The sequence below is a fragment of the Artibeus jamaicensis genome, unplaced genomic scaffold (assembly GCF_021234435.1).
Source record: "Artibeus jamaicensis isolate MK-2021 breed Jamaican fruit bat unplaced genomic scaffold, CSHL_Jam_final contig_387, whole genome shotgun sequence".
NCBI lineage: Eukaryota > Metazoa > Chordata > Mammalia > Chiroptera > Phyllostomidae > Artibeus > Artibeus jamaicensis.
The window spans coordinates 23,353,844-23,479,010 of NW_026521812.1; the positions used below are offsets into that span (position 1 = coordinate 23,353,844).

At 39.4% G+C, this 125,167-nt stretch overlaps 1 protein-coding gene and 1 pseudogene across 1 annotated transcript; both read left to right on the forward strand.

Moving 5' to 3' along the window:
* The first annotated feature begins 18,350 nt into the window (after nt 1-18,350).
* Nucleotides 18,351-24,311, forward strand: LOC119059394 (peroxiredoxin-1-like; annotated as a pseudogene).
* A 12,445-nt stretch (nt 24,312-36,756) lies between these two features.
* SEC63 (SEC63 homolog, protein translocation regulator) lies at nt 36,757-108,852 on the forward strand. The gene is made up of 21 exons (XM_037158994.2): nt 36,757-37,011; nt 56,018-56,117; nt 60,629-60,743; nt 65,217-65,329; nt 70,070-70,131; nt 70,792-70,850; nt 72,043-72,093; nt 73,225-73,333; nt 75,752-75,846; nt 75,944-76,076; nt 77,384-77,476; nt 78,254-78,408; nt 79,935-80,082; nt 82,615-82,697; nt 87,215-87,274; nt 87,477-87,650; nt 90,860-91,018; nt 93,034-93,135; nt 98,322-98,420; nt 104,126-104,230; nt 107,779-108,852. The coding sequence occupies exons 1-21, from the start codon at nt 36,888-36,890 to the stop codon at nt 107,920-107,922; spliced, it is 2,283 nt and encodes a 760-aa protein (XP_037014889.2). The 5' UTR covers nt 36,757-36,887; the 3' UTR covers nt 107,923-108,852.
* The last annotated feature ends 16,315 nt before the right edge of the window (nt 108,853-125,167 follow it).

Below are 125,167 nucleotides of genomic sequence, written 5' to 3' on the forward strand. Positions count from 1 at the left end.
TGGGCTCTTGGGCTGTTTCTAGATCTTGGCTGTTGTAAATAACACTGCAGTGAGCATAGCAGTGCATATATTCTTTCTGATTGGTATTTGGGGGTTCTTAGGATTATACCCGGAAACAGGATTACTGGGTCAAGAGGCAGTTTCATTTTTAATGTTTTGAGAAAACTCCATACTGCTTTCCACAGTGGCTGCACCAGTCTGCAGTCCCACCAACAGTGCAGTAAGGTTCCCTTTTCTCCACATTCTTGCCAGTACTTGCTGTTCGTTGATTTATTGATAGTAGCCATTCTGGGAGGTGTGGCTTGATAACCTCATTGTAGTTTTAATTTGCATCTGATGATTTGAGCAGTTTTTCATATGTCTATTGAGCATCTATATGTTCTCTTTGGAGAAGTGTGTATTTAGGTCCTTTGCCCAGTTCTTAACTGAATTGTCTTCCTGGTGTTGAGTTTATAAGTTTTTCACATATTTTGGAGATTAAACCTTTAATAGATGTATCACTGGCAAATAAGTTTTCTTATACAGTGGTGTACCTTTTCATTTTGATGATGGTTTTTTTTTAGCTGTGCAGAAGTTTTTTAGTTTGGTGTACTCCCATTTGTTTATTTTTTCCTGTGTTTCCCTTACCCTAGGAGATATATCAGCAAAAATATTGTTCCAAGAGATGTTTAAGATTTTACTACCTATGTTTGCTCCTAGGATTTTTATGGTTTTGTGACTTACATTTAACTGTTTTATTCACTTTGAGTTACTTCTTGTGTGTGATGTGAGTTTGTGGTCTAGTTGCATACTTTTGCATGTACCTGCCCAATTTTCCCAACACAATTTATTGAAGAGGCTGTTTTTACATCATCATATGTTCTTGCATCCTTTATTAAATATTAATTGACCATAAAGGCATGGGTTTATTTCTGGGCTTCCTGTTTTATTCCACTGATCTACATGCCTGTTTTTGTACCAGTACCTGGCTGTTTTGATTACACTGGCTTTGTAGTATATTTTGACATCAGGTAGTGTGATCCCTCCCACTTTGTTCTTCTGTCTCAAGATTGCTGGGGCTATTTGGGGTCTTTTGTTCCATATAAATTTTTGGAAAATTTGTTCTAGATCTGTGAAATATGCCATTGGTATTTTAATAGGAACTGAGTCGAATCTATAGATTGCTTTGGGTAGTACAGACATTTTAGTGATGTTACCATAATTCTTCCAATCCATGACCATGATATGTGCATCCACTTGTTATATCTTCCTGTCTTTCCTTCTTCAATGTCATAGTTTTCTGAGTACAGGGTACATAGGAATAAACTTTACCAAGGACCTTGGTATTCCTATGTACCTTATTTTGTGTTGTTGCAATAACAAATGACATTGTTTTCTTAGTTTCTCTTTCTGAGAGTTTATTACTGATATATAAAAATGCCAACAATTTCTGGATATTAATTTTGTATCCTGCTACTTTTTTGTGTATCCTGTTAGTTTTTTGGTGGAGTATTTAGGGTTTTCAATGTACAGTATCATGCCATCTGCATGTGACAGTTTTACTTCTTCCTTTCCAATTTGGATGCCTTTTATTTCTTCTTTTTAAAAAATGTATTTATCTTTATAGAGAGGGGAACTGAGGGAGAAAAGGAGAGAAACATCAGTGTAGGAGAGGTACAGGATCAGTTGCCCTTCACAGGCCTCCAACCTCCAGGACCCCAGGACTGGGGTCCTGGCTTGCAACCCAGGCATGTGCTCTAGACTGGGAATCAAACCAGCAACCCTTAGGTTCAAAGGCTAGCAGTGAATTCACTGAGGTACACCAGCCAGGGCTATTTCTTCTTCTTGTCTAATTGCTGTGGCTAAGACTTCCAGTACCATGTTGTATGAGTGGTGAGAGTGAACATCCCTGTCTTGTTTCTGATTTTAAGGGAAATGCTTTTAGTGTTTGCCCATTGAGTATGATGTTGGCTGTAGGTTTTGAAAATTTTTAAAAAGATTTTTAAAAAATTTATCTTTAAAGGGAAAGGGAAGGAGAAAGGGAAAGAAACATCAATGTATGGTTGTCTCTTATGTGCCCCCTGCTGGGAATTGGCCTGTAACCTAGGCATGTGGTCTGACTGGGAATTGAACTGTGACCCTTTGGTTTGCAGGCCCGAGCTCAATCCACTGAGCTACACTAGCCAGGGCTGAATTTTGTTATTTTTAAATTGGATTGAAGATACATTCTCACTTAGATCTATTTCCACTTCTTTCATGACATTTTTTATGACTTTCTTTTGCTTTTGACTCTTTTTATTTCTTAAGGAAGCAGCTTACCATACACGACAAAGCAAGGGCTTTGAGTCACACTTGGTTTTAAACTCCTGCTTTTCCCTTTTCTTGGACAAGGAATTTACTTCTTTGAGCTTTCACATTTAACACCTGTGAAATGGGAAGTAATACTACTAGGCTTATAAGATTTTTGTGCAAGTTAAATGAGATTATGTGTACAAAAAGCCTGCAATGTAATGGCTAATACCTAGAACCCCATACTGCTCAATAAGTACTAGTCTTTTTTTTATGGACTGCACTGCACACTTTGGCACTTGATTACACACCCTCCCACACTATCTCCTAGGTTCCTATGTTTGTCATTGTTATCCCTCCTTTCTTGGTTGTAATCTTCTCCAGGTCAGAGACTCTATCTCCTTTTCCTCTTGTATCTCTAGTTGAATGAATGGTTTTTGGAGGCCAGAATAATACTTGTTTTGAAAAAACACGTGTAAGAGAGGTAAAATACATTCCCGAATCACACATTGTGTTAGATGTCTTTGTAGCTGGTCATTGCAGAAGAATGTATGAGACCTTGAAGTAAGGTCCTTCAGCTGCCCATGACAACCATAGGTGGTGAAAACATCACTAACTAATGGAAAGAGAGAAGTGCTGTCTTACCATTCAGGAACACTGGTTTAGTTTAGGCACTGAAGATTCCAATTCCAAGCGGAGCCAGTGCCGAGTTATCATGGATTGCTGCTGTACAGAACTATCTCCAGTCATGTATAATACCTTTTCTGGGCAAGAATCCCATCTGCTTAATCTCTGCTAAATGAGCATATGTTAGATCTGACTTGAAAAATACCAAGTTAAATCAGACAGTTAAAAAAATCACCATGATGTCCATAACTGGTTTAATCTAGCTTCCCTTTCAGTAATCCCATACATTACCCATTTTTTTGCTGTAATGAACATGCCATTCAACTAAAGTAAGATTAACTGCTTAAACCGTGGCATTACAGGCAGAGAACTTGAATGCTGCTTTGTGCTTCATTGTAAGGTTCAGCGGTTAAACAATACAGTGCTGTCATTTTTTTCTTTGTAATCAAGATGGCTTCACATTAGGATTAGGGCTCCCCAGCCAATTCTCCTGATGGAACATTCAAAGCAGTAGATTTTCACGTTTAGGTCACAGCCTGGTAGTAATAACAACATTCAGAATCAAACCTGTTGGCCTCATCAGCACTCAAATTGCACTGCTCTTTTTGAAGCCCCCTCTGCTGTAATGGTGATGGAAATCGTACCTGCCCTGCAGACTATGCAAGGCAGATTAGAAGGGGGCTTGGCTGTGCACATGGAAATCGGTGCTGGGATGACCCAGGTGGGCTTAGAGTTCAGAAGGTTAACCCAAATTCTCCTCAAATGAATGAATATTTGCCTGTTCTCCTCGTCAAGGTCAAATCTCAAAGCTTTGGTGAAGCTTTCTAGACTGTCCAACTCCACTGATTGATCTCTCTTTTTGACCTCAATTGCAGTTATAGTTCTCCCTATGTTACTTAAGTTTGTTTATTTATTGACCTAGATGAGTCATGTTATTGTTCCATATGTGCTAATGCTGTCTCTTCAGTTAGACTGTAAGCTCTCATAAGTCAGGGACAGCCATCTACATGGTCCTGGGCCCATAAGAAGGGCCCAGTGATTGCACTGTGGCCGAAGAAAATGCCATTTCTGTGATTTGACCCATTGGGACTCTGCCTTGATAGTCTGCAGTGGGATAAGCAGCCTCAGCTGAGCCTGCAGGGAGCTCATAAACCTTAGTAAGCCTTTTTTTCCTATGGATCATATTCCATTTTTGTGGTTTGTAAAAGGGAGTTAACACGACCGACAGATTTGTCCATCCATTCATTGATTTATTCATTCAATTAATATTAAGCGTCTACTGCTTGCCACATCTCATTTTTCAGAGCTCTAAAAACTGAGAAACTTCTTACCATTTTGTCAGAGATGAGGAAAACAAATTAAGAGAGCTAGAAGGAAATTTTTTTCTTCTCACACACTATCTCCAGCCCCAATTTTCGAGCATGCTTTGGTAGAGCTTCCTTTTTTTGTGTGTTTACTCACTCCTTTCCCCCATTCTCACCTCTCCTTCTGCTTAAATCACTATGATAGATGAAACTGCCCCTCCCTGGCCTCCCAGGCTGTGACAATAGCAGGCTATTGCATTTTCCTCTGTGAAACTGGTTTGCTCAGGTCTCTGCTGGGCAGATTACACTTGCTAGGTTGGATGGGTTCCAGGCATGTTCCTCTGGATAGAATTTAGTGTGGGTCACAGTTCCTCAGAGGGCAGGGAAAGGCAGGGAGGGAAGAAGAAGATTAAGTTGGTTCTGCCCCCTCTGCCTAGGGAATTAGAACAATTATTTAATGACTTATAAACAAGGAGCCCTGTCTTGTTTGCCCTTATCCCTAACCCAATAATCATTGATCACGTTTCAACTCCTCCAGGGAAAAGTCAGAGCCTCAATTGCCTGTGGGCAGGCCTGAGGCTGGTTTGGGGGTGTTGGAGCAGCTGCTGTCTGGGCTGGACCTCTTGGGAAATCTGAGGTCACTCCCTTGACAGCTGCGAGTCCAAGAGCAATGCACCCTATTTCCTTGCTTCCTTTATTTTCCTGCTGGGAGCAGGGGATATGTTAGAATGATAGACTGTTAGGACCAAGAGGCACCTTAATCATCCTTTATTCCAGGCCTCCATACTTTTCAGGTATAGAAAATACAATGAGTGAAAGTAGTATATCCAACCAGACAGAGCGAGCCAGAGCTGTAACGCAGGTCCTCTGACTCCCAGCCTGGAGCTCTCTGATACGCTGTGTTCTCTCCCACCCTTCTCTTTCCATCACTCTGTTCCCATGCTTCCTTTCACCACTCTCTCATTGTCTCCTTCTGCTTCTTAAGACTCGTCTTAATGTTTTTTCTTACAATATATTTTTTAAAAGATTTTATTTATTTTAGAGAGAAGGGAAGGGAGGGAGAAAGTGAGGGAGAGAAACATGGATGTATGAGAGAAACATTGACAGGTTGCCTCTTGCATGAGGCAACACAGGACCTGGCTGCAGCCCAGTCATGTGCCCTGACTGGGAATTGAACGGGCAGCCTTTGCGTTTGCAGGACAATGCCCAGCCCACTGAGCCACACCAGTCAGGGCACTCTTATAACTTTAAAAGCAACAAAATTAATAGCTTAAGAAGGAAATTAAAATGGGCAAAACTAGTTTCCTCAACATTCTCCTAAACACCTTTGCGTTGTCCACAGTTTGCTAAAAAATATTTCCTAGATAACAGCCTTTAAGCATTCATTTCATTAATTTGCTATGGACTCCTAGAAGTTTACTGTCTGTTTCTAATAGGAAGAGCATGTTCTTTAACTTTTTTTCTTAGTTCAAACTTGTTTTGATTACCAGTGATAGAAATCCCACTCAAAACTAGCTTAAACCTAAAAGGAGATTTATTGGACTACATAAGTGGGAAGTTCAGGAATTGATCTAGCTTCTGATCAGGAACGGGTTTGAGTCTGGGTGTTGTTTGACTGGACTCAGGAACTCAAAGAAGTTTGCCATAAGCACCTTGACCCACTTGTCTTCATTCTTTCCCACTGCAGACAGGTGTTCTCCATGTAGTGAAAAAAAAAATGGCTGCTGGCAGTCCCTGTTCACACCCTTCTGAAAAGCAAGACCCCTTTTTCTCAAGTTTCATGTTGAAAGATCTCTGGAAAAGACTTTAATTGGCCTAAACTGAAGCACATGCTTATCCTGGACCAATCGTTGTGCCTAAGAGAATGAGGTACTGTGACTGGGAGTAAACTTCTGTGTCTGGCTGCTTCTGTCACTACACACACACACACACACACAAACACACACACACTCCAGAAACACACACACACACACACACCCCCGAAGTGTCCTGAGTGCAGGAGCTTCTGCTGCTGCGGATTTGTGGTGAGTTGCCCTCCCCACTTATGGGTGTGTTCACCAACCTGGAAACTCTGAGCTGCCTGTACTTTGGGGCAGCTATGAAGGCTTTATCACATGAGTATGAAAAATTACTCACTCAATCGCCAGCCCCTTTCTGAACCTTCCTAGAGGATAGAGGGTGGGACTGAAAGTTCCCAGCTTCCAATCATAGTTGGGTCTTGGTAATAGTCCCGTCGTGAAGCATAGTCAGGAACCCACCAAGAGTTGCCTTTTTAGAACAAAAGACACTCCTATCACCCAGGAAATTTCAAGGCATTTAGGAGCTGTGTGTCAAAGACCAAATATTAGAACAAAAGATGCTCTTACACTTAGGAATTACAAGAGTTCAGGCAGTTCTGGGCCAGGAGCTATAGGAGACAGAGACCAGTACGGATTTTTTCTATGATTTCACAAGGCCCTCTCTTTCTCCCTCCGTCCTGCTGCTTGGAGTGTGGCTTTGATGGCTGGAGCTCCATCTTGAAAGAGATAACTAGGGCCACGCACAGCTGAGCAAGAAGCTGAGTTCCTGACACCACAGAGCCTCCTGCCAACTCAGGACCACGTTCTCAGATTTGGCATTGCAGTCAAAATGCCCAATCTTGGGAGCCAGAGCATGGGAGAGCAGCCTCCGTGAGGGAGCCGCGGATGTGGAACATCACAGCTACCTAAGGGGGATGTTCAGGGGAATAAAGCCTGACCCCCTCTCCTCCCAGCCTCCCATCTGAAGGGGTCAGTGTCCTTGGGTACAGAGCAGGGCTGGCGAAGATGGAGAATGGGTCTGGAAGGCAAGCAGAGGAATTACAACCAGCCAGCTCACTGCTGAGCTGCAGCAGCCCTGCAATCTAGCCATCACACAGACTTTTCTAAAGAAATGGGCTGCTCTCGGGGCTCAGGGCCCAGTCACTTTCTTCCTCTGCTCTCTGAGGATAGCCCCGCTGAGCAGAATGTGTGGGACAGCGAGGCGGCTCTGTCCTGCAGTCCCAGCATCCCCTTTTCCTCCATGTCACCTCCCCAGGCATCCTTCAGGACAGGCTCGCAGGGAGGAGAAGCCGCTGTCACCTTGCAGAAGGGAATGGTGGTGGTCAGAGGGGAAGCTGACTCAGCCATTAAAGACGCGTCTTACTTGGGCCTACGGTAGTCATCTATTTTTTTTTTAAATCCATGAATATTGTATCAGTAGGGGCCAAAAATTTATTTCTAATTGTAGTAGACACCTCTTAAAGGACAAGTGATAATGGACCAAGACTGGTATCACTATCAGTTGTGTACATTTCGTATTATTACGCATTTTCCATTAAAAGGAAGTAAGTGCAGGTAATTTGTCGGAAAATATTTTTGTTGAAATAAAGGATAAATACATTGATAATCTTTTGACATTTTTAAAAAGATTTTATTTATTCATCTTTAGAGGGGAAGGGGAGGAGAGAGGGAGAGAAACATCAATGTACGGTTGCCTCTTGTGCATCCCCTACTGGGACCTGGCCTGCGACCCAGGCATGTGCCCTGACTGGGAATCAAACCGCAGTAGTTTGGTTCGCAGGCCTGCGCTCAATCCACTGAGCTACACCAGCCAGGTCTTTTGACTTCTTAAGAAGGAAAAATTCTAAAATTTGTAGCCTCTTCTCAGACAATATTTTACACCCATTAACTCTGAACAACTTTGTTATTACAAAGAGGAAGAAAAGGTAAATCCTGATCATGTAAGCCTTTGGGAAGCACAGGTGATTAAGTGGCAGTGCCCACCTCCAGCCCAACTTTGTTTTAATGAGAAAACATCTGAAAGAAACTTCAGCAGCCTACACAGTCCAAATTAAGCTTTTATAAGCAGTTATAGCCTGCTTTGGGAACACTAGAAATAAAATTCTTGGAAAAATTATAAAATGGAGCTCTTAGGAATTATGAAAATGAGGCATTTTGCTTTTCAAACATATAGTAATGAAATCACATTATATCTCTTTTTGTGGTTAAATTTTATTTAAAAGTATTTTTTAAGTTATATTTTGGTAAATTGTCTTTCTAACATCATATTCTTTCACAAAATAGATTTCTTACATTTTCTGTTTGTAATGGTCTCTAAAGGGCTATTTTAAGTATTAAAAAAAAGGACAATAATACCAGTTCTGGCTTCCATAGGCAACAACTCAAAACTTAGAAGAAAAACATACTTAGCTCTTATTGTAAAGATATATTTTAGGTCTTTAAACCTTCATTTTGGCTTTTGCACTGCCACAGAAAATGAAGACTTTTGAAAATTGTTGCTATTGATGGGGAATTTCTTTTAGCAAAAGAGTAGTAAGAGGAAGGTGGAATTATTGTTAGTATCAAAACATGTTCTACCGCTCTGGCTGCTGTGGCTCAGTGGATTGACTGCTTGCCTGTGAACCGAAAGGTCACTGGTTTGATTCCTGGTCCGGGCATATGTGTCTGGGTTGTGGGCCAGGTCCCCGGTTGGGGGTGTGTGAGAGGCAACCTATCAATGTATGTCTTGCACATGGCTGTTTCTCTCCCTTTCTTTCTCTCTTCCCTCCCTTCTCTCTAAAAACAAATAAATAAAAATCCTTTTTTTAAGTGTTCTGCAGAATTCGAGTCATAAGAGATGCCATAGACACACACATTTTCTTGGGCATTCATAATGTATACTAACATATTAAAGGCTCTGACTGATGTGGACTCCAGCTAGTGGGGTCTGTGTGTTGTGGCTGTGACGAACAAATTCACACGGACTACAGAAGTCCTGTGAAGAAAAGGGACAGCATGGCCACTGTCTGAGGGAGAGAGGGCCCCGACCCCTGCCTGGACAGGCTTTTATTGCTTTTCTGGGTACATTACATTGAGGATAGTCCTCATTTACTATGCATAGTTTCACTTTAGGTGGTTACCTTTTATAGATAACAAAGGGAAGAATGTTGCTGATTACTTCAAAGAAAAAGAGTATTTGCAAATGCAGGGGGAAAGGTGGTTGAACTGGTTATACTCTATACTTGGGAGGTTTAGCACAGACTTTAGGAAGTTACATTAAAGATATGCAGTAAACATTTGGTGCCTCAATTCAGGGTGCGGGAGTTTTAGCAAACAGCAAGCCTCTAAGCAGCCTAGATACAATGCAGGCCTGATTCCCCACGGGAAAACCTATCTGTGGACTCAGTTCTTGTGTGCTGACTCACTCCCTGCCAGTTTTCTGAATCGGGGTCTGGGCTACATTCGCCACTGCCAGGCTGACCGGTTCCCTATATCTGACTACAAGAAAGAAATCTACGTAAGTTGTTTAGTTACCCTAATTTCCTCTCCACAAACTCCTGTTAATCCCTATACAAGTTATTAAGAAAAAAATATATAATTTGGAGAATGTGGCCTTGAGCTGAATGAAGTTCCTCTCATCTAACTACAGTATAACTCATTGTAAAGGCTTTTGTTGTCAAATTGTTTTTGAAATTTTCAAGCCAACCCAGGCAGGGTCTGATTTCAAGAAAGGTTCTATGGGGACCACGTCTGAGATGGAGGGCCTGCCTGTACGACACATGACTTCTGCATCGTAGGGGACTTCTGCGAGCAAGAGGACTTCTGGGGCCCTTCTTTTGTTCTGAACATATGAATCTTTTTAAAGATTTTATTTATTTATTTTTTAGAGAAAGAAGGGAGGGAGAAACAGATGGAGAGAAACATCAGTGTGTGAGAGAAACTTCAGTTCATTGCCCCTCACATGCATTCAGTTGGAGACCTGGCCCACAACCCAGGCATGTGCCCTTTCAGTTTGCAGGATGATGTTCAACCCGTTGAACCACACCAGTCAGGGTTGAGCATATGCATCTTTCACTTGACCTGTTCATACTCCAAGCTCCTGAGAAGTTCCTGACCTCCTCTGCCTAAACTTTCTCCTTATCTCTTATTTTTTGGTTTCATAAAAATCAGGGGAAAAAATCCCAAACAAAGCACACTTGATAGTTCTCTGGTGTTGGCTCTCTTTCTCTGCTTTGATTCACAGTTACACAGTAAGGTGAATTCTACATTATTTCAGCCACTCCAGAAATAATTCAACCAGGATCAGTTTATCCTACAGGCCTGGTGCTGGAGTGCGTCTACTTATTCATTCACTGAAGAAATATTTCTGGTCCCCTGAGATGAGAGGCAGGCAGGATTCCAGGCACCGGGGCTCCTGACTTCACAGGGCTTTTGATCTAGTGCCACTGACCATGAGGTGGTTTAATGCCCTGGCCAGGAACCCGGAAGGTCCCAGATGAGAGAACCACAGATTATCAAGTATTAAAGATCCAGGAGAATGGAACTTAATTGTACATAGGCAACTATATTTTATTTAAAATTTAAAATTGCGTATTCTTTTTAATAGAATGGTTACTATTTCTTTGGCCATCTGGATGGCTAGCTATGTTGTGTCTCAGTCCTTTCATGCCTCGTCCTTGCTCCTCCAGCTCCCTGCCTTTCTCCAGTGTGGTGTTCATTTGCACTTCTCCCGGCAGATGCAGGGGGAAGAGAAGAGGTGGAAACTCAGAGAAGTTAATCTAACATTCTGAAGTTTAACTGGGAGCATGTGGCCTGACAGTACAATATCCAGGACACTTGTTCTTCAAACCTTAGTCTTGTGCCTGTCATCCCCCACTGTATTTCCTTCATCCTTCCTCAGAAACATCTCTGTGCTTTCTAAAACCACAGACTCAGAGGTAGAAAGAGCTCAAGACTCCCCGGTATCTAGCGTAATATCTTCTGAGGGGAAAACTGAAACTCCTTGAGTTGAAATCACTTACCCAGAGCAGTTGGAAACCGAGTCTTTGACTCATGGTCCCAAATTCTTTCTACCACAGATGCTCCTTGCTTCTCTAGGAGAATAGGAAGGAGAAAGAAGACTCCAGTGCTTGCGGGAAAAATTATTTATCTTTTACTTGCAAAAAAATAACATCACACATGCATTTGTGCTTTCAAAATATTAATTGCCTGCATAAAAGAGCTAAACCCATATAAGAGAAATCCCAAATAAATTTTAAAATAAAAATACTTTGAGTGTAAGTATATCAGTAGATTTATGATTTGTTTCTCCAGTTAACAACCAGTCAGCTGCCCAGTGTTTAAGTACAAAGCTTTGATAACATCCTTAATATCACATTCTATTGGTCAATGGAGACCCTCAGCCCGGGATGGATTCAAGAGGCATAGAACTCCCTCATGTGCCTCACCTGTTCCTTCACTTTCTTTTCATGGATTTGGTCGGCTACCTTTCTTCCACGTTCTCAGATGTTTGAGAGGTACCCATTCCAATGTCCTTTTACTTAGGTGGATAAATATGAATTTGAAACAAAAAAGAAATATTAAATCCATTATACTTGATAACACATTCCGTCGGAGGGGCTGCTTGCAGTTCTGTCTTGAAGTGCAGTTCGAGATCACGGGACCTGGGGCTTTCAGGGGTAGACAAAGATTGACTGAAGAGTAACTGACTGCAGCGTATTGGGGTTTGCAGAGATCCGGACTACCCTGCTGGTGCCCTGCAGAAGTGCCAGAGTGTACACAGTGGAAAGCATCCACCAAGCATTAGACGAGAGAACCCTGAGAGCCACATGGGCAGCGTGGTCCTCCTGATCCGACCCCACTTGCTTCTCCGAGGCTCATCACTGGCCACTCTTCCCTTGTTCACCATGCTCCAGCCCAGCTGCTCTTCCTTCTATTCTTCAAATTCCACCCATTGTTCCCTGCCCCTGCTCTTACTTGTTTTCTTGATCTGGAATGATCTCCCTTCTCAGAACTGGGTCCTCATCTCAAGGGTGGCCTTTCTGAGACACTTTAGCTGAAGGAGGCCCCACCTCTATCCACTCAGTCTCCAGCTCATCATTCTATTTGTTTCCCGTATAGTACCAACTGGGATCTGAAATTATTGCTTACTGTCTGTTTGTGCCTCTCTCCTCCCCCAAGATGATACAAATTTGCCTATTTTGTTCAGCATATATATCCTCAGGATCTCAGATAGCACCTGGCACATTGTAGATGCTTGATAAATATTTGTTGAGTATATGAATTAAGAAATAAAACAAGCTGGAGGATTGTGCATTATTGTTCAAGTAGCAATGGGCTGTGCAGTTACAATGTCAACCATGTTCAGAATTGTCTACCAGGAACGAAGCCTCCCAAAATACCACTGTGGGCAGCAAGCCACAGAGACTCCTCAACCCAAGGAGATTGCTTCTCACTGGAACTTTTCCTAAACCTGGAATGCACTCTGACAGTCCCTTGCAATGTTTCCCACCACATGTCAGTCCAGATTCCTCAGTGAGAGACTGAATGCCCAAGCACTATTCGGAGCAGTGCTGTGCCTGTTAATGCAGGGCCTGGGGACACAGAGATGCAGTCTCCACTCCGTCGCTACAGGATCTTGCAGTCTGAGGGGGTGAATCGCCCAGCCCTCGGGATCGTCACTGGCATGCGGAGCAGTCTCAGCAGTGTTGTCCTACAATATTAGATGTTACCATGGTTCCTGGATTTTCGCCTTTGGAAGCCTAGGACGTTTTGTACTCTATTAAAGCATTCAGTGTTTCAGTGCCAATAATGCTACATTTTTGAAAAGCTACCCATTACTGAGCTCCTGTTACGTGCTAGAGAGACCCTGCCCTGGGCATTTTTTTTTTACATTTTTTTCTCCCAAAATAGTTTTGAATATATTTCCATATGATGACAATGAAAGTCGAGAAAACCCAGTAACTTGTTCGAGGTCACACAATTAGTGAGAGCCGTGAAACACTCAAGCGTTCTAACGCCAGAGCCCTCGTTCCTTGCACCACACCACACGCACTTGTTTCCCATGTTTCAGGCCCCAGTTCCCACCTTTTTCACCTGCAGTTGATCTCTTCCCCATTCCCTTCTCATGTCAGAGAACATCTCGTACACACTGGGTGAGAACCCTGTAGGCACAGGCAGGCTTCTTCACAAAGAGGGTGCAGTCCAGGGGCACATCGCTCTGACAGAGCCATTAAATAAGGTTGTAGGGGCTCCAAGGACGCCTAGAATCCACAGGGCAAAAACAACACTAAACAGTCTCTTACAGGCGAGACTGACATAACACCCTCACGGGCTCAGCTTCTGCCTCCCCTTCTGTGACTGCAGAGCCCTCCTGGCTGACACCATTCAGGCCCTGGGTCTGTCCAGGTCCTCTCACCTCTTGCTTTTAGCATAGGTGTTTTCAGTGCCTCACGGTCACCTAGAAACTATGCACTGGTGGAAAGCAGCGGTGTCTGCCAAGGAGTGTGACCTCCCCAATGAATGGGGCGCAGAGAGTGCTGGTCTCCCACTGAGACAGACTCTTCCCCACCTTGGGGAAGCAGTTTAGCCCAGCCTCTGTGGATATGGCGTTCACAAGTTTTTTCTTTCAGATATTACTACTTGGGGAATTGTTGTTTATTCCTGTTCATTACAGCTTATAAGTATTATGATTTGGCATGTCACACCCCCAGTGAATCTCCCCTTTATAAACTCTGAGCTGCTTGGACATTCACGAAACTGGGCAGAAGCTGGGCAGGGAGGTGGGAATTGGCAGGAATGAAGGCCACCCAGCCCTCCCTTCCCACACGTACCATGCAGCCAATGGCAGGGCACCACCGGGAAAGTGGAAGTATGAGGGAGGGAAACTTTTAGGTGTCATTATTACTCTGCTTAGGGAATAAAACCGACTTCCCTTAAAACCGCTCCTTTGGAGTATCAGGCAAACTTCTTTTTTTTTTTTGTTTATTTTTTTTAAATTTTATTTAGTTATTTTTCAAGTACAGTTTTTTGTCTATTTTTCCCATCCCAGCCTCCCCCCCCCCCTTGCTCCCCACCTCCCTCCCATTTCCACCCCCCCTTAGTTCTCGTCCCTGTGTCCTTCCTATTTGTTCCTCCAAATCCCTCCCCCTTTTTCCCCTTAACTTCCCTTCCTTCTCCCCTCTGGTCACTATCCCCTTGTTCTCTATTTCAGTGTCTTTGTTTTTTGCAAACTTCTTTTAATCTCTGGAGTTTGAAATGGTTTTGTAGGTACAAGTGACAGCAGACTTCAAATGAAAGGCTTTTGGGAGAGACAAGTCTCTTAACTAGCTGCTCTCGTCTCTAACTGGGATTTATAAGAAGGCACATGCCCATGGGGGAAGAAGTCGGGTAAGAACTAGGGAACTCGTGGGAAAGAAAGAGAGTGGAGTTGGTGGGGGGACAGGAGAGAGGAAGCCTCAGATGCTAAGGGCACGTGGGGCTCCAGTGTTCTGCCTCCTCGTCCCTTTCATTAGTACAGGTGATGGGGCTTCCCAGGGATTTGAACTCTGCTCAAGCTCTTTTTGGGAGCTGGGGAGGCCTGAGGCCAGGCTGACTCTCAGGGGAGCTCGGCAGCAGCAGAGGCGGGAGCCGGGTGGAAAGGTTCTGACACAGGAGCTGTGGGGTGACGCCAACAATAGCTGACCTGTCCCCAGACCTTAGGAAGAAAGCCAATGGGAATCTTGTTTCTGAGCGGCTGGTGCCCAGCTAGCTCTCTGCTAGGGGCCTGGAAACAGATTGACGAACATAATGGAGTGGTTTGTAATCTGTCATAACACCATAAGCCACGCATCCACAGACTTTGACCCCTCACAGGTATAATAAGCTCCCTTTCTCTGCGGCACATGTCCTCCCTGTGGGGAGGGAGGAAGGAGGCTCTTTTTCTAATTACATATCCCAAGCAGGTGTTTTTCTGGAAAACAAAGCATTATATTCATTAGCAGCAATGTTATAAACCAGGTTCTTTTTACTAGCCAGTTAACTAATTGACAGTTAAGAATTTGTATTAATAATATACTACAGCCAGGCATTGCTTACTCTGACAGTTTTATTTAAAATGTAGAGAAGCTTTGCAAGCCGACATGCCTGTCAGCCTTTTGCGGGAATCCTGCTCACCAAGGGTTTTAACATTGCCTGGAAAACGATATCCTACTGGTAGGAAATTGTCCTCCCAGGTCAGAGTCCAGGAGTCAGCAGAGTTACTCTCTTGGATGATTTTTGTGGTTCCCTTGGTGATACATCTGAATAAGGAATTGGTTTTTGTCCCTGTTTTCTTCAAATCTTATTGGTATGCTTCACTTGTCCTGGACCAAATTATCCAGGTGGTGAATCATCCTGATTCTTTGTTCTTTGGTGTCCCTCACCTTCTTTCATTTTTTAAAAAATTTATAGGGTATAGAAAGAACGATTTTTCAGGTTGTTAGCAAACTCCATCAAAAGTTTTGTGATGGCCAAGACGGAGAAATTCAAAATCTATCTCATAGCTGCCTTTTCCAGTCTTTGCCTTCGAAACTCTACCCAGTTTTCAAGGCCCAGCTTAAATATTTCCTTCTCCATGAGTCTTCTCTAATTTCTCCACTGATGGAAAGCAGGTATCTTCCTCTCTCACTTGCAGTAAACTTCTCTTGTGCCCTTGACTCGCCTTGGGGCACCATCGGTCCTGCCTATATCTCGTCCTCCCTCCTGTGGTCCCTTGCCTATAGCACATACTAAATACTTGCTAGGTCGGATTGCATTTGCCCTTTATGGCTAGCTCGAATCTCAGCCAGTCTGCAAAGTCTTTTGATCTCTGTTCTTTGTATATCTCTAGAATCTAGTCCTTCTCTGTGGCAAGACTTTTGATACCTCTTGTCCATCTTCCTGTTTCAGCCTCAGCCTTCTTGCCAGGAATATCTTGAAGACATAAAAGTGATCATGGGACTCCACAGTTCTTCATTCATTTATTCATTCATGCCCCAAATATTTACAGAGCACACACCATGTGCCAGGTACTGTGCTGGGAGCTGGGACTTAAGCAGCAAACTTTGAAACCCTGCACTTGTGGAGCTGGTATTCTAGTGCAGGAGACAAACACTCCGTAAACAAGTAAGGGTGGAAGTGCCTCAGGAAAGAGAAAAGAAGTGAGGGAAGGGGATCTGGAGTGAAGAAAGGAAAGGCCAGTGCTATCCTGGGCTGGTCAGGAAAGGCTTCTGTGTAAAGGTGACTTGGAGCAGGGACTGGGGACATGGGGGATGTGAGGGAGTGAGCCAAGTGGAAACCTGGAGGAAGAGCTCACAAGGCAGAGGGAACAACAGAGGAAGGAAGGTCCCGTGGTGGCGAGGAGCACGCCAGCGTGGTGGGAACAGAGTGAGGGGAGGAGGGAGGAGGTGGAGGTGGGGGGAGAGCAGGTTGGATGTTGTGGGCATCTTTAGGGCTTTGGATTTTATTGTGAGCGAGATGAGGAATTTAAATATTTTCAGCAGAGGAGTTTTTATCTAATTTCAGCTTATTTTATTTTTTAAAGATTGTATTTATTTATTTTTAGAGAGGGGGAGGGAGGGAGAAATAGAGGGAGAGAAACATCAATATGTGTTTGCCTCTTGAACGCCCCCTACTGGGGACCTGGCCTGCAACCTAGGCATGTACCCTGACGGGGAATTGAACTGGAAACCCTTTGGTTTTCAGCCAGCACTCAATCCACTGAGCCACACTAGCCAGGGCTAAGTTCAGTTTTTAAAAGGTTCCTCTGGCTACTATGTTGAGTAGAATGCTGGGGAGGGTGGAATAAGGACAGAGGCAGGGACACCTGTTCAGAGGCTATCACAGCAGTCCAGCAGAATGATGCCAGTCACCTGGACAAACGTGGATTCTGCAGGAGGAAAGAAGTGGCTGGATTCCATGTTCCAAGGTAGAGCCAACATGATCTGGATGGAATGGAATGGAATGGATGTAAGGAGGGAGAGAGGGAGAAAAAGAGGGACCATAAGTTTTAAAATATTATTTATTTTAAGCACCTGAAGGAATGGCTTGTCCTAGGACTGTATTTGGCCCACGTTCCGGTGTGGTCACTTGCCTGTCCTTTTCTATATTCTAGGCTCTATTCACACCCAGCTCCTCCAGGTTCCACACCCACTTTCTTTCTCATGCCCAAGTCTTTGCTCATAATAATCCCTCCTAATGGGTCACCAAAGTATGGCCGTTTGTCTACCAGGTGACCTCCTGTTCCTCCTTCAAGACTTCTGAAACCACACACACACACACACACACACACACACACACTCCCTCACATGTATCCCATCATAGTTTTCTTGCTTTGTATATCTGATTTGAGTATCTTCTTTGAATAATTGGTTGGATGGCAGACATTGTAAATTTTACCTTGTTGGGTAATAGATATTTTTGAAGTTTTACAAGTATTCATTGTTTTGAAATGAACATTGTTTTGAAATGAAGTTTTTACTTAAGAATCACCTGATCCTTTTGAGCCTCGTGTTTCAGATATTTTAGAGTGAACTAAATGCAGTTTGTTATTTAACAATGCAAGTACTAGCTTAAAATGGACACCTAAGAGAAAACCCAGGGATTGGAAAGAGAAGTTAGGGAAAGGGTTCCTGGAAAAGTAAATGGGTTCTGGTTGTACCCCTGTTAATCTGTGGTCCCTGCTGTTGGTTTGAATCACACCTTTTTATTTCCAGACAACTCTCACGGTGATTGTAGGTCATTCTACGCTGTCATTCTGCTTCAGCTGAAGTTTTCAAAGCACCATGCCAGAGTCTGCTCTATTTGAAAAGGGAAGCTCCTTTTCAAACATGAACTCATTTTCCTGGAAAACTCTTCCTTTTCTAACTGCTGGTCTTTGGGAGGCTGTTTGAAGCTGAAGAGCGACATCTCTTGGTGGAGAGATGGAAGGGGCTTCTGATCAGGCCACTCTAAACTGGGACATGCAGGAGACCAAGTATCCAAGGCTTCAGAGTGTCTGTGAAGCTCCTAAAGTTGTATGCAAAGTTTGGGATGTTAAATATGCATTTTTCTGGAAAAAAAGTTCCAGAGCTTTTATCAGGTTCTCAAAGGCTTTTTTGCTCATGAGAGGTTCAAGTCCACTGGCTTGGGCCTATTTTCTTAAAGTGTTTCAGGTGTGACGATGACCTGCAGCAGAACCACTGTGGGGGGGGGGGGGACTTGTTAAACACTCAGGTGCCAGGGCCTCACCCCCAATCTTCTGAATCAGAATCTCTAGGACTATGACCTGGCACTCTGAATCTTTAACAGCCTTCCTAGGTGATTGGGGTTAAATTTCTGAATTATCTAGGAGGTTCAATTGTTTCACATCACCTGTTGGAATAAGATCACACCAACAATGACAGACAGCGTAGTGTTTACGATTACCCAAACAGGCCCGGGCTCCAGTCCCAGCTCAGCCACTGGTTATGTAACCTCGGCAAATCAGGACTCCCCTCTGAACCTGGGTGCTTTGATTGGTGAGTATGGGGCTCAGTAATTTACATGACTGGAGATAATATCACCTAACACATAGTAGGAGTCAAAAAATATTATTTGCCATTCCCAGATCTTCTGAAACACTGAGAATTCCTAAAACTTTTCAAGTCCAATGCTGTTTTTAAAAAAATGCTTCATGAAGCTTTTCTCTTAAAAAAATATTACCATTAAACAAAACAGATTCATCAGTTTCTACAATGATCCACCAGCCATGTGTGAAGTGGTTTTGCTATACCGTCAAATACACCTGAACTATAAACTCTTTGTCTTACTGAAGGCTATTCTACACTCCAGTTCTGCCCATGGACTCACGGGGATTTTAGCAAATGGAAAGCATAAATACCAGAATTTACCAACACGGATGAAGTCTTTCATGCTCAATGGTCACATTACTGAGAATGTTTGATTTAATTGAGAATCTTAGAGGGAGAAAAGAAAAAATTTCTATTTTTGTAAAACCAATTGTAGAATTCTACATTTGGTAAGAACCCCGTCCCTCAACCCCCCTCCTCTTCCCCAGTGCGCCCACACTGGATTGCTCTGAGCAAAGCCCTTCCCTCTGGTGATTTTGTAGCCCTATTCCACTGCAGCTTTATATTTTCATTGGGAAATCATTAACACAACTGTTCATTTTTACACACCAAAGGACACTTATGATATAAGCAGAAAATCTAAAAGAAATACAATGCCTAAATAAAAACAACAAACTCTTCTAATTCATTTTCACATAGAATAACCAAAATTCTCATTTGATTCAAGACTTTAAGAATTTGTCCCCAGTGACTTTCTGAGATTAGACATTTCAGTCACTAGTGAAAAACATTGTTTGATTTGAGTATAAGAAACTGTGACTCTGTGAAGAACCAGTATTCAAGAAGTCTGCCTACCCTAGATTTCTCACCTTATCATTAAATGTTCATCAAAATCTGTTTGAGCAGTATAAACCCAGGTTGCGTATTCTTGGAATGCCATCTGCTGGTGGTTCTCCGTACTAGAAAATAAAAATTCCCAGGAAGATTGCAACAACCTGGCTATTGCTTGATTTAAGTACTTCTTGCAACCCCAGAGAGCACAATCTTTTTAACGCCCATGGTGATGTACCACAGAGTCACGCCAAAGTTCCAGAGAGCGTGCTTCTCGGAAACATCCCTGTGCAGTCATTTTCTGGGAAGACGATTGCACAGTTACTGACATTGCTCTAGGGCCAGTTGATAGACTTTAGAGCAGTTTTAGGTTCACAGCAAAATTGAGTGGAGAGTGCAGAGGATTCCTATACCCTCCCTGCCTCCTCACATGCACAGGCTCCCCCAGTGTCAACATCTGGTACCAGAGTGAATGAGACATTTGTTATCACTGCTGAACCTACACGGACACATCATGGACACATCATACTCGCCCAAAGTCCATAGTTTACACTGGGTTCACTCTTGATGCTGTGCACTCTGTGGGTTTGGAAAAATGGAAAATGATGAGTATTCAACATTATAGTATCATGGAGAATAGGTTCATGGCCCTAAAAATTCTCTGTGCTCTGTCTGTTCATGCCTCTCTAACCCCTGGCAGCAACTGGTCTTTTTACTGTCTCCATAGTCTTGCCCTTTATGTAGCCTTTTTGGTTTCACTCAGTAATAGGCATCTAGGTTTCCTCCATGTCTTTTCATGAATTGATAGCTCATTTCTCCTTCTCCTTCTTTTAGAGAGAGGGGAAGGGAGGGAGAAAGAGAGGGAGAGAAACATCAATGTGTGGTTGCCTCTCGTGCGCCTCCCATTGGGGACCTGGCCCCCAAACCGGGCATGTGCCCTAACTGGGAATTGAACCAATGACCCTTGGGTTCACAGGCTGGTACTCAATCCACTGAGCCACACCAGCCAGGGCTATAGCTCCTTTCTTTTTAGCACTGAATAATAATTCATTGTCTAGATGTAACACAGTTTATCCGTTCACCTACTGAAAGACATCTTGGTTGCTTCCAAGTTTTGACAATTTACGAATAAGCTGCTATATATATCCATGTGCAGGTTTTTGTGGGGAAAAAAGTTTTCAGCTTACCTGGGTAAATACCAAGAAGTAGAATTGTTGAATGGCCTGGTAAGAATTGCTCATTCATAAGCAGACCAAGTGGGCAGCACCAGCTGCGACATCCACAAGAAGAGTGTGGACACCTTTAGTTCTTGCATCCATGACGAGCTTCGGGTGTTCAGGAATCCCACCCAAATCTTACACAAACTGTTGGGGAAAGTCCATTTCCTGGGGGGATAGTTCATCATTTTTACCAGATGCTTAAAGAAACTTTTAAAGGAATACAGTCAGGGTGCCCACACAGGAGATATGGTTCCCCTTGCCACAGGGTATCTGTTATTGGAATTGGAATTAGAAAATAAGAAAACTAACATTCATTCATTGAGAACTTAACATGTGCCTCACTCCTAGAGTGAGCTCCCACATTTAAAAAACCCCACATAATGCTCAAAACATTTTTGAGAAACCACCAAGCCAACTAGTTTAACTTTATTACTATATCTTTCATCTTTCAACAGCCCTGTGCTTAGATATTATTTCCAGGGAAATGACTCAGGATCAGGAATATTACATCGTCTGCATCTGTACGCTGATCATGGGACTGAAATCCAAATGCAGACCTGTTTAGACTCCACTCTCCAATAAGAAAGGCAATAATACAGAATTCCTTTCTGTGATGGCTTCTGTGAAGACAGAGCGGCATTCCTATCTGTGGTGAGAAATGGGGCCCTGGCTCCCTCTCTGGGGGGAAACCTAGGGACCCCCACAAGAGGAGGAGAAAATGTCTGAGCTAAGTCTTGAAAGACCATAAAGACCTGGTTAGGCAGAGAGGATGGGGCAGAGATGGAATTCCAAGTAAGGTAATAGCACGGGCTATGGAACAGGGGATGAGAAAGGGGCCGATTCAAAGTTGCGAGCTGCTGCTATGATGCTCATGAGGAATGAGCCTTGCCAGCTCTTGGGGCAACAGGACAAAGACCTGTCATCTCTAATCTTATAAAAAAGAAATTTCAGCTCTAGCTAGTTGGAGCATCATTCTGTACACCAAAAGTTTGCAGGTTCTATTCCTGGTCAGGGAACGTAGCAGGTTTGATCCCTAGTTGGGGGTGTATAAGAGGCAACTGATTGATGTTTTGCTCTCATGTTGATGTCTCTCTCTCTCTCTTTCTCTCTCTCTCTCTCCCTCCTTTCATCTCTCTCTGAAAAAAAGTTGATAAACATATCTTCTCAAGTGAGGATATAAAAAAGAAGAAATTTCAAAAGTGGATTCAAAATAAATAAACTGAACTTTATCAAAGTCAACCCATAGAATGAGAGAAAATACTTTTAAGTCATATACAAGTATCTGATATGGGACTTTTATCACATTTATAACTTTTACCACATTTAGAACCTTTACAATTCAACAATAAAAAAACAACTCGATTGTAAAAGGGGCAAAGGAGTTGGACAAACATGTCTCTAAAGAGGACATATAGGTGGCTGATACGCATGGGACAAGATGATCAACATCATTAGTCATTAGGGGAATGACAATCAAAACCCTAATTAGATACCAGCTCATGCCCACTAGGATGACTAAAATAAAAAAGGCAGATAATTAACAAATGTTGATGAAGCTGTGAAGAAATTGTGACCCTCATACTTTGCTGAAAGGATTGTAAATGATACAGCCACTTTGAGAAAACAGTTTGGCAGTTCCTCAACATACTAAATAGAGTGTTTGTATGACCCAGCAATTCTATTCCTAGGTCTCTACCCAAGAGAATTGAAAAATACACACTCACGCAAAAACCTGCACACGAGTGCCACAGGAGCGTTCAGTCAAATGGTAGAAACAGCCCACACGTCCATCAGCTGACGACTGGGTGAGCAAAATGTTCAATGTCCACATTCTGGAATATCACTGAGTCAGAAAAAGGAATGAAGTACAGATACCTGTTGCAACATGTATGAACCTTGAATTGAAAGAAGCTGGTCACAAAAGGCCACATGTTATATGACTCTATGTTTATGACATATCTATCCAAAGCAAATCTATTCAGACAGAAAATAGGTTAATGGGCTTTGTGAGTCTTCTTCCTGACCTGCTGGTCTTGGTATTTGTGTCTTGGAGCTGCTGATAGCAAGACGTCTTCAGGGAAGGCTGACACCAGGTGCCCTGCCTTCATCTTCAAAGCTCCAGCTATTGTGCCAGATGGTCAGTCCGCAGGTATCAGCCTCTCTGACCACAGAGGAAAATATGTGGTGTTCCTCTTTCGCCCTCCTGACATTACCTTTGTTTGCCCCATGGAGATCATTGCTTTCAGTGATAGGGCGGAAAAATGGAAGAAACTCAACTGCCAAGTGATTGGTGCTTCTGTGGATGCTCACGTCTGTCATGGATCAGCACACCCAGGAAAGAAGGAGGGCTGGGGCCCACGAACATTCCCCTGGTGTCAGACTCCTCATGCACCATTGCTCACACATCAGGACTATGAGGCCTTCAAGGCTGAAAGCATCTCATTTGGGGGCCTCTTTGTCATCGATGAGAAAGGCATCCTCTGCCAGATCACCACAAACGACCTTACTGTCATCTGCTCTGTGGACGAGACTCTGAGGGTAGTTCAGGCTTTTCAGCTCACTGACAAACATAGGAAAGTGTGCCCAGCTGGCTGGACACCTGGCTGTGATACCAGGAAGCCTGAGGTCCACAAGAGCAAAGAATATTTCTCTAAGCATAAGTCAGCATCGAGTCATTATGGGGTCATGGCGGCAGTGTACAGCCATGAGATCAAAACCTCTCTTTTGCTATCATTGTGCTTAAAACACAAGATCTCAGATTTTGGCTGGATGTGGTCTGAGACAGGACGGGCTTTTCCTGCAGGGTGTGGGGAGGCCAGCCTTTCTTTTTCTGGAGGAAATGGCCTGAACTTGTGGAGTAGGCCAGCTCAGGTGTGCAGTAGTGGGGCATTGCCTGTTACGTTTTGTAATTTCTATTAAATTTGAACTGAGAAAAAAAAGGAAAGTAGGTAAGTGGCTGTCACAGGTAGATGAGGTAGAAAGAGGAGTGACTGGTACTGAGTACTGGGTTTTGGGGGAGATGAAATGTTCTAAGATTAGATAATGGTGATGATTGCACAACTCTGTGAATACACTAAAACCCACAAATTGTACACTTTAATAGGATGAATTTTATAGTATGTGAATTATATCTCAATATACCTGTTGTTTAAAAAAAGAAAAAGGAAGGCGGGAGTCATTCCTGAGGCAGAGTTGTCCTAGGCATGCAGCTGTATCAGAGCAGGCAAAGTGAGGGAGGGACCTTAGGTGATGACCACAGTAACAACTCAACACTTCACTTCATTCACTTTGCAGATATTTACTGAGTACCCACTTAGGTCTAGATGCTGGGGATAGAGAAACGAGACAGACAAAATCTCTGTCCTCTTGGAGATTCTGTTCTAATGAGGGAGATAAGCACTAAGTGAATTAGTTAATATATCACAGTGCTAAGTGTTACCCAGAAAAATAAAGAAGGACATGGCCTAGAAAAGGGTGGTAGAAGGAGGCACTGTGTTAGACAGAGAGGCCTGGGAAGGCCTTTGTGAGGTGGCATTTGCACAGAGAGCTGAATGAAGTGAATTTTATTGTGCATTTCTATTCCCTCCCTGGATCTGACGAGCCAGTGTTGGCCAGAATGGCCCATATCAATGTGCCTTCAGTGGATTGGAAATGATGGCTGATGCTGCAACATCTTGGCCGGCTATCAATCAGCTCGAGGGTGGCACTCTGAGTCTGGCCAATCTGGGTGACCCGTGAGAGCTGGGGACCCTATTGTGACCATAGTCATTCACCCTTTGGCAGCCCAGCAACAAAACCGGCCCCCACCCCAGGTGCTTGCCTTGGCCCAGGCTGCCATGGTTGCTTTTCTTTGTTTCTGAAGTTGCTCAGCTCTAGTCTTTGCTGGGGGTGGGATTGCTACAACTTCAGCAAAACAGAAAGGTCAAACTTCTAATATTCTCCTTTTTCAATGGAGAATCTCAGCCAGATACCAACTGCAGCCCATGAAGTAATGGCTAGAGAGTCTTACCTCTTATCTTCCCAGTTACTGTGGACCATTAACATTCCTAATGGCATCTGAACCCCTTCCGAAGTTTGGGAACCTCCCACCTTTTGAGGCAGAATGTCTCATCACAGAAGATAAAAAACATGGAATACTTTTACAGCCTGCCTGCGACCAGGCCATGGCTGTGACCCAGGCTCCACCACCTGGACACACCAATACATGCCTTAAACTTCTCCATGTAAATGAAAAAATCCCATGACACAGTCTATTTTCCATTATCTACATCTTCTGATGTCTTATACTGTGAACCAGCAAAAAGGAGGAGAAACAAGGGAAAGGGGAAAAAAAGAGTCACTGAAACTTGTTTTAAATGGATGATCCTGACCAGGATTTTGCTCAAGTTAAAGCAGAAAAATCCAGTTTCTGAGATTGTGATAATGCGAATTCACCTAGCACCTCTGGTAAGGGGATAGAACATACAGAATGTAACAAGGTTTAAAACAATCATAAAATGGTACATCACAAAATTCAGTATGACAGTATGATGGAATATTCACTCATTCAACAAACAGTTTAATGTATACCTTTATGCCAAGACACTATTCTGGGTACCAGGGTACAACAATAAATAAAACGAGACTCTAATTTTGTGGAGTTTCATTCTAATGGGGGAAGAAACTCAATAAATAAACAAATGAACATAGCATATATCACCTGGTGACAAATGCTCTGAAGAAAAATAAGAGCAAATAAGGAGATAGAAAAATGAGGGAGGATGCTGCATTACGCAGAGACCAGGAAAGGCCTCTCTGAAGAACTTACATTTGAAAAGAGACCTGAAGGAAGAGACAAAGAGCTGGGGGAAGAACACTCTAGGCAGAGAGATCCACTGTGTGCACAGGCCCCAAGAGCAATAAGGAGGCCAGTGTGGCCGGAGTGATACAATGAGGGGGAAGTGGGAGCAATGGACTGAGGGAGGTAAGGGGTAGGAAGGTGACTTAAGTCCTTGTAGATCCAATCCCTTGGCTTTTGCTCTGAGTGAGAGATGAAGACTGGAGAATTTTGAGGAAAGTTGTATAATCCTCTAGCTTTATTCATTTTTAAAAATTTATTGATTTGAGAGAGAGAAACACTGATTTGTTTTTCCACTTATTTATGCATTCATTGGTTGACCCGTGTCTGTGCCCTGACTGGAGATCCAACCCTCAACCTTGGCATACATATTGGGACGATGTTCTAACCAACTGGGATACCTGGCCAGGGCTCTCCAAGGCTTTAGAAGGATCACACACACACACACACACACACCCCCGAAATCTGAATAAGGTCTATGGATTGTATTAGTATCAATTTTCTGATTTTGAGATTGTACTATAGTTATGTAAGACATTACCATTGGTGGGATGTAAACCACAGCATAGGAAATATAGTTAATAATATTGCGACAACTCTGTGTAGTGCTGATGCAATTACTTGAAATATTGGGATCACTTTGTAAAGTATATGATTGTCTAACTACTATGCTGTACACCTGAAACTAAAACAAACTAATGCTGAATGTAAACTATAATTGAAAAAAATAGAGGCCCAGGCTGGGTAGCTCAGTTGGTTAGTGCATTATACCAATGTGCCAAGGTTAATGGTTCAATCCCAGTCAGGACACATACCAGAATCAACCAATGAATGTATAAATAATATTATTAACCAATGTCACCCCAATAAATTAAACTTAAAAAAAAGGAAGAGTGGGGAAGGCAATAAAAATATAATATCTCTTTCTTCTAAAGAGGGAGACTTCAATCCTCCATTTGACTTTTCTCTTAAAAAACAAACACACAAATAAATAAGTAAAACAAATCAATGTTTTTCTTCCTCTCTTCCCTTCTTCTCTCTCTTTCTCTTTAAAATCAATCAATTAAAAAATAGATATTACTATTGGAGGAGACTGACAGAAGGGTACATGGATCACCTTTCTACTATTTTTACAACTTCTTATTAATCTATAATTATGTCAAAATAGGGTGTTAAAAGGAGGAGGAGGAGAAAGGAACAAATGTGAGGAAGGACAGAAGAGGGAAGAAAGGATCGGAAGAGAGTGGGGCAGGATGTGAAATGCAGGAGCCAGCCAAATGAGGTAGGTGTGTCTTTCTGGGGACATACATTTTGTATTAGATCTTAAGAAGGTTTGGTTAAAACCATTCCCCGGCCCCCGCCACCTTTTTAGGCATTCAAAGAAGATTACAATGTCTCCCACTCATCTACTCCTTTAATAAAGCTCACTTTCAAGAAAATACTGTTAATGTATCCTGGATACATTATTGTTAATGTATTGTTGCTATTATTAGCAACAATGCATTATTGTTAATGTATTGTTTGTTAGCAGTAAAATATTGTTAATTGCCTGTAACCTGGAAGCTGGACTTAAAAGTATCCTCCCACTTGTTATTCCCAGTCGCACCCAGATTGGACTTCATGCTATTTTTCAAATGTGCTCTAGATGATTCCACCTGAATTTTTTAAAATTTCTATTTAAGTTTCAACACCTAACTCAATTGCCATCTCTTTCTTGAGGCTTTCTGATTCTCTCAGCCAAAGGAAATGATCCTTTCCTATAAACTTGCAAATAATTTTATATTTATATCTCTTATAACATTTATCAATTCCTTCTTTGTTTTTTTTCACTTATTGAAATAATTTGTTCTCCTCATTAGATTATAGGAGAGTTTCTGGAGATCAAAGACTGTCTTAAATGTTCCCCATGCTGGTCAATAGTGTGTGTGAGCTCAGTGAATGTTCAATGTTGAATGATTGAATTTCTTCTCTACAATAATCTGCATGTTTGGAGGTTGAGAGTTACATTCATTCTGGAGTTGGTGATATTCTTATGTGGCTTTTAATTATTTCATGTATAGTTATTACCACTTGCAAGAATATGCCTTCTACCTCCTCCCCCTGTGGCAAACTCACCTGACGTTGAAACATGAAAGAGTGACACATCCTGATTCACCCAATGAGTATGTCTCACTAGGCTTGGCACCTGAAGTATGTAGGTAGTGGAGAAGAAACGTTGTTTGAAGTGTATGGAGTCAGAAACTACTCTGTGGAAGATTCTTCTATTCATCAGATTGTGGGGGCAACTTTGCCTGCAAGTCCCCCTGTCCTCTCTGGATGAAAGTAACACTACCAAGACATGATCTGCTTGGGGAGAGGTGGCCAATTTCTCAGAGGAAAAAGGCCAGGAGGCCCTTCCCCCAGGGGCTTTTATTGGGTTGTAATACACAGGAATACAGGTGGTAAGGATCAAACAGTAGATAACATTTCAAAGAAACCTGAGGGCTTAGTCTGAGTCAGTGTCTGTCAGGAAAGGGGGTTGCAGAAATTTTGGGAGACATACTCATTTCCTGCTCAGACCCTTCACATATGAATGAAAGCACTCTTAGCAAAGCAGGTTTCACAGGACTTTTAGGAATTCTTTCTTATGCCAGATTTACCCTGGATACTGCTCTAGCAAGGCCAGGAGCTACACTGCCACCCCCTTCATAGGTTTTCAGGCTTAAGTGGATTAGAGCCAGGAAGTGCTTCTCCCAGAGGACACGGGGACTCAGGCTACATCAGAATAGCCAGGGAGCAAGGGTCCATCACTCCCTCTTTGTGGCAGCCCCCTGAGTCCTTCCATGATGGCCTCCTGAGTGATGGTGTCTGGCTCAGGTTACCCCTCCTCTGAGGAGTATGACCCATCGTGGACTATCAACCATGCTTTGGGGGCAGAGGGAAGAAGCAGAGGCAGCATTTGCCATGGGGGGTAGTTACAGTTCCTGAAATCAGGCAGAGCAGTTCCCAACATCAGATGTTAAAATTCTAAGCAGAAGATTTGGTTCTTATTGAGCCTTGTCAAAAAGGAAAGTCTCTTTTAGTAGGAATATACTCAATATGCAGGGTATACAATTATAAATGTATCATACTTAAAAAAATTTGGATGAAAATCATGCAAAATAGAATTTATCAGAATTCTTCTGTCTATGAAACATACATTTATAGCAGTTTACAATTATTATAAATATTAAATTTTCAGTAGACTTTATTTTTTAGAGCAGATTTTGGTTCACAGAAAAATGAAGAGGAAGGTACAGAGATTTCTCATGTACTCTCCTCCCACTCATGCCTAGACCCCCCATTATCAATGTCCCCACCAGAGTGCTACACATGTTACAACCGAAGAACCTATGTTGGAGCATCATTATCACCCATAGTCCATAGTAAGTATTAACTTTTGTACCTAATTTTATATTCTTTTTCTTAATTAGGGGCCCTCAATTTTATAAGCTTCAGGACCCAGAAATATTGGCTTTTCAACAAGATGACTTAGTTTTTTCTGAAGTTCTAATTCTACTGAGGATTTTTTTCCTTTTTACTCAAATATCTATACCTTTGAAATTGCCCAGCGTGAACTCTTCCATTTATTTATGGCTGCTCTTTCAGGTTATAGTTGAATCTGGGTGAGAAATTTCACTAAGTGCTACTTTATGGCTTACTTTGCAATGTCAGTCATTTTTTTTTCACTAAGTAATTTCGATGTGTTAGTGATGCATAAAATTAATTCATAAAGAAATGACTTGGAGACTTCCGCCAAGATGGAGGCATAGGTGGATGTGTGGTGCCTTCTCACACAACCATGTTTAGAGACAACTAAATATTAGCAACAGAAAACACAGCCAGACACACGGAAAATTGAACTTTTCGGAAGTCCGTTAACAACAAATTCTTCAGCCTGACCGGTAAGTGGCGAAACCAGCGGCTGGTGAGGGGTTGCACAGGGGACTCCGTCAGACGGACTCAGGTGCGGAATCCAGACGCACGGAATCCAGGCGCAGGGTTGGACCTAGTGAGCGACCGAGCGAGCCACCAGGCAAGCGACCGCGGAGGAGACAGCGAGGAAGCGGTGCTGCGTGTTGACTGTGGTCGCCCATTTGTGCGCGAGTGGACAGGCGAGGGAGTGGGCGGTTGGACTGGGGCACGGCGGGTCCCCACGGCTAGCGGCAGTAGAGGGCGCCGCCATTTCCCCGCTCTGACTACGCCCCCACATACAGCGTCACAACCCAGCAACCTGGGAGTCTAAGGCACCGCTTCTCACACTTAAAGGGCCAGAACAGACCAAAAATGTTGCAAGATCTCAAAGCCCCGCCCCACAGCCCATAGATCTAAGCGATGAAGAAATAGCAAAACTCTCAGACGCACAGTTTAAAACACTGGTCATCAGGATCCTCACAGAACTGGTTGATTATACCGACAAATTAGACAAATATATGAAGGCGAAACTAATTGAAATGAATGGAATTACACAGGACACCAATAGCAATGAAAAGGAAACTGGGACTCAAATCAATGGAGTGGACCAGAAGAAAGCAAATAATGGTCAAACAGAAAAGAGTCAGGAAGCAAGAATTCAAAAATGAGGAGAGGCTTAGGAACCTCCAGGACATCTTTAAACGCTCCAACATCCGAATTATAGGGGTACCAGAAGGGGGGAAAGGCACAGCCACCAGTGGAAAACTTATTTGAACAAATAATAAAGGAGAATTTCCCCAAGCTGGCAAAGGAAATAGACTTCCAGGAAATCCAGGAAGCTCAGAGAGTCTCAAAGAAGTTGGACCCAAGAAGGGACACACCAAGGCACATTATAATTATATTAGCCAAAATTAAAATGAAGGAGAGAATCCTAGAAGCAGCAAGAGCTAAGCGGACAGTCACCTACAAAGGAGTCCCCATCAGACTGTCAGCAGATTTCTCAAAAGAGACCTTACAGGCAAGAAGGGGCTGGAAAGAGGTATTCCAAGTCATGAAATCTAAAGACCTACATCCAAGATTGCTCTATCTAGCAAAGCTTTCATTTAGAATGGAAGAGTAGATAAAGTGCTTCTCAGATAAAGTTAAAGGAGTTCATCATCACCAAGCCCTTATTATATGAAATGTTAAAGGGACTTATCTAAGAAAAAGAAGTTAAAGAAACATGAACAGTGAAAGGACAACAAACTCACAGTTATTAACAACCACACCTAAAACAAAAGCAAACTAAAAGGACAGCTAGATCAGGAGTGGAAACATAGAAATGAAGATCTCAAGGAGGGTTAGCAACAGGGGAGTGGGAGGAAGAGAAGGGGGAGAAGGTACAGAAAATAAGTAGCATAGAAAATAGAAGTAGATAGAAGATAGATGGGGGGGCAAGAATAGTATGGGAAATATAGAATCTAAAGGACTTGAGACACATGGTCATAAACTAAAGGGAGGGTAATGGTAGGGATGGGGGGGTAGGGTGGAGGGGAATGAAGGGGGGAATAGAACAACTGTAACAGCATAATCAATAAAAAATTTAAAAAAAAAGAAATGACTTGAATTTGTTGACACATCATTGACAACTTGCTTCAGTTGCAATAAATTTTCAGCTTTGTAATGACAAAAGTAGGGATAGAGAAGAACAGTAGGTATTGACAAGTCCAACACACTCATGAGAAGTGGGGAGCCAAAATACAAATGTGTTCTAAACACTAAATGGAAGCCACAGAATTCAGCTTCTCTTAAAACTGTTATCAGGGTTTCAAGGTTGAGCATAAACAAGTCCTCCTAATGTGTTTCGAACCCACACCTCCCTTCACATTCTCTCCAAGGGTGAAACTGGGGTTTCATTGGGTCCTGAGGACCTTGGGGGTCCAGGGAATGAAAGAATTGCAATTGATAGTACCTTTCATCTAGTCAACACATGTAGGCTATGATTTGAATTTGCAGCTGAAATAATGTTGTGGAAGATTCTTGTCAATCACAAGTGTTATAGAAATTTTACTTTGCCAATGTTACTGTTGCCATTATGATGGGGGTTACGTTTCATCTTTACTAAAGACAAATAAAAAATAGGTTAATTTATATCTGAAGAGATTTAACTCTTAATAAAGGAAATCCTGACTCTGAAACAAAGTAATTAGGGGGTTAACATTAAAGATTTTTCCTAGGCTTTGGCAGTGAAGGTTATTGTAAGGCGAGGAGAGGAGGGAAAAGACTGGAAAACTTCTATGTATCTACTTAATAATTAAATTCTTTTGTCTTTTTGAGGCTAACTCCATTAAGCAGAGAATTAATGTTGATTATGACCACACAAATGTGTTTGGGTATCTATAAAAGTAAATCAACACCAGTAGTACAAGGATGACTTGCAATGAAGGAAAGATTCACTCTGAGGAAAAAGCAAATTATTAAGAGGAACCTAAAAATACTCATTTTCTCAATACTTGAGAAGAAATATCTACCTAGCAATTAAAATAAAATTGATTAAAGTATTCATTTGCAGACACATATATGGAGACAATGCAAAGATGTCTTTTACCATGTACTATTAGAGTAAGATATGGTTGTACTCTACCATATGCACTTACTTTTAAATACATGCATTTTATTAAGATGATCTCTTGAAAGAAACAATTGTGTTAGCTTGAAAACATCACAATGAATCAGAAATTGTGATTAATTAAAGGTATAATTCAGATTTGCTTTGGAGAATATTTGGGTGATCTGAGTTTATCTATGTTCAATACTATTAAGTTGTAGGTTAAATATGTTTATACCTTTGAAAATAGAAAATACATTTTCAACTCTTTAATCTGCTTTGGTAAAAAAATATATTTTAGATTTAGAAAATAGAAAATACATTTTCAACTCTTTAATCTGCTTTGGTAAAAAAATATATTTTAGATTTAGAGGTTAGCAAATAAGTGCAATTTGTTTAAAATGTTGTTTCATGGTTCAGTTCTGTTCAAGTCACATTTATGCATGACCCCAAAGCTTCAATGAAAAGAGGATTATTGCATTAAAAAAAGTCAAAAGGGAACTATATATCATTAATAATTTATATTGCCATGTGACTATAAAACTGATTATCTTTACACAAATGCTGAACAAAACATGTAATCAGAGTAATAAAAACAATTTGTTCAGAATTATTTTTTGTATTAAAATTTTTAATATATTTTATTGATTATGCTATTACAGTTGTTCTATTTTCCCTCCCTTATTCCCCTTCACCCTGATAAGGACCCCAGCCAGCAGGGTCCATGTGTTGTGGCTGTGACGAACAAATTCACACGGACTACAGAAGTCCTGTGGAGAAAAAGGGACAGCCTTGTCACTGTCTGAGGGAGAGAGGGCCCCAACTCTTGCCTGGACAGGCTTTTATTGCTTTTCTAGGCACATTACATTGAGGATGGTCCTCATTTACTATGCATAGTTTCACTTTAGGTGGTTACCTTTTATAGATAACAAAGGGAAGAATGTTGCTGATTACTTCAAAGAAAAAGGGTATTTACAAATGCAAGGGGAAAGGCGGTTGAACTGGTTAAACTCCATACTTGGGAGGTTTAGCACAGACTTTAGGAAGTTACTTAAAGTTATGCAGTAAACATTTGGTGCCTCAATTCAGAGTGAGGGAGTTTTAGCAAACAGCAAGCCTCTAAGCAGCCTAGATACAATGCAGGCCTGATTCCCCACGGAAAACCGATCTGTGGGCTCAGCTTCCTGTGTGCTGACTTGCACCCTGCTGGTTTTCCGAATCAGGGGCTGGGCTACATTTGCCATGCCACACAGATAGGTTCCTTATACTGCCCAGCACACCCCCTCCCACCTACATCCCCCCCTATTTTTAGTTCATGTCCATGGGTCATACATGTAAGTTCTTCGGCTTCCATATTTCCTATACTATTTTTAACCCCCCCTGTCTATTTTCTGTCTACCATTTATGCCTCTATTCTCCACTTACCTTCCCCACAATAACCCTTCGTATGATCTTCATTCTGTTCCTGTTTTAGTTGTTTGCTTAGTTTGTTTCTATTTTTGTTTTTGTTTTAAGTTTAGTTGTTGATAGTTGTGAGTTTGCTGTCACTTTACTGTTCATATTTTTGATCTTCTTCTTTTAGATAAGGTCCTTTAACATTTCATATAATACGGGCTTGGTGATGACGAACTCCTTTAACTTGACCTTATCTGGGAAGAACTTTATCTGCCCTTCCATTCTAAATGAAAGCTTTGCTGGATGGAGTAATCTTGGATGTAGGTCCTTGACTTTCATAACTTGGAATACTTCTTTCCAGACCCCTTTTGCCTGCAAGGTCTCTTTTGAGAAATCAGCTGACAGTCTTATAGGCATTCCTTTGTAGGTAACTATTTCCTTTTCTCTTGCTGCTTTTAGGATTCTCTCCTTATCTTTAATCTTGGTTAATGTAATTATGATGTGCCTTGGTGTGTGTTTCCTTGGGTCCAACTTCTTTGGGACTCTCTGAGCTTCCTGAACTTTTTGGAAGTCTATTTCCTTCACCACACTGGGGAAGTTCTCCTTCATTATTTGTTCAAATAAGTTTTTAATTTCTTGCTCTTCCTCCTCTCTTTCTGGTACCCCCATGATTTGGATGTTGGAATGTTTAAAGATGTCCTGCAGTTTCCTCAGCCTTTCCTCATTTTTTAAAATTCTTGTTTCTTCAGTCTGTTCTGGTTAAATGTTTCTTCCTTCTGGTCCACACCATTGATTTGAGTCCCAGTTTCCTTCCCATCGCTGTTGGGTTCCTGTATATTTTCCTTTATTTCATTTAGCATATCCTCCATTTTTAATCTAATTTATGACCATATTCAACCAATTCTGTGAGCACCCTGATTACCAGTGTTTTGACTTTGAACTGCGCATCTCATAGGTTGGCTATCTCTTTGTTGCTTAGTTGTATTATTCCTGGAGCTTTGATTTGTTCTTTCATTTGGGCTTTTTTTTTTTTGCCCTGGTGCACCTGTTAGTAAGGGCCAGAGTCTTAGGTGTTCACCAGGGTGGGGCATCCCATATGGCTGTATTGTGACAATGTATGTGGGGGATGGGTCTGAGAGGGAACAGTGCTGCTTGCTCTGCTCTTTGCCAGTTTTCATTCACTTCCCCTGCCACCCACAATCAAATTGGGCCCTTCTGGTGCTGATTCCCGGGTGGGTGGGTTTGTGTACATTCTAGGACCCCGTGGGTCTCTCCAACAAACTGTCCTGTGAGTCTGGGAGTTTTTCCCTCTGCTGCCTCAACCCCCACAGGTATTTTCAGTCAGAGATTTGAGGCTCTATTTCCTGGAGCTAGAGCCCTGGGTTGTGGGGTCTGTTTCTCTCCCCAGTTGTTCCTCCCAGTTTATCTGCATGCAAATGTAGGATTGCCTGGTATGCAAGCTGCCACCTTGCCTCAAGTCCTCTCTGCCTGCTGCCCATCTTTGCCCCTTCTACCAGGTTGGGTGAGTGTTTCTTCTTTAACTCCTTGGTTGTTGGACCTCCACACAGTTCAATTTTCTGTCAGTTCTGGTTGTTTTTTGTTTTTAAATTTGTTTTTGTCCTTGTTTTGGTTGTGCGAGGAGGCACAGTGTGTCTACCTATGCCTCCATCTTGGCTGGAAGTCCTGTTCAGCATTATTAAAACCTGGGAAGACTTTACAAATTCAACATAAACAAAAGAAACTTCAAGATCCTACCTACCTCAGCTGAGCCAGTTTTATGACTAATTTGTTTCTGAAGCAAGGCAAATTATTCTGGGCACCTCAGCATTGGGTCATCATAATACTGTGGTGACTTCATAGTCCACATCACTTCCTCTCATTTCCATGTTTTATTTTTCCCCCTCTAAATAGTCTTAGAAAACTTCATACAGAAAAAAAGTGAGAAGAGAAATGATTTGCTGAAATTTCCTTTCAAATGGGGAGGTAGAACATTTCAAAGGAAAGAGAGACTCCATGTGAACATTCTTTTATGAAGGAAAGCATTACTGATAATGAGAGACACTAGTTTCGAGGACATGATATAAAAGATGATATACGACCAGATTTCTCTTTCAACAATGGAAGGTATATTAAAAGGAACTTAGTAAATAGAATATAAAGTCTTAAAATGACTTTTTGAAATACCGTATAATATGTGGTATATGCTTATTACATAGCTTTTGCTTTGAAAAGCATTTTCACTGTAATTCCCTTTAATCTTCACAACCACTCTTTGAGGTATGGGTCGAGTGAGCTTTTCCTTTTCATCCACAGCAGGGAGATGGAAACTCTGGGCTGCATGGGATCACAGGGTCGTTCCCAGATCAAGGGCACCGGCTGTCTCTACTCCCAGCCCAGCGGACACACCTGTCTCTGGGATCTTACAGCCAACAAAAGAAAGGCTCCTTAGAGCAACTGCTCCTCCAGCGGTTCCTCCTTAAAGCGCATATTCCTGCCCACATCCTGCGATGAGTGCCGGCTGCTCTCAGGGAAATCTTAAGGTCCACGACAAGGTGATGGTCAAGGGCACTGGCTTTGTGGCATCAGAGTGATCTGGGTTTGAATCCCCAGATTGCGTGATTTTAGGCAATCTAAGTCTCAATTTCCTCATTTGAATAGCGGGCATGCTCTGATTTTCTCCAAGGGGTTTACTGACAAAAAAATGACATAAAGCAATCAAGGTCTTAGTCTGCTGCCTGGGTTAAAGAAACGCTGTTGGGAGGTTATAAATATTAACTCTGGAATGGAGGTCATCGTCTCTAACGGCTTGGGGAATGTCCCATTTGCAAAATGGGCTCAGTACGCCTCAGTCTTTTAATAACAAACATTGCTTTGCAAACGAAACCCTCACTGGCCTGACCTGTGCCGCTCAATTCTGCATGACCCTTGTTTCCAGAATTTTGGGACTGGAGGAGTGGATCCATAACCTAAGAGAACATTATTATCAACCAGGTAAATTAAAAAGCAAGAAGGCAGGACAGGGTGAGAGGCAAGAAAGTTCTGCTCAGAATAGCTAGGACCTCAGTCCCAGCCAGGTGAACCGCCCGCATCCATTACTAGGCGCAGAAGCCTTCCCTGGGCTCGACACACTGACCACCTGGACCCGGGGTGGGTCAATGGGAAAGGAAGCAGAGAAAGAAGGTAAAAGGACTCCAGGATTACAAGGGTCCTAAGGCAGAATCTAGAGAAGCTTGAGGGGCGGGGCTGCTGTTCCGGGGGCGGGGCCAAGGGCGGGACCTAGTGGAGTTTCACGGCTGCACGCGCCACGTCTCCCTTAGCAGGCGAGTGGAGGAGAGGCAGGGGTGGGACAAGCTGAGAGGGGCGGGAACTGTCTTTTCTCGCGAGAGCTGGCGACGGTAGCGGTGGTAGCGGCGGTGTGTCCGTGAGAGTGGCGTGGGGGTGGGGAGGAGAGGCGGCGTCGGCGTCCAAGCTACGCCACACGGGGTCGGGACGCTCGGTGGCCGAGCGCTGAGTGGGGTCGTGGGGGTGGTGGTGAGCCGAGGGAGGCAGAGGTGGGTGTGCCATGGCGGGGCAGCAGTTTCAGTACGATGACAGCGGGAACACCTTCTTCTACTTCCTCACCTCCTTCGTGGGGCTTATCGTGATCCCGGCCACATACTACCTCTGGCCCCGAGACCAGAATGCCGGTGAGTCTCTCCTGCAGCTGCCCACGGACCTGCTCAGGCCCCTCTGGTCCCTCCGGGCCGCGCCGCTCCCACCCTCTCGGCCCAGTCCCGCTCGCCGCCGTCCAGGTTGATAGCGCCGTGCCCGGGCCCCACCAGCTGCGGACGCCTGGACACGATAGCGGGCCGCGCGGGCGGCGCTTCCCTCAGTGGCTCCTAGGGCTCCTCACCACCCTGCATTGTCTTCCTCAGGAGTTTCGCTTCTCACCCTCTTCGGCATTGTTCTGGACACTCTTTACAGCCTCCTCCAGTCTCTTTGTCTTCTCTGCCTCTGTTTTTTTTAATGTATGTTTCTTAACGGAGGAAGCAGGATGGGATGAGAGATTGGGAATGGGATGAGAGAGAAGAGTTAGCAAAGGAGGAAGCCGAAGGTGCAGGCACAACTCTGAGCCCCCAAACCACGGTCCTCTTCCTCCCACACTCCCGTTTTCCCTGTCGCAGCTGTCGTTACAGATGTTCTGGGTGCCGTCTGAGCTGGGTGGCATGTTTAGGATTCCAACAGAGCTCACCAGCCGCCCCTCCCCCTGTCCTTTCCCCTGTTGCTTTCTCATTTGTTAACTCACACTTGTGGTGGTTATTCCCCTTAGCAAAAATAGGCTTTTCTCTATTTTCCTTTTCTTTGGCGTTTCCTGTTTATAGCGCAAAAAGTGCAAGTACGAAGGTTTAAGTCTTGTAGGTAGTTCCTCCTGTAGGTTGTTAGGAGGCAGCTGGTTCTTTTGCTTTTAGTTACAAGTCTTTTCACATTAAATAACATCGGATTAGAACACAATAATATAGATTCTAGTCAAGGAATTTTATGTTTGGCTAATACTTGGATTCCATTTGTTTCACTCTACTAGGACATATGGCAGGTGATATTCTTAAAGCTGATAGAACTGTAAGGCCCTAGTAGGTTATGGAAGCATTAACAGTAACTAATAGGTTTTGAGTACTAACAGTAACTAATAAATTTTGAGTATTAACAACATTTAGGGAGAGCTTCTATTCCTAAGGCTGTGTTAACTTGATTCAGTATCTCCCCTCAACTTGGGTGTGGTGGAGGTCTAGGTTGTACTGTACTTTGGGGAAATAGTTAACACTGAAGCATTGAATCAGCTCAGAACTTGTGCTTGAAGACTGATTCATTGCTTTGCAACATTCTTGAGTTACATAATGGAACTAAATTAAAATTGAATGTAGGATAAATAATAAAGGATTCCATTCTTTTGTACATTTAACCACAATTTAAATATCCATTAGGTGCAGAATTCAGATTAAAGTTACCTGTTTTCTCATTCAGTGGACAGTTTATGGAAAATGGATTGTGGCCTGCTGCACCTTATTTTTCTAAATTCTGCATCTTATTTTCCTTAAATTCTCTCTGGGTTCTTTGGACAGTAGTTGTGTATAAATAATGAAGTCTTAATATTGTAGTGGTTTCCCTTTATCTGCAAATCCTAGGCCATTCTGGTAATTTTTTTTAAGGTTTTATTTATTTAGAGAGAGGGTAAGAGAGGGGGAAAGAGATAGAGGGAAACATGTGTGAGAGAAACATCTATCAGTTACCACTTGCATGCCCCCACTGGGAACCTGGCCCACAAATCAGGCATGTGCCCTGACTGGGAATTGAACTCATGACCTTTCAGTCTGCAGGCTGATGCTCAACCCTCTGAATCATGCCAGCCAGGGCAGCGTTCTGATAATTTTATTTCAAGTAAAAAAAGTGCACTTTTCAGTGCAGTAGTCCTACTTGTATTTACAGTTGGTTGTGTGGAAGACAAAAGGGTATTGGGAGAGTAGGTAGGTTTGGTTTGAGTGTTGCAAAAAGCTGCCCTGATTTCAGAAATTAGTCATTTTAATGTTATATTTTCATGGTGGGTTTTGTATTATAAAATTTGCCTGGTAACATATCAGCGATTTTCAACTGGTGTGCCACAAGAATTTTTAAAACATGCAGTACCTGCCTATTTAGTCAGGAGCACTGACCTCTTTTCCCTTAGATTATCAAGTAAGAAAATGACAACAACCGATACAACAGCAGCTGTGAATAAATCAAAATTATACCTATTTTTTTAGTCAGATCGGCAGAAGATTTGACTAAATCATTTTTTGTTGTGTCACAGAATTTTAATTAATTTATGAGTGCCATGAGATGAAAAAGGTTGAAAATTGCCGACATATCATAGGCAGGTCATACTGTGCCCCTTTAGGATATAGTTGGTCTTTGGAAAAGTGGTAGGGGGTTAATATTGACTGTAAGTTAATATGGACTTCAAGTGTTAATTTACTTAATTCTCCTAAAAATACAAGGAAATAGGTACTATTATTAACACCTTCATTCTTACATGAAGAAACTGGATTAGAGAGCTTAATTAACTTTCCTATGTGGTGGAGCCAGGTTTGCTCAGCTTCCAAGCCCTCGGTAGTTTCCATATTGCTAGATAAAAAGTTAAGTGTTTATCTGTCCCTTCTTCACATCTGGCTCTCTGCTTGTGACTTCACTTAGTCAGTAGATGTGCACGTGTTGATGTGTGTGTTCGGTCTTGTCCCAAATTGCATTATGAAAATTAAGGTGGATTTAAATGCTGTTCTAATCATCATGAAAATTGGTGGACACTACTTGGATTTTTTTTGTGTTTCTAACATAATAGAGTTGTTTCTTTCTAATTACAGTGGTATTAAAGGGATGTTTTGTCATAGTGACTTTTTCACCAAAGTCCAGTTGCAGTGTCTTGAATATCACGGAGAAATCTTTTTTAAAGCTAATACTTTATTTATTTAATTTTGTGGGGAGACATTGACTAATAAAACTATATAGGTTTCAGGTGTACAATTCTGTAATACATCATCTCTATGTTGTATGATGTGTTCACTGCCCCAACTCTCCTTCCATCACCGTTTATCCCACTATACTGTCTTCTGACTCCCCCCACCCCTTTCCTTCTGGTAATCACCATATCACTGAGAAATCTTGAGTTATAGATTTACTCAAAGCTCTACAAAACAATTTTTTTTATATGTTTGCCACAAAATAATTTAGTGGCTTGTACCAACAGGAGACTACTTTTAATCTTTATGCTTCTCACTTAAAATATCGTCATATTTTGCTGTTATGGTATTTGTTTGTTCATTGGAGTTGTTTTCTACCCTCTGGGGCTTTATTATGGTGGGAACGTACTGTCTTTCTAAAATCTGAGAAGTTCTGAAGTATATCTGTCCTCAAAGATTTTGAATATGGGATGCGGACCTGTAATAGTGTTTTTCAGTAATAAATACGGTATTTTAATATTTGATTTTGAAGCTTTTGTCCTATGAAACTAAGTAGCAATACAAAAATGTAGGCATATAACTTTTGAATTTCATAGTTCTTACTGGCAATCTTGACTTTTCAGTGATATCCTCTGTATGAAGGCAATGAAAGATTTTCTTTGCCAGCAGTTACACAAACTTAAAGTTCAGTTTACGTAATCTTTATTTATTTTTTATTTTTTAAAGATGGCACTTTTGGAGCTCTCAGTTTCATGATTGATAGTTGTTTTAGTGTAGTTCATTTGGAATTATTGGGCTCTCAAGAAACATGGCACCATTAAACAGATCGTAAAATCTAGGGTTTGAGAAATAGAAATAACTTGGTCATTGGCATATTTGACATGTTAATTGAAGTTACTCTGTTATCCAAAACATTACCAATGGAATCCTTTTACTTTGCTGTTTGTTCTTTGAGGCTAAGTGTTCTTATAATTAATACCTCTTTTATTAGTTGAAGGGTCCTATTTATTGTACTCTTTTGGTTGTTTGCAAATTGGCTGAATAAGATGACTGAATACTTTTCCAGATCACATGCACAAAAGCCGTATGTGAAATAATAACATGGAGGGCGTAGATTTCCTTAGAACAGTAGTTCTCAATCCTGGGTACACATTAGAATTACTTGTTTAGAATACTTACTTATACCCATTCCCCAAATATTGTATGTTTTTTAAAAGGTCCGTGTGTGATTATAAATTGTAGCTAGCTTGAGAAGTGCTGCTCTCGCTTTGAGAAATGCTGCTAAGAGGAGAACTTCTTTTGAGGAAGAACTGGTTTAAGAGAACTGGTCTTTTGATGATATTGTCACTTTTGGGAGGTTAGTGTATTGCTTTTGCTATATGGTCTTTGCTTAAAAAAAACAAAAAACCCAAACTCTCTAATGTTTAACCTTTAAAAAAATATTTTTTATTTATTTATTTTTAGAGAGTGAAAGGGAGAGAGAAAGAGAACCATCAATGTGTGGTTGCTTCGTGCATGTCCCCTACTGGGGACTGGGTCCACAACCCAGGCATGTGCCCTGAATGGGAATCAAACCGGCAACTCTTTGGTTTGCAGGCCAGAGCCCAGTTCACTGAGCCACACCAGCCAGGGATAATGTTTTAACTTTTTTGTTTTAGAAAGCTAAGGAGCAGTTATGGTAGAATAATGCTGTAAAGTTTGTAGTTGAAGCCAAATATATATTTTTAAACTAACAGTATAGGCTTACAGTGACGTGATAAGGGAAAATAACTACTTGTAATTTTTAGAATTTCAAATAAGAGCATACTTTTATTCTTTTATAGGTTAAGGATTATAGATCCTTCGAATCAAGATAAAATATTACTTTTTTTCATGTTTTAAATAAATTTTATTATTGATGCTATTGTAGTTGTCCTGATTTTTTTCCACCTTATCCCTCCTCCAACCCAGTACCCCCACTTCCTCAGGCAGTCCCCATGCCATTGTTCATATCCATGAGCATGGGTCATGTGTATAAGTTTTTTGGCTACTCCATTTCCTATACTGTACTGTACATCCCCATGGCTATTCTGTAACTACCTATTTGTACTTCTTAATCCCCTAACCTCCTCACCCATTCCCCCACACCCCCTCCCATCTGGCAAGCATGAAAAGGTCTTCTTATCCACGAATTTGCCTTTTTTCTTTGCCTAGTTTGTTTTATAGATTCAATTGTTGATAGATACGTATTTTTGCCATTTTACTGTTTTTAGTTTTGATCTTCTTTTCCTTTAATAAGTCTCTTTAACATTTTATATAATGATTAGGTGAGAATGAACTTCTTTGGTTTTCCTTTGTCCTGGAAGTTCTTTATTTGCCCTTTGATTCTAAATGATAGCTTTGCTGTGTAGAGCAATCTTGGCTATAGGTCCCTGCTTTTCATGACTGAGTATTTCTTGCCAATCCCTTCTGACCTGCAGTTTCTTTCAAGAAATCAGCTGACAGTCTTATGGGAACTCCCCTGTAGATAACTAACTTTTTTCCCCTTGCTGCATTTAAGATTCTCTCTTTGTCTTTAACCTTTCACATTTTTATTATGATGTCTTGGAGTGGGGCTCTTTATATCCACCTTGTTTTGTGCTTCCTAGGCTCGCATGTCTATTTCTTTCACCAAATTAGGGAAGTTTTCTTTCTTTTGAGGAAGAACTGGTTTAAGAGAACTATTTTTTCAAATAGATTCCCAATTGCTTTTTCTCTTCTTCTGGCACCCCTGTGTTCCAATGTTGGACATCTCGAAATTATATTAGAGGCTGCTTATACTATCTTCATTTTTTTAGATTCTTTTTTCTTCTTCTTGTTCCGATTGGTTGTTTTTTGTTTCCTTATGTTCCAAATCATTGATTTGATTCTCAATTTCATCCTCTCTATTGTTGTTTCCCTGTAAATTATTTACTTCAATTAGTGTATCCTTTGTTTTTGACTGGATCATTTTTGTGCTGCTGAGGCCCTCACTAAGTTCCTTGAGCATTCTTATAACCACTGTTTTGAACTCTGCATCTGATTGCTTATCTCCATTTTGTTTAGCTCTTTTTCTGGAGTTTCGATCTCTTCCTTCATTTGGGCCATGTTTCTTTGTCTCCTTGTTTGGGCAGCCTCCCTGTGTTTGTTTCCATGTATTATGTAGAGCTGCTTTGACTTCATGTCTTGGTACTGTGTTGTAATGTAGTAGGTGTGCTATAGGGTCTGTTGGCACAGCTGCCCCTATTACCCAGGCCAGGTACTGGAGGTAAGCCCTTTGTGTGGCCTGAGTACTTGCTTCTCTTTTAATTGAGCCTAGGGTGCTCTTGGCAGATGAATCAGCTGCAAGGGTTGGCTGTGACTACTTACCAACAACCTCCATCCACCCTGTGTGGAGGATCATCTGTGTGGGGGCAGGGTGGTGGTGCTCTGATGTGGTCTGTAGCTGTTTGCTGGGTGCTCTGGCCCTGGGGTTTTTCAGGTGGTGCAGGCCAAGACCATCCCTGACTTGTGTTTTGCCTGGGGCCACACTGCCTGAGCTGCAATGTGAGATGGCTACTACTTGTGCTGGGCTTGGAGATTCCCAGGGGAAGCCAAAGTATGAATCTGGGCTGGCTGCTGCTAGTGCTGGCTGCTGCTAGTGCTGGGCCTGAGGCTCCCTGAGGCCAGCTGTTGATTGTTTGAGAGGATTTGGGAAGTTGTAAAAGCATGAGCTAAGACCAGCCATTCATATGGAAAAGCAGCTTGGGTGCCCCGGTAATTTGGGTGCAGCAGAGTCTCTGGGAATCTCCGAGGCTAGTCAAACAGTGTTAGGTTAATGGAGTCTCAGATATGGCACCAGCTTGCTGGCTCAGTGGCTCTGGGTGGGGAGGGCTCAGAAAAGGGACAGTGGTTTCTGCTTACCTTGTTGCCAGACACTCCAGTTTCTCTCAGTATGTCACTGGTGCCTTTAAAGCCACTACCCCAGTGCCAGAGCTCAGAGGGAGTGAGTCTGAATAGGAAGTCTGTGTGTGTCTCTTTAAGAGGAACTGTGTGGGGCTTCAAAAGTTTCTTCCACTGACTCAATCCCTGCTAGTTTTTTGCAGCCAGAAGTTGTGGGGATTTATCTTCCTGGCACTGAAACCCTGGGCTGGGAGGGCCTGGTGTTGGACTGGGATTCCTTGCTCCCAAGATATTCCTTATGTATTTTTATCTACCATATGTGGGTATGGGACCAGCCTGTTCTGTGTTTGCGCCCCTCCTACCAGTCTGGATGGATGTGGTTTCTTTAATTCTGTAGTTGTCACACTTCCATTCAACTTCATTTTTGATGGTTCTGAGTGATGGTGGTTTCATATTTTAGTTGTAATTTTGATGTGGTTGTGCGAAGAGGTGAGCTATGTCTGCCTACGCTGTCATCTTGACCAGAAGAAGTCCCTCAAGCTTTTGTTTTATTTTTTAATTATAGTTGATATACAATATTATATTAGTTTCAGGTATACCACATAGTGATTAGACACATATATTTTATGAAAGGATCACCCCAATAAATCTAGTATCCATTTGGCAACATACATAGTTATTATTGATACAATATTATTGACTATATTCCCTATGCTGTACTTTACATCCCTATGACTGTTTTTGGAACTAGCAATTCATACTCCTTAATTCCTTCAAGTTTTTCTTCCCGCCTGCCTAACCCTGCTCCCATCTGGGGCCACCAGTTTGTTTCTGTATCTATGAATTTGTTTCTGTTATGTTTGTTTGTCTATATTGTTTTTTAGATTCCACATATAAGTGAAATCATACAGTATTTATCTTTTTCTTATTTCACTTAGCACAATACCCTCTAGGTCCACCATGTTGTTGCAAAGGCAAGATTCCATTCTTTTTTTATGGTTGAGCCGTATTCCTTGTAGGTGCATACTACATCTTCTTTATCCATTCGTCAGTCTATAGGCACTTAGGTTGCTTCTCTATCTTAGCTATTGTAAATAATGCTGTAATGAACATAGGGGTGCATCTCACTTTTCTAATTAGGTTTTTGGATTTCTTCAGATAAATAATGCAGGAGTAGGATTGCTAAAAACTTACTAACTGACCTTACTCCTTGATCATTTTCAATATTCACTGTGTGATCTTAGGCACATCATCTTTAACTTCTATGTGTTTTAATTCACTTGTCTGTAAAACAGTGATGGTAGTTATCTGTTTCATAGAATTAAATAAAGTGGGGATTAAACAGATACATGGAAAGTATTAGAGCAGTGTCTGGCACGTAGTGGGGCTATTACTACTATTTTTGCTAGTTACATAGTCTTTCTGGAACAATTTCATTGGGAGTTTATGTACTCAAATTTTTTTTTATTGTTTGAAAGGATTAGTGAAACTTCTTTAAAAAGTTACATTTATTTTTCTTTGCTTGCTCCCTCTCCAGTGGTGTCAAGAGTTCTGGCTCTCTGACCTGGGAATGTGAGTAGGAGTCCACTTTCAGTGCTTAGTAGTAGAGTAAGAAAACTCTGAAAAGTTAGAATATTTGGTTTTAAGTTTCAGCCTGGTGCCTTTTAGTTATTTCTGGACTCTCAGCTTCATTTTGTAGGGGTTGTAATAATAACTGGCCCTACCTACTCAAGAAGTGATTATGAGAAGCCAAGAAATAAATTCATATAAACAAGCCTCCAAAACTAAATGTACTATAGAAATTGCTTTATTTAGCAAATATTTTATAGAGTATTAACTTTATACTAGATACAGCTTCTAGGTGATGGGTCAGATTTTTAAGTGCATAAGATTTTTTTTCTTAGTAAGTGGCACATATTCAGTGCAGAAGAGCACAAGTAAATAGAACCAAAATTGCTTGTAATTCCATCACCCAAGGTTAATTAAATATTTTGGTGTATGCCACCCCTGTGGGGATGACTTCAGACATAATTTCGCTCTTGTGTAGGAAGGCCCCATATCCCCTCCAGTCTGAGAGGGATAATTGTGATCCTTCTTATTTTAGCTCTGCTGGTGTTCATTGCATGTTTACTGGCCTCAAGGTAGATAGTACCAAATGCACTCACAGAGGCACTTGGAGCTAGATTCCTGTGTTATCCTAGTTTTATCGATGAAAAAAATGGAGCCCTAGCTCTCTAGGTAACTAAATTGCCTAAAGCTCTGTAGCTACTAGGTAGGAGATTGGGTATTGGACCTAAATCTGTTTTATGTCAGAGATTCTCTTGTTAGCCACTACACTTAATACTGTCTCCTGTAATTAATATAACATGTTATAATAAGCATTAAAATGGCAAGTGGAAAGTGCTCTGGGAATACAGAGGAAGGAGTGAATAATTCTGTTTGGGGATTTAGGTGTTTCGTGCAGAAGAGAGGTGATTTGCAGTATATCTTAAAGTGTAAATGGGTTAAAAGCATTGTAGGTATAGGGGAAAGTGTATGCAATAATGAGATGTTCAGAAATAATGAGAATTTAATGTGATTGACATTTAGGAGCAAATCAACCATTTTAGAAAGTTAATACTTTGTAAGTTATTGGGTAAACAATGGAGATTTTAAAGTAGGATAACAACATGGTCAGTTTTGCTTCTGTGGAGCCTTGTGTGAAGAATGGTTTGGTAGAAGGGGATGGAGGGTAGTGGTGGCTAGGTGGAGAAAAAGTAGATGGAGAAGGGATCCGTGTCAGGTTTATTAGTACATTGAGAGGTCAGAATGTAGGGGAATGGGCAGATTAGAAAGAGAAATTCTAAAATAGGTTGGGCTGTTTACGGAATGTAAGTACCATGGAGAGAATGAGAGAGTGGAGTACATATTTTGAATTTTCACTCATCCCTGTCTTGACTTACTTCTTTTTCTTAAAAGCTGTTTGGTGATTGGCTCAATAATAACCTATTAATATTTATCAGTTTTGAGGATTGAGTGCAGGGAGAAGGATGGGTATGAACATTTTCATTTAAAATAAAATCTTGATCTGGATGGCTCAGATGGTTGGAGAGTCATGCTGTATACCAAAAGGTTGTGGGTTTGATTCCTGGTCAGGGCACATGTGTAGGTTGCAGGTTCCATCACTGGTCTGGGTGCTTATGATCCTGGGTCTAGTACTCAAGGCAACCATTTGATGTGTCTCTCTCTTTGTCTCTCTCTCTCTCTCTCTCTCTCAAAGCAATGAAAAGCTGTCCTCGGGTGAGGATAAAAAAATTAAAAAAACTAAATGAAATGTTGATCTTATAATTGATTTAATTTATATAGATGATTTCTAATTATAGTAGAGTTGATTATTTCATTCTTGAGTGAATTTATTTGTGTTTTTAAATAAAAAGTGACTGGTACCAGCTTTGTGTTCAGAGGAGTATATTTTATGAATGTGCATATTTAATTTAGAGTAGAAGGGATATTAGAAATCTGAGAAGTTTGAGTTATTTTAAAATAAAGTCATTCCCAACGTGCTTTATTCTGACAGAAAGGGGTATCAGACATGTAGTACAGATGCACTTAAGTCCCACACAATAGAGGAAACCAGCTGGGAGCTTGCCAGTATGAATTATAGTACAGCATTTAGGCTTTATAGATGTGGTGCACACATTGGATTAATAAATGTGTTCAGTTTTTATTTAAAGGTCGTATTTCATACTCGCTTGATCTCGGAGAACCTGAAAAACAAAAATAAACTTATTTTTATTTTCTCAGATTTCCTTAATCATAGTTTGTTTCCTTAATCATAGTTTTTATTCAGACATCAATAAGTGATGCAGACTCCAGCCAGTGGGGTCCGTGTGTTGTGGCTGTGACAAACAAATTCATATGGACTATAGAAGTCCTGTGGAGAAAAGGACAGCATGGCCACTGTTTGAGTGAGAGAGGGCCCGACCCCTGCCTGGACAGGCTTTTATTGCTTTTCTGGGTACATTACATTGAGGATAGTCCTCATTTACTATGCATAGTTTCACTTTAGGTGGTTACCTTTTATAGATAACAAAGGGAAGAATGTTGCTGATTACTTCAAAGAAAAAAGGTATTTGCAAATGCAGGGGGGAAGGTGGTTGAACTGGTTATACTCTATACTTGGGAGGTTTAGCACAGAATTTAGGAAGTTACCTTAAAGGTATGCAGTAAACATTTGGTGCCTCAATTCAGGGTGCGGGAGTTTTAGCAAACAGCAAGCCTCTAAGCAGCCTAGATACAATGCAGGCCTGATTCCCCACAGGAAAACCTATCCATGGACTCAGTTCTTGTGTGCTGACTCACTCCCTGCCAGTTTTCTGAATCAGGGTCTGGACTACATTCACCACTGCCACATGGATAGGTTCCCTATAAATAAGGCGATAACAAATATATCCATATTGTACTTGGACTTTCTTTTAAAAAATGTTTCCTATTAACAGACTTTTGATAAGAAATATTTTTGCAATCTCACCATCACATTGCTTCTTTGAAAAGTTGTGGTGTTCATTCTCTTAAGATATTCCTTACATTTTGGAATTATGTTTGTGTCAGTATGGATGGAGGAATTTTCTCATTTAGTCTCCAGATCTTGTTGGCTTTAAATTTTTGCCTGTTTAGTTAAATCTAGTAGTTATTGATTGAACATTTCAGTAGTTATTGATTGAACAGTTATTGATTGAACAAATCAGGAGCAGCAGATGGTACAAAGATGAATGTAATCTAGTCCTGTTCTGATAGTGTGTAAATCTGGGTGGAGTGGAAGGATTCTAATTAGACAAGTACACAAATTACTAGATTGAGACCACAACAGAATGTATAGTCCTACATTTTTAGAAAGCTATAACAATGTTAAAAAATTTAAACTTAATAATTCCACTTCTGGAACTCTTCTGAGGATACGTCCTTTTTATAACAAACTGGATGTTTGCTTTTCTTTTGGACCTTGACATTTCTATAGCAACCTGAGCTACAAGAAATGAAAAGGACCTGGTTTGCTATCCAACTCCCTTGCCCCTGAAATTTATATGCTGTATTCCTTGTCCCACATACTTTAGTACTGAAATCCTTGCAGCCGTTTTATTTATAGCACTTTTTTTGTACGCTTCTGTTTTACTAGAGTTTTTGTAAGAGATATCTAATCAGTTGTTGTTAGCCTCCCCTTGTTCTTAATTTTTTTTTACCCGGATTTCTTACATATTGTATTTACTGCTTAGGAGATATGGTTAGGGTAGGTGTGATTAAATTAATGAGAAGAGGAACACAGTATATTTTAAGCAATCTATTTATTTTATTAGGGGAAGGTAGTTAAAATACAGTGATTAATCATAAAGACATATGAATTTAAATCTGGGCACAAGTCCTATCTCTTTTCTTTAGTGATTACTTGCTGTTACTTTGGTACCATCTGTAACTTTGGGCAAGTTATTTAACCTCTCCGAGCCTCATTTTTTAAAAAAAGTGTAATAATACATCCATAATCCCAAGAGTGATGGGGGGTATCATTTAGGACACCCCCTAAATACACCTTCTAAATACATTCCTATCTCCTAAATACATTCAACAAATTTATTAAGCACCCACTATTTGCCAGACATTGTGTGTTCACCACTGGAATATCAGGGTAAACAATATAGACGAGATCCTTGTTCTCTTGAAGCTTACATCCTGGTATGGGGAGCAATTGACATACCACATGTGAACAATAAAAAAATCAGATAATGATAAATACTTTGTAGACAAGTAGAGTATTCAGAGAATCTTCCTGAGAACATTTCTTCAAACTGAATGACAGAAGAGAGTCAGCCATTCAAAGAGCTGAATTGGGTAGGAAAAGCCTATTTCAGGCTGGAGGAAGAGTTGTGTACAAAAGCTTTTAAAGCAAGAGAGTTGGGCATATTCCAGGAACAGAGAAGACCAAAGTGGCAGGAGTGTGGCAGGTGAGAATAATATGGGATAAAATCAGAGCGGGAGCTGGGATGCATCATATCTGTAAGTCAGGGTAAAAGGCTGGGATTTTATTTTAGATGCAGTGGGAAACTATTGAAGGTTTATAAGCAGAGAACTGACAAGATCTGACATGCAGTTCTATATCTCAATGAAATGAAAACTTTTTTGGCCAGTTTGAATATATGTCCTTTTAAGGATGAAGTAATAATATCTACTTAAAATGTTTAATTTATAAATTTTAGTTACATATTTAAAAATCAGATACTATAAAATGTAGTACTTTAAAAATAGTTTTATTCCTGCCCTGGCCAGGTAGCTGTTTGTTGGAGCATTTTCCTATACATCAAAAGGTTTCAGGTTCGATCACGGGTCAGGGCACATGCCTAGGTTGCAGGCTGGGGCATGTTTGTCAGTTGATTGATGTTTCTCTCTCTCCCCCTTCCTCTTTCTCTCTCTCTCTCAAATCAATAAACATATCCTACGGTGAAGATTTTAAAAAGTTTTATCCCTTAATATTTCAGGAAACAGTTTTTAAATTCTTCACGTATTCAATCTCAGTGTCTTTGTGGTCACCAGAGCTATTTTTTGACTCCCCTAACAGTTCTTCAGAATATGTATGTTTTGTTTGTATTTGTTCAGGATACAGCACTTTTAGGTTCTGAATGTGATACCATCACTGGAAATTTTATTCCAAGCCACAGGTGTGTCATTATGTAACATTCGGTATTTTGGTCATCCTGCAGGTATACATTTTTAATCTCCATAATGTAGCCACTTGCTGTATTTTTAAAGTGGTCTTTACAAAGTTTATTTACAGTGATAATACTTGTGGTTGTGAGATTTGCCTCACAATGACCTCTGAGTGTACCGAACTACCATTAATTGTGTTCCTTGGCTCTTTCAGTCTTTCAGACTAAAGCAATCAAGCCCCCCAGCTTCATTGTCCCAACAATGATATGGGCTCAACTCAGTGCAGATAGGCTTTGGATAGGTAGAAGAAACAGACACATAATAATTTTTAGACTTTTTAGAATGGTTACATCAAAATGTAACCTTTTCATTCTTGGCACCATTTTCTTGGATCCTTTAGGATTTAGGAATAGTTCTAGGAGTCTTTGAATTTTAGAAAGAGAAGTGTGGTACATCTTTTTCTTTTAAATAAATTACCTGTATATCATTTGACTTTAATTTTAATCTACATAAAAAGCATGTCCTAATATTTATTTGCAAGTGATTTTTATAGCCCTCAAAATATCACAGTTTTTAGATATATTTATCTGAACTAAAAACTGAAATCAGACTTTTCTGACCAATTTGCGTTGCTTACTTTTCATTTCATTGGTTTAACAGTAAGGACTGCCTTTTCCAGTTAGGTTACAGAGCATATTTTCTGTAAATTGATTGATCCAAGGTAATTTGCAACTTCCAATTTTGGCAAGGTATAGTTAAAGTAGAAGATAAAACTATTTAATAAATCTTTGGTATGTGCCAAAGCATTTAGGGATAAAATGTCTTGATGTCTGCAACTTGCTGTAAAATAATTGAGAAAAAAAGGAGGGGGGGGGGAAGAGGAAGCTAGAGATAAAGCCACAGTTGCAAAATGTTAACAATTGGTTAATTTAGGTGAAAGATATTGTTCACTTTAATATTCTTTGAACTTTGCTGAAGGCTTGAAAAATTTTGAAATATAAAGTTGGGGAAATGTAATAGTCATAGTGATAGAAAAAATTAATTTTAAGAAGTATTGTCAGTATTATAACAAATGTCTTACCAGGGTAAAAGTAAATTAGGATAAAATTATATGGGGGAAGTAGAATGAAGGGTTTGTTCAAGAATTTTTATAAATGGATGATGGTGGGTATGTTTTTCAGATATCATCGGTGCATTTAAAAGCAATGAAACTATTTTACTTTAAAATGTCAACTTTATGTCAAATGGCATCTATTGCAACTGTTTGAACTTATGATGGAAATTTTTGTTTTAAAAATATGTTTATTGATGAGAGAGAGAGAGAAAGAAAAATAAATAAGTAAATAAATAAATATTGATTAATTGCCTCCATTTGTGCCCTAAGTTTAACCCTCAACCTAGGTATGTGCCCTAACTAGGAATCAAACCCCTAGCCTTTTGGTGTATGGGATGACACCAATCAGCTGAGCCACACTGGCCAGGGCTTATGATGAAACATTTTAGATGCCAAATTAGAAATCTACAAGAAGGTACATGATTAAAAATACTTTTGTTGTTAGCTCTGGCTGGTGTAGCTCAGTAGATTGAGTGTGGGCCTGTGAACCAAAGGATCATGGTTCAGTTCCCAGTCAGGGCACATGTCTGGGTTGCAGGCCAGTTCCCGGCAGGTAATGCACAAGAGGCAACCATACATTGATATTTCTCTCCCTCTCTCCTTCCCTTCCCCTCTAAAGATAAATAAATACAATTAAAAAATATTTTTGTTGTGGTAAGCAGGCACAGAGGTTCAAAGACTTCAGACCTGGCTGATACTCTTTTAACTCTTTGGGTTCTAGGAATGTGGTGCTATGAGTTCACTCAGTGTGCTGCAGCCTGGCAGATTATCCTGGCGTGAACAGATGGATGTGACTGTTTTAGCAAAGGCACCGTGCAGCTTATGAAGCATAACCATAATAACCTCCTCCCCAAACCTGGACTGTTCCCACAGACATGTAAACTTTATGCTCAGCTGCTGAGAGCAACCATAATATGTTACGTTGTTTTTAAACTATAGAGCTGTGTTTATGACCTTGTAATTTCCCTTTTCTATAAATGTGGATAATTTCTTAAGAAACTTTAACATATATTACTAACATAACATATGTTAATATTACTAACATAATTTTTACTGGCCATGGAACTCCTAATTCTATAAACTAGAAGTTTATAAGTGAACTTTTTATTTTTCTAAGTGTCATATAAAAATTGTCTGTGATGGAGACAGACAATTGTCTGTGATAGAGATTTGTGATACTTTGACAGAGGTCATTTGTATGGAGATTTGGAATGTGTACTATGAATATTTAGTTGTGGTCAAAATCTAAATGCCAGCCCTGGCTGATGTAGCTCAGTGGATTGAGCACGGGCCTGAGAACCAGAGTATCGCGGTTAGACTCCCAGTCAGGGTACATGCCTGGGTTGCAGGGGGGGGGCCTGCAACCTCCCAGCGGGGGACACATGAGAGGCAGCCATACATTGATATTTCTCTCCCTATCTCCTTCCCTTCCCCTCTAAAGATAAATAAATAAAATCTTAAATCTTAAAAAAAATCTAAATGCCATTATGCTTTGGTATAAACCACACCTTGTAGTACTTATTATTTGACTTAAACCTTCTTCTAAAAAGGTAAGATCTAAGTTTTGGACTGGAAGAGTGAGGTATAATGTACACATTGTACAAGACTGTGGGGGCTGAAAACCATGTGTACTTTGTCTTGGCCAGGCACATTGGTGAGAATGTCATTTCTTTGAATAGATCAAGCTGCCTGGCTAATAGACTTCAGCTTTGTTATAACTTTATCAGCTGTTTCCTTGGTTTCAAACCTGGAAATGAGAGACTGTGAGGGCTTAATTTAATGAAATACAGATGAAAAAATCTCCAGTGGTATTTTCAAAAGTGTCCACATTTTAACTATGAAAATCAGAAAATTATCATTATTACCATTTCATCCTCAGATCCCATTCAAGTTTTGTCACTTGTCTCAATGATGTCCTTTATAGTAGAAGATCCCATTCATAGTCACACATCACATTTAGTTGACATGTTCCTTAAGTCCAAAACAGTTCTTCAGTTTTTTTTCTTGACTTTAAAGGTTATTGGCCAAATATTTTATAGAGTGAACCTGAATTTGGTGTGTTCTTTTCAATAATTACATTCAGGCAGGAATTTCACAAAATTGATTCTGTGTTCTCATTGCCTTCTGTCAGATCGTATGATTGTTTTTTGTCCCGTTGCTGGTGATGTTCACTGATAACCTGACGAAGGTGGTGATGCCAGGTATTCTGTATTAGTTTCGTGTTGCTGTTATAACTAATTACCACAACTTTGGTAGCTTAATACCACACAGATTTATTCTCTTATAGTTCTGGATGCCAGAAGTCCAAAATTTGTTTTCTCGGACCAGTGACAGTATTGGCAGGGCTGGTTCTTTCTGGTGGTCCTGGAGTAGAATCTGTTTCCTTGCTTCTCCGTCTTCTAGAGGTAGCCTGTATTCCTCGGCTTGTGGCCCCTCTGCTCCCATTGTCATATCACCTGTCTTTGATCCTTCTGCCTCCTATAACCACAGAACCCCTGTGATTATATTGGGCCCACCAGGTAATCTAGGATAATCTCCTCATCTCAAGATCTTCAATTTAGTCACATCTGTAGAGTCCCATTCACCATGTAAGTTAATATATTCACTGGTTCTGGGTATTAGGATGAAGACGTTTTGGAGAGGGTTGGGGGTGGGGATTCAGCTTACCACACTTTCCCACTGTGAAATCATTCTTTTCTGTAATTTTTTTTTTTTTGTGGAAACATACTTTGATCTCTGGTTCTTGTTAGTGGAGAATGATATTTAGAAGTCAAGATCTGGGTGGTAGATATGCTTACTACTATTGAGATCTCACTGTTTTAATCTCTCTTGTCAGATAGAGCTAGGAAATATGTATGTATGTATATAGAGCTACATCTGTATTAGCCTATTCCAATTTAATGCCACAAGGTTCATTCTTGTTTTCTATTTTTTAATGTGTATATCAGACCCTTCTCTGATATGTATGACAGTGAAAAACTGATTCCAGTTATCCTAATATACAAGGATGGGCAAAAGTAGATTAATAGTAATAAATAGTACAATACTAAAGAATAATACAAGAGTACACTCTGTTTCATATACTCACAACTGTAAACCTACTTTTGCCTTCCCCCATAGTTAGTTATTTGATCAGTTCCCCTGCTTATTACCCTTTCTGCTACCACTGTTCCCCTACATGGATCCTTCTGCACCACACCTGGTTCTGATACCTCTTTCCATATGCTCTCCAATGTGGATGCTTTCCTCAGTGCATGGTGGTAACAGGATAGTTGGACTTTTTACATGGTAGCTTCGGAGACCATTCTATTATATGTAAAGTTCTTTTACTTATCTGACATCTCATTTAAGGACTGTGGTTTTGTAGTTTTTAAATACCATGAAAAAATTTATATTTACAATTAGCCAGCTGGACTCGGTTTAGATGATTTCAGTTTTGTTGGCAGCATCCAAAGCATCATGTATAGCTATGAGTCAGTTGAACATATTCCCTCTTCTCTCCATCAGGCCTGAGCAGCATGTGACCTTGACCATGTCATTGCCATAGAACTTCTTCACAGCCTGTTTGATCTGGTGCTTTTTGGCTTTGATACCTACAATGAACACATTCTGGTGCTTTTGTTTTCTATCTTCATGGCTGACTTCAGTGTTAAGGGGGAACCTGATGATGGCACAGTCGTCAAGCTTGTTGCTCTTTTGAGGTTTTTGGCTGTCTTTGCGGTGTGTTGGGCCAGAAGGTGAATATAATGTGGATCTTCTTTTTTTGTGCGTGGCTGTGGATGCTGTGTTCTTGGCCTTCTGAATGTTTGTTTTTTGGCTTTGGCTTTGGGAGGGGTAGGTGCTTCTTTGTTCTTTGCTTTCTGCATGCTATCTTTGTGAATGGGTATTTTATTTTAAAACTTAAACATTTTAAAAAAAACTTGGGAGCATTAGTCAAACCAAGTGATTGTAGTTTATAGTAAAACTCTATGTGATATTTTGGTTTTGGTTTAATTTCTTTTCAATTGAATCACAGGTTTTTCCTGGGGGCTAAAATAATACTTTTCGTCATAACTCTTATATGAATCTATTTTAACTTTGTATGGGTTTGGGTGACTTTTTAAATTTAATATAATTTTCATGTTTGAAAACTACCATTTCTGCTTAGCTTCCTTAATAAACCACATGTTTCAACTGTTTCATATTTTTTACTACTTCTTTGGTAGAAGAGAGAGGAGGAGAAAATGTCTCAGAAATTACTGATTATGTGACTAAATATTTTGGGTGCAAGTCAGTTATTACATTTTTCAATTAGTAGTTATTGAAGTCTCACATGAAAAACAGTTCCTTGGTACCTTCCTTGAAAGTTGAATATTCAAGAGTTGAATAAAATTTCCTAGATAATTTGTTCTATCTTGTGGGTTTTTCTTAAAGGTTATTTAAGTAGGTGGTACTTTCATATTCCAGGAAAATAATAGCATTGTGATGAAGGTTAGTATGGGATTAAGTCTAGTTTTGCTTTCACTGAAAAATGATTTAACTTATCACCCCCCCCTTTTTTTTTTTTTTTGACAGAGCAAATTCGATTAAAGAATATCAGAAACGTGTATGGAAGATGTATGTGGTATCGTTTACGGTTATTAAACCCCCAGCCAAATATTATTCCTACAGTAAAGTAAGTAATTGGTTGCAATAAAAAAAATCTTAGTGTTTACTTTTTGCTAGATATCATCTAAAATGGGGGTATAATAATGAATATAATATGTATCTGTAAAGAAATTGTGGCCTTAGTAAGATGTGAATAGTAAATTTGAGAGCTATCTTAACAGAGCAGTTTATAAATTCAAAGGAGAGAGAGCGTGTACCATATTTTTGGACCGTAAGACGCACCTAGGTTTTAGAGGAGGGAAATGGGGGAAAAATTTTGAAGCAAAAAATGGTAAAATATTTAATGACATAAATAACAAATATTTCACTAATGTAATTGTAAACAGAACTCAACAGCATCATTAACAACCATTATTCCTCCCAAATTTGGGAGAGGTAATTGCATCTTATAGTTTGAAAAATACAGTACTTCTGACTCAGGAGCAGGAGAGAAAGAGACATTAAACCTGGAGGGAAGGCTTTGTGCATTTTGGGTCAGGATCTGAATTTGTTGTAAAGACTATAGGGGAATCTCTAAAAGATTATCAAACGCTGGGAGGTGACATGATCAAGTTTGCATTTCATGGTGACAGTTTATTGAGCATATAATGTATGCCAGGTTCTGTGGCAGGGCTTTATGTGTTATCTCATTCGTTTTATATTAAACTTCAGGGCAGATGTTGCTTTTTCTCAGATGGGGAAGCTGTGACTAAGAAAATGAGGTAACTTGACCAAAGTTGTGCAGCTGGAAATGGTGGATTGGGGACCTAGCAACCCTTTATTTCGGCAGGCCCATCTGCTTAAACAGGCCTGTTTGATTTTGTGAGGCAAAGGGGTGTGCTGGTTTAGAGCTTAGGCTGCAGGTCTTCATCCTAAATCTCAGTGTAGAGGGAATAGATGGAACTGATAACAGGGGAAAGAGTTACCATTGTTGGAGGACTGTAGCTTGTGAATTACCTACATTTACCTATCCAGTAGGTAGGAGGGGAAGACCTAACAGGAAATTAGTAATTTCGGGCAGTTTAAATAGTTTTTCTTTGTAAGGCTTGACTTTACCTGGTTTAGTTCCTTTGGAGAAGGAAATCTTGCCTTTGGTGTTGCGTTCTTCAGTGATTTGAAACTAAAAGTCACAATAAGTGTTTACAAGAGAAGTTTTATGTTCACTGTTTATTTTTTGCTGTTGCTTAAACAGCAAGACAAATATTTTTGGCCTCCCAGTCTCTTTTCTTCTGGGCTTTGGTCAACACCGTGGGTATTTGAACCTCACTTTTCAAGAAAAAATCTCCAGTGATTAATAAACTGGTTTACTTAAATGGAGATAGAGATTAAAAGGAGGTTTAAGTAAGGACAAGTTACACAGATTCTAGTAACAATTTGGATAAGCTCAGAAACCATCAAACTTCTTTTGCTACTTAACCTTAAAGTATTCTTTCAAAATTGGGCAAAATTATTTTAAAATAATTTTTAAAGTATGCTTAGTAAAAAAAAATCAAGACTTTATGAGTTAATTACTGAAGCTATTTGTAGTGAAAATGCTTATCTTTTTACAGGAACCAAAAATGCGTTTTAAGTATTGTTACATATATCAGGTGCATATGTTAAAGGTCGTGACTAGCTGTGCGTTTGCAGTGTTTTTAAATTTTTTTCGCATTTCAGTACATACTAGTAATGAATGTGTCTTCTGGATGCACACGACCTACACTGTAATTTTATTTGACTGCAACCTCTTCATGGTTAAAAAAACATTGGTCACAGAGAATGATGCAGTCTGTTACCTTTCCACCTTTGCTTTGGCCCTTGGGAAATGAGAGCATAGTTTTATTGGTCGTGGTAGGTTTTTTCATCATCGTGGTGGTTCTGTCTTGAGTCTGTTCTCTCCTTCCTTTATTCTTTGGCTTAGAGAACCAGATGTTACAAGTAAAACATCTAGCAAGGGGTGTAGCATATTCCTAGGTTTTTTTGTTCCTCTTTCTTTCTACGTTTGTTTGCTTTTAAATCTTGCTTTAGTGGTTTTCAGTTTCACCTTTATCTTCGTTTTTCTGAGCTTTGTTAGCCTGTTGGGAAAGTTGGTAATAGAAAATGTGGAGTTATTAATTTGCGTGGGATTAAAGTATATTTTCATGTATTCTTTAGCATATTGGGGTTGATTAGTAAATTTTGGGTTTGAGTTAAAAATTACTATTTTAAATTATTTTTATTATTCAGTAAGTAGTTACTGTGCACCTACTATGCACACTGTGTGTCAGGTGGTATACTAGGTGCCAATATGCTGTGATTAACAAGTATATATGTTTCAACTATTTTACAGTCTTGGGAGCTATTGGCAAGTAAAGGAAGTAATGATAATAGAGTTTAGTAAGGGTTGTGAGGGGGATGCCATGAAAGACTGGAGGAACGACTCTTAGCTCTGGCTGGAGACAAAGACGCTTCCCTGAGTAACAAGGTCTGAAGCTGAGATTTGGGTGGAGTTACTAGTAACAGTCAGTAGCTAATATGGGTTGATTATTTACTGTTTCTGAGACACTTTGTAGGTGCTTTAGATACCTAATCTCAGTTGATTCTCACACCTACTCCAAAAGTTGGAAACTGAGTTTTAAAAGACTAAAAGCAACTTGCTAAGACCCCTTGGTTAAGGAGCCGTGAAGCTGGGGTTTGGCCTCAGGTGGTTTTGTTCCAGTGACCCTGTTTGTAACTGCCTCTCCCTAGATAGCCAGGGAAAAATGGGAGTGCTCCAGCCTTCTTTTGGCATGTAGATATGTGGAAAGTAGCTTGCTGAATTTATTATGCCCTTAGTGAGGCTTAGAGAATTATTTTGATCAGATGGAAAGAAATTTGCATCTCAGTGCTAATTGTGTTTAAGCTACTCTGAAGTTAGATGAAAGTTAGTTAAGATCCTGTCTAGGTGCTCAAGGAACTTGCAGTGAGACTGAGGAAGAAAGACATGGCTTATGTTTCTTCATGACTGTAACCACATTCTTCCCACTGATGAGGATTAAGGATTGCTTCTTAGGGGGTGAACATTCTGAGTTGAGTCTTGAAGGGTGAATAGAGTTTGGGTAGGCAGAGGTGAGAAATGGGAATTCTAGGTAGAAAGACCAAATAGCAAAAGCACGATAGAGGGACAGACTTAGGGAACTTTGGAAGATGGGGATTTATTTTGTTTGAAAAATCAGGGTGATAAAGGTAAGCAGGTAGGTTGGAACTGGATTCTAGAGTCTCATTCCAAAGGTAGGTTCCTAACAAGAGCTTAAACACATGGGACATTTTCTTTCTGTCTTTGAAAACAGTTCACTCTGATATTGTTTGATTAGGCTTCCTGTGATCTGTTTTGTCTTTGTTTAACAGTTCCTGTTTAGTGTAACAAATTTTGATACAAAGGGTATAAAAAACCAAACAATTCACTTTCATCACTTGAAGATAGCCACTATTAAGATGATTTACCTTTCTATATTTTTATTTATAATAAAGTTATTTTAAAATATTATATTACATGTACATACAGCTTTGAAACCTGTTTTTTAAAAAATTTAATAATATTAATACAAGGTAGATAATTTTCCACTGCAAGTATTTTTAATGGCTTGATAGTATTTCACTGTGTGGATATACTGTTAATTTATTTGTCTAGTACTGTATTAATAGGCACTTATGTGCATGCTTTTTTCTGCTGTTATTTGTCTGTAACCACCCTTTTACACTTTCTTTAGTTAATTCTAGTTTATTTCCTTCTAAGTTTTTTGAAGTAAAGTAGATGAATAGTTAAAAGGGTATGTACTTTAGGTTTTTTGCTACCTTACTGTCAGACTTTCCTTCAGAATATAATGCATATGAGCTTTCCTTCTTTTCTTTAATCTCTCCAGTGCTGATATCAGTCTTTTAAACATTGTCACTAAACAGAACATATCGGAGAGAAGAAATTAGTTTTTTCCCCAAATTAAGTGCTCTTATATGTCATTTTTCAACCTATTATGTACATCTTTCTACATCTTTGGTGAAAAAAATGTTCCAAGATTAGATGAGACGGGGTGCATTCAGGGTGGCGTGGCTGTAGACTGAAATATGTTCCATTGTGTGGCTCCATCTCCCTTAATTTAGTAGTTCCCAATAAATGGACATTTAGGTTGTGTCCAAAATTTCACTATTATAAACATGTCTATTTATTCATCTGTGCACAATTGACCCATTATTTTTATAGTTTATCTTTCTAAAAGTGTTATTGGAAGGTCAAGAACAATTCTTTTTTTTTTACATTAATGGTTTACTAAATACTTGGTATTAATATATATTGACCAAATGTAATAATTCAGTAAGTTAGTAAGCTGGATTTACTTCAGCATTTAAAATTCTGCAAGTAGTAACTGAGAGAATATTAAATGCCAGGCACTCTATAGGATTCTGGAGTTTAGAATTTGAGTCAATAAGCATAGCAATATGAGACTACTTTAGATTGTTTTATGCCTTGATCTTGCCATTATGTCTCTTAAAGGAAAACCATATAGATGTATTTACTTATACTTCATTTATCTTTGTTCTAAACAGGAAAGTAGTTCTGCTTGCAGGATGGGCATTATTCTTATTCCTTGCATACAAAGTTTCCAAAACAGACCGAGAATATCAAGAATACAATCCTTATGAAGTATTAAATTTGGATCCTGTAAGTAGTATTTTTATATAATGCACATTAGTTTAATGATCCCATGAAAGTCCTGTAAGTCCACATCCTAAAAGAAATTGAACTGTGCCTAGAAAATAAGACTTTGGTCAGTTAAGTTTTTTACTAAAATAAGTATCTAACCTATTATTTATTATTCAAATGTACATGGTTTTTAAGCTATAAATATTGATTGCCATCCTATTAAGGATTGATTGGTAATTATTAAAATGTCAGAATATTTGAAGACAAGAGGTTAGTGAGTATATTTTTAAAGGACATGTGTAAGTTGGCTTTAATGCAAAGTTAAAACCAGGAAGTTTATATATGTTATTTGAATGATTAAAGTCTTTTGACCCTGTGTTAGTTGACTCTAAGGTAGAGTGTTAATTCTTTATGTCTTACAAGAACTGGTTTCATTGTCATAGAAATTCAGATTAACCGTGGTTGTATTTTTTGGGTGATCTCTTGATTGAACTTGATTGATAGGTTCCAACAGAAAATTAGTCTGTTAGGTATATCAGTGGAACGTTAGAACTGAAATGAATGATGGAGATTATCTTTCTTTTTTAATTGTTTGTAGCATCATTTTATTTATTTATTTATTTATTTATTTATTTATTTATTTATTTATTTATTTTAGAGGGGAAGGGAGGGAGAAAGAGAGGGAGAGAAACATAGATGTGAGAAAGACACATCTCTTATATGTTTCCTGCCTGGGGATTGAACCCACAAACTAGGTAGGTGTCCTTGTGTGACCGGGTATTAACTGGCAACCTGTTGCTTTGTGGGACAGTGCCCAACCAGCTGAGCCACACTGGTCAGAGCTAACTTTTTTTCTGATGGTGAAAATGAGGCCTGGAAAATTTGTATATTTTCTGGGGTCCTAGCCAAGCTAAATCTAGTGCTCTTTCCATTTTTCCTCCAAGCTACTTCTTTTACTTCTAGTCACTGCCCAGTAGGTGGCTTGACCCCGAGATACAGATAACACAAGTAAGGATTGTGTTTATCTTCTGGCTTTCTGCTTTATAGAAGAGAAGTATACCTATCATTTGTCTTTTCGTGTTGTGATGATCATGGTCACTGAGAGCTTTTAAAGATTAAAAGGTTTGGGGGCAGTTTGATGCTATGAAAAGTCAATGTCAAAAACTTATTATTAGAAAGTGACTCTAATGAGAAAACAACTAAGGTAAACTTATTGTTTGCTTAATATTAAAATATTGACAAGAAGATGAAACTAGATATTCTTCAGCAGATATTTTTCAGATGATTTCTTAGAAAGGAAATTAACCTTTGATTGGAGGCTTTTTTTAGCCAGACTTAATTTACTATGATCATTCTTAATATGTAAATATCACTACCCTTTTATTTTATTTAAATACACCATTACTTATGACCCTCGACAGTGTGGTGGATAGGGTGCCAGTCCTGCCTAGTCAAAAAATTGAGTATGGAAGATGGAGGAGTAGGTAAACATGGCTCACCTCCTCGTACAGCCACTTCAAAATTACAACTAAACTTCAAACCAAAGATCACTCAGAACTGTCAGAAATTGAGTTGAATGGAAATCCAACAACTATGGAACTAAAGAAACCACATCAATCTAGAAGGGTAGGAGACGTGGAGACATGGAGTGAGTGGGTCTCACACCCACGTGTGGTAGAAAAAAATTAGTGAGGGATATCTTAGGAGTGAGGGGGTCCCAGCCTGACACCAGGCCCCCCCTGGCCCAGGGTTCCAGTGCCAGGAAGAGAAGCCCCCATAACTTCTGGCTGCAAAGACTAGTGGGATTGGAGTTGGTGAGAAAAACTCCTAGACTCCCAGGCAGTTTATCTTGAAGGGCCTGTGCTGAACTTACTCAGATGTACTCCCTCTGAGCTCCAGCACCACCATAGTAGGAGCTTGAGAGGCACCAGTGGCATATGGGGAGGAACTGAAGTATCAGGCATCAGAGTGAGAGCTGGGGGCAGCTCTCTCCCAGAGAGAAAACCAGGTAGAGGCCATTGTGCCTTTTTTGAGCTCTCTGCACAGAGCCACAGAACTGGCAGGTAGGGGCCATATCTGAGACTCCATCAACCTGGCTTACACTGTTTGCCCCACTCTGGCTATTATCTGAGGCTTCATCCCACCCAACTTATGGTCCCGCCTCCAGCTAAGGAGCCCCAGGCTGGGCACTAGCAGCAGTTAGTTTAGGGAGGCCCCGTCTGGGAATCTCCAAGCCCAGCACAATTAGTAGCTATCAGCAGGTTGCTTTGTAGCTCATGCTAGGTGGCCCTGGGTGGAACACAGGTGGTAGCTGATCCTGATCTGCATCAGCTGGGAAACCCCAGAGCTTCTGCACCCAGCACAGCTACAGACCACATCAGAGCACCACCACCCTGCTCTGGCACAGCTGATCCACCATGGAGGGTGGGCATTGGTGGTCAGTGTTCACAGACAGTCCTTGCAGCTCACTCGCCTGGGCAAATCCCTCCCATTGACCTGCTAACAGCAATCAAGGCTCAGCTACAAGAGGAGGGCGCACTCAGCCCTCAAAAAGGGTGCACCTCGAGTACACAGCTTTGCATGATAGGGAAGGCTGTGGCCATGCCTATAGGCCACGCTACCAAAACAGGGAGCCATAGTGCCTCTACCTAATACGCAGAAACAAACAGGGAGGCTGCCAAAATGAAGAGACAAAGAAACTTGGCCCAAATGAAAAAACAGAAGAAAACTCCAGAAAAAGAACTAAACAAAATGGAGATGAGCAATCTATCCAATGCAGAATTCAAAACACTGGTTTTAAGGATGCTTAAAGAACTCAGTGAATACTTCAACAGCATAAAAAATACCCAGGAAGAAGTGAAGGATATACTAATGGAAATGAACAATTTACAGGAATCAACAGTAGAGTGGATACAGCTGAGAATCAAATCAATGATTTGGAACATAAAGAAACAAAAAACAACCAAACAGAGCAACAAGAAGAAACATAATCCAAAAAAATACAGGCGAGTGTAAGAAGCCTCTGGGACAATTTCAAGCAAACCAACATTCACCTCATAGGGATGCCAGAAGGAGAAAAGAAAGACCAAGAAATTGGAAATCTATTAGAAAAATTAATAAAGGAAAATTTCACTAATTTGGTGAAGGAAATAGAATGCAAGTCCAGGAAGCATAGTACCAAACAAGATTAATGTAAACGGGTGCACACCAAGACACATAATGGAAATGCTGAAGGTTAAAATAAAGAGAGAATCTACTAAGTAGCAAGAGAAACGCAGTTAGTTACCTACACAGGAGTTCCCATAAGGCTGTCAGCTGATTTTTCAGAAGAAACTTTTCGGGCTCTAAGGGATTGGCAAGAAATATTCAAAATCATGAAAAGCAGAGATCTGCAGCCAGGATTGGTCTACCCAATAAAGCTATCATTTAGAAGGACAGGGAAGAGCTTCCTAGACAAGAGAAAATTAGAGTTCACCATCACCAAACCATTATTACATGAAATAGTAAAGGGACTTATTTAAGAAAAAGATGTTCAAAACCGTGAATAATAAAATGATAATACATACATACTTATCAACAATTGAATCTAAAAAAACAAACCAAACAGGAAGAACAGAGACAGAATTATGGATATGAAGTGTGTTTTGATGGTTACCAGATGGTTGTGGGATGTGGGGCAATTGGCGAAGAGGTGAGAGGATTAAGAAGTAGTCACAGAATAGCCGTGGGGATATAAAGTACAACATAGGAAATAGAGTAGCCAAAGAATTTATACACATAACCCATAGACATGAACAGTGGTGGGGGGATTGTCTGAAGGGAGGAGGGGGACAAAGAAGGGATAGCTGTAATAGCACGCTCAATAAAATATTTTAAAAATTAGCGTATAACTTTATATCATTGGATCGGAGGGAAAGCAGTATTTTCAATTCACAGTAGGGAAACTAGTTGAGAATGCAAAACTACTGTTTCTGATTTGCAGCTAATTGAATCTGTGGTGTGAAACCCATGAATACCCCCAAAATTCACATATAAGTACACTTGTGGTTTCAAACCTGTGTTGTTCATAATTTCATACTTATGTCAGTGTGCTGCATGCACACAGTAGGTGCTCGATGATATAAATGGACAAAATAAGTATATATATTTAAATTTTTCTAAAAAAATTCTTACATAAGGATATATGTATGTATGGGGGTGGGCGATACATACACTTCTGTACGTGACCCAACTGGGATCGAACCTGCAACCTAGGTATTTGTCCTTACCTGGAATTGAACCTACAAAACTTTTGCTGCATGAGACAATGCGCCAGCCAATTGAGCCACCCGGTCAGGCCAAATAATTATTTTTATTTAAAAAGTACATGGAGTGAAATTTATGGGACAAAATATATAGAATAAAAAACTGTAGTTCGTCTTTTTAAGTTCAGAATGGGATTTGTATTTACTGCATTGTGGTAATTTTTACTAACAAAATCTTTTCCTTTAGGGGGCGACTGTAGCAGAAATTAAGAAACAATATCGTTTGCTGTCACTTAAATATCATCCAGATAAAGGAGGTGATGAAGTTATGTTCATGAGGATAGCAAAAGCTTATGCAGCGTAAGTGTCATAGGGCTCATTACATATTTTTAAGAGTGGTAAAGATAATTTTCTATTTGAATAAAATAGTAAATAACATAGTTGTCATACCCTTTTATTAAATGCAGACCTCATATGCTGAGTCTGTCATTTATGGAACTGCCTGGCAACCCTTAAATAGTAATCTAGACATTAATTTGAAGTAACCTAGAGTGGTGCGTTTGTGATATGAAGTTGGCTGAATTAAGTAGTGAGGTGTGAGTTGAGCCTTTTTCACTTCTGGGCTTTTTATTAGGCTAGATCTATTTCTCTTAGTTAGGCAGTGTAACTTTTCTTGTCTCATTTAATTCTTTAAAGACCAGTTTTATTTTCAGGAAACAGGATAAAGTATATAAAATTAGAAGTAGTTATTCCTTGAGCATTACTGTTACAAGAGATAAAGGTTAGCTGGATTCTTTAGGACTCATGATAGGTATATCTCTACAGAGCTCTTATGTTGAATTAAAGGGTAAAATGCAGACAAGATGTCTGTTTGTTGAGGACTCAGTGATATGTAATAATTTTGTGAGCTAATTTTACAAATATAAGTAAATAAAAGGATACTCAGATATAATAGCAAACCAAAAGTGGCATGTGAATGACACAAGTTGGGGAATTGTCTTACTTTTGTTCCATATAAAAGTATGCTGACTGTGTCTTCTCTTCTCCCCTTTCCGTGGGTGGCTTGTTATCTATATGAATGTGGTTCTGTACTTCAGGAGCTCCTGAAGTACGTATGTACTACATTTTTCTTTTCTGCAGAGCAGATAGCCTCCAAATTACCATCTTTCTGTTGGTGTCTACTTTCCCTCTTTTTAAATTGTGTCTTCTTCAAGCACATACTCTCATTGCACAAATATTTCAGTACCTTAGTTGCTGTTTTTGGTTATTTAAGAAGAATTGAAGATTTCCAGAGGAAGTCAGATAGACAAGATTACTTAATTAGTAGTTTTAATTTTAGTGCAGTTATTTAGTTCCACCCTATCTTCAGGTACTGTAACATTTTCAAGTTCATGAGTTTGTTCTAACGTTACTGGAAATCTGACTCTTTATGATGTATAATCACTATTCTAAAAGGAACAGAATAAAATGTGGCCTTTAGTTTTAACTTAGTTACATGATTGAGATATTAGAATATTTTGTATGTAAGATGTTTTATTTGATGGTCCATATCACACAAACGAAGTAAATGATTATGAGACACAGACTTTGAGATCTTATAACTTGTACAAGTATAACCAAATTAGATAAGGCTGTACATTTTAGTAAATACAAGTTCTAACGGATTGAATTGAAGGTACCATTGTATGTATAACTCTAGGAGCATAAGTATAACTCAAGCACCTTCTGGAATGTAAAAGTTATAGGCTTTGATATACAAAGTTTTTTAGAATTTGCTTTGGTTATTCAGGATATTGTCTCTTCCTTTATTTGCCCATCATACTAAACTAGCTAGGTCACTTCTGTTTCTTCATACCATATTTTAGCTTAAAGGAAAGGAAGTCTGGTTATTTTTGAGGAGTTAGATCAGCTATTGAATTTTCTGATTCATTCTTCTGGATACAGTTGGGATTTGGCTTTCAGGTGTAAAAACCCAACTTCAGGCTACTTTATAACAAGAGGGTAGCAGAGATGTTACTTTAAAGCTATTTCAATTTTTATTTTTATTTTAAAAGATTTTATTTATTTATTTTAGAGAGATGGGGAAGGGAGGGAGAGAGAGAGGGAGTACAACTCAATGTATGGTTGCCTCCAGCACACCCCATACTGGGGATATGGCCTGCAAGCCAGGTATGTGCCCTGACTGGGAATCAAACCGGCGATGCTTTGGTTTGCAGCCCTGCGCTCAATCCATTGAGCTACACCAGCCAAGGCCTATTTAAGTTTTTAAAAATGTGTTTTCATGTGTTTGTACACATGAACATGTAACTTAGCTCCATATAGCCAACTCAGTCTGATACATAGTTTAATGAAAGCATTCTCTAGATCAGGATTTATAATCTGGGGTCCCAGAATTGAATACAGAGTTTATGTATATTTGTAAATTTGTATATATTCCAGAGCAAAGGGCACAGATTCTATTAGATTTATATTTGGATCTATGATATATAGCCTTGTACCTCCCAAGTTAAGGGATATAATCATGTTTAAGAAACTTTACACTCATTGAATTTTTTTAAAAAAGTTATGTTAGCATCTTTGGGTTTGTTTAAGCTTGTTATATATGAATTAACAAATCACCTAGCTTTTAAATACTTTAGTCTTAGAAATGGTATTACACTAAAGCATTACTAAGTGGCCGAGAAATCACTGACTTTAACAAGTCGATGAATCCTTTCATTTGAGTATCTAGCATGGTGCCTGTCACACAGCAGTTGTACAAGTTGGTTTGATGAAAGAGTTCATGGAATTGTAATCAGGTACATGTGTGGGTTAAATATCAAGAGCTTTTATGATGTGAGCTGTGCCTTATTTTGCAAAATCTGAGGGTGTTGTATAGAGCACAGGTGGCAAACACAAGGCCCATGGCCCTTTCCCTTATTTAATCCAGCCAGGCACCTTGTTTCTACCCAGCAGCAGTGCTGAGCTCTTGCTTAACTGTTAAGGAATACTTACATTTATGCAGTCCTAAAATTAAATTTTACCCTTGGAAAGCAACCGTGAGGCTGATGGGATGGACCCCTGGTAAGAATGAGTTTGACACCCCTGGTATAGAGAATGGAGCAGTCTATTGTGCCGTCATCAGCAGAAAGGCAGAGGGGACAGAGGGAGGAGAATCTAATTAGACAGAATACTGAGAGAGAATAGCTGAAGCTTTGGGCATACAATTGCACAGGTAAACTGGGGCAAAATTTTTTGAGAAACATCTCTCAACAGAAAAGAATCTCAGCACCACTCCTTATTAACTTGAAATCTCTCTAATAAAGCATCCCATTGGCTCCTGTATTTTACTGTGGTGTTAGTTTAAATAGTTTAAGTAGAGACACAGTTAAATAAGGACTAAAGATGTTAAGGTACTTACTTTTTATGGATGGCCAAATCAGTAAGTTTAAAAATATTTTCAAATTACTGAAATTTTTTGCTATTTTATGAAGGTATTTTTGTTCTCTCTCTCTCTCTCTCTCTCTCTCTCTTTCTCTCTCTCAATCAATCTGGAACTTGGATGAGTAGAATCTACATTGTATCTTAAGTGTGTGTGTTCTGGGAAATAGAAATATGGCCAAAATTAGATTTGAACATAAACATAATCTTTGGTCTCCAGGAATGCCTTCCTTATTTTATTATCATTTGTGTGTGTGTGTGTGTGTGTGTGTGTGTGCCTTATCTCCTTAACAACATTGTAAAGTATTTGAAGGAAATAAAATTTTCTTTTAGTATTTTCTTAACATCTGTATGAGAGCTGGAATAAAACCACTCTTACTTTGTACATTTAGCCATTGCCTAAGTCAGGGGTTACATTTATATTTAGGTGTTTAAAAAAATCACTCTGTCACTTTCATATTGCCTGTGTTAGGAAGCTGTTGCTTTAGTGGCTGTTTTTCTTTTTTCTTTAAACCTTTTTTAAAGTATATTTTATTGATTATTCTATTACAGTTTCCCAATTTCCCCCCTTTGCTTGGTTTTTCCCTTCCCTCCAGCAATCTCTGCCCCACCCCACCAACCTTAGTTAATGTCCATGGGTTATGCGGGTAAATTCTTTGGCTTCTTCATTGCCTGTACTGTTCTTAGCATCCCCCTGTCTATTCTGTACCTACCCAATTATGCTTCTAAATCCCTATGCCTTTTTCCCCTTCTCCCCCTAGCCCCTCCTAGCCAATAACCTTCCAGATAATCTCCATATCTATGATTCTGTTCCTGTTCTAGTTATTGCTTAATTTCTTTTTCTTTTTTAGATTCAATTGTTGATAGTTGTGAATTTGTTGTCATTTTAATGTTCATAGTTTTGATCTTTTCTTAAATAAGTCCCTTTAGTATTTCATATAATAAGGGCCTGGTGATGATGAACTTCTTAGCTTTACCTTGTCTGGCTGGGAAGCACCTTATCTTCTCTTCCATTCTAAATGATAGCTTTGCTGGACAGAGTAATCTTGGTTGTAGGTCCTTGCTTTTCATCACTTTGAATAAATCTTGCCAGCCTGTTCTTGTAGCAGATTATTTTTCTAATTCAGTGGGCAGTTGGCTTTGGAGAAAGTATGTTCTCAGTACAAGGTAAATGACCTTTCCCATAGCAATGGAGTTTATAGATGTTTTTCTTTTTTTTGGAAAATATGGTGCCAGTTTTGGAGGGATTATTATTAATTATGAATTAATTATATGTTTAGAGAATAGATATGTATCATTATTGAAGTGGAAACATGTTCATTGAAGAAATTTTGGAAAACGTGTGCGCATATAAGAAAAATGGGCAACTGTAATCCTCCCTGCCTTCTGAGAATATGTATCAGACTTTAAAGTTTCATCTCCTGGCTCAAAGTGGCTAATCTTGAAGACCCATGAGGCAGCTGGGAATTTGTTTCATCTCAATAGTTGGTATTTTTTTGTCCAGAATTTCTTGCTTTCATATGTTCTTCCCCCCTGCTAATTTCAGAGAGGGTTTTCTTGATTTTTCTGAAATTAACGTCTTTAAGAAATGAGTTAGTTGGTTAATGAGAGTTTGTATGTGTGAGTACTTGTTTTTCAGATGGGGCTTTCTAACTATTAAACTTTGTTATTTGATGCTAGTTTAACTGATGAAGAGTCCCGGAAAAATTGGGAAGAATTTGGAAATCCAGATGGACCTCAAGGTATGTTAAATGATAATTTTAAAATACTGGGGATATGGTATATATTATTAAAATGTTAATTAGATTGAAAATATTTTGATTTTTTTAGCTTATCAGTAGGAAAATTACAACCACAGGGAGTTAAACAGACATGTAAATTGAGTTGGGGACTGGGAATCAAACCAATGATTCTTTGGTTTGCAGGTCTGGCGCTCAGTCCACTGAGCCACACCAGCCAGGGCCCTTTAATAATTTTTAACTTTATTTTCCTTTCTAGCGGCTAGTTTGGAAGATAGAACTTAGATTGATTTGATGAGAAGAGTAATTACTGTCATTCATCACTTCCAGTTAGTAGTTCAAAAAAGCTGGATAGAAAAAGTTTTTCTTTGCTGACTTTAGACATTTTGTCACGTATTCATAGTGTTCACCTAAATTCAGGAAATATAAAAGAATTTAGATTTTTTTTTTCAGAAAGACAGAATTCAAGTACTTAAATTGAATTTTTTCCCCTGGCGGAAGAATTTAATTTCAGATATAAACTATATCCATTCACTTGTGTAATGGGAACACACATAATAAAATGATCATTCTCAGTTTTTTTTTTTTTTTTGTGAGGGGTAGAAAGCAGAAATTTGGGATATAAGTAAAACTGGAAGTACAGAAATATTCTTTTTATTTTAGCCACCAGCTTTGGAATTGCTCTGCCAGCTTGGATAGTTGACCAGAAAAATTCAATTTTGGTGAGTGCTTAAATTTAAATGAGATAAATTATAATGTGTTTGACATATCTTGGTAATATAAAGAGAGCTACTATAATACTGGTATATGGTTTTTAATTTAACTGTATTGTGAAACTTTTTACATAATGTAGAAAAGAATTGGTTCTCATTATTAGGTTGCTGCTTTAGGGCATTGTATTTTAAAGTAGTTTTAAAACCTTAGAGTTGTGGTCATTTTCTTTTGGAGGCAGTTTCAGATTGGGTCTTACCCTTGGTTTGGGGAACTACTGTTTTTTATGTTATCTGTATTTATCCTAAGTTGTGCTCAAAATTTAAATTACCTTTATTTCACATTTACCCAGGCTAAATTAATTCTAATATATTCTAAATTAATGGTATATATTCCATGTGGTACTTCATGAGGCAGTATGATAACAATCAGTTATGGATGCTGAACTCTAAAATTTCAGGAATTTCTGTTTGGGAATAGATGACTCCCTACTTTCTTGAAAATAATTATCTAGGAGTTGTATTTGAAATAATAAAAACCAAAATTCATATAGTCTGTAATTTGTTTTGAAATGGCAACTTAGTGTTCTTTTGTGGCAGATTAACATTTGTTATCTTAAAGGGTATATAGTTGGTGTGTGTAATTGTGTTTATCATGTTTAGGCTTACTCTGGGAATGCTAGAGGAGAGAAAGATAGTTACCAGATTTGGGGTCAAGCAGTAGGAGAAAAATCTGAGACCAATAGACTTCAAACAGAACATTATAAAGTTACTCCTTGGTGTTTAGACAAAGGAACCAGGCAGGATTCTATTATTTATTTCCAAGGCATTAACCACTTACAAAGGTATGAATATATAAGTACTTGACTGGAAGGGAAATACAATTTATAAAGCTGTTTTGCTGGTGTTATTTATAGCGTAAATGAAATGATAATTTATTATAGTGGAAAAGAACGTAGGTTCTATATCTGGAATGGCAGGCCTAGCTCTCACCTACTAGCTGTGTGACCTAGGACAAGCCATGTAACCTATGTATACCACAGGTTCACTCTCTGCAAAAGGAAAATCATAATGGTACCTTTCTCAGAGGGTTTGAAAATAAGAATTGTTTTAATATTGTCTTCTCCATGTAAGCCTCAAAATAAGTGTTTATGGATATTATTATAATTTGCCTGATGAAGGCCATAATTTTTTCCTCTTCTAGGTTTTACTTGTGTATGGATTGGCATTTATGGTTATCCTTCCAGTTGTTGTGGTAAGTTCTAGCTCTTTTTATTAATGTATTTGTGGAAAGGGAATTGATGGCATGCTTACTATAAGCATTGTAATTTGTTTTAGAATATAATTTATTGACCCTTGAATTTTAAGACTCTTATGTTCAGCTATTTAAAGGTCTTTTAAAGGTAATATCACTTGATATGTTAAAGTATGTTATCTTCCAATTCAAAAGTTACACACAACTGGTAGTTTAAAGTTAGTCTTCCTTCACTACCTCCCTCAACTCCATTTCTCTTGTCAGAGATAATCTACTGCTTAAGTTTGGTGCTTTCCCTTTTAAATACAAGATGGGGAAAAATAAGTTTGCAATTGTGGGCATACAAAACACAGTTTATTCTATTACTATTATTTATTAACTACTGTGTTTTTTTCATATGAACAACTATAAACCTACCCTGTATTTTTCTGTGCATTATGTATACATACACATATTTAAAAATAATGTGTATGATTATATGTATTGTTCTGTGACTTTTTTTGCTTCAGATACTAGGGGCACAACATACAGAGCGACCTCATTTTTAAAAACAGCTGCATAGTACCTCAAGACGGAGATACCATAAAGTTATGATCTTATTGTTTATTACTTTTATGACTGGTGGGTGGTCTTCCTGATCTTACAGTTTCTGATTCCTGTAGTGAGGCTACTAATTTACCTGTTGTGCCTTCACCAGTGAGGATTTTTGTGTGAGCATCCAGTTGTGTGGAGTAATGTGCGTGAAAGTAGTCTCTCAGCTCTCGCATTGTTCCTACATTTACTTATTAAATAAGTATTGAAGATAAGCTGTGTGTCTGGAAGCAGCTTGTTGCTTATAGTAATGGGTTGTTTCATTCCTGTTTTGTCTTCAAACAATTTCTAGCTGAATCTTAATGCTTTAATGATACATATATGTAGTGAAGTAGGTTCAGGCAGTATAAATGCATCAGGCAATATGATTATTTGCTAAATAAATAATTTGAAATATATAACGAAGGCATTTGTTCTAAAGTTGAGGTATTTTTATTGGTTTATGAATATAAAATTTTACCACAAACATATTTTGTGTCAAACTTAACATTTATTGTAGCTTTCATGTTTTATTTCTTGTTTAATTTTATTTGTATTTAGGGGTCTTGGTGGTATCGCTCAATACGCTATAGTGGAGACCAGATTCTAATACGCACAACACAGATTTATACATATTTTGTTTATAAAACCCGAAATATGGACATGAAACGTAAGTAAATTTAAGTAACTGTGACATTAGATTATTTTCTGAGTCATTTATATGGAGATGATATACATTCAACTGGAGAAATTCCATTTTACGGTTTTATAGATACTCAGTTCTTGTAACTAAACCTGGAGGAAAATGCTAACACCCTTTATCACATTTCTTTTTTTTATCATCCTCACCCAAGGACATTTTTTTTCATTGCTTTCAGAGAGGAAAGAAGGGGAAGGAGGGTAGAGAGAGAAAATGAGAGCAACATGAATGTGAGAGAGAAACAATGATTGGTTGCCTTCTTGTACCTACCATGACCAGGGCTCAAACCTGCAACCTGGATTATGTGCCCTGACTGGGAATGGAAGCTGCGACCCTTGGGTCTATGGGATGACATTCCACGAAACTGAGCCACACTTGCCAGAGCTTTATTACATTTATTGATATATTTCTGTTATTCTCATTTATTCATCTATGTATTATTTTTTTTTCTGAAGTTTTATGTTAGAGCTTCAGGTGGGCTAATTTTGTAATAACACCAGCTAATGTTTCTTGAGTATTTGTTATGTGCCGGACATTACAGGCACTACACATGCATTAACTTACTTAATCTTTGCCACGCCTCCATAAGTAAGTGTTGTTTTTAAGCACATGGTATAGGTGAGGCAACAGACCTAAGGATACACAGTAAGTGACAGAGCCAGGATTGAACCCAGACAGTTTGGTTCCAGAGCCATAAGCCAGTACAATTATACTCTATTAATTGCAATAAAGTAAGTAGAGTTTTGGGGTGTGTTGAAAGAAAACTGCCAGGATATTTCACTCCCAGAGTCTTATTTTAACATTTCTTATATAAAAAAGTACCATCCCAAATACTTGCTTTGATTCCATACAGCTAATGTAAATTTCATCTCTGGAATATATAGTATTTTCTTTTAGAATCACTGCTATGGAGAAAGCATAGACATCTTTCTTGCCCTCCTTAAAAAGAAAAAAGAAGATACAAGTTTGAAATTGTGCCTCACTGGAAAATGAAATGTTTTGTTCCAAAACCTAAATGGAGTTTTGTGTATTTGGGATTTGCCAATTTTACTATCTTTCTTGATATCCAGAAAGAGAATTCTTGGGATCATATGACTGTGTGCTTATATATCTGAGGAATGAGCAGATTTTTGATTTCCAAGGAGTGAATGTTACTCTCCCCTATGCACACATACCACTCTTCTTTATGCTGAATTGAAACATTAGTATAGAACTTTCTTATGAAAATACTTAATGTTTATAATATATTTTAATATAATATATTTTAATTTATATTTCATTTCTGGGGGCAGTACTTAACTTTGTACAATTAATTCCATTAAAGCATTGTTTAGTTGTGGGTTTGGTTATATAATCCTAGGTTGCTTGAACATTTGGCACTGTTTATATAGCCATCTTAGGAATAGTTTTCATGAAAACATTCGAAGGTAGTCATAGTAATAACTCACATCACTGTGCTTACTGTGTGGGCAGCTCACATGAAGAAACTTAAGGTCTGTAGAGAGGTGATGACCATTTCCTAGGTCATCTAGCTAGGATGTGAAAGCTCCAGGGCTTATGCACTTAACCTCTATGCTGTCCTGCTTTTTGTGAATGCATTGCATGTATTTTCTGTGATAACTATAATGCCAGTCATTGAAGAGCTTGTATAAGCTAACAAGAGTAATGCTAATATACGGGTTGGGCCAAAGGAGGTTTACAGTTGTTCGTATGGAAAATACAAAATTAATAAGTAATAATACAAGAATAAACTCTGTGCTCAATAAGCACGTACTAAACTGTAAATTACTTTTGCTCTGCTCCCCTTGTGGCTGTGAATCTGGTATATTTCAGAGTCCAGAGTGCTAACCATTACACCATGGAACCTGCTTGGTTGAATCTGGTATATTTCAAGAGTTCTATAATAAAAGTTTTTATAAATGACAGAAGGCTCTGAGCAGTTATAAAGTGAAGAAACCGAAAACTCTTTTGAACTCATTATTTCTCAGCTGTATTTAACCACAGAGCCCCCTTTTTTTCACGTAACATTTATTAGTATCACATGGAGTACTTAATGCTCTGTAGAAAGTTTCTGTAGAACACATGCTTGGGTCTAGGAACAGATGTTATTTGAAGTGATTTTAATACTTCCAATTGCTTTGGGGCTGTTAATTTGATGTATATTTCTATTTACTTGTGAAAAGTAATATTGTGGACATTTTTGAAAATTTCTCCAATCTTTTTTATGGGAGAAATTAATACTTGTTAGTTGCAGAGTTCAGATGGTTTAAAGCATTGTGTGTGGTTGGAAAACTGCCTTAATCTAGGAATAATGAAGTATCATAGGAGGGGAAATTAATAGGTGAGCAAATATATTTATTTACCTTCATATTTCTTTTGTTTTTTTAGGTCTTATCATGGTTTTGGCTGGAGCCTCTGAATTTGATCCTCAATATAATAAAGATGCCACAAGCAGACCAACAGATAATATTCTAATACCTCAGGTTAGGCCGTCTCCAAAATTCCTTAATAAGCATTTAGTTATTAAAGTCAATGCTTTTTTAAATGTGTATTTTTGAATAATTATTTTATTTACTCTAGCTAATCAGAGAAATTGGCAGCATTAATTTAAAGAAGAACGAACCTCCACTTACCTGTCCATATAGCCTGAAGGCCAGAGTTCTTTTACTGTCTCATCTTGCTAGAATGAAAATTCCTGAGACCCTTGAAGAAGGTATTTGTGATTCTACTCTCTGCAGGGTTTTAGTGATATGAAAGCAGTGGATTTAATTAGCCCTTATGGCGCAGTGTTTTCATCACTGTTATTTTTTTCTTAAATAATTGTTCAAGGGCATTTTAAAAAGAAATCTGTATACTACATAATTACTTCACAAATACTTTGAAGGTCTAAGTAAGTAAGATGTTACAGCAAATGTTAAAATTTAATATTTCACAGTGAGAGAATATTCTAAAAGAGAAATATTTAGTCAATTTCAGATTATGCAACAAGTTCTAATGACTTTAAAAAAGGATTTTGTAATTTTTTGCGGAGGAGGAAAAAAAATGGATTTCACAACAGATACCTGGATCAACTGTATTACTCCACCACCACCACTCTGTAATCTTTATTTAAAGCTTCTTAAGTACTTGAAGCCATCTGTTCTGATTAAAAGAAGAGTAGTAGATTGAGACAGTGGTGTTTTGAGGGATGTCATGAAACAGTGTCATCTCTTCTTCACTTGCATTATTTCAATTGAAGTTTTAAAAGAAAGTATTCTTAGGGAATAAATGTTCTTTCTCAATTAACCCTTCTTCCCCTTTTAAACCAATAATGTAATCAAATGCCTCTGAAACAAAGGCCAGTTGATGCTCAGTGATTGGTGATAGGATAGGATGCTTATGATGGAATGAAGGAGCACTGTTTAAGCATTGTTATTAGAGTTGCAAGTTATTGAATCATTTTATTCCTGTTTTGTACCAATATGAAGCTTCCATTTTAACCAGTTATCTAAGAAATAGGGAACAAAATTTTTTAGGTTGAATATTAACCTAAAAATGGATGATCTTAATGCTTAACTATTATATGCAGAATAATATAATAGTGAGGAGGAGTCTTCCCCCCACTCCTCCTCATCCTTCATTTCTTCCTGTCTTCCTCTCTGTGCCTTTAGTTGACATTTTTCTCAATCTTAGCCTTTGAATTTATCCATAATTATACTCTTAGTTATGTGCACAAGAAGAAAATTACTAAAGTTCTTAAATATAGTAAGATGAAGTTAAAAATTAGTCTGTTTAAAAAAAAAGTAATGGGTTAATTAATAAAGCCCACCACATACTATTAAAAATTTGCCTTCGAAACATCTACTCTGAGTTATGGTTTTCTAACTGATTTGTGGCATATTGCTACCTATTAGATACTCATGCATTCAGCCTGTAAAATTCTGAGGTCATATGAGATATTTGTAGAATACCTTAAATTTGGTATTAATTTTTGGACTGTAAAGGTAGAATGATTTGTCAGGTTTTTCTATTGTTTTGCAGATCAGCAATTTATGTTGAAAAAATGCCCTTCCCTACTTCAAGAAGTGGTTAATGTAATCTGCCAACTAATAATAATGGCCCGGAGTCGTGAAGGTGAGGAGGAGATACAATTAATTATGTTGTACTTTTTCTTGCAAGCATATGCAGATTATACCTCATAGTTATAAGATTTTGTGGGTACTTACCTATAATTCTGTCTATAAGTTGAATCAGCTTTCCTAGTTTTATTTATGGTTTTTCTTATTTCTTTCCTTATATTTTCCATATGTAAATATCACAACTTATATTTTGAATTTAATTTTTTCATATTCTTTATTGTTATTTATTGTTTGCAAAGATTTAAAATATCCTTTTCCTTCCTTTGATTATTTTTAGAGTCCGGATATTTTGTATTTTAACAATGAGTTTAAAATAATTCTTTAAGTTATGTAATGATGATTCATATGACATGTAGTATTTTGCATGAAGGGAAAGAAGGCTGAGGGAGTTGTGGCCAGTAATGGAAAGGGAGAGAGAGGCTCATAAAAAAGGAGGTAGCGGTTGTGGTTTGTTATTATGGATGATGTCAGTTCTTGGCCTGGTGTCAGTATGTTCTTGATACTGATAATGTCTGATAATTTACTGTTTTTGGAGGTCATGCAAAGAATTTTTATGTTGAATCAATGGTTGCTGGATAATGTTCATTTGGCCAAGTTTGTATATATACTTTTTATCTTATCCATTAATTTTTAAAGGAAAATCAACATTGTGATTTTAAAATTTGGAGGGCTAAAGATGTTCACATAAATCTTATTTTTGTCATGAATTGTATCCTCCTGAACATATAAAAAGTCCAGCCCTGTTTTTTCTTTTCCTCCTATTCTTTCTAAGAAAGGGAGTTTCGTGCTCCAACTTTGGCATCCCTAGAAAACTGCATGAAGCTCTCTCAGATGGCTGTGCAAGGCCTTCAGCAGTTTAAGTCTCCCCTTCTGCAGCTCCCTCACATTGAAGAGGACAATCTTAGAAGGGTTTCTAATCATAAAAAGGTAATTCTTTGTACTTGAAAATTCGTTTGAAGCAGTTTGTCATGTCAGTTAAAGATAGCACGAGTGAAAGTCTTCTATTAGGAATGGTTATTATGAATTTCTTAGATTTAAAATATCTTGAACATTTTAAAACTATCCCTCAACTGGTTCTGTTAACATTTTTTTGACTAAGTAACTATTTAATATCTTACAAGTACAAGTGATTTTACCATGCAGTCAGTGCCTTTATAGCAGTTGACCCTTTGTTCTTTATGTTACTAAAAATACATATACCAAGTAAAAAATAGACTGTATACTTTCCAGTAATTTTATATGTGTCTTAAATGTTGGGTGATGGTTTATGAGTTTAGTATGAACAGAATAGGCTTTCAAAAATAAGTCAATCAGCTCTGGCCAGTTAGCTCATTTGGTTAGAGCATTGTGCTAACAAGCCAAGGTTGTGGGTTTGATCCCCAGTCAGGGCACATACAAGGAGCATAAATACAAACCATGAATGCAAACATAAATAGGTGGAATAGCTCTCTCCCCTCTCCTTCCCCTTTCCTCTCTCTCTAAATTAAAAAAAAACTAAAAAAAATAAGTAGATAAAGATAATTCTTATTTAGAAAATACAGTCTATAGTAAAGACATGAAAAATGAAAAATTTGAGAAAATATAAGGAAACACTGAATGAAATTGTAATTTTGTAGATTTTGACATTACTTTGAATGTGTTAGACAAAATAGGCAGAAGATAGACATTAGATTTGATAGTATATTAAGGTAAAACTAGTAAATGCATGTAAGAAATTTGCATCAGACTTCTCTTTTCAAGTAACTGTTATACTTATAAATTTGATCACATTTTATTAAGTCATAAATGAAAGTATTAGAATTCAGAAGGCATTTCACATGCCTTATGATTTAATCTGTGCCTGTGGAAGTAAAATTAATAACTATCACCAAACTACTGAAAATTAAGATTACTCTCCTAAGTATCCATTTAGCCAAGATGGATGTTACTGTAATAATGGACACTGTATTTAGAAAATGAGAGTATTCTGTAGTAGAACCTTTAGGGTATAGCGGTACTTGGAGATAAATTCATACTCTTAAAGGTTTTTATTAAAATTGAAAATAAAGGTCAATGAACCGAGCACATCCAATAACAACAGTTGTTGCTTGGGTCAAGATTCTATATGAATATTTTTTCTATGACTTTTTTTGATATTTACTTTTTTAATTAAAAAACTTTTATTTAATCTTTGTTTTTTTTCCATTACCACTTAGTCCCCTTATACTTGTCTCCCCCCATTTTTTCTAATTAAAAAAAACCTGTATTAACTTTATAATTAAAAAATTCTAAATTTAAATTTTCTTGGAGAAAAAGGCCATGAAATGCTATAAAGTTTTATTTGCTTTGAAATATATATAAAAATTTAACATTTTTCTCTACTGTCTCAGATTTTAAGTAAACATACTAATAATTTTTCTTTATGGAAAGTTTTATGACAGGGATTTATTTTCTTTCTCTCTTTTTAAATTCAGTACAAAATTAAGACTATCCAGGATTTGGTGAGTTTAAAAGAAGCAGATCGTCGCAGTCTACTACATTTCCTTGAAGATGAAAAATATGAAGAGGTTATGGCTGTTCTTGGGAGTTTTCCTTATGTGACTATGGACATAAAGTCACAGGGTAAGTGGGAGGTTCCTCTGTGGAACACTGCTTCCCTTTTGATAGAATGGCTCTTTATTTGACTCAGGGTTCTCAAAACACTTCATTTAATAACATAACTTTTAATTAAAACTATTTGCAGTACTGTAGTTACCTGTCAGATTTACTGTGATGGAAAATGATATATACTAACAGTTTTGAGAATACTAATAGAGTTTTCTGCTCTTTTATTCTTGTAATAGGATTAAATTTGAGGGCTTTTCTGTAGTTCAACTTTCAGGAATATCTTAACTTTTCAAAGAATGAGAGTTCCAGATGTAATGAAAGATACTTAAAATATATCTGTTGTTAGTGTGAAAAACATAGCTGCTTAGTTCTAAAATTAATTTTTAAAATCTAACTTATTTTAAGCCTTAAAAATTGCCATATTCTCTTCTATATTACATGTGTTTTTCCTGACTTCACTGCTATCTTTATGTTTGCTTGGAGTGAAAAAAGTAGAGATTTTTTTTTACCTCCATAATTATCCTGTTTGTTCCCATTTTAATAGCTCAGTAATATCATAGAATGACAGAATTAGAGATTAGCTGCTCCATTTCTTCAATGTGGCATTGTTCCTAGCTTTGATGTGTTGTACTAGGTTACTGTTTTGGTAACATTCTTGTGAGGCCAGGATTAAAAGATGCGTTAGGAATGGTTGCTGTCTTTAAATGGCTGATAGTCTCATTGGAGAAATAGGCCATAAACATAGGATTAAAGCAAGGAGTCATAGGCTAAGTCTTAAGTGAATGACACAAACAATGTGCACTTACTCATTCAGCAAATACTGAGCTACTCTCCTTCAGGGTGTTGGGGAAGCAGCGGTTAAGACAAAGCCTCTTCCTTATTGAGTTTTCATTCTATTGGAATTGAGGAAATTAATGGCTCCCAAAGATTGGGTGATTGAGGAAAGCAAGGTAAATAGCATTCTGGCTTCACTTTGTCTGGCACATGGGATACATGTGAACACTGGGGCTTCTTTGATGGGGAGTTAGTATTTCCTTGTGGGTCCATGAGTTTTCAAACATTAAAAACATAAAACTTTATTTAGGACCATAATAATTTAATCAGAAACCACTCAACAATCTAGTTTGGGACTGAAGAGATAGTCTTTGATATATCAAGGGTTGTAAAAATACGTGCTGCTTAAAAAACTGAGATATTTTTTATTACATGGGTAATTAAGGTGATATTACTCAGTCTCAGTGCAGGTCATTAGGATGTGTTTCATTCCATAGTATTTTGTATAGACAATTTACTTTGTATTTTTACAGTGCTGTCCAAATGTGTAGTATGAGTACCATTGGTAATGGAGGGAGAGTAGAAGAATGACAGAAGCAGGAAAAGGGGTATCTGCTTGATCCAGTGCTGGAGATGGTGGATCCCTTTTCCCACATTTCTAGATGATACGCAGAATTTCTTGTAGGCTCTTGTTCACTCTTCCCATCAAAAGGCAGGTAGACATTGTTAGAGCTGTTAATTCATGTGCAATGCCCATGCACATATAGCTTTGCTGTTTGGATTAAAATGTAGTTCCAGTTTTATTTGGAGTAAAGGAGACTTCTAGGTTGAAGAAAGGGTGTTGCAGCCTTTTTTGATGCCCAGCTGTTGTGTCTCACAGCCAGTGCATGAGATGGCAGTTACAGGTTGTCGGAGGCTGTTCTTCTCCGACTGCTGGTATGTCAGTGCAGGCCAGAACAGAGTAGGCTTGTCTAAACCTACGTAAAATAAACACAGCAAACTTAGAAAAACCTGGAGGCAGAAATGCATAACATTTATAGATAAAATCTGGAGGAAAAATTAGTTATATCTTCATTTGATGGAAGATAATGTTTGGTAAGTTATTTAATGTTAGTTTCTTTTAATGTAATCTTAATACTGAATTTATTATTAGACTTTGGGGCTATATGGCAAATGTATGTATGGCAAAACATAATCGCAAAAAACTATTGCAAAAATATTTTTAAAAATATAAACAATATTTTGAAGTTCTTCTCTTAAAAATAAATCCTTTTGATGTGGCTTGAAATGCTAGCTTTGATTATTTCATTCTGATAGGCACTGATCATACAGGTAAAATATTCAGAATGTAAGGTTTGCACAATTTAATAGAGCGATACAATCCTGTTTCCAGTATCACAATGAGAGAAAGCTATGGTGTTGTAATCCTCACATTGTACTTTGTTTAAAACCTGGATTTGAAACTTGGCATTGCTAGTTTAGCCATTCTGTCACCTTAGGCATTTTACTTTATTTCTGAATCTCAGTTTATTCTTTAAAGTAGAAGTAATAATAATCTATCATAGAGCTAGTTTAAAGATTTAAATGAGTACATTGCTAAAGGCATCTACTTCAGAACCTTATACAGAGTAGACAGCTACTAAATTATTTTTTATTTAAGTTTAAAACACAGTATATTTGACATGCTGAAGTACCAGATTCATTTTGGTAAGTTAAATTTTGTTCGTGTTGACATAGGGTTTAATTTTGATTTTTAATCAATTTTTCTTTCAGTATTGGATGATGAAGACAGCAACAACATCACAGTAGGATCTCTAGTTACAGTGTTGGTTAAATTGACGAGGCAAACAATGGCAGTAAGTAATCTATTTGTATTTTTATGCTTTAAGTCATGTATTGTTTAACCTGTGTCACCACAATACATTTATTCATTTATTTAAATATATTTTATGGATATGCTACTATAGTTGTCCTAGTTTTCCCCCCTTTATCCCCCTTAGCCTTGTAACCCTATTCCCTCCAGCATTCTCCCCACCGCCTACCCCAGTTCATGTCCATGAATTGTACATGTAAGTTCTTTGGCCTCTCCATTTCCTATACTGTTCTTAAAATCCCCCTGCCTATTTTATACATATCAATTTACACTTCTTGCTTAATTCTAGCACCTTTTCCCCCATTCTTTGTCTTCCCTTTTACAGCTGATAACCTTCCAAGTGATCTCCATATCTATGATTCTCTTTCTGTTCTGGTTATTTGCTTAGCTTTTTTAGATTCAGTTGTTGATAATTGTGAGTTTGTTGCCATTTTAATGTTCATAGTTTTGATCTTTTTCTTAAGTAAGTGTCTTTAACATTTCATGTAATTAATGGCTTGGTGATAATGAACTGCTTTAACTTTACCTTGTTTGGGAAGCACTTTATCTGCCCTTCCATTCTACATGATAGCTTTGCTGGATAGAGTAATCTAGGTTATAGGTCCTTGCTTTTTATCACTTTGAAATACTTCTTGCCAGTCCCTTTTAGCCTGCAAAGTTTCTTTTGAGAAATCTGCTGATAGTCTAATGGGAACTCCATTGTAGGTAACTCTGCTTTTTTCTTGCTGTTTTTAAGACTCTCCTTATCTTAAACCTTTGGCATATTAATTATGATGTGCTTTGGTGTGGACCTCCTTGGAGCCATCTTGTTTGGGTCTCTGTGCTTCCTGGACTTGCATGTCTATTTCCTTCACTATTAGGGAACTTTTGTTTCATTATTTTTTCAAATAAGTTTTCAATTTTTTGCTCCTCCTCCTCTTCTCCTTCTGGCACCCCTATGATTTGAATGTTGGTACATTTGGAAATGTCCCAGAAGGTTCTTAAACAGTCCTTGTTTTTTCTAATGCTTCTTTCTTCTGGCTGTTTCAATTGAATGCTTTTTTCTTCCTTACATTTCAAATTGTTGATTTAATTTTGGGCTTCATCCCCTCTGCCGTTGGTTCCCTGTAGACTTTTCTTTTTTTCACTAAATGTAACCTTCATTACTGCCTGGGTCTTTTTTATGGTGTTGCTGTACTCAATGAATTCCTTTAGCATCCTAATAAACAGTATTTTTGAACTCTGCATCTGATAGGTTGGTTATCCCCATTTTGTTTAATTCTTTTTCTGGAATTTTGTTCTGTTCTTTCATTTGGGCCATATTTCTTTGTTTCCTCAATTTGGCAGCCTTCCTGTGTTTGTTTCTGTGTATTAGGTAGAGGTGCTTTGATTCCTTATCTTAGTAGTATGGCATGTTGTAGAAGAGCAGACCTGTAAATTGTGTGGGGTGGAGCCTTAGGTCACCAGGGTGGGGTAGCCTGTTTCACCAGTTTGGGGCTCTGTGTGGGGGCAGGTCTTACAGAGCGGACAGTGCTGTTGCCTGGCTTCTGGTAGTTTGCCTGAGAGAAAGCTGTCTCCTAGCACTCACCGTGTTTCTAGTCACTTCACTTTCTCTCTGTATGACTCCTGTGCCCTTTCAGCTGTTGTCCTCATGCTGAATCCCAGAAGTGGTGGGTCTGTGTAAGTCTTAAGTTCATGTGGGCCCTTTAAGAGGAGTCCCCCAAGAATCTGGCAGTTTCTTTTGCTGCTTTAACCCCCACTGGTTCTTACAGCCAGAAATTATGGGGATTTGTCTTCCTGGTGCTGGAACCCTGGGCTGCTGGGGGATCTGATTGGTGTCAGGATCCCTGGCTCCTGAGGTATCCCTCCTGATTTTTATCTACCACATGTGAATGTGGGGCCAGTCATTCACTGCCTTTCTGTGCCTCTTCACCTCTCTCCATGTCTCTGCCCCTCCTACCTGTCTGGATGAATATGGCTTCTTTAAATCCTGATGGTTTAATTTTCTGATGGTTCTGGGTGATACTTGTTTTGTAGTCTAGTATTAATTTTTTCTGTAGTTGTGTGAGGAGGTTAAGTGTGTTTATCTACACCTCCATCTAGACCAGAAGTTTCAATAAATGTAGTAAAAAGAAAAAAGTTATGTTTTAAGGTTTTTATGTTTAATTTCTCATTTTAAGTTACACATTCTCAAATCAAAACTATTAAGTAGCAGAATTGAATTTTTCAGGTTTTTTTAGTTGTTTTGAAATTTTAAATGAACTCCTATAGTTTTTCACATTAGTTGTCACCCACACAAAAAAATCTTGGAAAAGATTATTTCTTCATGTGGTGATCTAATTCTTTATAAAATATTACAGTAACAGGGTAATATGTGTATAATTCATAAACTTAAAAGTGCTATACAGAGGTCATTGTTGATTATTATTGGGAATTTTACCACCTACTCCTATTTAGTTAATTTTTTTAGAGAACTTACTCCCCTTTTATTTTTTTTAATAAAATAAAAAAATTGCCCTGGCTGGTGTAGCTCAGTGGATTGAGTGCAGGCCTGCGAACCAGAGTATCGTGGTTCGATTCCCAGTCAGGGCACATGCCTAGGTTGCAGGCCAGTTCCCGGCAGGGGACATACGAGAGGCAACCATACATTGATATTTCTCTTCCTCTCTTTCTCTTTCCTTCTGAAGATAAATATATAAAATCTTTTAAAAAATTATAATGAAATTAACTATTTTCTAATGTGAGAAATTCACCCTGAGAAAAAAACTCAGGCAATGCAGAAAAGTGTAGGAAGAAACTAACATCACCTAAAATCCTGTCATTCTGAGATGATCAGTTCTGAAGCTCATGCCTTTAGATATCCTAATGCATGAATATCCATAGTTACGTGATGTTTTTATCACGAATCCCTTCTCTCACTCCCCTCCCTCAGGAAACCCCTTGCCAGTCCCCAGTGACCAGAATTCAGTCTTGTGTATATCCTTTAGTATGTTTCTCCATGGTTGTATATATGTATGTGCATATACATAAACATGGCCTGTTTCTCATTCTCTTTGATTAAATCCAGTCATGTGTATGTTTTCTGCATCTTGTTTTTCTCAGTTTTTATTACATATTTATATTATTTCCCAAGTTATAACTGTGGTTGTAACTTGTTTTTAATAGACTATAGTATTTTAAGTTAGTTTATTCAGCTAGTAGTAGACTCTAGCCTGTTCTGCTGTTGGGTCTGTGAACATCTACAGGAAACGTCCGCTGCATTTAAACCCCATGTCTAAAACCTGTGGTAGGAAAAGCATCTTTTGTAGTAGGGAATATCAAGTCAAAAGATGTTGAATTTTACGGTATCGAGAGGTAAGGGAGCATTTGTGTCATGGATTCTAGATGAGAGGTACCTCCTGGGAGAAGAGGAAACTTCGCCAGGGGTCAGGACTGGGTTTAGAATCTAAGTTTGTATTGCCTACATGCTTTGGCATTTCCAGCCTGAGAAATGAACAAAAAAAATCAGTCTTGGGCTGTTGGTACTCTGGAATAACTGGCAGAAGAAAAGACAAAACTGCTCTGGTTGAAGGGAAAGAATCAAGTATTCATTGTTCAATTCTTGTATGAACTCTATAATTAACCATCACAACCCAGTAATAAATGAAGAAATGAAGCAGAGAGGATAGAATTAGACTAGGAGTGGCAAAGTTTTCTATAAAGGTCCAGGTGGTAAATGTTTTAGATGTTCTAGGCCACATCATCTCTGTAGCAACTACTGAACTGACAAATTGGCATGATTGTGTTCCAGTACAACTTTGTTTAAAAAGCAGGCAGTGGAACACAGTTTGCTGACTCCTGGGTTAGGCTGACAGTTTAGAGCCTAACAGTTGTTACTGTGTTTACTTGTTAGCTTTAATAATTCCAGGAAGTTTATTAAACACAACCCACATCATTCATCATTTTCTTGTATAGATTCTTACTGGAATTTAAGGTTAAATGTACTGATTCTAAATGGATTATATGGTGGATGGTATGTGAATTGTCTTGGTGTTCCACTTTTTAGTTACAGATCCAATGAGCAATATCACTGACAGTAATGAATAAACTAATACTGGTCTCATGTTTTCATGTTATAATGAAAATAATGTAACATTCGTATTTTCATAACATCAAAATAGTCCTGTCTGGTTACTATTAGAATGAAAGTAAAAATTTAAATTATAAAATATTTTTGAGTTTATAATGAGTTGACATATCTTAAGTCACTGTAACTGTAAATTTCAGTAGAGTGTATTTTTCAAAAATATTCAGGACAGATGTGAGATATTTCAGAAGTAATGTCTGAATTTGCATTTAGTAATTGCTAAATTTGAACATGTTTATCATTTAATGATTGCTTCAGTTTCCTGTCCTCCCTACCCATCCCCGTTTTCTCCAATTTAAAAACTTACTAGTAATATATTTTGGAAGATTGTTTTGCTTACCTGAAAGATAAATACTGATGGACAGACTGTGTGTTTTTCTTCTCATCACTTCTAGGAAGTATTTGAAAAGGAGCAGTCCATCTGTGCCGCAGAGGAACAGCCCGCAGAAGAAGTGGTAAAAACTTGAGTTTTCTTACCTATCTGTCTTGGTGATAGAAATATTTTGTTTTGTTCTCTGACTGATTTATATTGCTGCAGGATAATCATTCAGTTTATGAAAACATTTAGTTTAGCCATTTCCATGTAAAAATTAGTAGGACTTCCATGTGAAACAATTGCTATGATTTCTGAGTGTGTATATGTGTTTTGATTTATAGCAAGGTGATCCTAACAAGAACAGGACAAAAGGAGGATGGCAACAGAAGAGTAAAGGACCCAAGAAAACCACTAAATCAAAAAAAAAGAAAACTGTAAAAAAAAAACCTATACCTGTGCCCTTATCACAATCAAAGCAGCAGAAACAAAAGCAAGCAAATGGAGTCATTGGGAGTGTAAGTTTATTATTGTAATTATGTAATTATCTTTATTGGGGTGTACCATAAACTAAAATATTTCAGCCTTATTGTACAGCTCCTGAAGTTTTATGTATGTATGTACTCATGATACCCAGATCAAATATAAAATCTTACCAGCACCCTAGAAAGCTCTCTTGTGCCATTTTCAATCAGTGACCCTTCCATCCACCTTCTTATCCTCCCCCTTGTTCTGTTATTGCTATAAATTAGTTTTGCCTGCTCTTAAACTTCATGTAAATGGAATTATGTTTGGCTGCCTTGATTCACCATCATGTTTGTGATATTCATTTGTACTGAGTGTAGCAGCAGTTCATTCCCGTGTGTGTGTGTGTTGGTGTGTGATAGTCTATTGTATTAATATACCACAATTTATCTATCTGTTCTGTGGTTGGTGTACATTTGGGTTGTTTCTACTTTTTGCCTTCTATAAATAAAGGTGCTGTGTTTGTTCTTGTGCATTTCATTTTGTGGACATTTTTCTTGGGTATATACTTAGCAGTGGAATTGCGGGTTCATAAAACTAGGTGTATGGTTAGCTTGTTGAAAGAGCCCATTTTCCAAAGTTGTACCATTTTATGCTCCTGCCAGCAAATAATGAATCCAGTTGTTCCACACCCTCACCAATGTTTTGTTTTACCAGTCTTTTTTTTATTTTAGCCACTGTGATAGATCTGTTGTGGTCTCTCTTTGTGTATGATTTTTACTTGTATTTACCTGATGACTAGTGATGGTTAGCACCTGTTCATATGCTTACTGGTCATTTGGATGTTCTCTTTTTCTACTGGGCTGTTTGTCTCATGAATTTTTAAGATTCCTTTCTGTATTCTGGATATGAGTTGTTTTTCACTCTTCATGGTAGATTTTGGTGGCTCCTAATTTTAATGAAGTCTATTTCATCAGTCTTCTGTGGTTAGTTCTTTTGTCTTGTTTGACATTTCTGCCTCACATGAGATAGTTTGTTTTCTTTTGTAAGTATTATTATTTTACTTGTTATATTTAGCACTATGATATATCTTGAATTAATTTTTATGAGTAGTGTGAAGTAGGGATTATGGACCACTTTATTCTAGCACCATTTGCTGAAAAGATCATATGTTCCTGCCTGAATTGCAATGGTGACCTGCTGTAAAACAAGTTACTATAATAGTATATGTGTAGGTGTGTTTATGGACTCTCTACTCCATTTCATTGGTTATTTGTCTATTCTTGTGCAATATCACGCTGTCTTAATTATGATAGCCTTATGTTAAGTCTTGAAATATGTTAGTGTAAGTCATCAAACTCTTATTTCACTTCTTCAAATTGTCTTGACTATTTAGGTCCTTTGCATTTCCAGCTAAATTTTTAGAATAAGCTTGACAATTTCCATGAAAAAAAATCTGCTGCGATTTAGACTGGTATTGCATTGAACCTATGGTTCACTATGGGGAGAATTCACATGTGAACAATACTAGGTTTTAATTCACAATCATGGTTTATCTTTATTAATTTGGGTCTTTAATTTTTCTTAGCAGTTTTTGGTAATTTCCAGTGGCAGTGCTGTGGTTCATTTTTCATTAGGTTTACTCCTAGGCATTTGATGCTTTCTGATGCTGTTGCTTCAATTAACATTTTAAAAAATCATTCTACAATTTTAATTGCTGACGTAGAAAAATAAAGTTGCTTTTTAAACATTGATTTTGTATCAGAGTCTTGATGAATTAATAATCATTTTAACCTCTTGTAGATATTTTTTAAAAAATTGTCTGCATACATAATTATGCCATCTGGGAATAAAGACAGTTTTGCCTTTTTTTTTTTTTTTAATCTTATATGCTCTTTTTTCCTAATATACAGGCTAGAACTTAATGTTGATTAGAAGTAAAGATGGTGACTACTTATGTCTCCTTACTGACTTCAGGGAGAAAGCAAACATTATTTTACTATGAAGTGTGGTGATGTTAGGTCTAGGTTTTTTGTAGGTATTTGTTATCAATTTAAGGAAGTGTTCCCCTCTATTTCCATGCTGAGAATTTTTATGAACAGATACCAGATTTTATTAACTGCTTCATCTCCATCTGATGAGGTGATTGTATAATAATTCTTTATGCTAATATGGCAGATTATATTAATGTGTTAAAAAATTTAAACAATCATTGTATTACTGGAACAAATCTCATTTGTCATAATGTAGTATCCTTTTTACATATATCTGGACTTGATAATTTTTTTTTGCAATTCCTAAATCTCTTTTTATGAGAGAATATTGGTTTGTTATTATTCTTTTGTATTGGATTTATGCTGGCCTCGTTAAACAAGTTAGGAAGTGGTCTCTCTTTTTCCTGGAAGAATATGTGTAAAGTTGGATTTGTTTCCTTCTTATTTGGAAGAATTATGTAGAGAAGCCATCTGGGCTTAGAGTTTTTAAAAAAGGGTTTAGCTATAGAGTTTTTGTCTTCAACATATTCTACTTTTTCTTATATCAGTTTTATAATTGTGTTTTTTAAGTACTTTGTTTTTTCTTGAGTTATCAACTATTGACATAAAGCTGTAATAATATAGCCTTTATTTTTAATGTCTTTTGGATCTGTAGTTACCTCTTTTATTCCTAATATGGGTAATTTGTGTTGTTTCTTTTTTCCTCTGGTGAGTTAGTTTTTGCCTGATAACATTGATCAATTTTATTAATTTTTTCAAAGAACCAACTTTTGGTTTTGTTTGGGTTTCCCTTTTGTGTATCTGCTTTCGCTTTGATTTCTTTCTTTGCATTTATTTTGCTGTGTTTTTTCTTGCTTTTTGAAATGGACTAGTAAGTATTTTGTCTGGGATATTGGCTTTCCTTACTGCATTGTACTCTGAGTCATAGAAGATAATATTAAACTCCTATAACAGTGCTTTTCTATAAACTTCCTATTTTTCTTGAGCCGCCTTAGCCATTGCAGTAATATACATTGCAAATGGGCATAAAATATCTTTATTTTACCATCTATGAAGAATGAATAAAATAGGTAACAAAAGATAGATGAACCAAATGTTAAAGCTTCAGTCTGACTTTCACATATTTATAAGTCAGAATGTTTATAGTTCTCTAAAATTGTTGATGAATAATGAAATTGTAATTTGAACTAGTTAAGTTACCATCAGGGGCTCAGAGTGATACAGTCATTGAGATACTCAGAACTTTTTTGGTTGCTTTTTCCTTTTAGGAAGCTGCAGTAAAGGAAGATGAAGAAGACGTTTCTGATAAAGGCAGTGATTCTGAAGAAGAAGAAACCAATAGAGACTCCCAGAGTGAAAAAGAGGATGGTAGTGACAAAGACTCTGATAGAGAACAAGATGAAAAGCAAAACAAAGATGATGAAGCAGTAAGACAGACTTTAAAAAAATTTTTTTGTGCAATTTTATTTTATTTTTTTATTGTTCAAGTACAGTTGTCTTCATTTTCCCCCCACAACTCCCCCCTGTTCCCCCCTCCCCCCACCTTCCACAGTCAGTCCTACCCCCTTTGGCTTTGTCCATTTGTCCTTTACACATGTTCCTTCATGACCCTTTTACTTTTTCCTATCATCCCTTCCCACTCCCCTTTGGTTACTGTCAGTTCATGAGGCAAACATACATTGATGTTTCCCTCTCTTTCTCCCTCCCTTTCTCTGAAAATAAATAAATAAAATCTCTTTAAAATCTTTTAAAAAACTGAAAGGCTTACAGATTTAAATAATTGGAATTATACCTCTGATGATAGTTTTGGTTTTTGTTATTGTGTATTTGCTTGCTCGCTTGTTGCTTGTCAGTTTGCTTCCAGTATATTTTATAATCCTGTATTGCTTCCTAAGACTATTTTTGAGGAATAGTGGTCAAAATTGTAAAGAAAAATAGTTTCTAACAAGGATTGGAAATCCTCATTTATTTAAAGCTTAAACTGCTAAGTGGATTAACACCTAGTTTGAGATGCAGTCACTTTGGTCTTTCAAAGCAATTTCCAGTGCTGGAGGTGCCTCTGGAAGCATGAGTAAGGAAAAATGGGTTATGAAATAGGTAGCAGTTTACTTGGAAGAGTGTCTCAGAAGTTCAATGTAATGTTCAGGGTAAAGAAACATTACTGTGAACTGTAATGTCAAGAGCTTGGTAAAGGGAAAAGCTAACATTGTAAGAATGCCATCTTGTTTTAAGAGGTATATACGACATTAAGGAAGAGCAAGGAATCCTTAAGCAATGAAAATTGTGAGAGTAGAGAATAGAAAACAAAGTTTCATGGCATGGCATTAAGGTGCGCATGATTTGTGGAAGGGCACTAGAAAGAATATTTGGTGGACAAGTAATGAAATTCCCTGCAAATGAACTTTTGAACTGATCAGCTGCCCCTTTAGGTTTGTGGTGTTCTTTTTGGCTGGGCCATCGATCCAAAATAACCCTTGTGGTTTAGGGGAGAAAAAGAGATCCCTGAACAATCTCTGAGACAAAAGCAGAGGCCAGAAAAGAGGAAAAAGTAAAGGGCAAAGAATAAAAGTAAAGGAAATAATGTATCTGCCATTGGGGGAAAAATAAGGATGGCTGTGTTTACAGTTACTGGCCTTTGTTTTTGTACTTTGGGAATTAAGTTTATAGCCAGGAAAGTAAAACCTAGCAAAGAAATTATCCCCAGCCTTGCTCTGTGAAAGAGTTGACGGATTCCTTTTTGAGCCAATTAGGGTTAGTAGGGGTGACTCTCAGGGTTTTTTAACAGACTAGTTTCTTCAGATGGCCAAAACTACATTCAATTGACAGAAAATTATACAGATAACATAATTAGTATCTGTCACATTGCAAGCATTGCATTAGATGACAAATATGAAATAGTTTTTCCCTTGAATGATGGTAGGGTAGTGGGCAAGGCAGATAAATAAACATTATAGTACAAAAGAAATCATGCTCATTTAGTGTAAGGTGCAGTAACAGCACAAAGGAGAGAGTAGGGGGAAATTTGTGGAACTCGGGAGCTCATATGTTAGTCATTAGATGCTCCTAAAAGAATAATGAGTAGGAATTTGCCATTACTCAGTAGGTAGAGAAAGGGGAAAACAAAAATCCAAAAGGGTTTAGCAGGAGCGCAATAGCTTTGTGAGTTCAGCGAAGTCTAGGAAGTGCAAGATGACTAGACTGAGGAGTGCTGGGTGGAAGGCAGCGACAGGGAATGGATTATGAAGGGCTGTGTAGTTATGCTAACTAGATTAGATTTGATTTATAAAAAGAAGTGCTGTAAGTTTTGAGCAGGGAAATGATCAGATTGTGGGGCTAAACCTAGCAGTAGTTAGCATTATCAGGAAAGATAGCTAGAAAAAGAAACTCCTTAAAATGATCAAAAACATACTTGATTTCAAATATTTAATTTTTATTTTACTAGGAGTGGCAAGAATTACAACAAAGTATACAGAGAAAGGAGAGAGCTCTACTGGAAACCAAATCAAAGATAACACATCCTGTTTATAGTCTGTATTTTCCAGAGGTGAGTTATACTCAACCCACTCTTTTCTTTATTCCATTTACTTTCTCTCAGACATTTCTTGGTTGCCATTTATCTCTCTGTGGTGTGGGTACTGGCTCAAAGGCCACATTTTTGAAGGTTACATTTCAATATGAATTGTGTTCAGTGAATGTATTTAAAAAGAGGATTGTTAACTTTTAAATAAATTTTGTGGTTTTCTGTGCTTTAGTTTTTGTGTGCCATATTACTAAGGTTTGTGCTTTATGATGATTTTTTCATTAGCACTTCAGGCAGCTAATCATATAAATGTATATTTTGGCTCTACATTGCTGTTGTGAATCTCTCACTTCTATCAAGTTCTAAATAGGATGAAAAGTTCTTAAATTTGTCCAATGAGCTTTCTCTGAGGATCCTTTACTGACCACCTGGAGCCACTAGACATGCCCTGGGCCCAGTAACTGCCCCAGTCCTTGGGAATCATGGGACCAGCCAAGTTCAGTTAGAGCCGAGCCTGGCTGAGCCCCTCGGTCAGGACAAAATCATCGCAGTGCTGTTTGTTTCCTTGTCCTTGTTTGTGGCCTGCTCAACTTTTGATCTCTGTGATAGGCTATGTTTGTCTTTCAAATGAATTTGGGATTGGCTTGACATTTCACTTTCATGGCTGATTCTGTCTGTGGCTCGAGGTCAAGAACTGTTGCCTCAGTTCAGTGAAGCGGTTCCACAGACTGCCTCACAGCTTTGCCACATAACCTTCTGTTTACCACTCACTTTTGGCAGGTGGTTTCATGTATACATCTGCTTTTGCTCTAGAATGTCAATCGGGAGTTGCTGGGGCCTGTTGAAAGCAAATCCTAAGTAATTTGGTTTTCCTAATAAATGAGCGGCTCTGCACAGACTGTTGTTTTAACTTGGAAAGACATCAGCCTAGGATTCCATCTTAAAGTACCTGCTGATCTTCTGGCGTGTCCTGAGCATTAGCCCATCTGTTAAGGGCATTTTCCCCATTGCAGTGAAATCAAGTGAATAAATTCCACTCAGTGATGGGTTTTTAAACGTGCCATGGGATTTTATAAGCTGCATAATTTTTATCTTTGTAATAGTTTCATTTTAGGCCATGCTTAGTTAATAGGCAAAATAGTTATTCACTTTCTCGGAACATTTTAGCAGTAAAAGTACTCTTTTTCAATTTAAACTGCATCTGCACATTAAGCATCTTAAAGTACCACTTATCAGATAAAATTTCTGTAGGACTTTCCTAATGTCTACCTGTCTACCTTCCAATGTATCTACCCCACTACCCTAACTAACACACTGCCCACTTAAAGATTTATGTTAATAATTGCCTTACATGTTATTGAAACTCACTACATTTAATATGTAAAGAATGGTTGGGAATCACACACAACCAAAAAACAGTTTTGTTTTTAGTGCAAATGACTCAATGGTAGAGCATCTTTCCTGCTTTTACCACGTGTATTAAGGAGTCTAGGTACAGGTGCCATGCCATAGATTGATATTCATGTGTTTCTTAATGAATATTTTTGAGTGAGTCTCATTTTAATCAAGTAGCCTTGGAAAGGGGAGGGAGAGGCATTTTCCAAGTGCAGAGGTCAAGGAGAAATGTATGTTCTTGAATGTATCCCTATGCTTCTTATGTACCATGCATGTCCTTATGGTGGTATTTCTGATGATGAAATGTCAGAACTACTTAAATAACAGAGGCATTTACCTCATTTCATTAATAATCATAACTTTATTGCAGTCTATATGCTAGACATTCTAACATATTTTACTTGTGCTTTCTTAGTTCCTCTTTACTACACAGCCTGAGGTAGGCATAGGCTCTCATCATTTGACTGAGGAGAAAAGTGGCAATTAGAAAAGTGAAATAACCTAGGTCTGTGTGGTTTAAAAACATCATTGGCAAACTGCAGCCTGCAGACAGATCTGCTTCCCTGCTTGTACTTGTGAATGAAGTTTTATTGGAACACAGCCACATTCATTCTTTTCAGACTACTATGGTAGGGTTGTAGTTGCAACAGACTCTATGGCCCACAAAGCCCAGGGGTTAATACTCTGCTTTCAGTCCCTTATGTTTTTACCCATTTTGTGTGTGCAAAACATACAAACTTCTATACATATACCTGTTGTGGTAGTCCTAACCCTTGGGTTAGGCTGAAGTTGGGTTAATCATGCACTTGAGACTTATTTGTTCTGCTTATTTATGTTGCATTGCTTTGTTATATAAGTCGTTTAAACAAGAACCTTTAGTGTAGCATTATTGGAAAGATAAAAGTAGAAAGTGCAAGTGATTTTAGCTTACAAACAACATTTTCTCTGAAACTTTTCAGTAGAAAGTTTTTTTTTTTTAAACCTGCTTTTGGGTAATTGAGAATTTGGGATAGTCTGGTGGTGTTAGGGTTAAGTTAGTATTTAGAATATCTTAGTGTTTATTTTTTTAAACATTTTTTAAAAATATTTTTTTGATTATGCTATTACAGTTGTCTCATTTTTCTCCCTTTATTCCTCTCTACCCTGCACACCCCTTCACCCCCACATTCCCCCCATTTAGTTCATTTGCATGTATCATACATGTAAGTTCTTTGGCTTCTACATTTTCTATACTGTTCTTAACTTGTCTGTTTTCTACCGACCATTTATGCTACTTATTCTCTGTACCTTTTCCCCCCTCCCACTTTCCTGCTGATAACCCTCCCTGTGATTTCCAATTTCGTGATTTTGTTCCTGTTCTAGTTGTTTGCTTAGTTTGTTTTTGTTTTTCTTTTTGTTTTAAGTGTGGTTATTAATAACTGTGAGTTTGCTGTCATTTTACCATTCATCTTTTTCATCTTCTTTTTCTTAGATAAGTCCCTGTAACATTTCATATAATAAGGTCTTGGTAATGATGAACTCCTTTAACTTGACCTTATCTGGGAAGCACTTCATCTGCCCTTCCATTCTAAAGGAAAGCTTTGCTGGATAGAGTAATCTTGGGTGTAGGTCCTTGCCTTGCATGACTTGGAATGCTTCTTTCCAGCCCCTTCTTGCCTGTAAGGTCTCTTTTGAGAAAGCTTACAGTCTTATGGGAACTCCTTTTAGGTAACTGTCTCCTTTTCTCTTGCTGGTACTAAGATTCTCTCTTTCATTTTAACTTTGGGTAATGTAATTATGATGTGCCTTGGTGTGTTCCTCCTTGGGTACAGCTTCTTAGGTCCTCTCTGAGCTTCCTAGACTTCCTAGAAGCCTATTTCTTTTGCCAGATTGGGGAAGTTCTCCTTCATTACTTGTTCAAATAAATTTTCAATTTGTTGCTGTTCCTCTTCTCCTTCTGGTATCCTTATGATTTGAATGTTGGAACGTTTGAAGATGTCCTGGAGGTTCCTTAGCCTCTCCTTATTTTTTTGAATTCTTGTTTCTTCATTCTGTTCTGGTTGAATGTTTTTTTCTTCCTTCTCATCTACACCACTGATTTGAGCCCCAGTTTCCTTTTCATTACTGTTGGGTCCCTGTACATTTTCCTTTATTTCACTTAGTGTAGCCTTTATTTTTTCATTCAATTTGTGACCATATTCAACCAGTTCTGTGAGCATCTTGATTACCAGTATTTTGAACTATGCATCTGATGGGTTGGCTCTCTCTTTATTGCATAGTTGTATTTTTTATGGAGCTTTGATCTGTTCTTTTGTTTGGGCCTTTTTTTGTCTTGTTGCACCTGTTACGTAGTGAGGGGCAGAGTCTTAGGTGTTTGCCAGGGCGAGCCACCCACCTTGCTGGGTTGTGACGCTGTATGTGGGGCAGGGGTTCGAAAGGGAACAATGGTGCTTGCTCTACTCTCTGCCGGATTTCAGTCACTTCCTCTGCTTCCCACAAGCAAACTGAGCCCTTTTGGTGCTGGTTCCTGGGTGGGTGGGCTTGTGTACATTCTAGGACCCTGTGGGTCTCTCCAGCAAACTCTCCTGTGAGGCTGGGAGTTTCTCCCTGTGCCTCAGCCCCCACAGGTGATTTTAGTCAGTGGCTTTGAGGCTCTCTTTCCTAGTGCAGGAGCCCTGGGTTACGTGGTCTCTCTCCCCAGTTGTTCCTCCTGGTTTATCTGTGCGCAAATGCGGGACCACCTGGTCCGCAAACTGCTGCTGCCTTGCCTGCCAGCTGCAGCCTTGCCTGCCCTGCTCCAAAATCCGCCACTTTGCTGGGTCCTCCAGCTGCAGCCTTTCCCACCTCTATCCTCTAGCTGCTGCCTTGCTGTCAGTCCTCTTTGCCCCTCCTAATGGTCTGAATGAAGGTCTCTTCTTTAACTCCTTGGTTGTCGGACTTCCATCCAGTTCAATTTTCTTTCAGTTCTGGTTGTTTTTGTTTTTAAATTGTTGTTGTCCTTCTTTTGGTTGTGCGAGGAGGCACAGTGTGTCTATCTTCCTTGGCAGGAAGTCTTCCAAAACATTTTTTAAGCCATTTTAGAAATACATCTTTCTTAAGCATCTGACTAAGCAAATTACTAATATACTGTAATGTAATGATGATCACCAACCAAGCAGACTGAAGTTTGGTGTTTCTAGACTTCTTGGTGTTCCAGGTTTTTTTTTGTTTTAAATTTTCTGTCTCCTGTGGGTTCTTGCTGTTGTCCCTGCTGTGCATTCAGGTGCAGTTTTTTGTTTTTGTTTTATTTTTACCCAGTCCTGTAACTAACCTTTTATGAAGTACAATTGAAAATGCTGAACTTAATAGTAAGTAAAATCATGTGCATGTGCAATAAATAGGCTCTACTTCAAGATGGTGTCTTATGAGTAATGTGTTTTAATGTATTGAGTTCTCATTTGGTTGCCCAAGTCTCTTCCACTCCTACCTCCTGGCTTTTGCTTATTACTGTCAAAGATTACTAAGATTATTTGGTAGATGATATTGTAATAGTTTATACTGTTTACTTTTTTGTAGAATTTTTTTTTGTCATGTAAGGTTAATCAGGGGTTTTTAATGCAGGTACCCATCAGTAGGGCTTTAAGGGGCCATTTGAAACCTCAAACTTACAAAATTTTTTTGGAGAGAAAATCTACAAATGGGCAAGAAAATGTATTTGTTCAGTTAATATTTATTATACATCTGTTTTGTACAGTATAGCAGTGAATAAAACAAGGATAATACCTCTAAACGAAACAAGGTAATACTGTGTCTCTAGTTCTTTCTGATTATTTATATTCTGCTTTTTTCTTGTGCAGGAAAAACAAGAATGGTGGTGGCTGTACATCGCAGACAGGAAGGAGCAGACCTTAATATCTATGCCGTACCATGTGTGCACACTGAAGGACACAGAGGAGGTAACTGTCCAGTAACAGTGCTTCAGTTGCGCCCACGTGCAGCACCTCGTCATCTTGTTGCTTCACAAACTGTTTTTTCTAAAGCAGTTCATCATACTTGGCATATTTCATTTTAAGACATTTTGTTCTCTGATATCTCTGGGGGAAGCTCATTTCAAATTTATAAAGTTTGAATTGCTAGGCAACTTGATCAGTCTTTTAAAAACTTGCCCACAGTTTATTTTGGGGAGTGTTCATTGTTCGTGTCTAAGAATGTATGCCTTTTCTTCTTCCTGGAATTTAATTATATTCTACAAAAAAGTATAACTTTTATTTCATTGGATTAGTGCTAAGATATATACCTTTCTTCTTAAAAACAAATGTAAGAATGGGTGATTAAGTATTTAAAGATGGAATTTTGTAAATTATGTGGCATTGTCCACTGTTAATGATACCACTACTATAGCGTTGTGATGAACATCTTTTACCCCTCAGGAACTCTTTTCTGTTCTTTTGTTTTTCTTCTTGTTTTTTAGGTTACTTTTCTAGGAAAAGGTTCTGTTCTGTCTACTTGGATAACTTGCTTGCGAGAGCAAGGTTTTTGAATTTTGAGATAGTTTTATGATACTGATTTTTTTTCTATTAAAGACTTTATTTTTAGAGAGAGAGGAAGGAAGGGAGAAAGAAAGGGAGAGAAACATTGATGTGTGAGAGAAACATTGTGGGCTGCCTCTCACAAGTCCCCTGAGGACCCAGCCCTCAACAGAGACACGTGCCTTTAGTGGGAGTTGAACCGATGACCCTTTGTTTCACAGGCCAGCACTCAATTCATTGAGCCATACCAACCAGGACTTAATCCAGAAAGTCCCCCCCCCCCTTTGTAGCCTATATAAATGAATGAAGTAGTTTGATTATTTGACACTTGGAGGTAGAGCCAACTTAAGGATATTTCTTTGGACAATTTTTTAAAATGTAAATTTTACCTATTTTTTAATAGATAATACATTCACCTAGTTAGTATTTCAGAAGATATACAAAAGTGTACACATTGAAACATCTTGCATCTCTGTTTCTCGCTCATCCATTTCCCTTCCTGGAAACCATCACTTATCAAATCTTTATTCTTCATGTGACATTGTAAATTATAAGCAAATACATGTGTGTATTTTTCCCAGTTTTACAAAAATGTAGCATACACCATGTTATGTACCTTACCTTTTTCTCTTACGGATATAACTTGGAATTTGTTCCATGTTAATACAGAAAACGCTTCTTTATTTCATTTTATTGAAATAAAGAATACCTGGTATTCTGTCTGTATGGATTTTTCTTTAGTGCTCTGCTGTTTAATGGACTTACTGGTTTCTTGTCTTTTGCTGCAGCAAATAACCTCATATGTCATTTTGTACATGTGCAAACATTTCTGTAGGATGAGTTCATAGAGGTAGAATTAATGAATCACAGGCTGTACATTTTTAATTTGGATAGATACTGCTGGATACTTATTTCTTCATTGGGAGAATGAATATTTAAGTGCACCCATTGCTCTCAAATATGTCAGACATTTTGAATGCCATTGCTAATTAGAAAGGTAAAAAATGACATCTCAGTGTTATTATTTCTCTCTGATTTTTTATTTTGAAAACTTTGAAACCTATAAAAATGTTGTAAACACAATATCATGAACCCCATAGACTCTTCTCTAAATTGCATGTATGTTTTGTATTTCTCTGTACGTGTACACACAAAGGAAATACACGTGTGTGTGTTTCCTCCCTCTGACCCACTTAAGGTACTTGCAGACATTATGACATTATACCCCTCAATACTTGAATGTGTATCTCCCAATATTAAGGGCCTTCTCCTACATAAGCAGAATAACATTATTATATTCAAGAAATTTAACATTGATACGGTATCATTTGTGTAATATGCAGTTTGTATTCAAATTTTCTCAAATATTTCACTAAAGTCTGTTACAGTTTTTGTTTTGTTTTTTAAATCAGGATTCAGTCAAGGATCACATGTTGCATTTAGTTACCATTCCTCTTTAAAACATTTCCTTGTTTGTTTGTTTTTTGTTTTCATGCCATTGACATTTTTGAAGAGCATGGGCAAGGTATTTTGTAGAATATCCCTTAATTTGAATCTGTCTCATTGGTTGTGATTATATTTATCTTTAGTATTTTTGGCAAAAATCCTACCCAGGTACTGTAACGTTTTAAGTGCATCACATCTGGGCACAGTATATTAGATTGCCCCACATTAGTGCTGTTATGGTTGTTCATTCAGTTGAGGTTTTTCTTTCTTGTAAACACTATTTTCTTTTTCTAATCTATGGGGCGATACTTGGACACTGTGTGAATTGACAGACTATTCTTCAAGTCTTTCACCCACTCACTTTAGCATTAATGATTCTTGCCTGGATCAGTTTTTACTATGTTAGTTGTATCAGTGTAGTTTTGATTTATATTTCTCTTAAGAGTGAAACAGAAGATTGAATTTCAGTGTGTTTGAATTGTATTTCTTTCTGTATCTATTTGTGAACATTGTTCATTTTTGTTGATTATTGATCTTTGATTTGGTTTTGGGAATATTTTTTTAATATTATGAAATCAGCCCTTTCTTATATGTATTGCAAATATTGCTCCAAAGTTTGTTTTACTATTAAGGTGGTTTTTACCAAGCAAAAATATAAATATTTGTTTATCCATTTATTTATTTGGAGTTTTTTAATAGCAATTAAGTAATTTTTCTTTTTTGATTTTTAGGTTTTATGTTATAGCTAGAAAGGCCAAACTGTGAGATTAATTTAAAAAAGAAGATTCTCTCATTACTTTTTTCTAGTTTGTTTTAACAGCATGCTTTAATATACTGGGGTCTGTCCAAAAAAAAGTGTAGCCATTATTAATATAGTGAGAATACTTTGCACAACATGGATGTAACTTGGCAGCCAAGGAGAGTGGACCAAAATGCACATGCACGTGCATGAACAGTCACAACTTCGCTGTACTAGTCAGTGGGGGTGCTAGATGCTGTTGAGCGGGCATGTATACTATGTGGCCACCACATTCAAAAGAGCAAGTAGAACAATTAATCTGCATCACATTTTGCGTTAAGCTTGGACATTCCTTTATCCAGTTAAGTGGATAGTTAAGTGGAAACTATCCAGATGATTCAGAAGGCTTTCTGGGATGATGCAGTGAGTGCAGCGCAAATAAAGGTGTGGCACAAATGCTCCAAAGTTGGTCAAGAATCTGTTGAAAGTGATCCACATTCTGGAAGGCCTGCAGCAAGCAGAACACCTGAGAATGTTGAACATGTATAGGCTGCAATCAACAAAAATTGGTGACTGACAGAACTAGAAGCTGATCTGGGGATTCCAAAATCTACTATGTCTGAGATTTTGACACAGGATCTTGGCATGAAACATGTCATAGCAAAATTCATTCTGCAGCTTCTGCTACCAGAGCAGAAGGAACATTGTGCTGCAGTTGCCAATGACTTGATTCAAATCATTACCAATAAACCTGATTTCCTCAAGAAGGTCATAGCCAGAGATGAATTGTGGGTCTGTGCCTATGATTCAGAAACGAAGGCCTAGTCATCCCAATGGAAGTCACCCGGTTCTCCAAACCCAAAGAAGGCATGGCAAAGTTGCAGCAAGATCAAGATCTTGTTAACTGTGTTTTTTGTTTGGGAAGGTGTTGTCCATCACAAGTATGCCCCTCCAGGCCAAGCAATTAATAAGGAGTACTACTTCAGTGTTTCATCAGTTGAGAGATGCAATAAGATGAAAATGGCTGCAGCTATGGGCTACTGGTGATTTGCAGCTTCATCACAACAACACACCTGCTCATGATTCACGGCTCATGCTCATGCTGAGTTTTTTTGTGAAACATCAAGTCATCCAAGTGACTCAGCCCCCTCACAGCCCAGATTTGGTACTCTATGACTTTTAAAGCTTTTCCCAAAACTACAATCACCTTTGAAAGGGAAGATATTTCAGACAATTGATGAGATTCAGGAAAATACAATGGGATAGCTGATAGCTATTCCAGCAAAGGATTTTGCAAGAGTGTTTTGAATGGTGGAAGAGACTCTGGGAGAACTCTGAGATCCCAAGGTGCCTACTTGGAAGGAGACTGAGGCATCATTGTCTTATGTAAAGTATTTCTTGTATCTTGTATCTTCTTCAATAAATGTCTCTCTCTTTCATATTACATGACTGGGTACTTTCTGGACAGACCTCATATAATCTTGCCTACAAAATCTGAGTTTTGGAGATTGGAGACAGGTCATCAGAAATTCCAAATGCCATCTTAAAAATGTATTCTTTCTTTGTCCAAGTAGAATTGAAACTTCTAAGACTTTATAATTCTGTATTTGAAGTTTATGATTTGATAGGAAATAAAATACCTTCTTGACCTTTTAAGGCATGGGGCATATGCAAAGGTAAAACAACTTTTGTGTTTTTCCTTTACTCTCACGTTATTTGCAACCTCATGACATTTATGACATCGATGTGTGGGGTTTCTCCCCACACCAAGCAGTTCTCTGTTATACCAGCTAAGTGTCCTGAAGTCACCATTAATTAAATGCTGACACTGTCTGACTGGGTAGTGTCAGGTCTCACAGGTTAAGGGCTCAGTCCCACAAGGCTGCTGTCCTCCACTCCCCGACTTCAGATGCCAAATGTAAATTCCAGCTTGTCACCTGTATTCTGAACAAACAGTTTAAAATTGGGGTTCCCATGACCCTGTCCTTGGATTTGGTAATTTGCCAGAGTGGCTCACAGAACTCAGGGAAACACATGAACCAGTTTATTATAAAAGAATAAGATAAAGAATATAAATGAACATCCATAGGGCAAGGTATGCCAGAAGGGGCACAGAGCTTTCATGCTCTTTCTGAGCTTACCACTCTCCCAGCACTGTCTTATGTTGACCAACCTGGAAATTCCCCCGAACCGCTTACTTTGGGAACTTTTTATGGAGGCGTCATCATGTAGGTGTGATTAGCCATTAACTGGATTTCCAGCCCCTCCCTGGAGAATGGAGGGTGGGTCTAAAAGTTTCAAGCTTTTCTAACCATGACTTGGTCTTGCTGGTGACCAGTTCTTATCCAGGAGCCCACCAGGAGTCACCTCATTAGAACAAAACATTCCCATCACCTAGGAAGTTCCAAGACATTTCAGAACCTGGGTCAAAGAGCCAGGTGCTCCCCACTTAAGAAGTTACAGGGGTTTGAGCAGCTCTGTGCTGGGAACCAGGAGCAGAGACCAATAGATACATATTTTCTATGATCTCACAGCATATATCTTAAAAACAGGGAAGTTTGGCAAGAATTACTACCTTTCTGGTGAAGTACATTTTATTAATTCTACTATTCCATTATTTTACTCTTATACCCTAACTTTATTTCTTCAAGTTGTCCAGGTGATGGTCACCATAGAACTTTGTTGCTTTAAATATGCTTCTTAAATAGTGAAGATAAAATTAACCCTCTCAATTCTGCCTAATTGTTTCCTTTGTGTGTGTGTGTAATATTCGACATAAACGCCATATGTATATATTTGTTATTGTTAGAACTTTTGTAACATTTGTTAGGATGTCTTGTGTCATCTAAGTAAACACCTAGCTATTAAATACTCTGATGCAGGAATTTTATCAGCTTTTTTTCCCCACTCAAGATACAGATTTTAAGTGCTGACTTTTATCTTCTAGGTAGAACTGAAGTTTCCTGCACCAGGCAAGCCTGGAAATTATCAGTATACAGTGTTTTTGAGATCAGACTCCTATATGGGTTTGGATCAGATAAAACCTTTGAAGGTAAGAATAGTGACTGTTCATTAAATATGGTTGTCTATTTGATAAGTGCTTAATATATCAGGGAAGCATTTCTAGTTTTAAAATGTAGAGTAACAGAGGGAAAAAGTTTGTATATGATGTATTCAAAGGACTAGTGTTTCAGTAATAAACTGAAGTTGTTGTGCTAAAGGAGTGTTAACTATTTAGGACCTTAAATATAAATTACTATAATGATGTAGAACCTGGATTATAAATTACTTAAGTGATACCTTTTAATGTGCTGTGATATACTGTAACTTTTCAGGGGTTCTGTTTTCTTCACAAAGGGACATGTGTTTTCCCACAGATTCTGTTGGAATGTTCCTTACTTATTTTAAGGAGACGATTTTATTTAGGTTATTGTAATAGGGAGAAGTTTCATTTTATTGAAAGGAAGGGGGTCTGAGTAAACAGGTGTCATCCTCAAGCTTTCTGGGTGTCACAAGGAAAGGGGGAGACGGGTCCCCCCCCTTTCCATTTGGGAGGGCAGGTCATCCTTTACACTGAGCCGTTACCCAGAGCACCAAAGTGTGGGAAATTCCTCAACTGCTGCTGCCCAGAGATCACCATCGTCAGAATGGAGTATATAAAGCAATTAGCACAGAGAATAAGAGCTCATAGTAGGCACTTCTAAGTGACAATTGTTTAGAATTAACAGAAGAGTAAAAGCGATAATTTAAAGGACCCTTTCACTAGGAGTTTCCTTATTGACATCTGTTCCCAAAATGCTTGAGGTCCTTGGTCGCTTCTCACTTTAGGCTGCCTGCCAGGCTTCTGGTAATTTACAGGGCCCTTGAAGGTCTCCTCCCATCACTCCCACTGCTTGCTTATCAAGCCATTTCCCTTGGAGATCTGCCCCTATTCAGCACACTGCCCAACATGACTCACACAGTAGGTGCTATAAATACATCAATTAAATGAATGCATGGCCAAGAGCTTGAGTGTCAGTAACTCTAATGCCATATTTATAATAATTGTTTGTTTTCCCTCTTTTATTTATTTTTATTGAATCTGTTGGGGTGACATTGGTTAATAAAATTGTATAGATTTCAGGTGTACACTTCTATAAAACATCATCTGTATATTGTGTGTTCACCACCCCAAGTCAAGTCTCCTTCCATCACCATTTATGCCCCCCACGTCCTCCTACCTTCCTTTCCCTCTGGTGATTACCATTCTGTTGTCTGTGTCTATGAGGTTTGTTTTATTTTGTTTTGTTTTGCTTAATCACTTCACCTTTTTCACCCAGCCCACAAGCTCCTTCCCCTTTGACAGTTGTCAGCTGTCAGTCTGTTCTCCATCTGTGAGTCTGCTTCTGTTTTGTTTGTTAGTTTATTTTCATTAGATTGCACGTAAGTGAGATCATATGGTATTTGCCTTTCTCTGATTGGCTTATTATACTTAGCAGAATGCCTTCCAGGTCCATCCATGCTGTTGCAAAAGAGTAAGATTTCCATTTTTTTAAACAGCTAAGTAGTATTCCATTGTATAAATGTACCACAGCTTTTTTACTCACTTATCTAATGATGAGCACTTGGGCTGCTTCCACATCTTGGCAATTGTAAGTAATGCTGCAGTGAACATAGGGGTGCATATATTCTTTCCAGTTAGTGTTTTGGGTTTCTTTAGATATATTCCCATAAGTGGAATCACTTCTTTGTTTTTTAATTTTTTGAGGTAACTCCAGACTGCTTTCCACAGTGGCTGCACCAATCTTCATTCCCACCAACAGTGCATGAGGGTTCCCTTTTCTGTACATCCTCACCAACACTCGTTGATTCCGAAGTGATGATTCTTGTGGTTTTAAATTGCGTTTCTCTGATGATTAGCGATGTCTGTTGGCTCATATGTCTGTTGGCCATCTGTCTTCTTTGGAGAAGTTTCTGTTCAGGTCCCTTGCCCATTTTTAAACTGGCTTGGTTTTTTTTTTTCGGTGTTGGGTTTTTAAAGTTTTTTTCTCTAAATTTTGGATATTAACTCCTTATCAGTGGTATCATTGGCGAACATGTTCTCCCATCCAGTGGGTTGTCTTTTCATTTCATTGATGGTTTTCTTTACTGTGTGAAAACTTTTTAGTTTATGTAGTCCTGTTTGTTTATCTTTTCTTGTTTCCCTTGCCCAAGAAGATATATTAGAAAAAATATTGCTACAAGAAAAGTCTGAGATTTTTTTTGCCTATATTTTCTTCTAGGATTTTTATGATTTCTGCTAACATTTAGGTCTTTATATTGAGTTTATTCTTGTGGATGGTGTAAGTCAGTGGTCTGGTTTCATTTTTTTTGCATGTATCTGTTCAGTTTTCCCAGCACCCTTTATTGAATAAACAATCTACCCCATTGTCTGTCCGTTACCTCCTCTGTTGAATATTAAGTACCCATAAAGGTGTGGGTTTATTTCTGGGCTCCCTATTCTGATCAGTTGATCTACGTGTCTGTTTTTATGCCCGTACTACGGTGTTTTGATTACTATGGCATTGTAATATAGTTTGATATCATGTAGCATGGTTCCTTTAACTTTTTTCTTTTTTCTCAAGATTACTGTGACTTTTTGGGGTCTTTGTGGTTCCATATAAATTTTTGGACTATTTGTTCTAGTTCTATGAAATACGTCATTGGTACCGTGATAGGAATTGCATTGAATCTGTAGATTGCTTTGGGTAGTATGGACATTTAATAACGTCGGGTCTTCCTATCCTTGAGCACAGCACGTGCTTCCACTTACTCGTATCTTCAGTTTCTTTTTTCAGTATCTTATAATTTTCCTAGTAAAGGTCTTTTACATCTTTGCTTAAATGTATCCCTAGGTATATTTTTTTCTGATACAATTGGAAATGGAATTGTTTTCTTCATTTCCTTTTCTGATAGTTTATTGTGAGTGTATAAAAATACTGTTCATTAATTTTTAAAACTGAGTTATTCTTTAGCATTTTACAGTATATACTTTTCGTAAGTATCATTTGCTCCACACTCCATTAGTGTGTACTATTTTGCTTCAGGTTTTTATAAAAAGGCATTCTGTTGGCATAGGAGGCTTGTGCTGCAGTATTACTCTGCTGTGCACTGGATCCCAGAGCGGAGGGAGCCAGTAAAGGCGAGCCTCTTTTCCCGCAGGGGCACCACGCTTCTCTCCCTCGGCTGTGGAATTTACTTCCTAAGGTTGGAAGCCACAAAATATCTCTTAGAAAGTCACAGCTAAGATTTTCTTCCCTCAGCAGAAGACTTATTAAGACATCACACTTTTCTTGCTCAAGAATCACAATTATTAATCTTTCATGGCACAGAATAAATAGTAGAGGTCCTATAAAATCAAAATACTAGTTAGAAATTTACACTTACATATTAGTAGATTTACCTCCTTATTTCTGGGGTGAGTGTCTATTCTAAATGAATGTTTGAAATTTAAAGTTACAACTATGAAATCTTTTTTTTTTATAATTGCTTTGGTCAAAGAAAACCTTTTTTTTTAATCAGGTACTTCTTCCAATATACATCCCCAAATTTCTGATATCTACATTTAATTCTTTTTTATAGTTGGAAGTTCATGAGGCTAAGCCCATGCCAGAAAATCACCCACAGTGGGATACGGCGATAGAGGGGGATGAAGACCAGGAGGACAGCGAGGGCTTCGAAGATAGCTTTGAGGAAGAGGAAGAAGAAGAGGAAGATGATGACTAAGCAGGACTGGAAATGGACCATAATATTTGCACATATTTGCAAATTTTTGCTGTTTTGGAAGTGTATAATAAACCAGAAACGATGCAGAACTGATGTTGAGGGAGGTGTTGGTTCTTTCCTAGAAGTGGGTGCATAATATAACTTAGTGCTGGTGCCTTGGTACAGGCTGAAAAATGTTTAAGGCTTGTCGAAGCCTTCCAAGTATCAGTGGCATTTATTTCATCTGCAAATGATAATAAACCCTTGTATAACTGTCCAGAAGTATGGGCTATGTATTATCTGATCAATTTATGGTCCCGGTAAAAGAAAAAGTACATGAAAAACGATCTATAAAAGAGCAACTTATTTGTTCAGCTTTAGTTTTAGCAACCGTTAAAGTATGATAAATATCACAGGTCTGTTTTAAATAACATCTGCTCATTTTAATCTGGATAAGCTCCATCATTCATTTATTGACATTTTACAGTGATACAAGATTATTTATGATAGCTCCATTTATTGCTTTAAACCTTTTATTTTTACCTATCATGGTCGTAAGTTGGCACTCTCTCACATTCCACATAATATAGAGGGCTACATTTTGGGATTTTCTTTAATTTCCCAGAGTTAATTGGACAGATTATAAAAATGGCTTTTAATGGTATAAAACATTTTTAAGCCTCTATTTGAGCAGATCAGTGCAGGATCTAATTCGTTTTATAAAGCTGTAGATCTAAAAATGATTGTGGGACCATATGTTCTCTGATGTTGGTGACTTGTTATTAAACCTTTTTTAAAAGGTTCACTATAAAAGCTGAAACACATCCTTAGCTTTTAACCTACCTGACTCTATCAAAAGCCTTTTAAGGTAAAAATATATACATGCGAAGGAGGCATTTTTTGTATTCATTTTGGACTCCTGTCAATAAAATAGAAGTTTGACTCGTTTTATGTTTGTAGTGGTGTGTGTCTTTTTACTCCCAGAGAAAGGATATAATTCTTTAATTTTTCAACTACAAATTTAATATTGTACATTACTGCTGAAGTGACTGCTATTTCTGTATACTAAAGAAAATCCCATGAGTGGGAGGAATTTCCCCCTCATCAAGTGCATCCCAGGAGAGTGCTTATAAAGACTAGAAATGATACGTGATGAATCACTGAGGTAAGATGAGTATGTATGACTAGGTATGGAGGAAGCATAGTCTGCAGTATTATAGGACTCACTGTAATAATCCTCTGCTATCAAAATCCTCATAAGCCAAAATACTATTGGAATACTAATTTGTGACCTTTATTTTATTTAAAATAAATAAAGGTTTATTTATTTAAAAGGTTGCCACTTTTCCATGCAGAATTACCACTGGTATTTTATTACTACAGTAGTTGGAAGTAAAATTTGAAAATTACCAGGAACATGAATGGGTTTTGGGGTTCTAAATTGAGGATGTAGTATTTCCTATAATATGGTTAAAGTAGTTTCTTCATTGGAACTTCTGTCACCTGTTTTTCTTTTTAAAGGCATGAGACAGGGTTTATTTCATTTTGCAAGTAGGAAGTAGGTTTACTTTTTTTTAACATTTTTTTTATTGATTATGCCATTACAGTTGTTCTATTCCCCCCTCCGTTCCCCTCCACCCTGCATACCCCTCCCCCACCATTCCCCTCTTTAGTTCATGAACAAGTGTCTCAAGTTCTTTAGATTCTGTATTTCCCCTACTATTCTTACCCTCCCCCCTATTTTCTATTTACTGTCTGTGCTACTTATTTTCTGTACCTTCTCCCCCCTTCTCCTCCTCCCACTCCCCTGTTGCTGACCCTCCACGTGATCTTCATTTCTATGGTTCTGCTCCTGATCTAGCTGTCCTCTTAGTTTGCTTTTGTTTTAGGTGTGGTTCTTAATAACTGTGAGTTTGCTGTCCTTTCACTGTTCATCTTTTTTATCTTCTTTTTCTTAGATAAGTCCCTTTAACATTTCATATAATAAGGGCTTGGTGATGATGAACTCCTTGAATTTGGTCTTATCTGAGAAGCACTTTATCTGCCCTTCCATTCTAAATGAAAACTTTGCTGGATGGAGCAATCTTGGTTGTAGGTCTTTGGATTTCATGACTTGGAATATTTCTTCCCAGCCCCTTCTTGCCTGTAAGGTCTCTTTTGAGAAATCCGCTGACAGTCTGATGGGAACTCCTTTGTAGGTGACTGTCCCCTTATCTCTTGTTGCTTCTAGGTTTACTTTTTGAGTCTGGTTTTACTGGGAAGCTCCAGTGTCAGAGTAAGCAGCCGCTGCTCACTGCGGGGTGGAAGGGAGTGGGCCGGCCGTAGCCTCGGATGAGCGGGGAGAAACGCGTGGCGCGAAGGCCAGGCAGGGAGCAACGAAGCGCTGTGTGGTATGCACGTGACCTGGTTTTCTTGACCGATACTTTTTGAGAAAGGATTTCTATTCTAGTGGCCATTTTATCTTAAAGAGGCTTTGTAAGTTCATTAGAATAACTAGCTTCTTTCTGTTTGACTCGGGTAGGGACGATTTCACAACCCAGTAACTCACCATGGCACATAAAAAAATGTCACCTCCACCCAATGTCTTGTTTTTCTTTCTCCTCAGTGTGGCATACAGGGTGGGACAAAAGTAGGTTTACAGTTGTTTGTGTGGAAAATAATACAATAATAAACTCTTTCACGTACTCACAACTGTAAGCCTACTTTTGCCCCACTCTGTATACGTACTTCCCAATAAAATAAGTACATTTTCCTCTCATGAATACTTTAGGTACACTCTCCGCACTGCAGTAGTGAACGAATTGAGCCTTCAGTTTATAGTTCTCATCTCTCCAGTAAGTCCGAGGACTCTACATCCCATTTTTTCTTTTGATTGAGATTTAAGAACGAACTTAAACTTAACCGTGGTTTGCATAAATATGATGGAAACCTGTATTGAGTGTAGCTGCTTACTTTCCATCAAGAAACTGACATTTTGTCAACAGATGAACACAAACAAATTAGAGCCCTCAGTGTGTATATACAAAGTGAAACATTATGAAATTAAGTTACTTAAATTGTGTAGTAGTTTTTATCTCTGTGCATTGGTGAAGTACCTATTAAAAGATAACTCTCCCGAAAGGAGGCCGCAGGTGGGAGTCTAGCAGTTGTCATTTTAGTGTCATGAAACTTGACTGAGGCCCCACCTCGTCTTCTCTGTGCATATTTCAACCTCAAAGTCAGATTTTCACGTTTTTTTAAATCGCCAATTTTTAAAAGTTAAGGAGCACATTGAATGCGGTTGTATAGAACAAATACTCTGTTGTATTTCTCCCGGCTTGCACTGGGGGCTGGAGAAGGACTAGCGGGACGTCGGTCTATACCACTGCACTGAGCTCTGGAGGCTTTAGTGCCCTGGGTGGAAGCAAAGTGGGCGGAGAGTGGAAAGGGGAGGGCGTGTGTCAACTGTAATGAGGCTCCCTGAGCGTATTATTCTTAACCATGATCTTTGTCCAGCTACTTGTTTCAGCCAATGAGAACCAGATACTGCAGTGTTCTTTGGCAACAATTCTTATTTCAAATGTAGTCCATTGCTTCACATATTTGTTGAGGGGTTTTTCATCATCCATTACACATTTACTGAGTTTCTTTGTGCCTGTGTCTGTGATTGGATACTGGGGCTCTAAAAATAAAAATTCATGTTCTTAAGGACTCACTGGTATTAGGGCAGGCAGACATGGGGCACTCTATTTTAACCATTTTGCATTGGCTAGTTGCCATTATTTGGAATTCCTCACCCCCCTTTTTTTAAGTCTTTACACTAGGCAGAGGGATTATTTAGGTGCTAGCTATTTGTTGGCTTTTTAAAAAGGTAGGCAAACCCTCATCCTTTATTTTTGTGTTTCTTGAACGCATTTTTCTGCCCAAATATTCTCACTCAGCCCCATGAAATCCCATTACAGTCTGCCTTACAGTGAAGCTGCTTATCAGTGAGCCCTGATGTGACATTTCACCAATTGTGTAGTGATTAGTCCAAATATGTCTTAAGAAGTTAGCGTCAAGCACCTTCTCATATTTAAACTTGATGCTAGGGCTATTTTGCAAAACTTAAAAAAAAAAAAAGCTGTGGTCTTACACATTTTCTTGTAACCTGAGCTAACAATCCAAACACAGCAACCACTGGCCTACTTGAAGGCTGTAGCATCGGGTGGGGCATGTCCATCCTGGCGGTATGACCAGTGCCCTGGAACAATGTCAGAATGGTTGTTTGTATTTAACCTCATCCTTTTAAATTTCTATTTTTGTGTGTTTTATAATGTACATAATATATTGTACAATTGTACACTTCTATAATTTATAAATAAATACATTTATTGGTGCACTATATATTCCTTTTGATTTCAATGCATAATAAAAAACATTTGGATACACTGTTTTTGAAGTCCCGGTAGGGTGACATTTAAGCTGAAATTAAGGCTGGACCTGAGGCACTCACCATTTGAGGTCACAAGTTGATGTGACTCTGTTGGAGTCGAGGGCTTGGCATTCAGAGTCCTGCCCTACAGTAGCCCCCAGAAGCAAAGTGTGGTACTTTTGGAGATGAAGCTGAGTGGGTTTGCTGATGGAGGTTATAGACGAGGGGAGGGGTCTGAGCAGCTACTCTCCATGGAATGGGAGTGGGGCAGGTCGGGGCAGAAGGGCTGCGCTTTCTCTCAGCAAAGGCTACAGCTTTGTTTCTTGTCCCTGCAGTCAGTGGCTGCTATGAAGTACAGGTGAGCGTGGTAAGGACTATCGACGCTCTTTTCAGCACTGAGTGATTCAGTATGAACCCGTCAGGCTGAGTATGCAAAGGGAGTTGTATTCCTTTTACCTTTCTGAACACCTGAGGTTCAGAAATCTGGATAGATAAGGTCAAAATCAAGATAATGGCAGCAATGGGTACCACATGGGAGTGCAGACTCCACCAGGAGCAACTTGAGGCTGTATCACCCTGTAGTTTTCCGTCTGGTTCCAGTAGAGGGCGACGTGGCTATCATTTTCTGAAGCATAGACTGATTTGGCTTGTGGAACTAAGAACCAAGATCTAAAGACATGCTTTGTAATTAATTTATGTTTCCACATTGTAGGATTACTTCCTTTCCCTTTATTTTTGTTATTCCCATCCAACCATTTTCTTTCCTATGGTTTTTTTTTTAATACCTTCAATTTACTTCTTGATTTTCTGGCTGGAAACATCAAGTCCCTTTTCAACAAATGACAGAAGACAATCCATATTCATTAAGTCAGAACCATACACTATTAGACTGTTTGTTTGAGGGAAGTCAGATAGGACAAAGAAATCCTTTCAATTTTTTTGAATGTCGTCAGGAGCTGTGAAGAGTCTGAGATTTGTACTAGATGTGCAAGCCAACAAGTTAACCCATCACAGGGTCGTATGCACGGGCAGCAGACGGGACTCTGAGGTCACAGGTGCCGCAGGCCGCGTGAGCTTCCCGTTCCCCACCTGCTCCTCTTGTCCCCCAGGTTCCTTGCGGGTGTGTGGAGTAGGCCAGGCGGATGGATGATGCACATGCAATGTGTTTGTCACAGCGGAAGAATTTAGAGCTCAGGAAACCTAATCTTTTTAAAGGTCTGCAAGCAAAGCTGTCCAAGAAGGAGATACTCTCTCTTCCAAGGCTGTTCCTCATGCAGCCATAAAAGGGCCGTCTGGAAGAAAGGCTGTGTGCAGAAGCGTGAGTTACCCATGGAAAACGCTCAAAAGTTGGTATTCAAAATATATAGCATCTCTATTTACAAAGAGGCACAGAGCACTTACTTTCAAAGGGAATGAGTTCTGTTTAGTAAAAACTAGGACCAGCGAGGTCATCTTCCTCGGGAATAAAGTGCATTTAAACCTCTTGCAAATGTTTATCTTATTGTCAAATACAGTTTTATTTTACTTGTACAAATGAAGATAGTCCCCCAACTAAAAAAATATCCAGTGTTTTCCAAGTTGAATCTGGTCCAGCATGACAAGGCAGAACGGTGTCTAAAAAGTGAACACTATATCTATTGTTTAGTGTGACCATAACAGATTTTGATTATTGCTCTCTGCACCCCTCCCCAAAACCACAACCCCAAACCTGTCCTTCCCCACAAGAATAACGACATCAAAAAACCTCCACACTCTTCCCAACAAACAGTTTGCCTCCAGGCGAGTCTGGGTCCGCGGAGGAGAGCCGCCCTTCAGTGAGGCCCCTTTTTCCTGGGATGCTGCCCAAGCCCGGGGCATGTGTGGGACCTCGGTTGAAATAATTGGGGAACCTATGAAATATTCTTCTGAACAGCCGTGCTGGTACATGATCATCCTTTGAAGAATTTTTTTAAATCTTCACCCAAGGATATGTTTATTGACTTTAGAGAGAGAGGAAGGCGGGGGGAGAGAGAGAGAGAGGGAAAAATCCTTGTGAGAGACAGACATTGATCAGTTGCCTCCCACATGTGCCCTGACCCAGGATGGAACCTGCCCTGACCAGGGATCGAACCTGCAACCTTTTGGTGTACAAGAGACGCTTCAATCAATTGAGCTACCTGGCCAATTGATTTAAAAAATCATGATCTTTAAACCATATTGTAATTCCCAAGGCAATATCCAATAATATTTCTGGAATAACTATAACCTCCCTCATTTCTATTTTAGCCAGCACCTGTATCTTTACAAAATTAGTCTGGTTCCTTTGTAAACACATCCTAAGTTTCTCCAACCTGGTTTTTTTCCCCCTGCCATATTCTTGGGACTCCAGTCACTGGCTGTGCTGTAACATCACTTTCCCAATTTCTCCCAGAACCTACAGTTCGTCTTCCTGACACAACAGAGGAGAGAGAGAGAGAAGGGGGAGCAGCAGGACGGGGCCCCAAGCTAAAGGAGGCCGGGTGCCCTTCCATGTGTCTTGGAGTTGCAGCGCTCCCACGGCCACCTCCTGGTTCAGAGCGCGGCACTTACGCTTCTTCTCGGGGTCCCCAGGAGGTCCTGCCCCATCTACCCCAGCGCTGTTCAGCACACACTGATCTGGTTGCGAAGTGCAGTATGGGAAGTGGAGGAGCCAAAGAACTTACGTGTATGACCCAAGGACACGAACAATGGTGGAGGGATTGCCTGAGGGAGTGGGAAGCGTGGGCGGAGGGGGGACAAAGGGGAGAAAATCAGAACAACTGTAATAGCGTAATCAGTAAAGCATAATTTAAACACACACGCACCGATCTGGGCTCATTCTCATGGAAATGATAAGGATCGATGTGATTTTCAGCAAAGTGCTTTTGAGAATTGGCAGTGAAGCCGTGGTGTTATGACTCACGGCGCTGCTTCTTTACACACGAACCCCCCACATCTTTCAAGTGTCCGCCTTAATGACAGGGCGGCGCCCGCAATGCCAGCAGTGACGCGGCGCGAGCACCGCGTTTCACTCGGGAGTTTAGGTTTGGTAATAATACTACGGCTGAATTTTGAGTAGAATTGTGAATGTTTCAGTGTGTTCAAAGGAATCATTTTCGGAGTGGAAAAAAAATCTTGAGAAAAGAAAGCTTTCTTCCATCTCAGTAGGATCTGTAAAGTTGTTTTTTTTTTTTTGCATTTGGTAGTAAAGTGCTTGTAGTCTGGTTAAAGCAAGTGCCTGCCCACCCGCCCCCCCGCCCCCCGCAGCCTAATACAAGCAGAGCTGGAGTGTGGGGATAGAAGGCGGATGCCCAGGCCTCGGTCCGGGAGCTGCCCCGCAGGGTGGGGCGGGATGACGGCATGTTCTCAAGCCTGGAGAACTCGCGGGGCGCCCCCTCTGCAGCCCGATGCGAGGTACATTGCGCTCACAGTCGCGCCCGCAGCGGAACCCCCAGACTGCGGTGTTCCGGAGGCACCGGTGCCCACCGCTGCTGAGAAGGCGAGCGCGCCGAGGGCGCAACTGACCGCTGGGCTTGCCCCAGGCGGCGTTGCTGCTAACCTGCACAGGAGCAGTTTTCAGCAGAGACAAAAACCCAGCCCAAGGGGGCTGCAAAGGGCATGGGGATCGGGACAGCGTGGCGTTGGGACAAGAGCCGAAACAGACCCACCCACGTGGACAGACTCACGCGCTCGGTCTGCGTGGCAGGGAGCTGCCGCAGAACAGTGGGGTCAGGGCTGCGTCTTCAAAACGTGGAGCTGGGGCCATGGGCACGGCCCCCGTATCCGCCTTTACAACGTTAGTTCCGGGGGCTCGTGAGTCTGAATCTGAATGGCAACACAACGGTAACTGTTAGAGTGTAATGCAGGAGAACCTGTTCATGGCCAAAGGGCGGGTCCAAAGAGCACGTCTAAAAAGGGGGAAAAAAAACTGTGAGAAATTGAATTACTTCAAATGAAAGACTTCTGTTTTTTCGAAGACACAACAAGAATGAAACTGGCATTGCCCCAGAGCGAGAGAAGGTGCGCGCCACACATGTAATTAACAAGGGACCTGAAACCACACTGAGCAAAGCCTCCTAGAAACTGGCAAGGCAGGAAAGTAAGGCAACTCAATAGGAAAATGAACAGTAGGCTTAAAAAAGTGTGACACTGTGTCAGCCTGGGTTCTGCAGAAGCAGACCCTGAGAGGGAGTTCGAGGTGCAAGGTGTTTGTTCTGAACGGAGGGGTGGGAAGCAGGCTTGGGCAGGGGAAGGAGCTGTACTTCGCAGAGACCCAGCAAAGTCTGGGCCAACCTGCTGGGGGCTCAGGAGTGAACACTGCTTGTTAGTGTGTCCTGTGTCAGGATGAAAGGGCCTTGCTCAATCAGAGCATGGGCTCCCAAGGACAAGTGTGACCTTGGACAAGGTAATTCTCTGCAGTCAAAGTTGCTGCTGGCTGGAGGCTGTCTGCTGACCACCTCCTGGAAGGACAAACTGACTGTTGTGTCTCCATGTCTACTGCATCACAGAACACTATATCTCAAGGGCCTCAAAATACATAAAAAGCTATTCAAGCCCTGGCTGGTGTGGCCCAGTGGATTGAGCACTGGACTTCGAAGCAAAGGGTTTGCTGGTTTGATTTCCAGTGGGGCAGATGCCTGGGTTGAGGGCCAGGTCCCCAGTTGGGGGCGCATGAGAGGCAACCACACGTTGATGTTTCTTTCCCTCTCTTTCTCCCTCCCTTTACCTCTCTCTAAAAATAAACAAATAAACTCTTTTTTAAAAGAAAGCTATGCAATCTCTTTATCCATCAGGGAAATGCATATTGAAACCACAATGAATTATCAAAGCATGTTCTCAGAATGGCAGATTGAAGAGTCGACATACCAAGTGGTACTGAGGATAGAGAGAAACTGGAAGTCTCGTCTACCCCAGGTGGGGGTGTAAATTGGTGCATCAGCGTGTCACACAGTTTGCCATTAGCTACTAAAGTTCACATCATGCACAGGCAGTGACCTGGCAATGACACTCCCGGGTGTTCACTCAACAGAAACTGATGCACATATGCACCCATAGACTGTTCACAGAAGCCCTGTCCCTGACAGTCACAAACTGGAAACAACCAAACGTGGACTGATAACAGAATGGATAAATAAATGTTTCTGAGTTTAAACAAAGGTCATGGTTGGCAACCCCCAAAATGGTCCCCATGAACCTTCTCCTTGGTGCTCATGTCCTGGGGGCCCCTCCTCCACTGAGCAGGACGGTCTTGTCACACAGCAGCAGCAATGGCATGTCACTTCTAGGATTCAGTGACAATATAAAATATAAAAGACACTGCAGCCTCCATCTGGGGAATTCACTCACTCACATGTTTGTCCAAGAAAATCTTGGACTATTTGCTCTGGGGAATCTACGTCAACAGCAGCCCATGGAGTGGCCCACATGTGGGGAACCAGTCTCTTTGTCAACAGCTGTGCCAGTGAGTCTGGAAGGAGACCCTCCAGCCTTGGAAGTCCCCAGAGATGGTGGCCTCAGGTGGCAGCTGGATGGCAGCTGCATGAGAGACCCTAAACCAGAACACCCAGCGAGGCCACAAATGATTCTTGACTCTCAGAATATAGGTGATATCATAAATGCAAGATTTAAGCTGCTAAATATTGGGGCAATTTATTACACAGAAATAGATAACTGAAACAATGGGATCCTATCAAGTACCAAATAAAAAGGAAATGCGGTTACATATGTCAACATGAGTGAATTTTACCAACACAATATTGAGTGAAAGAAGCCAGACACAGGAGACATTTTTTATCTTTCCATTATTTAAAGTTAAGGAACAGTTTAAACTAAAGCACAGTGTTCAGAGAGGCATGCCTAGAGAGTGAAACAATACAATAAATCAAGTGATTTCTATAAAAGTCAGGATGGCAGTCGCCTCAGGGCAGACAGGGGTAGGGAGTGGGAGGGGCCCAGGGGAAGGCTGTGCTCCTGCTAAGGGGCAGTTCCAGACCTGGCTAGGGGCAGCAAGGGCATTTGGGGCAAATCAGGACGCTGTCTGCTTCTGTTTTTATGTATCCAGGGAGATAGATATTGGTTTATTCTAAGGAACTGGCTCACACAATTGTAGAGGCTGGCAGGTTCAAAGTCTCCGGAGTGCACTGGCAGGCTGGGAGACGCAAGGAAAAGTCGATGCAGTCCTGAGTTAAGAGGCGGATGTTCTCTTCCTTGGGGGAAGTCAGTCCTTTTCCTCTTGAGGCCTTCAACTGATCGATGAGACCCACCCACATTATGAAGAGAGATCCGCTTGAAGTTTACCCATTTAAATGTTAATCTCATCTAACAAATACAGCAACATCCAGACCAGTGTTTGACCAAATATCAGAGTGTCTTGGCCCAGCCAAATTGACACATAAAATTAACCATTGTGAATTGAAGAGTTTGACAGTCTGATAACTTGCTTGGGACAGAGAAGGAGGGCAAAAAATGAATTGAAAGTTAGCATATCTCTTGCCCTTGGTTTTCACTCAGATCGTCTGCCTTTAGATTCTTCCGTCTGCCTAGAGAATGTTCCCACATCATTGTGGGAAGGGGAGAGGGGATGAAATTACTGTGTGAATAATGTAGAACAAGACCCAAGACCTTGATCTTTACATTTTGAGTTAGCAGCAAGAGCCTAAGACTATTATTAATTCTGAGTGAGGAATATGTGCACCTGTAATTTTCTTACAGTTTGTCAATCCTCATATTTGAAAAGATGGGATTCCCTTACCACAGTGTTCAAGGTGGTCTAACTTGGGGGCCGGCAAAGCATTAGCTGGCCACCTAGTGCCTTCAGGAGAGATGGGCAAAGATGCTCTGGGGAGGCAGTGGGGATCTTCTGTGGGGCTCAGTTCTGCCACCAGAAGTGGGTGACCAGGTAGGTGCTTTGGGGGACGCACAGCTGTGATTCCACTGTCCGTGAAGACACTGAATGAGGTGTCTTAGGTGGAAATAGCCACTCTCTTCTCTGCCCTAGGTAACACTAACTCTCTCAGGACTCTCATCCTCAGTCCTGGCGCTGAGTCCTAGGTATCCAGATTCAAGCCGGAGCAAAATGAATGAGCGGTGTCTCCAGTTGTGGCCGCCAGGGGGCGGGAGATGACCGTGGAGAGCCCGGTCCTAGCAGGCCAGAGGCTGGGGACGGAGACCACCAGCAGCCTGCGCAGGTGTGGCTGGAGCGCCCTGGCCAGTCGCCCGGTCCGAGCACCGCTACTTCACCGACGCCGAGACCTAACCAGGCCTCCACTCCCAGGACCGAGCTCCTTCTGCCTGGATCCCTAGACGCAAAGGGAGACGTTGCCATTTCCGTTTGTGGTTTCTCCGATGGATGGAGCCGGCGCTCTGCCCCTTGAGGAGGTCCGCTGACTGTCCAGGCACCAGCCTCTTCACCCCTGCCTCAGCCTGGAGCAGGAGCCAGCCCACTGCCGCAGAGGGGTTACGGAGGGAGTTCTCCGTTTCTCCCCAGAGCAGGGGGAGTACAGAGACCTTCACAATAAATTCGATCCTCATTAGGACGGGCCACCACACATCCCACCTGAGCTGTCTGGGGACTTGCTTTGGGGCCAGGAATGGGGCTGCCAGATTTAGCACACAAACAAGGTTGCCGGGGAAAATCTGAATTTCAGATAGACAACATTATTTTTTAGTATAAGTGCGACCCATGCAATATTTATATTAACTATATATTTGGGAAACACTTATATTACATATATATTCCTTGCGTATCTGAAATTCAAATTTTACTTAGTGCTCTGTATTTTTCTGGCAACTCTAGTCAGGAATGAGTATATGTGGGGGGGGGAGTTTGCCTGGGGGGAGAATGAAGAATGCGGGAAACTCTCACCACCAGAGGATCATTTCTGTGGGGCCTTTTGACTGTCTTCCTATCTATAAAGTATTTCAAATTCCATTTATAAACACCTAGCTAGTTAACAAAAACTCCAGCCTCTCCGTTTTGTTTCAGTTAAACTCAAGTACAACCTTGTCCAGGGGTTTCCCCTACCAAGCCATCAGTTTTCTTAATAGATTTTAAAAAGAAGCAATGGATCATCTTAATCACAGCATTCAGTCCAAGGCTAGTGTCCTTTATGTCTGTGGAAACTTTCGTGGAGGTTTTTTTTTTAATTTGGGGGAGTTTATTTGAGCCAAACTTACAACATATGCCAGGCAGCAACATCTCCAATTTCCTGAGAATAACAGTTTTACAGCTTCTTTTGTGCATTTGAAAGTTAGGGGGGAATATTTTTATATTAATTTGTTTTTATGGGCAGATCAGTATTTTGATGCTTTGGCAGAGAGGTTTACTTTCTGATTGGAATCCAAGCTAAGTGGGAAAACTGTTCTGTGGGGCAGAGATACGGAAATGGTGGCTCTGCCTGTGCGCCACCTTGAACAAGGCCTTGTAGGTACGTCCTGGCGACCTCATTTCTGGGTATCCACTTCACACCCTACATGTATCCTATGGGGCACACAGGCACACATACTGTGTGTCCATTCCATTTAGATTTTGGGTCAAGGGACTCAGTTCCCTGTAAGGGAACAAGTCCTTTATAACCGTAATAACACTGGTTGGCCCTTGCCGAGTTCGTTTCCCTCATTCACTGTGGAATGCCATCCAGAATCAGGCTGGCTCGGATCTACATCTTCCCCTTGGTCCAGACCTGCCTGGTCTTGAAGGGGAGAAAGCCAAGTGCATTGGCTTCCTAGGGCTGCTGTAACAAAGCACCACGAGCTGGGCGGTTTAAATAGGAGAAATGTACTGGCCCGCAGTTCTGGCGTCTAGACGTCTGAAACCGAAGTGTCAGCAGCGAAGTGTCAGCAGGGCTGCTTCCCTCCGAGGGCCACGAGGAAGGGTCTGTTCCAGGGACCCCTCCTCGGCTTGCAGATGGCTGTGCTCTCCCTGGGTCTCTTTACACTGTCTTCCCTCTGTGCATGCCTGCCCCTGTGTCCAAATTTCCCCTTTTCATCAGAACACCAGTAATGTGGGATTGGAGCTTACCCTAATGACCCCACTTTACCCCGATTACCTCTAGAAAGACCCTATCTCAGATGAGGTCCTGTTCTGACGTACTGGGGTCAGAGAACATCAAGCACACCCTGACAGTGGAGGTGCAATTCACAGGTGCCTGAAAGGTGACTCTCTGAGGGGTCCCATCAGCACCTCGGAACACAGGCCTTGGCTGCCAGGAGGTGCTGGATTCAAGCAGGAAGGCGCTGTTCCTGCTGGACAGCTGCACCTGGTCGGAGGGGCCAGCTGAGGTCCCAGCAGGAACCAGGAGCGGGCTTTCCTTTCCTCAGAAAAGGGGGCCCTTTGCCTCCCCTCAGGCAGGGGTCCTTCTCTGTCCCCAGCCGGGGGCTCCAAGTCTTCTCACACCGTAGGTGGGAGCAGGGCCTTGAGCAGAGCATTCTCCACATTTCGTCCAATGAGGGTGGCACCTGAGCTCAGTGGTGAGCGGGGAACAGTTCCAGGAAAGGAAAGCAAGGCAGGCATTTGAAGGATTTGAGGAAAAAAACAACATGTGTAATAAATGTTCACAGTAATTTGGATCTCATAAGACCCTGTCTTGGGATCACAGTCCTTGTCAGCAGGAAGCAGTCACTAAGGACACACTGTTCCCCTGCATCACCCCCCAAAAATGATGTCAGGGATGGAAGTCTCTGAGGGGAGATGAGACAGGCTAGTTAGCCAGAACAGGTGCAACAGGGAAACTGAGACGGACAGTGGAAGAGCCATCTACTAAATCGCAAAATCCTATCTAATCAAGGGCACTTAAGAGTAAAAGTTTACACTGCTCCTCCCCAACCAGAGGGTAAATAGCTCGAATCGCCCTACTCAGGGAGATGAATAGCAGAAATCCAGCTCGTACCATTTATGCAAACCACACCCAAGGACACATAAGTTAAGGGAATAAATCTCATTTTTGGAGCGTCAGCATAAAGCTAATGAATACTCTACTAAGGTCCTCCCCTAAACCCCCAGCTTCTAAAACCCTCCATACAAAGCACCCAGCTCATGCTCTCTCTCCCAGGAGCACACCAGTGCCTTTCCCTTCACCCTCTTCCCTCTCGGGCCTGTATCTCCTAAAGTCTAAGGGACCCACAAGACTCGCCACCAGGGGAGCAACGGGCAGAGGCAGCTCGTCCCAGGCTGACCCCTGAACCCGTCTCTAAGGCTCCTGTTCTCTGACTTCTCAGTGAGCCAAACAGCCCTCCCTGGTCTCTCTCCTGTTGTTGCTTCTACCCTAAGCCCTTCCTTATTTCACTGTCCCCAGCTTTAACAAATATACCCTCAAAATCAAAAAACAAAACAAAAGTGCCTCCACACAGTCTTCCTTTACTCAGATGAGAAAGCTCTAGTGCAGCTCCGTGTTCTGTCACACACAGTTGAGATCTGGGGATTCAAAATGATACAGAGAGATTTGATCAGATCGCTGGGGAGGAGGAGTAGGGCAGGACTGCAGGAGGAGGCGACGGGAAACGGCCTGGGATGGGATTGGCTGAGAAGCCGAAGGCCTCCAGAGCACATGGAATTGTGGGCGAGAAGATTTAAACTAAAAGGAGCACTCAGGCTCTCAGAGGGGCACCGGCTTGCGGCTCCCAAGGCTCACTCACTGGCTCCCTCTTCTCCTCCTGGAGGACGCCTGGCTGATTGTGCTGCAGCTGCCTGTGTTTCTCCGCAGCCGGTATTGTGAGTGGGAAGGAACTCCAGGTGCAGCCCAGGATCGGGAGGGCCGGGCAGAGGGTGGCAGGGTTCTCCTTCTTTGGGAGTAGTAGAAGGAAGTCCTCTGAGGCAGAAGCCTGCCATTCTTTCAAAATTGTGATGCAGGGAATGTTAGGGGAACTCAGGTGTTAAAGAGTTAGATTAGCCTTAATTGATAGGCGTAAGTGATTAAAGCTGTAACTAAAGAGTTAAGGAGTTTAACCTTCATTGATAGGCTTAAAGTGACCAATGCACATGGAAACCTGCTATTCCAACATTGTGCTGCTTTCGAATAAAGACTCCTGTCCTTTATCACCAAATCTCTGCCTCCAGAATTCTGCCAGGAGGGTGGTGGCGGGCAGCGGGACCCCCCCCTGCTGTTTGGTGACAAAAATAATACCTTGCTTGTTTCTTTCTAAGGGAGCATAGTCACTGAAGAGTTTCAACCTCTGACTTTAGTCACCTTATCATCCTCAAAAGATATAAACTAATTAGTAACAGGGAATCATGCAAGCAAGTGAGAAAATCCCAGTTCTTCTGGTGGTTCATGGAGAAAAGAATCTGGCCAATTATTCTGTGATTATAATAAAGGTGGATGTGGCCCCACCTTTCAGCAGTGGCCACATCCACCTTGAAAACCGCCTAACAGCGCCAGGCCACTGCCGGTCCCCCTGGGAGGTTCTGAGACTGTGGGAATGCTACCTGGGTGGTCAGGGCTGTCCTGTCCTGCAGGTTAGTTCAGCTTTTTCTGGACTCCCAAGCCTAATTCCAGATGGTCCTTTTTACCAAAGCAAGATCTTTTGCATCAGTATGTTGGGGATATGATTTTTCAGTCTCCCTAGAATTTGTAGTGTGTCGGAGAGGTGCAAAACCTGGCACGTGAGCGAATGGGGTGGAGAACTGACTGCAGGGAGGGAGACCCCCTGCTGTCACTGCCAGTGCAGTGTGGGGCTTCAGAGGTAATAGTTTGGAAAAGGAATTGGATTCTGTTCTTAGAAAATAAAGCTATTTGGTAGGTGAGGGAGCCTTGATCCGGTGGGGCAGCTGGGGGGCGACACCATTCTGTACACCTTTAAGGACATTTGAGGCTTGTGGCTGCTAGCCAGTACCTGCAAGTCATTTTAGGCAACAGCTTCTTATACATTGTGAGCACATTAATAATTTTTCTTGATGTGTAAGGTAAAAAGATTATGGTAGAGGATTCTTTACTTGCTTGCCTCCTTGTGCCCACTTCCTGAACATACTGTATTTTGCCGTGTATAACACACACTCTTTTGCACATTATTTTGAGAGAAAAATAAGGATGTGTATTATACATGGGTAGTACTAATTCCATATCTATATAAATGTTTTAAATTCTTTTATTTATGCTCACGCTTTAAAAGCATAACTCTAGAAAGCAGTTATGATATCAGGATGCAAAATAATACCTTGAAATATGCTAATCGATTTTATTTCTAAAAAATACATACATATATACATACATAACTGAATTAACAAATTCAAATGAAAGATTTTTTTCCCTGAAAGTTTGGGCCAAAAATGTGGATGTGTGTTACACATGACAAAATACAGCATGTCTTACGCTTTCGTGAGTCAGCCCTGCTCCAGAAACCCACTCACTCACCCTCGGAACTCGTGCTTCCTTTCTGTCGGTCTCTGTTTTCTTTCTCCTCCTTATAACAGAAACATTCGTGCTCCCCATCACTGAACTGTTCTGTGTCATGATTTACATTTTATTTTTTCATTCTTCTCTCTCTACCATCTTATATGTAGCTTAGTAAACACTCATTTCATTCTGATACTGTGTCCTTAATATTGGCCAAAAACTTTGTTTGATTTTTTTCCATAAGCTGGCTCTAATAATACTTAGTTGTCTTTAACTTCATTCAACACAATTTTGTTAGATTGTATTGTGACAGCTGTCCTATCAGCATGCATTTTTAGAAAGTTTATCAAAATTGATGAATTTTCATATAGTCATTTCAATATTGAAGATGGAGGAAAATATGCAACTTTTCCTGCATCTTATACTTTATTATGTCAAGAGAGGTAAAAATGTAACTGAAACACCAAAAAAGATTTGTGCGGTGTATGAAGGAGGTGCTTCGACTGATCAAATGTGTCCGAAGTCGTTCGTGAGGTCTTGGTGCTGG

What these genes read in the sequence shown, in the direction of transcription:
- SEC63 (XM_037158994.2), top strand. Translation starts at nt 36,888, where the DNA reads ATGGCGGGGCAGCAGTTTCAGTACGATGACAGCGGGAACACCTTCTTC. An exon ending in GGGTTTCTAATCATAAAAAG is followed by an intron (nt 78,409 to 79,934) that starts GTAATTCTTTGT and finishes TTTTAAATTCAG; the next exon opens with TACAAAATTAAGACTATCCA. An exon ending in CACTGAAGGACACAGAGGAG is followed by an intron (nt 98,421 to 104,125) that starts GTAACTGTCCAG and finishes TTTATCTTCTAG; the next exon opens with GTAGAACTGAAGTTTCCTGC.